Here is a 144,179-nt window from a genome sequence, read left to right on the forward strand (position 1 = left end):
AGGAAAAGAAGAAGAAGGAGAAGAAGAAGAAAAAGGAGAAGAAGAAGGAGAAAGAGGAGGAGGAGAAGAAGGAGGGGAAGAAGAAGGAGAAGTTCAGAAAACATTTGCAAATACACTGGGCGTTTCTTCATAATATGAAAAAAAAAGAAAAGGGAAGAAGTATAAGACAGTGCTGCTCAGTCCACTTCCTGGACCCAGGACGATTCCAGGAGACTCAGCATACTTAGTAACCAATTGATATTATTTCTGATTCTATGTCTAATTAGAATAGAAAATCCTGAAATCCTCTTCCCTTGCCTCCATATGGAATGGAGGTGACTTTGAATTCATGAAGGCTCTGACCAGCTCCAACAAGTCATGGTAAACTGGAAGGGCCCAGCAATGGACTATGCCTGCATCTGGAGACCAGCACAACTAAGTGAAGAGAGGCTCCTCCCAAACATTATCCTCCAGAAATGGACTTAATTTACAATACGGGCTTATGTTGATTGTCTGCTCCCTCACAGAGGGGTTCTGATCTGCATCAAGTGAAGCCCACAAAAATGAACTTACTGATCTTTGAAGTTCCGAAGTCAGTATGAAACAGTTCATCCATATGAGTTCAGCCTCGCCCTCGCTAAATGGCGTTGATCTTTCTCCTCTTCTCTGTGTAATTTGTAACCTTCTGCCTAAACAATCCAAAGGGCTATCTGCCAGTGACTAATTCCAGGGCTTAGTTTTCGGTGCAGCTCCTTAGAATGAAATCTAACTTCCGTTTCCCTTAGGTGACTCCCAAGTATCAAAAGTAGCTTTTAGTCACTTTTAGTTTAGGCCTTACCTAGCCTCTTAGTGATCTTATTTAATTTTTATTATATATAATATAATCGTATCACATAAAATATAAATATAATAAAAATTTGTCTTTTAAATTAAATTTAAATTACATTAAAAATGGGAATAAAATAAGACTCTGGGATCTTTGAACTTTGTAGGCTTCAGTATCATCTGTTTACAAGAGACAAGAGATGCTCTTTTAATGTTAATGTCTTCCCTCTATGATTTTCCCCAACGTATCCCACCCATATCTTGTTTGTACTTTTTTGTTTGAACGCTGTCTCCACCATTAGACTGTGAGCTCCTCGAGAGCAGGGCCTGTTCTTGGCTTTTGTTGAATCCCCAGCACTTAGCTCCATTCCTGGAACATGGTAGGTACCTAAAATATGTATATTGGCTTGACTTGTGACCAGGTTTTAGAAAAAGATGACTTCCATGTCCTAGGGCTAAAGACATTTTTACAAAAATTGATCATGGCTTAGGATATGAAAAGTCCTCAAACAAATGCAGAAAAGCAGAAATATTGCACATCATTGAGCAAAATGCAATAAAAATTAAATTAATGTCCTCTGAAAAAAAAGTATTAAAAATCTTTTGGAAACTAAATAACCTTTTCCTAATTAATTGGTGGGTCAAAGGAAAAACCTTAGAACTGATAATTTTATTAAAGATAATGACAGGGGCAGCTAGGTGGCGCAGCAGATAGAGCACCGGCCTTGGATTCAGCAGGACCTGAGTTCAAATGCGGCCTCAGACCAAACACTTGACACTTACTGGCTGTGTGACCCTGGGCAAGTCACTTAACTCCATTGCCTAACCAAAGAACAAAAAACAAAAAACAAAAACAAACAAAAAAAAAGATAATGACGACAATGAGACAACATACCAAAATTCTGGGAATACAGCCAAAGCATTCCTTATGGGAAAATTTATATCTCTAAACACTTTCATTGACAAAAAGAGATGGAACAGATCAATGAATTCGGAATGCAACAAAAAATACTAGAAAGGCAAAAATCAGAGGAACAAAATATTGCCCTTGTTTGTATCCTCAACATTTAAGAAGGTACCTGGCACATAGTGAATGCTTAATAAGTACTTGCAGACTGACTGACATACTCTGACCCCTGAGATTCATTTTAATAAACATTGACAGACCTGGAAACCATCCTGCTAAGCTATATATTCATCCACAGGAAATATAGAATGCGAAGATTACAGTATGATGGATCATTACTTCGTGGTTAGCTACCTAAGTAAAAAACTACTTTAGCCAAAGGCATCAGCTAAGCCTGAAGCCAGGAGTGATATACAATACAGTTGATGATGCAGCTAAGCAGAGGAATGGCTCATACATGGAGCATCAGAGGAGAAACACAGGGGATCAAATATAGTTCAGCTGAGATTTTTACCCATTTTAAAACATATGATCAAGTACTAAAGATGAAAAAGTCTCCTGAGGATTTCTTCACGTCAGATTTTTTTTTTAAATCATGTGCTCAATGGTAGGCCAAACTACTTACTGTAATTCAGGGTTGAGGAACATAGGGCCTTGAGGCCACATTTGACCCTATAGGTCCCCAAGTTCGGCCCTTTGACTGAATCCAAACTTGTTCTGTGCAATAGAGGGCCACATATGGCCTTAAGGCCACAGGTTCCCCACCCCTGCTCTAATTAATTCTCCAGGTGTAGCTTCTTTCCACAGGATGAATTCAAACTGTTGACTTGTCTTATCTTCACAAAGCAAAACTCTCAGTCGTTCTGGTTTAGCCTGTTGGAAATCCCTCAAACTCAACTTGCCTTTTTTCTCCAATAAATTGCAGGATTGAAAAAAGGAGCAAACAGGTTTTAGGCACAACTCTCACTACTGACTATTTTGTTTCATTGAGAAAATAAGTAAGTATAAGACTTTTGGTAATGGTCACCAACCTCTCATTCACTTTGAAATCGATGCCTAGGAGTTGTTCATGAACCAAACAGTATCACTTCCCCATAAACCCCAGGTTGGATCCTAATTTGGGGGGAGGGTGAATCTAATCTTTAATTTCTTCAGAATAGAGAATTCTGTGTAAGAAAACTTCTTCAACTAATGCGAATCAGCAACTGCTTTCCATTTTATAGTCTTAGAGAGTTTCCCTGAGAATACTGCCTGAGTTGCCCCAGAGTCAACGCCCAGATTTTTGCTAAAGGCTGGATTTGAATCCAAGTCTTCCAGATTCCAAGACCATTCCCTATCCACTACTCTGTACAGCCTCTCCTGAGTAATAATATAGCTGTTACCATCACAATGGTTAGGAATAACCTTATGATAAATTTCAATTCCAAATAGTATCTAAGAAGTGGCTGTGTTCTAGGCAACCCCACCTGTCTTTTGAAATTTATATGTAACCAATGTTATGTCCAAATGGTATTTACAATCATCACACACTAATAATGCTTTCTTATCCATTTTTCTCCTGATGGAGTCCATAAATCGCCATTCTTAATAGCACGTAAAAATAATTTGTGTTATTATTCTATTAAAGATTTACTTCCATGATTCACTGGGGTGTGGAGGTGATACTGGGTTCTTAAAATCTATGCCCAGAAGAGTGCAAGCTCTAACAAGTCCTACCAAACTGGACAGGCCTGGTAAGAGACCATATGTGTGTTGTCACAGAATCATAGAATTTTAAAGTTGACTGGACATCTAGGCCCACCCATACTTACATAGCAATCTTCTTTACAAACTATTCCAACAAATGATCATCTGACTTTTGCTTGAATTTCTCTAGTGAGGAAGAACCAACTATTTCCTGAGTCAACCAGTTTTACTTTTGAATAGCACCTGCTGGAAGTCCTTCTTTATAATTATAGACACCTAAATTGACCTATCTGCAACTTCTATCCATCATTCCTAACTGTGCCTTCTGGAGCCAAGAAAAATAAGTTGGATGATTATGACAATATTAATAATAGCATATATACAACACTTTAAAGTTTGCAAAATGCTTTCGATGAATGATGAAAAAGCATTTATTACGTAATTATCATATAGAAAGCATAACCATGGGAGGTAGGTATATTATTATCTCCATTTAGCAAACGAGGAAACTAAGGCAGACAGGGGTTACATGATGTGCCCAGGGTCAAACAGCTAGTAAGTATTTGAGGTAAGATTTGAACTCTGGGCCTCTGGGCCCATATCCACTTCTATCCTCAAATTTTTTCTTCTCCAAGCTAAACTTTCCTATTTCCTTCAAGCTATCCTTGTATAGCATAGTAAAAAGCAAGGAAAGTCATGTGGGATTTAAACACAGTACCACACATACCCAAAGCTAGAATCAGACCCTTACACTATCACGACTACTACTCATTTCCAAGGACCAGCCTAGGCTAAATTGGAGGGGCTATGTTAGGGCCTATTCTAACCTACACTTATGACCTGCTGGTCCATCCCAAAAACGCTGAGGACCCCAATATACGCAGTACTAACAAAAAGCCTTTAATGAATATTAGACTACTTACTGAACCTTTAGCCTGCCCTTGAGTCTGCTGACTGACTCAGGAGAAATGAGTTAAATGAGAAACATAATCTGTGAGCAAATTAATGACACATTTATTCTTTGTTTTGCCATGAAGCCTCTTATGAGCTAATAATATTCACCCTCTATGGGAAGAACCCCTAAAGTCCAGACAAAGCCATGAGAATGGATCCAACAAATTTACAAAATCAGCATGAAATGAGTCAGACTTCTTCCCCATTTCTTATCTCCCTCCTTTGCTCACTCAGTGCATTGTAATGCTCAAGAGTGCTACAGCACAGACCTAGAAAAGGAATTAACAGTTAACAATTTGCTGCCTCACCAGTTACTTGCCTCAAAGCCCAGGGAATCCCCAATTGATAAATGGTCAAAGGATATGAACAGGCAGTCTTCAGAGGAAGAAATTAAAGCCATCTATAGTCATATGAAAAAATGCTCTAAATCACTATTGATAAGAGAAATGCAAATCAAAACAACTCTGAGGTAACACATCACATCTATCAGACTGGCCAACATAACAAAACAGGAAAATGATAAATGCTGGAGAAGATGTGGGAAAATTGGACCACTGATGGACTGTTGGTGGAGTTGTGAATTGATCCAACCATTTTGGAGAGTAATTTGGAACTATGCCCAAAGGGCTATAAAACTGTGCATACCCTTTGACCCAGCAATAGCACTTCTAGGGCTGTATCCCAAAGATATCATAAAAAAGGGAAAAGGGCCCACATGTACAAAAATATTTATAGCAGCTCTTTTTGTGGTGGCCAAGAGTTGGAAATTAAGGGGATGCCCATCAATTGGGGAATGGCTGAACAGGCTGTGGTAAATGAATGTCATGGAATACTATCATGCTGTAAGAAATGATGAACAGGTGGACTTCAGAAAAATCTAGAAAGACTTCTTTGGACTGATGCTGAGTGAAGTGAGCAGAACCAGGAGAACATTGTACACAGTAACAACCACGTTGTGTGATGACTGACTTTGATAGACTTAGCTCTTCTCAGCAGTGTAAGAATCTAAGACAACTCCAAAAGACTCACGATGGGAAAAGCTATCCACATCCAGAGAAAGAACTATGGAATCTGAATGTAGATGGAAGTATACTATTTGCTCTCCTTTTCTTTTGTTGTTTTGTTTTGGTTCTTCTTTCCTGTGGTTCCTCCCATTGGTTGTAATTCTTCTTTACATCATGACTAATGGGAAAATATGCTTAATATGAATGTATAAGTAGAGCCTATATCAGACTGCATGCCAGCTTGGGAGGGCAGAGGAGAGGGAGGGAAATTTAAAACTCAAAATCTTATGGAAGTGAATGTTGAAAACTAAAAATTAATAAATAAATTGTTTTTTAAAATAAAATAATAAAAAACTAAATCCCCAAAGAAATAGGGGAAACTGTTTAAACATTACTGATACATGTCAGAGATAGATCTTTCTTTATATAAAAAAGGAAGAAGCTAGGAAGCCATATTATTGCTGTCTCCCCATCCCCCAGCTAAAACAACAATTAAATGAAAACTAAAATCATATTTGGAAGACAATCCCCAGCATTCAAATGGGTAAATGATCCCATTAAGCAACTAAATGCATTCAACTACTTTGGGATACACTTTGTTGCTAGCTTATTCTAACAAGCCCATCAAATTACAGCTAAACTCTGAACCTGTTTGCCTCAATTTCTTCATTTATAAAATGAGGATAATAACCTTCCATGGCTGATGTGAGGGTAAAAGGAGATAATATGTATAAGACTGCTTTGCAAGCCTTGAAGTGCTACGTAAATGCTATTATCATAATTATTATTGTTACTCAAAATCAGATGTTCTATAGGGCTATACTGGGATTCTTTTATGACCAACAGAGTTAATTGTCTATGATACTTGCCTTTAGAATTTGTCAGACCAAAACTGCATTTTTCCTGTTCCATGATGCAGAACTCAGGGGTTTTATCCAAGTATGTATCCAAATGCATAGGCATAGACTCATAAGATCATTGAGTTAGAGCTAGAAAGGGTGTTGGAAGAGGGTGTTGACGACTTATATTTATATAGTGGGTTAAGGTTAACAAAACTCTTTACAAGCATTATCTAATTTTATTCTCATAACAGTCCTGGGAGGTGGGTGCTATAATTATCTTCATTTGACAGTTGAATAAACTGAGGCAGACAAAGGTAAAATGCCTTGGCCAGGGTAACAAAGCTAGTAAATGTCTGAGGATAGATTTGAACTCATGACTTCCTAACTCAAGGTCCAGCTCTTTATACACTGTGCCACCTACCTTGGAGGGCACTAAAACTCAATCCCCTCATTTTACACATGAGGAAATTGAAGCACAGAAGGTAAGTGACTTGCCCAGGGTCACACAGCTAGTAAGTGTTTAAGACAGGATTTAAATTCAGGCCATTCTGACTCCAAGTCCAGCACCTTACCTATTGTTTTACCTTATCACAAGCTCCTTTTTAAGGAAAAAGTTGACTCTATCCACAAGCACCTTTTGTGGCCTGGGTCTGAGGTAGCCCTTGTCTGAGCAAAAATCACAAGTCAACTTCTTGATCCATCACAATAGGTACTGGCAGTTTTGTCCCCCAACATATTTAGGATCAGGAGTATATGGGATGACTTTTTAATTAACAACTCAATATTGGGGCATTTTAAGGCACTTTTTTTTAAAAGACTCTATCTCCCTCTCCCAGACTGGAAGTTCAGTGGCCACTTACAGCCTGATCTCAAAACTGATCAGTCCAGGTCTGTTTTGTTGACCTAGACCAGCCAATTTGGCCCTCTTCAAGCAATCTGATGGCCTGCTTTTAATTCTATTGCAGCCAGAATTCTCTGTTTCAAGTGACCAATCAACTCCAGCCTCCCTCATTTGCAGAGAATACAGATACGTGTCAACACATCTGGGCAAGAGGGTACTTCTCAAAGAATTCAGCTATGAATTGGTTAGCAGCAATCTAATCATTGCCAAAGATTAAATGAGAAATTTAATATTTGAAAAAGCCAGTCTAATAAACCCATCATTCATTTCTTTAAATTCCTAGAACTTTATTGTCAACATCATCAAAAATCAATTTCTTTAGAACAGGTTATTTTAGTGCCCAATAGAAATGACTTCACTGATATTCTGGGTTATGCTCCATAAAAGGTGATGTGCTTCTCCAATATTGATACAAGAATGTGTAAGCAATATTTTTGTACCTTCTATAGAACTGTGCTTGGAGGTGATTGTCTATTACGTTATCTAATGCCCTTATATAAGAGTATTCTTCTTTGAATCCAGTTCCACTGAAAAAGTTTATCTCTGATAAAAGAAAACACTCAAGTTTGTCTGTAATCAAGAATGATAAAATTCAACAAGTTCCCCTCTTCAAATTCAATGCCAGGAAATTCAAGGCTAAATTCAGCATTCAGCTGTAGTAGTTAATTCATTTTAAGTGCCAAGTAAAAACTGCCCTTTTTGATTGCTTATTTTTTCTATGTTAAGTTTTAAATCTTTTTGTGAAGTGTATAATATAATATACAATGTCAAGAAGTAAATAATTTTTTTAAAAAATACCACACAGTGAATATGATTACTCAGTCCATGGACTGTTCCTTTTTTTTCTTTCCCTCTCCTCCATCTCTTCTAACACCTGATTTTTGTCTCCAGATCTCTCTCAATTAACAGGAAAGAGGCACTCTAAAACTGCAGACCAATTCACAATTTGCCAACAGCTTACCTTCAGAAAGTTGGCAAATGACTTGTTTGGGACCCCAGCCATATTTCCCAGGTGAACTACATTGTAAATGGGCCTTATCTTTGCCAATTCAATGTGTAATGTAACTGAAAATGTCAAGGAACATCTACTGAGTTGTAAGAGGGTTGCCACCTAAATTAATGGGGAGAATACATGTTGGGACAAAATAACGGATCCTTGAAGTGCTGAAACATGAACTGAAATAGTACAATAGTACTGTGTTATGAGTTTTACTATCTTGTGAGGGATAGGCTAGGAAATTGACTTCCAATTGTTTCTACAGGGACTCAGTACACCAGAAACATATCCCTCCAAGCAGTACTATAGTCAAGGGAGAGCTTGGCTGCCTGCAAGAAAGGAATCTCCCTTCCCAACTACTGTAACAACCATCAGCCACCTGTGGAGAAGATACTTCTGTGTTGTGGGGGGAGGAGACTCTCTTGCCATATGGTGTAAAGTAGGAAATACTTGGATATTTCAAAGAGCCATGATTTTGTTGGTATAAGTATTTCTGGCACCAATGCCAATTTCAAGCCCTGATCCTCAAAATTGCTGTAATCAAAAATTCATCTTTTCAAAGGCTGGGAAATAAAGTTAGGAGGGATAGTCATAATGTTGGATGACAGAGTCAGGGTCCAAAAAGATCTTGACAGGTTAGATTAGTAGGCTGGGTGTGAGATAAAATGGAATAGGGATAAATGTAGTCTTACATCTGAGTTAATGAAAATTAACTTGAGGCACTATGGTATAGTAGAGTGATTCTGGATTTGGAGTCAGATGACCTATATTTAAATCCCAGCCTGCTACTTACTACCATTGTGACCTTAGGCAAGTGATTTCTCTGGGCCTCAGTTTACTTGTATCAAAATATGGAGGGAGGAAAGGCTGAGCTACATGGCTTCTGACGTTACTTCCATGAATTTCATATGTACAAGACGGCAGGGGTGTGATTAGACAGTATTTACATGATAATTTTGTTATATATTTGAAAGGAGTAGCAAGTTGTACGTAGCAGATTTCCAGTTTCATGTGCAATTGTCTTTTTTATTGTACTATGTTATGGAAATGCTTCTTTTATTCCATAAATTAAAAATAAAAAATTTTAAAGTTAAAAAAACAAATTAAGTTTAAAAAAATTAAAAGAGCACTGAGAGTCCTAGAGGACTTTGATCTCAATATTAGCCAACAGTGGCAATGATTGGCTGCATTGGGTTGAAAGTATAAAGTCCAGGACTAGGGAGGCCAGGATTCTGCTCTGCTCTACCCTAGTTGGAACATATGGAGGATATTGTGTTCAATTCTGGGCACCATGTTTTAAGAACCTGCAGAAATAACCAGAGGAGGGGGACAGAGTGATGAACGGCTTTGAGATCTTTTTTTTTTTTTAATTAAGCTACATTGAAGGAACTGGGGATGTTTAGCCAGAAGAAGAGAAGATTTAGGTAGAATAGGGTAGCTAACTTTAAATACAATATTTGAAAGGTTGCCATGTGAAAAAAGTGTGTGACTTAGCCTTGCTGGCCACAGAAGGAACTAGGAGCAATGCATAAAGGTTGCAAAAAAAAAAAGCATATTTAGGCTTTCCATAAGGAAAACTGCCTAACACTTTGAGCTATCCAAAAGTGGGAGTAGTGAGCCCCACCTCCTTGGAGGTTTTCAAAGGAATTTCTTGTCAGGTATATTGTAAAGAGGAGTCGTGTTCAGAGATGGGTCAAAATAGATGGCCTTTAAAAGCCCTTCCAACTGAGCATCTCTAATGAGGGATATCATCAGCTCCAAGGCTATTCCATGCATTTTTGGACAGCTCAAAGAAAGGAGAGGAAGAGAAGCTTCCCCAGTTTCTGCCGGAGCATACCAATGAGCAAATTATGCTTGTGCCGCCAGTTCTGTTTTCAGCCTAACAATCTGTTACTGTTTTCCTGAGTTCCTATGTCCTCTGAGATGTTTGCTGTCATTTCCTATATTGGGGTTTGCTGCTATATTGTAACTGGCAGGAAGAGGTTAAAAAAATTCATCTCTCCCCACCAATCTTGGTAAAAATCAAGGGTTGCTTTTACAGATTATGTGTGATAATTCAGGGTTTTTGGAATTCTCTTTAATTTATGTCAAACAAAGAGATATCTTTTTTTTTTACCCTGTTCATTAGCAATTTACACAGGGGATGGGCAGAGAGAAACATGGATGGACCTAAAGCTCAACTTATCAGCTATATACTCAAAAAAACTGTCATCCAGGTGGCATCATCTCCAACAAGGAAGTCAGTAATTCATCCAATTTTGCCACCTCATTAGTAGAGCTTATAAAAGACTTGGTAAGAGAGAAGACAGAAATTATCATTTGAACCAAGTTGAAATTTGGGATCATGACTCTGTTAAATTCTTCCTTCGAATCTCCACGTGTGGGTTATTCTAAAGAGCAAATTATCGAAAGAAACTATCTGGAGGAATAATTCCAATCGTCTTCTTCAATTCTCACTAAGTGATCATATTCACCTTGGCATTAACTAGCACAAAACCAACAAATTAATTACCCTGCAACTATGTTGATGGGAAGGTAGAAGGGGAGGTAAGGTTTCAATGGAAATTGCTTAGTTAAAATCAACTTTGTAAAGACCATTTCTGAATGTTATGTTCATAGATATTGCAAACACTTAAATGGCTCATTAAAGATGAAAAACAATGTAACAGAGGTGTTTGAGGATAATGGAAAGATAACTGAATTTAGAATCAGAGGAGTAAGCCTTAATGTTGGCTGCTACTGTCTATACTACTGCTTTCTCTCTCACACTCAATTTGCAAAGTAGCTTGTTGGTTCAAATGATCTCTAAGGCACCTTCTTTCTAGCTTCAAATCCTATAAGCCCAGTTACCAGTTTGTATGTGTACCTTTCTTTCCTGTAGTGCTAATGGTCTTTGATATTCTTCTGTAAAAATGATTTAAAATAAATCAAATTATGATCAGTTTTCAAATAGAATCCAAGCAAATTGGCCTCCCAAAAAAGTAGAGATTGTAGTAAAAGTATCTTGTTTGAATATTGAAAAGTGGGGGCACTTTCTGCAGCGCTTGGATTTTTTGGATGGGAATTTGTTGAAGTGGGGAAGGGGTAAATGTATGCAGACCAGGCAATGAATGATGAAGACAATTACATAAATCTCAGAGAGAAATGAATTCCCTTGGCATTGCTTTTTCTGGAAAACACTTATTCCCTTGTTTTTCTGCTGGCACTGGTCACACCATAATGGGGGAGGGGGAAGTGGGAGTGAGTTCAGTGGCCAACTTAAGGCATCCAGTCAAAACAAGAGCAAATTGGAAAGCATCCCTCTTGGAGGCCTAGGACACACACTCTCTCTCTCTCTCTCTCTCTCTCTCTCTCTCTCTCTCTCTGCAAGTTCAGCCTGAGCAGAGAGGAATTAAAGCCCTCCTCATCCCTCCTGCACTCCCTTAGGAAAGCTGCACATAAATGCCTTTCAAATGTCCCTTACATTAACTGAAACGGGAGGGGGGGATTAAAGACTCCTCCTCCCCTCCTTTCCTCTCCCCAAAGCACCCAGCTGGCAGTACAGAACATAGGAGAACTCGAAGCTGCAGCCCATCCCCTTTAAGAGTTGTGGGCTTTGGTTGGCCCAGTTCCTGAAGCCTGCGCTGTTCGAGATATCTGAAGCCGATGCACCCCTGCTAGCGGGCCTGATAAAGTATTCCGGGCATCCTGAGCATTCCGGGCATCCTGAGCATTCCGGGCATCCCGCAGGTGGAACGAGGCTGGGACCCGGGCCAGGATAGAGCAGGGCCCCTGAAGCTCCAGAGCCCAAGGTCCTGACTGACGATTGCGACCTGGAAGGGGCCAGATCCCACCGACCTCCGCCCCCCTCCTTCCCCATGGGTTGTGGCAGATGCACATCCGAAGAGGGCACTGGCCTAAGTTTTACCTGCAGAGACATGACTGCGGCGCTACTCTTCTAAGCACCAAGCTTCGGCTCCCGAGGTAGCTGCTGCTCACGCGGTCCTGGATGGACAGCTCTCCCCCATCCCCGCTGGCTTCCCAGCCCCTTCTTAAAGCCCCGAGGCCACCCGAGAGGCATGGCCCCTGAGCCTCCGATTGGCCCGGAGGCTTGTGACTCGGTGCCCGAGGGAGCTGAGTGACGTCAGCACCCGCCTCCCCCACCTGTTAGGGGCATTGGGCGCTGTCGTTGCCTCAGCTGTCCCGCTCGTCTCTTGGGGGTTGGGGGTGGGAGGAGAAAGAACCTCAGGCTGCCAGCTGTGCCAGTGGCAACAACAGAAAGCTGTGGGGACCGCGAGCGAGAAGCTCAGCGAGTCTGTGAATGCCTCTCTATTCTTGGCTTCTGTCCTCCAACTTCTCCAGGGTTTGCGGGCAGAAAGACCAGGGGGACCATTCAAAGGGCACTGACCTCACTTGGGCTTTCTCCTTTTTTAATTATCTTTTCACCCTAGAGGTTCCTCAAAATAGACGAAGAGTCAAGAGACCTGGGTTCAAATCCCAGTTCTGCCCTTGCCACCCTGTGACCTTACACACAATAATTTCACTACTTTAAGCCTCAATTGCCTTCTCTCCAAAATGAAGGAGTGGGTCTAGGTCAGTGATTCTTAACCTATTTGTGTCATGGACTCTTAGCAGTCTCGTGAAGCTTGCAGACCTTTCTCAGAGTAATGTTTTTTAATAATTGAAGGGATTGCTAAATTTCAGTTAGAGATTAAGGGGGGGGGAGATGCATTCTCTGCCCCCCCCATTCACAGACACCCTGAAGTCTACTAGCAGACTTCTGACCCCACATTATGAACTTAGGACTAGATGGTCTCTGAATGGGCCCTCCCAACTTCAAACCTGAGACTTCAACTAGCTTTTGGGGGAGTCTAGCTAGAGTTGAAACAAGAACTAGACAGGTCAAACACTACTTCAAATTTTAAAACTGAAAGGTGAAGAAATATCTATGAAATACATCTGGATAATCTCAAACTTGCCAAGCCATTACGATGAACAAACTAGGACCAGGGTTGCTCTTCACAAAAAGGCACATCATCAGTAGCCTGGCGCTTTGGTGATGAAACTTTTTTGGCCATGGCCACCATGAATCATGGGAAAATGTTTTTTAAATGACTCTCAATCTAGTGTAGCTCCTTTCTGTTTCTGAAGTAAGGGTTGAAAAGTGGGAGGGAAGGACACAGAAGGTACTAACAATCAGTTATTAGATTACCAACAAATTTTAATTTGACTATTTGTACTGTAAATGTGACATCCACTGTGGCCAATGAATGGACATATTGCTTGAGGGACTTTTGACCAGCAAACCTGTCCCATGCTAAGGGACTGTTGAAAGAGGAATGAGAGAGTAAGAGAATTAGAAAGCCAAAGGAAGACCTTGGAATAAGAAAGAGAAAGTGATGAGAGGGAAAGTGGCCCTACACCTTTCAGCTTTAGAATCTGAGGTGGTGTTTGACCTGTCTAGTTCTTGTTACAACTCTAGCTAGACTCCTCCAAAAGCTAGTTGAAGTCTCAGGTTTGGAGTTGGGAGGGCCCATTCAGAGACCATTTAGTCCTAAGTTCATAATGTGGGATCAGAAATCTTCCAGTAGCAAAGAATTTCTCAGGCTGAGAAGGTATGACAAAATTATGCAGAAGAGACATAAGCAAGCACTGTGTTGCTACAACCAGTCGGGACTCCTGACACTGGAGCCAGTGATCCATCATCCCTCTGATCTATTCTTTTCTCTCTCTCCCCTAGCCTGATGCCCCTCCTTCTCTCTTGGTGGAAGGCTAATCTTTGTTTCTGAAAAGTTTATTTATCTTATTGTTTTGTCTTTTGTACCAGCAATTGTGATAAAAGCTGTTAACTACTGCATTGCTAATCTATATATATTATTACTTGGAAAGCAATGGAAAGGGATAATTGTGGCTTTGTAAGGACGGTAGAGATTTAAAACTGTAAGTACTTTCTGCCAGGATTCAACTGACTGGGGGATCAGGGCTGTAGGAGAAAATTGTTATTCGTGGTTACAATTTCCCAGTTCAGAGACAGTTTTTTAAAAAGGTAGTATGAAATGGGCAACATAAAAGCTTGATTTCTTCCTGAGTGTTTGAGTAACTTTGAATAAATATTCTTATTCAAAGAATTCTTTAAGCAATGAACCAACCAATCAATAAATATGTCTTAAGCACTTGTGCCAGGCATTGTGACAAGCACCAGGGGTACAAAAGGAGGCCAAAGACAATCCCTGTTCTCAAGGGGTTCACAGTGAAATGAAGGAAACAATAAACAAACAAATATATACAAACAAGCTATATACAGGATAAAGAGGAAATAGTAAGAGAGGGAGGCCACTAGAATTGAGTTTTTAAGAAAAGCTTCCCAAGGAATATGGAATCTTGATTGGGACTTAAAGGAAGTCAGTAGGCGGAGATGAGGAGAAAGAGCATTCCTGGCATGCAGAACAGCCAGAGAATGCTGGAAACTGAAAGACAGCGTGTCTCAATCATAGAATAGCAAAGAGGTCAGTGTCACTGGACCAAAGAGCATGATGTGTTGAGGAGTAAAGTGTAAGAAGACTGGAAAGGTAAGAGGCGGATTTTGAACATCAAGCAGAGGATTTTATATTTGATCCTAGAGGGAATAAGGAGCCAATGAAATTTATTGAATGGGGAAGGGTGTTTTGGTCAGACCTAAGCTTTAGGTAAGTCACTTTAGTGTCTGAGTGGAGAGACACTAGCCTGAGGGAGGGGGAGGATGGTGTTATATGGTAATAGGGAAAATAGGGGAGGAATTTAGAAGAGGAAGGATAAACAATGATTTGGATGGTCTAACTGTCTGGGCATCACTGAGATAGGAACTCCACCATCTTTATTACCTGGACTTGCTTCAAGAGAAAAAGCATTCCTAGAGGGAAGGAGTTAAGTGAGTAGCCGAAGGAAGTCAAGCCCAAGGGAAGGAGTAGCTCATCCACTGGAAGGTTAGAGAGTGACCAGAGTAAATGGCAAACTCCTGTTCACCAGAACATCACCACTCTACTGCTAGATATGTGAAGTATTATGTAAACCTTAAGGTGCTAAATAACTGTCATTTATTAATGTTAGCATGAGAGTATCCTCTGGTATTATAAAAGCCTGATTCTTGTCCTGAGTGTTTGAATCACCTTCAATACATTAGGCTCCCAGCAAAGCGTTCTTTGCTTCTGCACTGTAGCAAGAAAATCCTTGGCACAGATGTCTCTTTTTAATCAGCTGTTGTATACTAGGAAAGAATTGGGGCTGAAGATTGAATTCAGCTGAGGGTTCCTTTTTTCCACTCTAATTCCTTCCCATTTCCTTTCTCATTTAAATGTGGCATCCATTATATCTGTATTGCCCCTTCTCGTTTGGAAAGACATGGAGATTGGCATGTCTAGATTCTGGACAAACCTGGAAATCTAACCACCATCACCTACCAACCTTTATCCCTTCTCCCTTTCGTAGTCAAACTCCTTGAAAAGATCGACTGTATTGATTGCTTCTTTTGTCTCACCTCCCACTTTAGATTGTCTAATCCCACTTAGATTGTCTCTAACAATCTAGTTTTGATCCAGTCACTTCAGTGAAATTTCTTTCAACAAGTTTAGCAATGCTATCCACCACCTATTATGATGCTCTTTTCTCAATCCTCTTTCTACTTGTCTTTGATGTAGTTTTTTTTTTTAACTCTACTGGCTACCTCTTCTCTAGACTCTTTTCATCTGACATTGCTCTATTGTTTCTCCTCCTACCTGTTTAACCACTGCTATTTAATTTGCTAATTATTAGTTTTATCCAACCTACCAAGTCTGACTGTTCTGAGGCTCTGCCCTGAGCCATCCTCTCTCTATACACTCTCCCTTAGTAATTTCATCAACTTGCTTGAGCAGTAATCATCCCTATGCAGATTACTTCCATATCTACATATCCAGCTCTCATCTCTCTTCTGTCCTCCACTCCCATATTACCCACTCTGTTATATATTCCCACCTGGATACCCCATGGGCATCTTGAATTCAACATGTCTAATACTGCATGTCCAAATTTATATTTTTACCCCTAAAACCATCTCATTGCCTAACTTTCCTGTTTCTTTTGAGGGCACTGTCATTTCTCCAAACACCTCTCAGGTTCTGACCTCAGAATCAAGTGGGACATGGAGGCACAGGAGGAGGGATGCAGAAAGCCATTGGATTTAGCAATTAAGAGATTGTTGGTGAGCTTGAAAGAAGACATTTTAATCAAGCAGTAAGGTCAGAGGTCAGATTCTAACTTGCTGAGGAGGTGGGAGGTGAGAAAGTGAATGTGGACAGCTTTTTCTTTTCTTTTGTAAATTTTTTATTCATTTTAAACTTAAATACAAAATGAGAAAAGAAAAAAAATTTCCATTCCATGTACACAATAGAACATAAGAGAGGATTCAATATCAAACAATAAAATTCCATTTCAAGAAAACCTATATAATAAATACTACACATTGTTTTCAAAGCTGTTTAGCTTTTCTTTGCTTCCTTCTAGGTTTTCTTTTATTTTTTGCTACATACTTTTTACTTTATTTACTCCCCCTTCCCTAAAGGAAGCTACAGTTAAACTCATATACATGTATGTATCTATAAACATACACATATACACTCCTATACATATATGTAAGACTGTATTATGCATATTTCCACTTGTCATCTCATTCTCTGGAGGTGGATAGCATCTTCCTTCTTACGTCCAAATCTTTCCATATTTTTCTAAAGCAATCAGCTCATCATTTCCTACACGATTTCCTACACAGTTAATTCCTATCTGAGAGATTGTCTATGAAAGTTTCCCCCCCAATTTTCTGTATTCCTTCTATTCGTGGCTACATTGGTTTTACTTACACAGGAAATTTTTTATTTAAAATAATCAAAATTGTCCATTTTACACTTTAACAATGCTATCTCTTGTAATATAGTTTAAGGTGTAATACTGCTGAATCTCCTTCCCTTACAATTCTTTTTCCTTGGTTCCTTCATGAACAGCTTTTTCCAGGAGTTAGCCAAAAGGGAGAAGAAACATAGGATTATATCTTGAGGGGGGCAGGGTCAAGGGAAGGGTTTTTAAGGCTAAGGGCCACCTAAGCATATTTGATGGCAGCAATGAGTCAGTCAGTAAATAAGAAGTGATGAAAGATTGGGAGGAAGATGATCAATCCGTGTATCACAATCCCAAAAGAGACAGAAGTGGTTTGGATGGAGGGCACGAGAAGAGAGGGTTGGCCTCAGCAAGGAGAGTGTCCGCCTCTTCATCATGGACTGGATAAAAGGAGAAGAGAACAGAGGGGTAATACTGAGGGGTTTGAGGTACAAAATTGAGCAGATAATATGGAGGTAGGAGAGCTCTATTTTTTCTAAAATAAGAGGTAAGTTACTCTCCTGGAGTGGGTGGGAAGCAGTTGGTGGTGGTACAGGTGACTTGAGGAGAGAAGAGAAGAGAAGATTTGGAATAGGTGTGGGGGCTATGATATCAAGTCAATCAGGTGACCGTGCCTGTGTCTGAGGCGGAATGAAGAGCAAGGTCTGGAGAGTTCAGAAGGCTAATGAACTGGGAGACTATGGTATTTAAGAGGACATAGATCTGTATATTGAAGTCTCTAAGTAGAAGGTTGGAATGGAGATAAAGAATGATAGGTGGCTAGCGGATGGAGCGCCCTTACAGGGCAGTTGTGAGAATTGAGATAACCATGAAGTGCTATAGAAATGGAAGTGATCATGGCTTGAGCACGAGTCATTTTGACACAGATGAAGTTAGACCAGAAGGCCAAAGGCCACCCAAACATTGTACGGTTACGTAAACAAAAAGTCTAAGATAGAGGGCACTGTTCCTTCTCCACCACCACAGCTCTGAGAAGCACGTGATCCTGCTCAGGTTGTGCTGAAACATCTCCAGAGGAGCCGAGCGTGGCTGGGAGGCAGGCTGGAGCTCTCGCACGCAGAGCTTCAGCCCTGCCGCTCTGCTTCCATCGGCTGGTAAAAGGCCTCAGGAAAATGTGAGAAAATGATGCTTGTAAACATCTTCTCTTTCCTAGAGCACAAGGAAAGGAAACTGCTTCCCCTCCCCACCCCCACCCCCACCCCCAGGAGAATTCCTGCCTGGCCAATTAACCAACTCAGTGAAAATAAATGAAATCCACAGAGATCTGCCACCCTCTCCCCAATCCCTCAAGTCTGAATCACTCTCCTTCCCGACTGAATCATTTACCAAACTGGAGAAGCAGAATCCTGTAATTTAAAGAACTCAGGATTGGGAGAGTCGGGAAAATGTAGTTTTAGTGGAGTCTATGCTACTAGTTTGTTTTATGACCTTGGAAAAGTCATTTCCCTTCCCTTGGCCTCCATTTCCTCATCAATAAAATGGAAGTGTTGAACTACATAGACTCTTTAGGGATCTTGTAAGGGCTCACATTCTAGAAGTCCATAAATAAATTTAAACTAGATCTCCTTCTCTTTCCCTTGCTCCCTTATATCCTCTCTTATAGAGTATCCATGAATAGTAACTTGGCCAAATGTCCAGGAGGAAGAGGAGAGCCAGACAGTTTGTAAAGCCCTTCAAATCCTAACCCCTTTCTTCTTTCCCACTCTTCTTATGCTTTACTCCCTTCCAAGAAATCTATTGTCCAGTGACCTGGGCCTTCTGGCAGTTCTTCAAACACGAACCTCCCATCTCCTGACTCCTTGTCTTCTCACTGGCTGTCACCCTGGTCTAGAACGCTCTCCCTCCTCGTGTTTGCCTCCTGGCTTCCCTAACTTCAAGACCCAGCTTATTGACTGATGGATTGATGATCTGATGATATAGCCCCATGATGGAAAGTTAGCTGTTGTGTTTATTGAATATCCACTTGTTATATTATGAAAGTTAAAGGGGCAGCTAGGTGGCGCAGTGGATAGAGCACCAGCCCTGAAGTCAGGAGGACCTAAGTTCAAATCCAGCCTCAGACCAAACACTTGACACGTACTGGCTGTGTGACCCTGGGCAAGTCACTTAACCCCGATTGCCTCACTAAAAAAAAAAAAAAGTTAAACACTATTAGCACTTCTACTGTATAGAAGAGTTGGCTGGTCTATGCCTTCTGTCATAAATCCTTCTAGCTAGGGAACCTGCTCTGTTTATGGATAGGCCATGTATTTATGTGCTGTATATAATAACAATAGCTAGCATTTATACAGCACATTAAGGTTTACCAAGTATATCTATGTTATCTCATTTCACAATGACAGCTCTGGGAGGTCCTATTATTATCCTCATTTTTCAGATGAAGAAACTTAGACTGAGAGTGGTTAAGTGACTTGTCCAGGGTCACACAGCTGGTAATTTTCTGATGCAGGATTCAAACTCAGATCCTCCCAATTCTATCCACTGTACCACCTAACTATCATATTGGGAGCATCTTGCATGTATATCAAGAAAAATGTCCTGAAATGACTTTAGCACTTCACTGATCACTGCCCTTCCTTGAAGAATTATCACAGTGAAAGGAATGATTCAGGAGTAGTAGTCAGAATCCCCTTGCATGTGGGCCCCAGAAAACTACTCCTAGTTTCAGGTACTTTGTAAATCAGCATTTACACAAAGCAATAGCTCTACCTTTATTAGCTATTCTCTTCCTCTTCCTTGCCTTTCTCCTCCTCCTACTAAATAATATTTGTAAAGTATATTAATGCAGTGTTTTTATAGAGATTTTACATATATTATCTCATTTGAGCTTCACAACAACCCTGTGAAGACAGGACTGAAAATGCATTAGTTCCAAGAGAAATACAATTTATTTAATCAAATGGCATAGCAAAACAAGGGAGAAGAAAGATTTCCTCTTTGCCCAAAAGGGTATACCATCCACAAGTTACTATATTACTAGTTGGGAAAGGACAGGGGCAGGGAACTTAAGTGACCAGAAGACATATTTTAAATTTTTTTTTTTTAGGCAATTGGGGTTAAGTGACCTGCCCAGGGTCACACAGCTAGTACCTGTGTCAAGTGTTTAGTCTGAGTCCGCATTTGAACTCAGGTCCTCCTAACTTCAGGGCCTGTGCTCTATCCACTATGCTACCTAGCTGCCCCAGAAGACATATTTAGAGGTCTACACACATAGGGAACAAAGGTGGCCAGAGAATATGCATGAAAAGGTATGGGCATAGAACACACATGGGTGGGGCAACTCATGACATTTTCAAGACACCAATGCCCTCTTGCTGTTACTGAGGGGAAACAATTTAATGGCAACTGGCAAAATACTAGATACATTCTAGCATTTCAACTTGAAAAGTAACAATTAACTGGGCAAAAATATTTGTATCAAATATCTCTGATATATCACACTAATAAGCATTTAATAAACACCTACTCTGTGCCAGGTACTGTGTGCCAAGGGCTTGGGGGACAAAGAAAAGCTAAAAGTCTCTGGTCTCAAGGAGCTCATTCCAATGAGGAAGACACATAACAACTATACATAAAAAAGACATATGCAGGGGGGCCGCTAGGTGTCACAGTGGATAGAGCACCGGCCCTGGAGTCAGGAGGACCTGAGTTCAAATCTGCTCTCACACGAGACACTTAACACATACTAACTGTGTGACCCTGGGAAAGTCACTTAACCCCAATTACCTCATCATTAAAAGAAAATAAAGAAGGTATATACATTATAAATGGGTAATCTCAAGCGGAAGGCAATAATAGCATTCTAAAGCTTCTTTTAAGTCCCAACTAAAATTCTAAAACTCCACTTTCTACAGGGAGTCTTCCCTAACGCCTCTTAATTGTAGTGCTTTCTGCCTTTTAAGCAGTTCCTATTTATCCTTGTATATATTTGTTTGCACGTAGTCTCTCTCCCCCATTAGATAGTAAGCCTCTTGAGGGCAGGGGCTCTCTGCCTCTTTCTGTATCCCCAGCGCTTAGTCCAGTGCCCGGCACATAGTACGGCGTCCTACAAATGTTTACTGAACTGAATATCCGATACACAACTAACCTCTATAGGGGTCAAAGGATGGGAACCAACAGTTCCCCAAAGAAATGTAAACCAATCTACGGGGTCAAAGACGGCCCCTGACTTTAAGGGGGAGAGCTGGCATCGCCAATTAACCCCTGGACCCTTCACATTCGGAGCCCCGAGGAGTATGCGGGGGCACAACCAAGTTGAGTCACAGAATACGTCAGAGGATGGACGTCTGTCTCCCTAGAGATTGGCGCAGGTTGGTTACCATGGCAACCTCCTCTTCAGGAACCCAGCACCCGGAAGGAAATGGACAGGAATGGTCCTGTCTTACGCTCCTTAGCCGTAAAACCCTGAAGAAGAAGAAGCACATCCGGCGCAAGCTTGGCTTTCTTATTGGCTGGAGGCCGGGAGGGGCGGGTCTTCGTTCTCGCGCGAGAGCTTCGGTCTGGAGCTTTGCGAGTTCCTCCCCTTTCTCTTTCAGGAAGAGGCGGGCCGTGCGCATGCTCACTCTGAGGAGACGTGGAAGCTGAAGCTGGGGTTGTGGGAAGACCTCCGGAGCTGGAAGAACCCTGGACTGGTGCGAGGTGCGCGCTGTGCCCCGTGAGGGGAAGGGGACCAGGCTAGGTAGTGGCTCTTGTTGTCTTTGAGGGCCGCGTGACTCAGGCCTGGAGTTCGTCCTTACCCGGCCCGGGGCGGCCTCGTGACTGAGGGCAGCGGCCCAGCGTAGAGCGGAGTGGTCCTCGAGTCCCCGCCCCCCGGCTTTGGGGCCTGCCTGGCCCACTGCTTCTCACGCCGGCTGGGCTTGCGGCTCCGAACGGGCTTCTTCCCGCTAGGCCTTCATTTATTCGTCTAGCAAGCACTTACAAAGCGCTTTCTGCGTGCGGGAGGGGTGAGGGGAGAGGGACGAATCAGCGAGCATTATTAAGCGCCTGTTGTGTACCGGGCACCGTACTAAGGTGGAGGCATGGGAGGAAATGCACAAACAGTCGCTGCCCTCCGAGAACTAGCATTCTAATGGAGGACACAACATGGGGGGTGGGGTGTGAACCTAATGTACGAACTATTATAGCTTCACTGTTGCTTTATATAGAAACAAGATATGTATGTGGCTTCCATCTGTTATTTATCTATATACATGTACGCATATATTTTGTATGGTTTTTTCCACGTCTCCTCTAGAGTGTGTGTGGGTGTATTTTGCGTATTTGTATTGACGGTAAGCAAGAGGGAAGCTATGTGGATTAAGGGGGCTCGGTATTAGGCTTCTGGTAGAACGTAGGTTTGTGGTGGGCAGTGCACAAGGGGTCGCGACCCACAGTTTAAGAAGTGTTGAAGGGGTCGCGAGTGGAAAAAGTTTAAGCTACCCTACACTAGAGAGAGAGACCAGTTATTCCTGGGGGAGAAGTGTCAGGAGATAATCCAGGCAAATGGTTACTATATATTGGAGGAAGAGATTACTTTCACCTGGAGTCGAGTTAAGGTCAACTAAGGTTTCCTTAATTTTTGTTGTATCAAATTTAATCCCGGCCCTCCCAGGGGCTATTCCCTAGTTTGACATAGCAGGCGTTTGCCTTAATCTGACCAGCGGACTGAGAGAAGGTGCTGTGTACCGTTTTATAGTTCTTTTCCCAAATTAAAAAACTAAGGTGAGAGAAAGAAAGCTCAGTGTGTGTGTGTTTGTTTAGCCCAAAAGGAAATAGAACCCAGGTTTCTTGACTTCAGTCCCATGCTCTTTCCATGATGCAGGCTACCTCTTAATATCTTGTTTGAAATCAGGGACCCTGTGATAAACTTTACTTGGAAGAACACATACACACACATATAAATAGTAGAGCTGACCAGAATGTGGAACTTGTGAAAGAAATGAAGGCACACAGGTTACAGGTGTCTTCCCCAGTCTAGAGTAGTTTTTGATACAGTCTAATATCTTTCTGGTAGTCAGCAAGTATTTATTAAACATCTTTTATGTGTCAGGTGCTAGGCTTTGGCAATACAGGGAGGCAAAAACAATCCCCTTCTCTCAGGAAATTAGTGGAAAGAAAGAGATTAAGAGCAGTTAAATTGGGGCAGCTAGGTGGCTCAGTGGATACAGTACCGGACCTGAAGTCACGAGGACCTGAGTTTCAAATGTGGCCTCAGACCAAACACTTGACACTTACTAGCTGTGTGACCCTGGGCCAGTCACTTAACCCCAATTGCCTTTAAAAAAAAAAAAAGTAGTTAAATGTCTACTGCTTTTATTATAAGTACTTGGAGTAGTGTTAGATATTTATGCAGAGAAGCAAACATTTTTCATTTTGCTCATAAATTTGTGTAGCATGCTGCAGTTTATAATTTAGATTTCAAATCACATTTTCTGTGACTGATGATATTGATTGCAGTTTTTATTATCCTTGAAAGAGTGATATAAGTTTCAATGAAAGTAATACCATATTGCTTTAGAGGTGTCTTAAACAGATTAGTGGAATGGCTATAAAAATAGGACTTTTAAAAATTTGGTAATTCCTGAATAAGACAACAAACAAGATTTATTTGCTGAAAACATTTATTTTAAATAAGGGCTCCCAATTAATGTTAATTTTCTTTAATAGTTTTGGTGTCAAAGAACATTCAAGATGGCTGCAGCATCAGGGAAGGGATCTATACGAAAAGCAAAATCATTTACTATAAAGACATCGCTAAATAACCCATATGCTATCAACTGGAGTGCTCTGGAAAGAGAAGATATGCACTTCATATTACAGACACTGGAAGAAAGATTTAAACATGTTGGACTAAAAAAGATTGAGAATCCAAAGAAGAAAAAACGGCCTTTTTCAAAAAGACAAACCAAAGAAAAAGGTGCTGTTGATAATGAAGAAGTTCCAAAGAAAAAAGAAACAGAAATTAGCCAGAAAGTACCAGGATGGACTCCTGTACATATCAGGAAACAACTTGCTATTGGGATTAATGAAGTTACCAGAGCTCTTGAGAAAAATGAACTTCATTTAGTCCTAGTGTGCAAATCTGTCAAACCCGCTATGATGACCTCCCACCTGATTCAGTTGAGCGTCAGCAGAGCTGTACCAGCTTGCCAGGTTCCTCGCCTTAGTGAAAGCATTGCACCTGTTATTGGTTTAAAGTGTGTTCTAGCTCTGGGTTTCAAAAAAAACACCGAAGCCTTTGTTGATGAACTAAAAGCTATAATTCCCAGGGTACCTAGTTTACATGTGCCATGGCTTCAAGACAACACTAAAGATTCCCTGGAAGATACAGAAGGTGAAACTTTGGAAATCCAAGATCCAAGTGTTTTAGAAACCTCCTTTGAAGAGCTTACTAAAAATAAGCGAAAACTTGTTGAATGTCAGCAAGATACTTCTGCTGTAACTTTACAGCCCCTAAAAATAAAGAAACTGATTCCAAATCCCAATAAGATAAGGAAACCACCAAAAAATAAAAAAACTACTTTAAAATAACATGTGAAACATAATTTGTAAAGCATTTTTCCATAATTAAAATTAATTTCAAAAAATGAATTACTTTTACATGTGTCCTTGCTATATTGTTAAATGTTCCTTGTAAAAAAATGTAACTTCAGGGCACAAACATGTCTAGGTTTAAACCAATATTTAAACGCATCAGTTATTAAAAAACCTGAGTATAAAAACAAAAATTTATTAAAATAAAAGTTCAAACTGATATAAATTCATTTAAGAGGCCAGTAAGATGCTGGTTTGTGAGAACATCTGTATTTCATCATACTTATCTTCCTATCAAAATCATTCTGCCACAGCAGACATTGTTCTTAATCATAGTGCAGATGAAACTGGATTATAGCTGCATTCTTATCTAACGTATTCAGCTAAAGAAAACTGGACCACAAATGGTCTTCTGGAAACAATCCACTTATTTTTGAAATTTGGGCTATCAATTTATAGAATTTAACTGATAAAGGGAATCGGTTGTCATAATTCACGCTTTGTACATGAATGTCTTAAAGTGGTTGCCTGTTTTCTCCCTCTATTACACTTCTTGAGGTGGATTCATTTTTGTCGACTTAGGCTTACATTTCATTGTAGAACACATACTCTACTCGTCGATGATTCTCTGGGAGACAGTGGGTTTATGTTACATAATTCAGGGAAGGATGGGAAAGCTAGACTTTATATTGCCAGAGCTAATTTCTTGGTCTAATTCTAGTCATTTTACACAAAGTATGGCACCTTTGTATATTCTAGATGGGAGAAGGATTAATATTTTTAAATAGGAATTTTAGTTTAAAAATAAAGTGAAAGATTCCCAACGCCATAATCTTAAATATATGAAAAATACATTTCCCATGGTATTCAGGAGATAATAATTGTTTTTGTTGCTGCGACTGTTATCTCTGGAGCAGGGGTTCATAACCCTGGGCCTATACACTTTAAAAATTTTTTTTTGCTAACTTTCAATGTAATTTATTTCCTTTGTAATCTTATATATTTTATTCTATATATTTAAAAATTCCCAGAAGGGGTCCCGTAAGCTTTGTCACACTCCCAGAGGGGTCCATGACACAAAGGTTAAGAACACCTGGCTTTTCAGGATTTTAAGAAGGGAGCTGATATGTATTTTCTTATTGTTGGTTTATTTTCACTAGTGGAAAAACTGAAATATCCAATGACATTTGGATAAATGATGGCTGAATAAATTATGATATTAATGTAATGAAATACTATGCCAAAGAAATGACAAGTACAAAAAGAAATGAGGCAGATATTGGTTGGCAAACTAATGTTCTATAATTGTATTGAGGAAAAAAAAGGCCACAAAACTAATTACACAGGTGAATACAGAAGGGGACACATAAGTTGTTTGAATTTTGATGTTCTACTTGGAGGTCTACTCTTGTATTTGTTGAGAGGATTTATTAATAATAAATCTCAAAGGTGCTTCTCAGCTAGAAATAATTTTTGGTTTTAATAGAGCAGAGCATTTTGGAATTATGTGTTTTCAGGATAGTGCGGTAGTTTCTTAAATTTTATAAAATACATGGTAATAACTTTTTATGCCTGGCTCTCATTGATTAACTGTGTAGCCATGGTAGGTCACTTAACCTCTTAGTCTCTGCATTGGTTGAAGGAATTGCATTACATGCTGACTCTAAGTAGGTCTAAAGTTCCATGAATTCCAATCTAATTTTTTTTTTAACTGAACATATGGGTAGTTTTACACAAAGTTTCTTTTGGCATGTTTACTGATAACATATTTAAATTGTACAGAGGGATGGGATGGACGCGAATGTCCTATTGCAAAGGGTAGAGCAAGTGCTTGATTTTGAAATAGCATAAAGTTAAGAGGGTCAAAATACTGTAATTGAGTCAGTAAAAGTGGGATAGTTTTACCTTAAAATAAGTTAATGCCAAAATTTCAGAATGTCAAATAGATTTTTTTTAAAGTCCTCAAAAATAACTTTTTTTTTAGCTTACATTTTTAGGATCTCCAATAAAGTCCTTTCCCTAAATTAAAATATTTTATGGTCAAAGTGGTTGTTGGTCAAAACATTTTTTTTTGTTGGTTGATTCTCTGGCTTTTTGAAGCCTTCTCTCCACCATGAATGAGAACACCTTCCTCTCTGTTGTGAAAAGGATATATTGTAACTGTATAAAAGAGATCCCCTGGGGGTAGTGTTTGAGAGAAATGCAACTCCAGTGATATAGACTGTCCCAAAAAGTTTTAGTGCAGAATTAATCTAATAGTTTTAAACTGCACTGAGACTTTTGGGACACGGTTATAATGAACTTTAATAGTTTAAAATAGCACTAAAACTTTTAGGAACCCCGTCAGCTATTAAACTGCATATAAGCATCCCTATGGGCCTGACTTAGAAAACCTCATTAACATTACCTATTCTCTACTGTATTTTTATTTATTTTGTTAAATGTTTCCTAATTACATTTTAATCCAGTTCTGGCCACAGGCAGGAGTGTTGCAGGTGTGTGCCTACACAAACCCAATAGTCCAATAAACGCCCTCTAGTGGTAGGTTTAGAAATCACATGTTCTTATCGGTTCTCAACTAGCATAAGAGTTGCAGGCCCCTCAGCTTGTTTTCATACCATACCAAGTGGAAAAGTTATTTTAATTTCTCTTACTTTTTATCAAGAGGAATGTCATCACGTAGTTGTAAATAATTGTGAAATGAAGAGTAGAAACTACACTTATTGTAAAGAAAGGTGAAAGAACGTACTTCTGTGGCATTTAAGTTAAGGCCAATTTACAAGGCCTCATTTAGCAGCTCCCTCTCTTCTGAATATTGGCAATATATATATATATATTATATACACATATATATTATACAGTGAAACCTTGCTTCAAACTCTGGATAAAAACACCATCAGTAACAAAATTATGAATACTTATTTACAAATAAGATATTTTCATTAGAATGACAGATGTCATGATAAAGTTGGTATAAAGGAACTTGTGCAATTTTGCATAAGCAATGGAAACATTCAAACTATCAATGTCCTGATAGCATTAATAAATTCCACTGGGGATTTTCTTTTAGTTTGGCATCCTTCCCTCACATTGCCTTGAGGAAAAAAAATCTAAAGCTGGACAGCAGCTGTAACATAGAGTAATAAGTGTATGATCTTTCAGACAGCACATGTAATGATTGTACCAAACAGTTCAGTGCTACTGGTTCAACCCACTGGTCCTTCGAAGAGTAAAGTATAAATCTGTGTCTTTATTGACTTGGCAGCATTGCTTACTGGATAAAAAAATGTACCAGAAAACCCAGTACATTTTTATACTGCTCCATACTTAAAAAAACAATTACCAAGACTTCTCACTTGAGCTACAAAAGTATTGGCCTCCATAAATCTGCCCAAATAATATCCATGTGAAATGAATAAGCAAAAATATTCAGAATGAATCTGTCATTCTGTAACACTGACAAACATTACCACTTAATAAATAGAAATGCAGCAGTTTATCTGTATTAGCAAAGATCTTCTGACATTAATCCATTGCTGCAGTTCAGTTTGTATAAAAACAGTTCATTTTCTACAGTGGAAAAATACCTTCTCTTTGTCAAGAGGCAATCAAAGGTCTGAAAATAAGAGGAATGTGCTCTTTGTACCTTTCTTCCCCTACTCACTCCCAGCAATGGACTGTAAAAGTTGGATGAATTTTTTGTTTGAAAATAGCCAAAAATAAGTAAAATTGGTCAGGTATGGATTTTCTTCAGATTTTCAGATTTTATAGATCACTTTGATTTCACTTAAGTTGTGCTTTTATTCTTTGGAACAGTGGTTCCGGGATTTGTTAAATAGAACATCAACTCAAATGATGACTGCAGAGTTCTAGAAATGAAAAAGTCCTCCTACTGTAAAACAAGACCAACCTAAAGGAAGGGGAGAAATGGAGTAGTCAGAACAGAGAGTAATAGTAATACCATTCATAATAGCACTTAACCATATGCTGGCTCTGTGCTGAGCACCTTACAATTATCTCAGCTGATCCTCTCAACACCCTTGTTATTCCTGAGGCAGACAGAAGTTAAGTGACTTGCCCAGGGTCACAGTGTTAGTAAATGTCAATTTGAATTCGGGTCTTCCTGACTCCAGGCTCTGCACTCTATCTACTAGACCACCCAGTTGCACAAGCAAGCAAACCAATATTCATAGCAGATGGGGAAAGCATTTCATTTTTAAAGGTATGTAAAACTCAATATTAAAAATATCTTCTAAAAAGAATCAAAGAAAATTTATTAACTTAAACCAATTGAAATTTATCCTAGTTTCCACTTACCTTTTCAGATTCTGTTCCTGGACACCGCCAGTTGTACAAATAATATTGCAAATTACCATCTCCTATACCAAACTTGAGTTTTTCTAGGAATGTTTTATTTTCCATCAAATCTAGTGCATTGAACACATCAAATCCTTTCTGCCAATTAAAAAAAAACCATTTTTAAATTAAAATTTCAAAGTATTAGGGCTTTGTGTGTTAAGATACAAATATTATAATAAGTTCCTTATTTGATACTGCCCTCAAATTTGGATTTGCATTTACAATTCTAAATACACAGTGATGTCCATAAGAAGTGGATTTTCAAGTCTGAATTTGAAAAATGTTTTATTCAGAACTGTCAGTAGTTGAGTCATCATGCCTAATGCCTTAAATGATCTTTGCTAAGAAGATACAGCAAGAATATCCAAGACTAGTGAGCCAGGAAAATTAGACCAGCAGACTGCTTTTTAGATGAAAATTGACATGGTAACATTATTTGTGAAAGCATGTGTTTTTAGGAGAATGTTGTCTAAATACTGCATTGGTTCAAATGTAGATTGCCTTTCCCCACCCCAAATCTGGTCTTTAGAAAAACCTTACTTTGGATTTTTTCAATGCATACCTATATGTACATACTTTTCTCTTTCAAGGACATCTCATTTTAGAGAGACAATCAAAGTGGCTCACATTTGGACCAATGTAGTTGCCCATTCTCGGGATTTCTAAGTACTGAACTCTGGGTTCTGACCATCTGAAAAGGAATACAAAATTCTAACAATTTCACGTAGATTGGTGTATTGAACACAAATGTTAACAAGTTATACAACTCCTATCTTGGCCTGACAGGAGTCGAATTCTAGTTTTGAAAATTAAGTTTTAGGACATTATCCACTTCTATATGGACTAAAAAATTGGTGACTCAGGGCTTGGATGAAATATTTAATTTTCCATTTCAGTGTTGTTATGTGAATGACTTTCTGCCACTGCAGCAACTGAAATCAGAACATAGCATAAGTGACGTTGATTGGCTAGGCTCTTTTTAGCTCAGTTTTTGTTTGGTTCAAGAAAGACAAAACTTTATTACCAAAGCTCAGAAAAACTCATGGAATTCTGTTTCAACACACACCATAAACTGTTTTGCCACATTTACTTGTTCTGTTACAATGCTTTGGACTTCTTGGTTATTTGTTTAGAAGACTATGTCTCCCTATCCTATCCTGGCTGAAAGTGAACAGTCACTGTTAGACTTACTTATCAGTACAGGATATTGGATCTGCTCTGTTTCAGATGGCTGGCCAGCCTGCCCCCCTGCTCCTGGAGGATCATTACATCGGTGCCAGATTTAGTGAGGATACCCAGTTGGCTTTTGCTCAGCTGCAGCTCAGAACTCTAACTCAAGCTTTCCATCAGCCTGAGCCTACCCCAGTGGCAGGGATTAGGGGCATGTGCCTGTGGTTTGAAGCAAGTTCCCAACAGATCCTAACTTCTGGCTTGAGAAGCTTAGAATGTTAACACAGAATATCGTCAGGTAAATTGAGATTTTCCTTATTTGATCAGATATCTGACCCAAGGAGCTTCTTTTTACAAATCCTCTTAGTTTTCCAGCCTCGTTAATATCCCACTGTTTTCACTGTTGTGCTATTTCATAAATCAGAGATAAATGATAATCATGTTGAGATTTTTCTTTTGAGATAATTGTGATGTTTAGAAAGATAATAACCACTAAAGGTTCTGGGGAAACTCTTGTCAAAATATTGAGATGTTTTTAGTTTTACCATCTGTGTAAGAAAGTTTTTGGCAAATACATATTGAAGAAAAAGTTGCTTACCAATTTAGCTATAATGAGTGCATCATTCATTAGGTCCAGCAGTGGAGTCTCAGTATGAATGTTATAGAAGGAATAAGCAGCTTTTAGGCTTTTGTGAACAGGGTGATGCATGACAGTGGAAGGTAGCGTGTAGAAGCTCAGGAAGTCAGTTAACGCACCGCTTGAGCACTAAAAAACAAAACAGATGTGAGCTGTGAAGTATGAACCCCCCCATCCTCCCACTAATCTAACAATTTAAATTGGACAAGTGCTTTTGTCACATAAACCTCAGATATGAACCCCCATTTTGTAATAAGGAGACAGACTTTATTTAAGAAGATAAGTGACTTGCCCATCATAGCCTCTTTCTACCTTGCCAGTCTGATTTTCCATTACTCCTTCCTTCTACCATCTCACCAGACTGGCCTGGCTATGCCTTACGAGCGATCGTCCACCTGCTGCCTCTGATACTTGGCACTGGCTGTTTTCCACGTGTGGAACGGCCATTCTTTCTCCCTTCTGCATCAGAGAATTCCGTAATCTCTTCAAGACTCAGTTCCACGATGCAGTTCTTCACAAAATCTTTCCTGCTTTTTGAGGCAGGAACTGTTTTTGCTGTGTTGACTACACATTCCCATCCTCAGTAGAATAGCTAACAATAATAATCATTTACATAGCGCCTTAAGGTTTACAAAATGCTTTATGTATGTTAACTTATTTGATCCCTCAACAGCCCTGTGAGGTAGGTGCTATTATCCCTATTTTATGGATGAGGAAACTAAATCAGAGGTTAAGTGACTTACCCTGGGCCACACAGTTAGTAAGTGTTGAGGATGTATTTGAATTCAGGTTTTCCTGACTCCAGGTCCAGCACTCTCTACTATGCTGCTTGACTGCTTATATAAGCAGGCAGGGACAGCTTTTTTTTCTTTATATTTCCAGCATCTGGCACTTAAATATTTTATTGATTGTCCATGATCACACAGATATTAAAGTACCTGAGACAGGATTTGAACCCAGGTCTTTTGACTCCCAAGTCCTGCGGGCTTGCCCCAGGCCACCCTACCTTTGTGAAGTGGACTTATTTTGTTAACCTGTTTTTTTCATGAATGTCCAGGTTTAATTTGCATTACATCTTTAGGATGAGACACTGGTAAAGGTAGGATTCATACAACACTACTTCCCAACTGGGATTAGGAGGGTCCACTGCATTTTTGATAGGATGTGGGATTGAATTCATTGCCAGTTTAAACCTGCAATTTATATAGATTTCAGGAAGGTAAAACTTTTGAAGTGAAAACTTCCTGGGAATGATTTCTGGAAGCAATAACCAGCACTCCAAAGCAGCACTGATGAAAGCAGCGCACTAACTACCAATAGAACCGTCATTGTATATTTTAGAATGAGACCTCTTTGGAGCACCGGCCCTAAAATCAGGAGGACCTGAGTTCAAATCTGGCCTCAGACCAAACACTTGACACTTACTGGCTGTGTGAGCCTGGGCAAGTCACTTAACCCCAATTGCCTAAAAAAGAAAAAAAAATGTACAAAAAAAAGAATAAGAGCTATTTAAGAGAGAACTTTTTATTTCCCCAGGTGTGCTAGGCAATGTAACACTGATCCATGCTTCTCCCTTGACCTTGCCTAATTTGTTTTGTTAGAGATTTTCTTTTGCTTTTTGTTAAATAAGCCTATTTCAGCCTTCAAGCTGAAGGAAAGCAAAATTCATAATTCTTCCTGTTTAACAGAGATACTTTACTGTTGTTCAGTGGTTTCAGTCATGTCTGATTCTTTGTGACGCCATTTGGGGTTTTCTTGGCAAAGATACTGGAGTGGTTTGCCATTTCCTTCTCCAGCTCATTTTACAGATGAGGAAACTGAGACAAACAGGGTGAAGTGACTTGCCCAGTCTCACACAGCTAGGAAGTCTCTGAGGCTGTGAATTTGAACTCGGGTCTTCCTGTCTCCAGTACTGGAACCCTATCCACTGCACCACCTACCTGTCCCATATTTTTCTAGCAATTATGAAAAGAAGATTCTTTGGTTGGTATAAGTATTATACAAATGAATTTCTTGTACACTCTTAACATATGTTTTATTGTTATATTATTTTAGTCAGAAGAACATTGTGTTAGGATTGGGAAACAGGTTTTTGTTTAAAAAAAAATGCTCCCAGAGGTTTCTTGTTTATCTTTTGACTTCGAATTCCTAAGTATGACAAAAGCTATGAACTCACAAGTAAAAGTGCATATCTGAAAAATCCCTCCTTCCTGTTTTGTGCTTAATAGCAGATAAACATTTCTTTCACATTCACATCCAAAGAGTGCTATAAAATTACATTTTGAGTTTTCTCTTTGGTATAGATATTGAAGTGGAGAAAATTAATATCAGTCTTAGGAAGTGACGTCTCTTCTGTAAATAAGGAAAGAACAAAGTCCCCCACCACCCAAACAAAACTGAGAGTACCTGCCCTAAACTAAGAAATGCTTGAGAGGCCCATCCTCAAAAACATTGTTTTTGCCCATTTAAGACCAAGTACCCAGCCATCGTCGTGAACTCTAAGGCGCAATTCCAGTAAATTTGGCTTCAGATTCTTAAGTTCTGTGCATAAGTGATTATTATTTTTTTTTGTTGTTGTTGTTCTGGTATGGTATAACTACTACCACAAAAGGAATTCATTTAGAGAGTTATTTGCTAAGTGGTGGGGAAATAAATGCCCCAAACCCCAATTCAAAGATACATCATTTTCCTTCTGTCTGTTGATTTTCCAATGAAATGCCACAAAAAGATAAAACAGCAAGGAATTCAAAAACCCTAGAAATATTTGGACATATTTACATTTTTTTGATGATTTAGAAATCTGGAGAATGAGGAAAAAACTTTGCTAATGTTTTATATAGGAAACAGAATTAGGATCCGATTAACCCACTTTAGAGAGCATCCTTTTTTCTTCTTTACCATCTTTCAACCTCTTTGGCTTATTAAACACTTCCCTGAAGTATGGAAAGGAAAGCTATTAAATTCAGAGTATCCTGTCCTTTGATCTGAGGTGGAAACTTCAGATTTAGAGAATATTAGAGGTGGAAAGAATCATCATCTAGTTCATTTCCATTGTTTTATAGGTAGAAAAAGGAGGTCAGAGAGGTGAAGTCACTTGCCTAAGATCACACTAATTAATGGCAGAACTAGGACTAGAAATCAGATCTTTTAACTTAAAAGACCAAGAAAGACTATTGGAAAGGGAAAGTTATTTTTCTTCATGCAGCCTACATTTCAGCCAAACTCTTGAGTTCTTCCTTGCGTTCCCCAAGCCATTCTCATACCTTCAAGTGTTTGCAAAAGCTGTCTTCCACGCTTATGTCTTTATCTTGACCTTTCAGATTCAATACTGGACCCCTTTCAAGACTTAATTCAGATGCCACTTCCTCAGTGAAGTCTTTTCCCTAATGACTCTAGTTATTAGTGAACTAACTGTTTCTGAACATCACTAAAAATTTTTGTCTAATCTCTCCTTTCCCCTCTTCATTCCCTACCTTGTATTATATTTATACGTGTACTCTTCTATACTGGGTATAGGTACAACGTAATCTCATTGAAGGCTGTTAACAACCATTGCTTATCCTACTATTCCTAGTGCCTTGCACTGGCAAGCAATACTTATTAAAAGACTTGCCAAGAAGACAGAACAAGCCAAAGTGATACTTGAATTCAGGTCTTCCTGTCTCTGAGGCTGGCTTTCTATCCATCACACCATACTATCTGTGACCACATCTTTTAAAAATGCAGTGGGATTCATGGAAGAAGAGAAAAAATGTGTAAGGCATGGGATCTTCCAAGAAACACGTTTCAAATATTTTGAAGTATGTGAAATTGGGGAAAACTGCTTAATCGTGGATAGGACAGTAGCTATGGATCCAAAAGGCAGTCAGCAAGATAAAACAACGGGCTAGAATTAGCAAGGTGAAATTTAGCAGCGATAAAGGTTAAAGTCCTTCATTTTCATTTTTAAAAAATTAAAAGATTTGGAAGACATGGCTAGAAAGCAGCAGCTCACAGGAAAGATACCTAGCTTCCCTTGATGAATTAAAGTCACCAGATCCAAATGAAATAATTGGTGAATGTGATCACTGAGCCACTGCCATGGACCTCTGAAAGATGCTGGAGAACAGAGGAGGTGCTGAAGGGCTGCAGAAAGGCAAACATCCTGCCTTCCACAAGAGGGAAGAGAGTGGAGTCTGCACGTTACAATTGAAGCTTGACTTCAGTTCTTGGTTAAATTTTATAACATCAAAGGAGACAAAACACCACTGTATAACAGGCCAAGTCACATTAACTTCATTTCCTTTTTTTTTTTTTTTTTTTAAACAGGAGTACTTGTTTAGTAGATCAGGAGGAGTTCTTAACCTGCAGTCCCCAAATGGGATCCACTGATGAATTTTCATGGAGTTCTTGAGCAAGGGAGGAAAAAATAACACCTCTATTTTCATTAGTCTCTGACTTCAACGTAGCACTTTCTTCAGTTGTTTAAAAATGTTATTCTGAGAATATGTCCACTGGTTTCACCGGATAGGCAAAAGGGTCTATGACACGAGAAAGGTTAAGAACTACTGTAGATAATAGTTTACCTGGATTTTAGCCAAGCTGTTCTTATGGACAGAATAGAGTGATATAGTCCATACAATAGTAATAATAATAGTATTTAATAATATTAAATAATAATGGCTAACATAGCACCTACCAGGTGCCAGGCACTGTGCTAAATGCTTTATAAATACTTCATTTGGCCCTTCAACAATCCTGCAAGGTGGCTGCTGTTATCCCTATTTTATAGATGAGAAAATGATGCAGACTGAGATGAAGTGACTTGCCCAAGGTCACAGAGCTAATAAGTGTCTGAAGCCACATTTGAACTCAGCACTCTATCCACTGTGTCACCTAGCTGAGGCCAGGAACCAGTTTTCATCTTCAATCCCCAATACCCTGCATATAGTAAGCACTTACTAAAAGCTTATTCAATTAGTAGTCTAAAGAATTTACAAAAGATGGTCTTTTCATGCAAATTTAAAGTTTCTTACAGATATACAATACAGGTATTTTGTTTGTTCGTACAAAGTCTTTAAAGTGATGAAAATGTATAGATGAGTAATATCAATTTCATGCTGAGGCAAACAGAAGTTAAGTGATTTGCTCAGGGTCACACAGGTAATAAGTATGGGAGTATCTACTATGTGCTAGGTATTGTGCTGTATGTTTTTATAAACACTTCATTTGATCTTGACAAGTACAAGATGGAGAGGTGTGTCTAGATAAGCTCATCTCAAAAAGATCTAGGATTTTTAGTGACTTGCATGCTCAGTCTATGGCAATGTGATCTATATGGCAACCTGTGTGTGTATGTATATATATGTATTTTTTCCCCAGCTGTATTTAACAGGCATGGTGTCCAGTAGTGTGGAGATAATGGTCTTGTTCAGTTCTCTGTACTCTATTTTAGGAAGGGCATTGATGTCCGTTGGAATGTGACCAAGATGGTAAAGGACCTTGAGATGATGCTCTATAAAATCAGGAAAAGGGGATGTTTAGCCTGGAGATGAATGTTGACATGAAAGCTGTCCTCCAGGACTTCAGGGTTGTCGTGTGGGAGGGCAGAATTAGAGAAGTCGTGGTTATAAGAACAACAGGGCACCTTTAGGTTTGATAAACTTCCTAACAATTAGAGCAATTCCAAAATGCAGTGAGCTCCTGAGAAGCTGGTATGGAGGGCTCTTTTTTAGATTTGCATTGGACTAGACCTCCTCTGAGGTCCTGTTCTGACCCTGGGGTTCTGAGACTTCGAGCCCCAGGAATCTATGTGGTGTGGCAGCCGAAAATGCAGATGGGATCTGAGGCTTTGGTAACAGAATTACGACAGTAATGGTTTTGTTTCTGACCTGCAGCTCAGGTCAGACTGTGTATATCTTAACAAGGATGTTGACTGTGTTGAGAGGAAGTTAACCAGGATCTAGAGGTGACATAGACCTTAGGTAAGTCACTTAACTCTGGCTTCAGTTTCTTCATTTGTAAACTAAGGGGTTGGATGGGATAACCTCTAAGCTTCCTTCTAGCTGAGGATCAGAGATTTAAAGTGATACAGGGATTGATTTAAAAGAACAGGGAAGTTCAGCCTGAAGAAGTCTTCATACTCGTGGGGAACATGATATTTATCTTCAGCTATCTGAAGGACAGTTATAAGGAAGAGGTACTGACCAATATGTTGACCAGGTTCCAGGGAGGCAGATTTTACCTCAAGATCCCAATTGGAGCTGTCCGGTAATAGAATTGGCACAGAGGCAATGGGTCTCCCTATACCAAGAAGTATTCACTTAAACTGTTGTGGAGGGTGCTCTTGCTTTAGGTTGGGGTTAGCTTATACCGTGCCCTTGAAGGTCCCTAGCTCTGAGGTTTGAGGATGTTCAAACTTCTGCTAATCACCTTATCTTTACCTCTACTACAAATGTGTCGATAATATGATCCTGAGGCAGAAACCAATGGGCCACTTCCTCTTCATTCATCACTGGGGCAAGATGAAACTGCTTCAGATAGTTGTTAATTAATTCTTTCACAGCTTTGATATCTTTCCGTTCCATCGGTCTCAAGCCTGAAGTCTTTGTGACCTTGTTATTGTGACAACAAAAAAGAAATGATCAAATGTTAAATTCAAGAGGGATAAAAGTAGGCTAGAGCACACACTGGGTAATTTGTTAAATTCTAGAGCAGGATACACACAAAGCTGCCTTATTTATTATCTCCTGTGGATAGCCTTTAGCCAATAATCCCTATGACCCAGTTACTCAAATGTTAACACATATCCAAAGGGGATATTCCAAGTTGAATGAAACCAGATGCCAAGCATGTTAATAGTAGATTGGAAAAAGCCATATATCCAGCCATTAATTCAATTCTAGGGCATCCCTCTAAATGTTCCTGCACTGATACTCTGCGCTTTTGGGAGAAATTCATAGGCACTGACTACTGAGCAGTGTTTAAAGCAGAATGCCTCATAAGAGGCAGGACTGGCAAGTCGTATAAAGGAAGCAGAAGAATCTAGAGGAGGGAAGAAAAATACATGATTTATTCTGGTTTCTTGGAAAATCCAAACTCACCCAACAGAAACAGAGGCACGGAATTTACCCCATCTGCCTCTTGGGTCTGTTGGTAGCCAATTATTTGAACAAGCTTCTGGGCCTATAGACTTTTATAGGGAGGAAAAGAGCTGAGACTCGCTGTCAGAGTCGGAATCACATTCCACAATGTCTGAGTTTCTAAGTAAAACACAAATAAGTCTTTCCACCCCCACCCCCCAACAGTTCCAATACTGTCTCTCCCTCTTGAAAAATTCCAAAGACTTAGAATCTGAATTATTTTGGAATATCAAATAATATATTCAAGGTACTGTGTTGCAATCCAACCTTTACTCAATGGCATCTGAACTAGGTAATAGCTTTGTTTTTATGTAAAACTAGATATAGTATTGATCAGTATAATTGTCATAAAAAGAATTTAATTCAGTAAGCATTAAGTGACTATTATGTGCCTGGCACAGAAGTTACATAGCACAGTATGGCATAGCATATAGTACTGATCTATAGTTAAGAGATACCGAGTTTGACTCTTAGTTCTGAAACTTACTGCATGACTATAGATGTCATTTCATCTCTGCCTCAATTTCCTCATCAGTAAACTGGAGATAATACTTGGACAATCTGCTTCACAGTATTGTCATAAGGAAATCCTTTTGTGAATCTTAAAGTACTTAACAAATTTTCATTATCATTATCATAAGACAGCCCTTGACTTCACAAACAACATGTGATATGTCAGCAGCTTCTTTCTGCCTGTCTTTTCCAGCTCCTTCCCACTGCTAGAGCTATTGCTGCTAAAGGAGGGGGAGGGGAATGGGAGGCTAGCTTTTAGAGAAACTCTGAATTCCAAAGTGAAGGGAAGGAAGAAGCTATGCAAAGTAGGAATGGTTTTGGGGAGCTGACAACCAGTGTATAGCTCACCTCCCTGAGGGGCAAATGCCATGCTGAAAAACATTTTTTTGGGGTTATTTTTAAAGCAACACTTTAACTATACTGGCTGATTTTTACAGGCTATAGAGAATTGTATGTTTACATATTCTGTGTAAGAATATGGATTCTTACATAGCTGACATTTTGTTACAATTACCATCCATCTTTGTTTCTGGAAAGTCATTTATAAGTACCTCTTTTGGGCCAGAAGACTACATTGGTCAATCTTTACCTTTGAGAGTGAGACCAACTTTTAAAATATTAAAGCACTTTCACACTCTAAGGTGGTCTAAGAAAAAAACCTAAGATTTGCAAATATTGTCACATGAAATATTGTGCATCTATATCCAAATGCTGCTAAGATGAATAGTCAGTCAAAAAACATTTATTAAGCTCCTATTATGTGGCAGGTACTGTGCTAAGCATTAAGGATACAAAAAGGGGCAAAAAACAGTCCCTGTCCCTAAGAAGCTCATAGTTTGATTGGGGAAATCCTTGGAACAACTATATACAAACACGATTTTTCATATCGTGTGTGTGTGTATGTATGTGTATGTATGTGTGCGCGTGAGCTAAATTTGAGATAATCAAAAGAGGGCACAGACATTAAGGGGGAGTTGGGAGAGGCTTCTTGTAGAAGATAGAAGTTAAGTCGAAGTTTGATGGAAGCCAGGAAAGTAAAGAGAGAGATGAGGAAGGAGAATCATCCTGGTATGAAAATGCATGACTTAGGGAGATGAAGTATCTTATCACTGGATCACAGTGTATGACTGGGGAGTGAGGTACTGTAAGAAGACTAGAAAGGTATGAAGGGCTTTGAACACCTAACAGAGCATTTTGTATTTGATTCTGGAGGTGATAGGGAGCCACTGGTGTTTACTGAAATGGGAGGGGTGGTTGTGGTGGTGTGTGATATGGTCAGACCTGAGCTTAAGGAAAATCACTTTGACAGCTGAGTGGAGGATGGATTGGATTATAGAGAGGCTTGAGGCACAGCCAAATACATCTTGCTAAAAGTTTTTAAAAAGCTTTCATTTCATAGGTAGAAAAAATCCATGTTAAGATTGTGTAAGCAACTTGAACATCCTTATTCAAGATATTCTTTTCCCATCAGATCAATATCATCACAAAATCTGCCAGTCGACATTCTTGAATAACCAGACTTCTAGCAACTGCATTTGAAATGTGATGAGTTCAGTTGTAGATAAAATGATACTTGAACGTCAGGGAAAATTGATTTATCCTGGCAAGGGCAAATATTTTTCTAGAATACTACCATCTGTAACGTTAAATGCTTAGTGCTAGAAAGGTTTTTAATTACTAAGGCCATCACACTGTTTGCACAGTAGACATTTTTTGAGAACCTCCTAGGAGAATGATAGGGTAACATTATCTAAGTATGATTCACTGTGCTTGTTTACTACAGAATCTAAAGAGCAGGAGTTCAAAACTCACAAATATGAGATGAGTGAGGGAAGACTTAGCCTAGACAACAATTCCTATGGGGAGGTGTGGGGGGTTTATTGAACTATAAGCTAACTGACTCAGAAGTCTTAACACAGGAGCTGAAAAAGGCTAATGTTGTTCTACACTGCATTAAGAAAAACCCAAAGTCCAGAATATAGTTTCCATATATTCTTTCTTGATTAGGCCAAATCTGGAGTGCCATTTTCAGTGCCAGATACCACGTTTTTTGAAAAGACAGAGAAACTGGAGCATATCCAAAAGATGGCAACCAGGAGAGTAAGAAGTCTTGGCGATCATGGTGCTAAGTAAGGTGATGTTTTGCTTAGAGAAAAGAACAAGACCTGGGTGGGGGATAGTGGGGGGGAGGCATGGAGTGTGGAGGGATGAGGTAGTTGTTTTCAGCTGCCTTGGAGAAAAGGGATCAGACTTGTGCTTACTTGCCCCAGTGAGAAGGAGGGCAGGGACTTTTCATTTTTGTTTTGTATCAGCAGTGTCTGACACATAATAGGTACTTGGGCCTGTCTTCCACTCACTAGAGGTCTCCAAAGCTGGATACCATTTGTCAGGTATGTTATTGAGTGAATTCCTGTTCAGATACAGATTAGTTGAGGTGGCTTCTGAGGTCTCTTCCAACTCTGAGACTCAGTGTGTGGATGTGAAAATACTAGAAGATCATAATGGATAAGTATCTCCCTAGTAATGTGATAGCAGTAGGTATCTCCTGGCCTAAACTTCCTCCTTAATGACATCATGAAGTTGGACAGCCTCTGAAAGATCTCTAGACAAGTAAATTGTAAAGCATATCCAAGGACTTAGGGTAGCTGCTGTCTTCAAGAAGATAAAGAACAAATAATATTAACATTTGATAGTATAAAGTGAGAGTGTCCTTTAAAAGTTTACCAAAGCTTTTTAAGGAGCAGTAATAGTTGAGAATCTTTGAATTTTAGTTTAAAATTTAGAGCTGAAAGGGCCTTTAGCAGTGTATCTCCCTCATATTACAGATGAGTGAGCTGAGGTCCAGAAAGGGGCAAGTTACTTGAAGAGAATTAATTCACTTATCCCTTCCTCAGACATTTATTTAGCACATACTCTGTGTCATATCATGTATCCAAAAGTTCAAGGAAGACACGTAGCTTAGTGGTAGAACTTTGTTCTGTAAAACCTGATGTTCTACTATGGATTCCACCACTCAGCCTTTGTTCCTTTCACTCTCTCCAGTGGCTTCATTTTGTTTAAGAAAGTGCAGTGTTATGGAAAGAACACTGGACTTAACATCAGTTAGACAACCAATTCTGCTTTGAGCCCCCACTCAGGACTGTCACTTATGAGCTGTGGGACCTTTGCCAGTTTAATTGTTCTGAATTTGTTTCCCCCACCTGTAAAATGGGGGAGAACAAGACATATCTGATGGGATCAAATGAAATAATATTCTTGTGAATATAAGGTATTACATCTTCTGGTTTCCACTGTTGAATTTTTCCATTTCTTTAGCAGTCACCACATTTACATAAGAGTGCAGTCTTATCAACATTCCTTATCAAATGACAAGGTAAAAATCATTCTTAAAAAAATTTGTGTATATTTTTATTACAATAACAGAATAAAATAAAGTTTTTAAAAAGCTGCTGAAAAATAGGAAGAATATTGTCATTGGCCAAATTATCCTTCTTGAAATCTAGATGCCAGAACCAAAGGCAGAAATGTAAATAATGATAGAGCTGCTAAGTACTTACTACGTTTGACTAGACAGAAAACGAATTGAACCCTTAGGATAGGGACTTTGAAATTCTGCAGAATATAGAATGTATAAAGGGTGTTGGTCTAGAAATGGAAGCTGTGATTCTGCCCAGCACATACCTCCTGCCCCTGGCCGGGGGGGGGGGGGGGGGGTTTGGGACAAAGCTTTAGGATGACACATCTGTCTCCTGCTCATCACCTACTTCAGATTCCTATCAGTCTGTGAAGGAAACTAGTCTATGCTTGGAAATACTCTCATCCAATCAATAAAGCCAGACAACATTTCAGTTTTCAGAAGTCTGTGAAGATAAAAAATGAAGCACAAGAAAAAGAATCTCCGGGGGTAGCTAGGTGGCACAGTGGATAGAGCTCTGGCCTTGGAGTCAGGAAGACCTGAGTTCAAATCAAACCTCAGACACTTGACACTCACTAGCTGTGTGACCCTGGGCACGTCACTTAACCCCAACTGCCTCACCAAAAAAAAAAAAGAAAGAAAAGAATCTCCTATTGCAGATAGCTCAGAAAATGAGACCAATCAGACAGTGTTCCTTGAGGCAATATTTACATTCTGATGGCTTTTCTTCTGCAGCTTTTTTTCTGAAAGCAAGTACTTTTTGTGTCTCCCTGTGGAGGGTACTGATGCCAGAAAACAGTGTAGTGAGGAGATTGAACTGGATGGTGTCTAAGGTCTACAAGAGCGTGATCAATTCTATTTATATATATAGTTTTTATGAAAACTGTGATCTAGAGAGGTTAAGGGACTGTCACATGGGTGGGAATATAACCCACATCCTCTGACTCAAAAGCCAATTTCTATTGTATCATGCTGCCTTATGAATCAATCCATACGTAATTAAATCCTTACTATGTGCAGGACACTGTGGCTCTGGGGATACAGACGCAAAAATAAAACACTTCCTGTTCTAAAGGGGTTTCTATTCATTAAAAGAGATAAAATATACATATAGAAATACATACACAACATCTATAATGAATAGAAGATAGTTGCAAGGGAGAGGTGTACTAGTGGCTGAGGGGATCAGGAAAGCAAATATGAAGGACAGCAAATGTGAAAAATGAAGATCTACCAGGATTTCTATAACTCAACATCAATGACATCAACAATAGTGAAGAATTCTGCATGTTTCTGTTCTCTGCATCTTTCAGGCTATTGTGTTAACATTTTATTACCCTTAGCATATACCATATGTAGAGATGGCCCTAAAGAAGTCAACATTGGGAAGAGCAGCTGGATTAGACCAAGTAGGCCCAGAAGTGGTATGTGCTAGAGAAGACACCTTTCTTAGGGTATGGAGGGATGTCAAAGGCATGAGAAAGAGGGAAGGATACCCACTGCTGGGGAAAAATCATGGACCTTACTTATAAAAAGAGGCAATTGAAAAATAACAATCACCAACTCACATGCCTGTTTTCCAATCTTCATGAAATCATAAGAATTTATATACACAAAGCATTAGAAAGGAATAGGCAAGTTTTATAATATTCTACAGTACACCATAATATTGGCTACGCAATTGTCTGAAAGACATAGCTGACCTAAGATGAAACAAAAGAATCTTGTTCCTCGCTCCACGTTTCTACTTCCAATCTGTCTCTCCCAACCATTCTCTTTGTCACCTCTTGTTCTACCAAAAAAGGCTCCTAATTGGTCTTTCTGCTTCATATCTTTTCTCCTCCTCTCCAATCCCTCTTCCATACCTTACCAAAATGATACCCCTAAAGCAGAAGTGACCCTCTAACTCCCCTGCTCAAAAAGCTCAAGTTTCTCCCTATTGCTTCTACACTAAAATATAAATTCGCCTATCATTTAAGATAACTTGGCTCCAACATGTCTTATTAATCTTATCATACATTACTTCATGTACTCTTCACTCCAACCAAATTGTCTTTCATGCTGTCCTGCACACATGACGTTCTATCTTTACACACAGGTTGTCCCCCATGCCTGGAATGCACTTCCTCTTCACCTCCACTTGTTAGAATCCCTAGTTTCCTTTAAAGTTCAGCTAGAACACCACCATCTCCTACTTTTGGCACCTTCCCTGACCTTTCTAGCTATTAACACATCCCCTTTCCCACTCAATTCCCTCGTATTTTTCTGCATATACTTATATAGGTACATCTCTCCCCCTTGAGGGATGTAAACTCCTTGAAGGACTATTTCATTTTCATCTTTTTATCCTCTTCACGTTGTGGAATGTTTCCCTCATTAGACACTCAACACGCCTTCGCTGAAGTGATTCTGCCATTCTCTCCTTACTGTCTGTTTAGTCATTTGCAATTTTCATAACATCTTGTATTATTTCTGTACCTGTTATTGTATTCTGCCCTGTACCCCAAGGAGAATGCAAGCTCTTTGAGGGCAAATATTGTGCCATTTTCATCTTTGTACCCCAGTTCCTATAGTAGAGAGTTTCACATAGTAGGTACTTAAATACTTTTGCTGAATTGAATTTGACCCAGGAGAGGCCAGCCAAGACAAGCTTAGAGCTTGGAACACAGATTTAGAGCTGAAAAAGACCTTACATGCTTTCTAGTCTAACACCTTTATTTAACTGAGGAAACTGAGGCTCAGAGATTAAGTGATAAACACAAGATCTGTCTTCTGACTCTAGAGTTAGTGTTCTTCCCATAATAAGTGCCCAGAAGTTCAATGGCTTATTTCTGAAGGCTGTTTCAGGTTCTAGTGGGCAGCCTTCTCTAAGAAGTAAAAATCACATTGGATCTGAAAAAAACTACAAATGTAATTTTTGACAGTTATCTTCTTGGCAAGAATAAAACAATGTTGGATCAATATCTATTAACAGTAGTTGACACTTTAAACACATTTCATTTGATCCTTACAATCACCCTCAAAAGTAAATATTCTAAGTATTATTATCACCATTTTGCAGATGAGAAAATTGGCTTATAGTCATACATTTACTATCAGAGTTGGGACTGGAACCTGCTCCAACCTGCTCCTTTCACAACTCCAAGCCCAATACTTCTCCTACTACCCCATACTGCTGTGTCTCGACTCTAAAAGAGTGGCCAAATAAAAAAGTATTTTATTGTGAACTCTTTATAACTTGTAAATAATGGCTTGAGCCTCTTTATTTAGTACATCAAGCATCATTTTATTTGCTAGGTTCTTATGAAATCCAAGTTTGTGTGACAGCCCTTCTCCTAGTTCTGGAGTACATACTAGGTGGAATTTAGTTCCCTCTCACTGAGATTTACTTTCCTCTTTCTTCTTTGTTTTACCTTAAGCCTACCAGAGACCACTCTGTGCAACTGGTTAGTTCTGCTGGTGGCAGTGAAGAGTTTAAGAGGTTTCTCCTACCTGTCTTAACTCATCCTCTTGTGAATATTACCAGTATGTGATAGGAACTTACTGTCTATTGAGTCTTACTGAATTAAAGCACAGCAAAAAGTCTGTCCAGGGTTGGGCTGCATTGGGGGAGGTGAGATTAGAGTTCAGTGATACAGGTGAAAGGTTGTCTTAGAAGAGGCCATGTACAGCCAAGCCCCAGATCCAACTTATTATGGTGCTATTTTACCTGATATTATACAAATGCAAACACATAAGAAACAGCTCTCATAAATAGTATCCCTCAACAATGGTTAATCAAGTTCAGACTGGTCAAGATGAGAGAGTGAAAGAGTTGAATAGGGCCAGGTTCCTCATATCCCCTTCCAAACAAAAACCAGCAAAAAAAAAAAACCAAACCACCATAGGGAGAAAAACAGCTTTAAAACCATTCAAGAAAATAAAAGCCAACCAAAAAAAAAATTAACAGTAAAGCAGAGTGCCAGTATAATTAAAAGCAGAACAAAACACAGAGTGACTGAACCAGCTAAAAGGCCTGAAACAACACTGATAGGAAAGCCAACTACACAGGATATCCCAAGAGACATCCTCAAATGAATAAATGACACAGTCAAAGAAATTAAGCCAGGATCAGCCCTGCTAGGGAAGTCACAAGATCAAAGAAGAGAAGAGTTTGAAGACAGTAAAAGATCCTAAGAACAGATCCCAAGAATGAAAATGCTAAGAATAAGAGAAAATAATTAAAATAACCAATATGGAAAATATCATAGAAAACCTGAAGAATCCATAGAAGTAGACTTACTACTTTAGAAAAAAGTACACAAATAGACTTATTACTTTAGAAAAAATAAATTGTTATTGATGCCAAACACCTAGAGCTACAGAGGATGAAAGGATTTAGTTGGATAAGACCAAAGAAGTCTTCTAGTCCACCTTCATTTTACAGATGAGGAAAATGAGGTCCATGAGGGTTAAGTCACTTGCCCAAGGTCAGAGAGGCAGTATTTGAACCTAGGTCCCCTGACCTAGAACCAAGATCTTTTCCACTGTACCACACCCCAAAGACAAATCTGACAACTCTTAACATTAAGAATATAAATGGAGTAAACTCTCTAATGAGACATAATGACCACAGAATGGATTAGAAAGTGTAACCCAACCATTTGTTGCTTTATTTCATTCTTTACCTTTATATCACTAGTGCCTGCCACATAGTATTTAAAAATGCTTATTAAGTATAGGAAAGACAACTAATTGAGAAAGATCTGAATGAAAGGGTGGTCAGAATTTTACCTTGCTACTGCCAAATCATGAAGAGCGGAAGTGGCACTAATGGTAATAGACAAAATTGAGTCCAAACCAGAAAAGTTAAGGGATATATGAAGGCATTATTTCATGCTAAAAGATTCTTTAAAAAAAAAAGAGTATATCAACTTTAAATTTTGTACCTGATAATACTGTAGCTAAATAAAGTAAAACTTCATAGTCTTATATCAATAGCTAACTAAAAAATAATGAAAAATTTTAACAACCCACTATCAGATTGTGATCAATGTGGAAGGAAATTATAGTCAGTAAGACAACAAGCATTTATTAGACATTTACTACTTGCCAGGTACTATGCTAAGTTCTGGGGATACTCAGAGAGGCAGATTGTGCCCTCAAGTGTGTAGATAGTCTCTTAAGTAGTACTTCCTAATAAGGGGAGAAAATATGCAAATATTTAGATATATACAATAAGAGCATATGAAGATAATCTCCAAGGGAAAGACATTAAGATTTGGTCGGGGAGGGGAAGGTCAGAAAAGGCCACATGTAGACAAATGAGATTTGAATTGAGTCTTGAAGGAAACTAGGGAAATGAGGAGGTAGAGATGAGGGGGCAGAGCATTCCAGACGTGGGGGACCTTAACAGTGTTTTTCCCAGAATTCACGGAGTTTACACAAAAACTAATGTGCAGGGCCCTAAGGAAGATATAGAAAGCAGATATTTTATATGCTACATTTACTAACAATAATGCATGTAGTGAATCAAGTGTAGGTCCATGAGGATATTAAAAAAAGTTACTCATCCAACAACGATTTGGTGAAAAAGAAAATTAGCAGATTACATCAAAGGTAATAACAATAAAAATTCTACTTATGAAAATCTATGGGACACAGCTGAAGTATTCTCAGAGGTAAATTTTTAGCAGGGAATGCTTATATCAACAGGGGTACAAATTAAGTATATGCTTAGAAAAACTCAGCAAATATAAAAGCAACAAGCCAACAGAAAAAAGATATAACTAAGAGCAGCAGGGCAAAACAACTGTAAATTAGAAAAAAAAATTTGTGTAGATAAAGAAAACCCAGAACTATTAAAAAAAAAAAAGTAAAAAAGAATAAACAGTTAACAAGGCTAGTTTTTTTAAAAAGCAAAGTCAAGTCTCCAAAATTTAAAAAATGAGAAGAGATGACAGTGGAGGGAGGGGAATCAAGAAAAATATCAGATTACTATATATAGTTGTGTGCTAATAATATAAAAATTAAAAATGTACAAAATATCAAAACAAGTAGTAGATAACCTAAATGGACTAGTCTCGGAAAGAGAAATAAGATGAGCATTAAAGAACTTCTTGGCCAAAAACTACCAGTCCCAGAACTTTTAACAAGTAGGCTTACAGCATACAGTCAGCCTAAAGCCAGAAAAAGCATTTAGATTATCCAGTTCCTTCAATCAGCAAGCATTTATTACATTTATTTACTCTGTGCCAGGCACTATGCTGTGCTGAGGATACAAAGAAAGGCAAAAAAAAAAAACCAACCAGTCTCCCCTGTCAAAGAACTCACATTTCTAATGGGGGAGAGGAGGTAAATATAATTTTCATCCTTGTATTTTGGCTATACTTATGTGGACATGTTGTTTTCCTCTACTCTTGACTTTCATTTCTGACTATATCCTCTCTTCTTTGTAGGTTTTCAGAACATCATTCTCTCCTGGTTTTCCTCCTATCTTTCTGACTTCTTCTTCTGTTACCTCTGCTGTGATCTCCAGATCAGTATATACCCTCTAACCATAGATGTCTCTCAGGGTTCTGTTCTAGGCCCTCTTCTCTTCTATAATACTTCATGTGGTGATCTCATCAATTCCCATAGATTTAACTATACCATCTTTATGCTAATGATTGTCAAATCTACTTCCTATCTCTGCCCACCTCCAGTCTTAACTCTCTAACTGCCTTTCAGACATCTCAAATTGAATGTCCAAAAAAGAACTTACTATCTTTCCTCCTAACCTTTCCCACCACTCCTACCTTCCTTATTACTATGGAGAACAACTCCACTCTCCCAGTCACTCAAACTTGTAAGCTAAGAGTCAACCTGAATGCCTCACAATGTGTTACCTCCTCCCTGACCCCCATCACAGCTCTTACCAAGGCCTCTCAATTTGACCTCTCTCAAATATGCTCCTTTCTTTCTCTGGCACTGCCACTTTCCAGTGCAGGCCCTCAACAGCTCACACCTCAATTATTATAATAGCTTGCTGGTGGGTCTTCCTGCCCTAAGTCTCTCTCCTCTCCATTCCATCCTTCATTCAGTCACTGAAGTGATTTTCCTAAAGATCATCTCCCTGTCTCTTTCTGCTTCCCATTGCCTCCAGGAGCAAATACAAAATGTTTTGTTTGGCACCGAAAGCACTTTATAACCTGCCCCTCCTCCCTTCTTATTTTTCCTGTCTTCTTACACCTTATTTCATGCCACATAGTCTTTGATCCAGCAACACTGACATCCTGGTTATTTTATAAACAAGATACTCCATCTCTTGGCTCTGGGCATTCTTTTCTGGCTGTCCTCTATGCCTGGAATGCTTTCCTTCTCTGCTCCAACTACTGACCTCCTTGGCTTCCTTTAAATCCCCACTAAAATCCTACCTTCTATAGAAAGCCTTTCCCAACTCCTCTTAAGTCCACTGCCTTACCTCTTAATTATTTCCTGTTTATCTGTATATATCTGTTTTAATGTTGTCTTCCTCATTAAATTGTAAGCTCCTTGAGGGCAGGGACTCTCCTTTGCTATCCCTAGTACTTAGTACTGTGCCTGGTACACAGAGCGCACAAAATAAATACTTGCAGATTGATCCCTAAACTGAACAAAGACAAACCTGAAAAAGAAGACTGTTGACCAATATTATTAAAGAATATTCATGCAAAAAATATTAAAAATAAAAAACTGCTCAGACAGAATATATTAACACATTAAAAAGTTAAATGGAAGCAAGGATGGTTTACTACCAGAAAAAGATAAACCATTCAAACAAGATGAAAAATGCTACATGAACATATTATCAGATACATAGAAAGCTTTTGGGAAACCCTCAATAAAATATCATCATTTATATTAATTTTTTTATAAAGTTTTTAGGCAATTGGGGTTAAGTGACTTGCCCAGGGTCACACAGCTAGTAAATGTCAAGTGTTTGGTCTGAGGCTGGATTTGAACTCAGGTCCTCCTGACTTCAGGGCTGATGCTCTGTCCACTGCGCCAACTAGCTGTAGGATTACAAGGATATTTCCATCATTAGATAAAAATGATTTATTTGAAACCACCAAATAATATTATATACAATAGAGAAACACTAGAAATAGTCCCTTTAAAGGCAGATGTTTCATCACTAGTCCTGTTAGACACAACTTTAGAAATATTAGGAAATAGCATTAAGACATAAAATAGAAATTAAAAGAATAAGCATCAGCAAAGAGCTTAAATTATTTATTGCAGATAAAGACTAGCTATTTAAAAAAAACTTCAGTCAATAAATGACTTATTATAGAAGATATAAAATAATCCCACCAAAATTATTTTCATTTCCCATACCTAACCAAAAAGCAAGGCAAATTGACAGAGAAATATATGATAACATAATGCATCTAAGACTTATACATTAATTTATCAAGGCCTACAAAAGACCTATATAAAGAAAACTTTCAAATGATTTTGACAGAAATCAAATAACTAAAGAAATGTAAAGGGATATTCCTTGCTCAGTTTCACTGGGGCATAGTAAAAATGTCAGTACATCCCAAATTATCTTAGAGTTTAAATTCATTATTAATAAAAATACCAAAAGCTTATCTCATTAGTTTTGATAGTCATAATAAAATTCATGTGGAAAAATAGGCAGGTAAAAATATACAAAAAAATTGTGAAAAAGAAAGCAGGAAAAGAGCATACCAGATCATAAAATGTCCTAATAAGACAGTTATAATTATAAAATAGTTGCATACTACATAAGATTAGGGAAATAGAGGAATGAAACAACACACAGAACCCAAGAACTGAACTCTGTGTGTGTCAATCTATCAAGGTTAGTATTTAATAAATCCACATTTTAAAAAAGAGGGAATAAAATGAATTCAATAAAATCTGTTAGACAGACTGGATAGCTATGTTATTTTAAAAAATGGGTTGAGATCCACATCTCACACTAAACTAAATTCTAAACTGGATCAATGATACATATGCACATAGAAAAGCCATAAAAAACAAAGACAAAAAGTATTTGTCTCAACTCTATATGGAAAGGAGAGATATTTTAATCAAATAAATTTTTGCTTTAAATGTATCAAAGGTCTGACATACAGAAGCTACACAAAAAACTGATATATATTCATGACTATTAATACACATCCCTTGGTGGAGCAATGATCAAGGGGCAAGAATAGACAATTTTAGAAGAACAAAATACAAACTTTTAATAACTATGAGATGTTCAAATTCCTTAATGATTCGATAAATGCAATTCAAGCCTCCCTTAAATATCACCCACCAAAAGGACAAAAATGTTGACAAGACTATGTAGAAACAGGCACTTTAAATAAAACATTGTGGGTGGGGATGTTATGTGTCAGACAAACTGTTTGGAGAACGGCATGGCAATATGCAATACAAGTAAAATAAATGACCGTGTGTTTTGACCCACTGTTTTCATTATTAGGAAAAGAGGACCTATCCATACAAAAATATTTAGAATGGCACTATTTGAAAAAAATAAAAAACTGGATTCAACCTATATGCCTGAAGCTTGAAGCTTGGCTGTATAAATTATTGTTCAGTAAGAAGATAAACAGTAAGTATACAAGTATGGAAAGGCCTATATGATGTGATGCAAAATTAGAGGATGATACATGGTTGCAAATGGAGTGGACCTACAGACAGACTTGGAAGTGACCTGTGACAAAATATTTGGGGCTTCCTTTGAATTTATCTGGTTCTACTTTACTAAATGCTAAGAGTTCTATGTAAGATTTTTATTCTTTATTTTGTATGTGTTTTTTATTATCTATTTTAAAGGTTTTTCAGTTCATTAAAAACAGACCAAAGGCTGAGTTACATGACTTGAGAGCAGGCTTGTCTGCCAGTAAGTAGTGCTGGAAACTGGCAGCTTACAGACAACACTGACCAAGAACTCCTCTCAGGGGGCTTGCTTCCTCTGACTTTTTCCCTCTGCCCAGGATTTTGATGTTTTCTAAGCTTGTGTTATTCAAGTCACTTTGATCTCAGGGTGACTGTTCAAGAGAGTGATGAATGGCAATGAGGTCAAGGAAGAGGAAGGAAAATGGGGTGATCACAGGACTCTGAACTGTAAGAGACCTTATCTAGTCCAACCCTCCCATCAGACACATGAGAAAGGGGAAGTGACCTGTGGCTGGACTGCGGTAAACAGCAAGGGCAGGATTCACATCCAAGCAATCCCTAGGGATCATCTAGTTCAACTTCCTTATTTTAAAGATGAGCGAAGTAGGACCCCGAGAGATTTAGGGACTTTACCCAAAGTCACACAGTGAGTGAGAAAGGTGAGAAAGAGCCCAAGATTACTAACTCACAGTCATGATACAAATGATACCATGATACAAATGGAAGTTATAGTTATCATTATTATTCATTAAAATCTTTTAATTTGGTTATGTGAACAAAGGCAAGGGAAACTTTGGATGCATGATACTCTGCATTCTTTTCAGATTATGTTAGGGTGGCTCTGGTTCTGGGTGCAAGAATAGAATTACCAAGCTGAGAGTTAAAATGGGCAAAGAGGCTGACTTAGCGGAAGGTGGGGATAGGTAAGACTTTGGCAGGAGTTACCTCCGATGCAAATATGTGAACTATAAGGCCCCTCAGTGACACTGGCAATAATTTCGTTAGCTTTATCTTTAAGGAAGAAGCATTGTTTTAAGAATTTAATACCACAAGATGTTATCCCAAGGACAGGACACTCAAAAGATGAAATGGATGGCCCCTGAAAGCTATCATACATTAATAGAAGGAAGAGATAGCCACAAGAAGACCACAGGAGTGCAGAAGTAGGCTAGATTGTCAAAATGACTAGAGGATGAACTGAGAACTAATAAGCCAGTGCAATTCGGACTGCTACAAGGTTACAACTGTTAGGGACTGCTACATTGGTAACGACAGACTAGATACTTCTCACTCCCAAACCCAAACTGGCACATGACTACAAACCCCAGTGAAGAACAAGACAAGTGGGACTTCCAGATCTGATGTTACAGTGCTGAGTCTGGGGGGGAGGGGAAAAGTGAGTCATCTTTCAGGATCATAGAAATGGGAGGAAAAGAGTTATTGAACAAGAGATGCTAAACCAAGAACTGAAGTGGGGCAGATCGGCCTGACCGCCCCAGAACTAGGTACTATCAATAAGTTACTTAGAAAATTCCAGGAATCTCTATGTGTTACTTCTAACACCTTGGTGGTCACAATGGAACCGAAGGTCTGGGAGCACAACTGGTCACAAGAGTAAGTGAGAACAAAAGATAAATGATGAGGGGGTTTTCCCTTTTGCTTTCTATGAAATGCCTTTATATCTTGTAGCATTAGGGTTTCCTTGTGACTCTCTTAGTGGACTAAAAATACCTAATAAGATCACATCTTTACCCTTCTGGAGCTTACAGCCTAGTAGGGTATATAAGTAGTTACAAAGAAAAACAATGAGAAAATTATTAGATTAGTACTGAAGGTATGGGCTTTGTTAGTGGGTCTATCTGTTCACTTAGGTTGTGTCTTTCTCTTTCTGCTTCAAAGTGCCTTTGTCTCTACTTCAATTTTTGTCCTTTCAGGCCTCCATGTTTTTGCCCCATCTCCCTTCCCTGGCCTTAGAGACTTTTTCCTTATCCCTGGCCTGGTTTCTTTTTTTCCTCAGTTCCTCTTTTCTCCTTCAACTCACTCAGAGACATTCTACTACTTATAATAATATAATTAATTGAACTGAAAAGAAATTATCCTTTCTCTTTGATATGCTAAGTGACCGAAAAGTGACAAACTTTCTATATCCTCCAACTACTTAAGTTTCTTCTCTGTTTAGTCATTCTCCTCCCCCCCCCCCACCCGAAATTGGGAATTCTGTTATTAGACAAACAAGATACTGCCTGGTGTAGTGCAAAAATCTGGGCTGGGTCTAAGATCTAGCTTTGTGACCTTAGGCCAGTCACTTCTTGCCTCCCTTGGGCCTCTGTTTCCAAGTTTATAAAATGGATATATAATATAACGGATATATAAGAGTACTGTTGTAAGGAGATGGCTCTATAGACTGTAAAAAAAAAAAAAAAAAAAAGCTACATGTGTAAATCATTGCCTCCCCAAAACAAAAGAAACTGCAAAGAACAGAAAGATTCCTCACCATTTTCGAGGTGAAAATGGCTGTATTCTACACTTATTGTCCAATAAAATCACAGTACTCAGTTACTTTGTAATAACCTAAAGGAAAGGACAGTTGCATAAGAAGCATAGTCAAGGACCAAAAACCAAAACAAAATGCCAGAACACAAAGCCAGGGCTAGCAAGCCCTGGATATAAAAGTGATTGTCAGTGGAACAATTCTTAACAGTTTAACCCTAAGAACAATGCTATTTTATTTATGAGTGATATGGATGACAAAATATCTCTTCCTACAGGTCTCTTATAAAAAAGGTTTATTTTTTATTCCAAGGAGTTAAAATAGCAGGAGCCTGGACTTTTCCACCCTTTTCCTTTTCCAGTAGACAAATTCATACCCTGAAAAACTTGTATTTCCTGAGTTTGGTCCTGTCCAACCACAAACTGAATAATCAAGCCATTAAAAATCTCTGGTATTTCAAAATAAACTTGCCAACCTCTGCTAGCATGTGTGTCCTCTGTGGTCCTGTCGCTATGTCACCTTCACAAACATTCAATATGTTTTTACACCCCTATAAATATTCCTTTTTCTAAGCTCAAAGCTTCATTGGTTTGAGCTCAGAAGAATTGCAAATTGTTCTTACTTACATCAGGAAGTCTGTATAGCTTCATTGTTCTCTGTAAAGTCATATTTCTACTCAAGTGAGAAAATTTCACTTCTACCAGTTTTCTGGGATTTAGTGATCGATGCCAGTATCTGGAAACACAGTGCAATAAAGACTTTTAAATCCGATTTTCTCATATCATTATAAAGTTATTCTTGTTGTCCAATGCTTCTTCTAAAGCTTTCACTATAGTTTATTTAAGACTTCTAGTTCAGCTGCTCAACAGTATACCACTAAAATCTATAGACATCAGAAAGTTATTTTTCATTCACTTTCTACCTCTAAATTATTCCTAGTATCCATGGATATATAGATATAGATATTGACTTTCCTTCCTTCCTTTCTTTTGTAAAAGTAAATCTTGAAGTTATTTATAGAAAGGATATCAATATTACCCCAGCTCAATAAGATCTTTAACCCCAGCACTGATCCTGTGAAAAGCAAAGGCAGTAATTATCAAAATGATTTGGGAGTGGATAAAAACCAAGTCAATGGAACAGAACGGAGGAAACATTTAGAAACAAAGGTATGCAACAGATTAGTGTTTGAAGAACCCATGACTATCACGCTGAAGAAAGCAATCAATATTGTAGAAAATTGCACAGCAGTTTTTTAGACTCACAACCCATACCACATAATTAGACATTTTAAGGCTCTAGGATTTCCAAGGTGTGAGTTTTCCCTTCACCCATTCAGAGAGCAAATGCCTTCGTAACAAGTCAGTTTCAGTTGCTATGCCTGAAAAGCTAATTCCCTCATGGCTAAGCTGATGATGAACCTCTGGACTTGGCTAGATATGCCTTTAGATGAGAAATGCCTGGCCCTGTACTCAAAGCCTTGCTAGCATAATAGCAACTACCAGTGGCTTATACTCCAAAGACTCAGCCTTCAGGAACCCAGGGTCACCTCCCTCGTATAATGAGAGCTCAGAATAGCACTTTACTTTGTCAGTGGGATATAGCAATTGGATAAATTACTAAAAACTCCAACGCACTCAATATAAACACAACATTAAAACATTTGAAGAAAAAGGAAAGGCACAGTAATGTCAAATTTGAAAGAAAAATTCTTAATTACTGACTAAAGGAAGAAATTCTTGGAGATAAAGATGGATCTGGGTTGTAGAAATATAAGCAATATATTCAAAATTAAAAGAAAAAACATTGAAAAAAAATCCTTGTCAATTTTTTTTGGTTTGTTTCAATCCTTTGATTTTGTGGTCATAGGGAACTCCCTCTGCTGGTATAGATTTGCATCTGTTCTGCACCTTTAAATCTTAAAGAATTGCTTGGGGGTAACTACAAAGTTAAGTGACTTGCCCATGGTCTCACAGCCAGCATATTTCAGTGGTAGGACTGGAACACAAGATTATTCTGATTCTAAGACTGACCCTCTTATAGACTATTCCATGCTACCTCTCTGTAATAGATATATCTGAGGAAAATCAGACACCTAGCACACAAATTTATAAGACTAGTACCCATTCCCCAAGGTATTAATAAGTGGTTAAAGAATCTGTGTTAAAGGAACAAAAATACCTACTTGAAAGTAAAAGAATTGTGAACAAAAAAAAAGTAGTTATTATCTTATACCCATCAAAATTGGTAAAAGCTGTTAAAAATACCATGCTGATGAGATTATAAAGGAAGAAATAACTGTGAACCTTTTAGGAAAGCAATCTGGCAGCCTACAGTGAGAGTTGCTACTACTAAACCTATAGCCCAAGGATGTTCCTGAAAGGGAAAAATTATCTATCTTCATAAAAATATCCTTAGCAACTTTAATTGAAAAACTCTAATCAGCCTATATGTTCAATGATTAGGGAATATTTGAATAAAGTATGGCATGTATGTGTGTGTTAAGGCACCATGACATACAATGACAATTATGAAGACTGCAAAGTGAACAAAACCATAAAAATGAAACATGTCGGGGCAGCTAGGTGGCGCAGTGGGTAGACCACCGGCCCTAAAGTCAGGAGGACCTGAGTTCAGATCCAACTTTAGACCAAACACTTGACACTTACTAGCTGTGTGACCCTGGGCAAGTCACTTAACCTCAACTGCCTTAAAAAAAAATGAAACACGTTCTATATTTTAAAAAGCAACAACCTGGTAAGTACACAAAGGGAAAAGAAAATTGACACGAGAGTTTATCTGTGTACATGTATTTTCTACTTAGAAATATTTTGCAGCTTATGGTTTCATGACTGTTTTTACTATTTATTTTGTTCATTTGATTGAGATTATTAAGTTTCTAACAGACATTTTTTTACAGGGCATTTCTTTCCCTATGGAAGAACCTTAAACTAGAAAATTTTTTAATAGTTTTCCCCAAGTTACATCTTTAAACTATAGTTACCCAAGAAAATAGATACTTGAAAATCAAGGTTTATTTTGGCTAAACATTATAAAGTCTAAAATTTTAAAGTGTGCTCTCAAAATATTTTATTATTTTAAACTTTTGACTTTTTCTTATTTTCTTGGGGACCCTCTGCAATCACTTTTCCATTTGTTTACTTAGATTTTATTACTGGTTTTTAAAATATAGTTGTGAAATTAATGTGGCTTTGCTCTTATTTTATGTAAATGGAAACTGAATCCATTAATGTCTTATCATAGTTTTTAGCTCAACTATCTCTTCTTATCATAGGTGTAAATATGAGGTGAACCTAGGCACAACTTAATATGCCAGCAACTCTTAGAGCCAACTTAGGATGGTGGCACTTTCCCCACATTGCTGTAGCTACCATGGGTACTACTCCTACTTCTTTTATTTTCCTTCTTTCACTCCTGCAAGTCTCTGTATGGCATGAGAGGAAGAAGGATCTATGTCTAGTAAGGTGAACCTGGTAGTCCATGGCCAACTCTCTTCCAGACCCTCTTCAATTTGGCCTCTCCTAGCTGGTGGCACTTTTCCTTGGTGGGGCCTGGGGCCCTCTCTTCTCATCCTTCTACATAAAGTAAGTAGTACTTGGGAATCTCTTCAGCTCCCATGGATTGAATTATTCTCTCTATGCTGATGATTCTCAGATCTACCTATCCTGCCCTAATTTTTCTGCTAACTTCCATTTGCTGGTGGAGACAAGTAAGCTGTTTTCCATCCTTGTTTCCCTTATGAGACCCCAAGTCTTGGCCAGGCACTTCAGTCAGCTGGAGTCAAGCCAAGGAGAAATCATGTATGTATCTCCCCTGACTTTGACTCTTCTGGCCATTTTGTTTTCTCTGTTGTAACCCACAGAAAATAGATCTGGGGTTCTCACTGGCAAAGAAGAAGTTAAAATTTTGAATTTTAAAAGCATGTGCCTTTTGATGCCAGTTCTTAAAACTTCCCACTACTAGTCTATCATGGTAAAATGTGGAGCTAGGGGATCAGGGTCCAGTTAGAGAGAGACCTTTTTAGCTAAGAAGATAAGGCTTATAAGGTTGATCTATATTTTTAGGATGGGGGGAAAGGATTTGATTAAAAGGAGCCTTTTGTAATATGTTTAAGTAGAGTTTAATTTTAAAAATTTCATTAACTTTTAGTTTCTTTGATGAATAAAAATATTGTCCTTCATGACTGAGCAGTCAATAAAATCTGTCTTAAAAAAGAAATGCCCATGATACTAATGGAATGTGCACCATACACCTGAGTCTTATTTGTTTAGGTATTTTAAGAGAGAGAGAGAGAAAAATTGAAAAGACAAATGTGGGTTGCAGCAAGGGAAGATGACCAGATATGATCTAGGAAAAAATAATTTACTTCCTGAAAGAATATCTTTAGGCTTTAGTAAGAGCATATTTCACATCATATGCTTTCAGCACTATTTCCTCCTTCACTCTTGTTCTCACACAAACCCCATTTACCCACACAAGTGATCCCATTCCACCCCATTTCTTCCAACAGCTTTCTCCCTCTGTTATCCCCACTCTCTTACTTATCTTCAGTCTCTCATGGTCTGTTGGCTGCTCCCCTACTGCCTACAAATATGCCCATGTCATCCCCATCCGCAAAAAAACACTTAATCTTTTGATCCGTGCTGTCAAGTACTTCTAAAAGCCATTGCCTTCTAGAGGAGAGCCTCTACTTTCTCTCCTCTCACCTTCTTTTAACTCCTTTCTTTAAGTCAGATTCTGACTTTATTTCACCAAAACTGCCCTCTTCAAAGTGACATTGCTCCCCACTCCATTTGGCCAAGGTGATTTTCTCAAAGCACAGGTCTGATCATGTCACCTTCCTACTTAATAAACTCCAGTGGCTCTCTGTCACCTTCAGGATCAAATGCAAAATCCTCTGTTTGGCACTGAAAGGCCTTCCTTCATAATCTAGCTTCATGCTACCTTTCCAGTCTTCTTTCATGTAATTAATTCTCTGCCATGTATTCTTTGATTCAGTGACAGTGTCCTTTTTGCTGTTCCATGAACAAGATACTCAATTTCTCAGCTCTGGGCATTTTCTCTGGCTGTTCCCCATATTTGGAATGCTCACCTTCTTCATCTGTATCTCCTGGTTTCTCCGACTTTCTCCAAGTCCCAACTAAAATCACATCTTCTAAAGGAAGCCAAACCGCTCTAAATTCAGTGCTTTCTCATTTTTAGTTATTTCCTGATTATCCTGTACACAGATTGTAGGTTTCTTGAGGGTAAGGACTGTCTTTTACTTCTTTTTGTACTCCTAGCAATTAGCACAGTGCCTGGCACATAACAGGCACTTAATAAATGCTTACTAACTGACTGAGGTGTGAATAATGCTTATGTACTTTTCCTTTTTGGTAAATAAAGTTGTTAATGCCTCTTTTATCCACTGTTACCATGTATTCAGTGTGGCTCTTGGAACTGCTTGCCAAACACAATAGGAAGGAGAAAATAGTAAAAGAAAAACACTGAAAAATGGATGGGGACAAAGGAATAGCATGCTAATAAATATAATACTAAATCTGATGGCTTCAAAATGCCTAGTCGCTGCTTTTCCTGAGCACAGTAGACATGTGTTCAGTTTGGAAATGGGAATGGAAGCAGAATGGTGGCTTAAATGACAAAAAACGTTCTCCTTACCTGCAAGTAGCCACGGGCTTGGGAAGGACTACTCCTGCTGTATAAACAGCTTGAAAAATCCCCTCCAAGTTGACTCTTCTAGTTATTTCTCTAATCAGCACTGGTGCTACCCGTTTCGATCTCAACTTCTTATGAACACAGAGAAAATTTATTTCTACCATCTTCTTCACACTAAGAAACAAATTGTCAAAAGTTATGGACAATACAAGAAATGTTTTTTTGCATAAACTTTTGTATTCTTTGGGGTTTTTAAAAAAGGGATCAGGTATATTAACTCAGGCTCTATCAATTTGGAATTTGTGACAATTTGGACACAATTAGGAAAACTTATCTTTTATGCCAAAACAGCACAAGACTGTTATGGGAAACCATTTTTCATTCATTTCAGTAGTAGCACCAAATTGTAACATACAATGGTAATTATAAATAAGCTTTTATTAGCAACACTACTAACCCTTTTTACTCAATGTACATAAAAATGATAAAATTGAATTTCATTTTTAAAAATATTCTACAATTTACATATTTCTCTAACTTAGGATTCCCCCTGCAAATCACTTCTCCTTTTTTAATAAGTATGGATTCATTAAGTTTTACAATACATTTGTATAAATTTGATTGCAAAGTATTTACAATTTAATAATGCTAGTTTTACAAAATCTTAAAATTATTACCAACCCTTCACAATATATTCTTTTTGCCTGAATATAGTGTAATAAATGCCTTCAAGGCAAAATCTTTAGGAAATCCTAAAATTTGTGATGGTGATATGGCCTAGTTTGAATCATTTAAAGAATTTCAAAGATGCCAAGTTTTGGCAATTGAGAATCTTAACCCATTTCTCTTCAAGTTAAAAAAGATATCAGATAATAGTCTGAACCCTACCTGGTGCCCTAATTCTCAGAAAGTCATCCCTGATTTGATGAAAACAATGACTGGACTGTGTTTCCTTTCCACTTGGCTCAAAAACATTGTAGAATTAACCCTACTTTCACGCCCTAGCCTAGCACCTAGGGCGGGGGTGGGGAGGCTGCAGCATTGAGGCTGTATTCCGCCTTCTACGTCCATGGGTGACGCCTTTGGACTGAGTCCAAGTTTTACAGAACAAATTCTTTTGTTAAGGGGATTTGTTCTATGACGTTTGGATTCAGTCAAAGGGCCTCACTTGAGGACTTAAAGGGCCACATGACCTAGAGTATCCTTCTAATGCTAATCAACATGTGATTGATAAAGCATGATGACTTATTTAATAAGCATATAATAAATGAGAGTTATCCTGCATGGTCATCCTCTTGAGAAGCTAAACACTTAAGATGCTAACCACCCAAGATATGTCCCAGAGTTTATCTTTTGGAATTGCTGTCAGAGCCTTACAAGAAAAACCATGGCTGTACCTTGTTTTTCAACCCAAAATAATTTTACCCAGCTCAGTCACCCACCTCATCTATAAAATTCGTCTCTAAATAACTCTTGGCTACTTCCAAAAATCAAATCCATAATTATATGCCAGCATGAAGATATTTAAAAGAATAATTACAGCTAACATATAGTTCTTCAAATATTGGAAAGCATGTTACATATAGTAATTTCATCTGAACTTCACAGTTGCTCTGGGAGACAGGAACTATAGGTATTATAGGCTAGGGTTTATTTTTATCTTTGAATCCTCAGTTCTTGGTATAATTCTAAGCTCACAGTATGCACTTAGTAAATACTTTTTGAAATGTACTTATTATCACTATTTTAATAGCTCAGGAACCTGAGGCTCAGAAGAGCTCTAAGATTTGCATGGCAAATTTTTTTCCATCCCCTCAGTTTTATATTGTATACATCTTTGTTTTGTTTTTTGTTTGTTTTTTTTTGGGGGGGGGGGCTGGGCAGTGGGGTTAAGTGACTTGCCCAGGGTCACACAGCTAGTAAGTGTCAAGTGTCTGAGGCCGGATTTGAACTCAGGTCCTCCTGACTCCAGGGCCGGTGCTCTATCCAGTGCGCCACCTAGCCACCCCTACATCTTTGTTTTTTAAAATCTGTTTCCTATAGCCAATGGATTGTAGAATTGTTTTCCTATCCAATCTGTCACTCTTTTTCATTTTGTTGTATTATTTAATCCATTCACATTTAAAGTTATGCAAGATTTATATTTTCTTCCACCTGTCTATAAAATTATTTTTTCCAAGTTACGATTTTTTCCACTCTTCTGCTATAAACACAGTATTATGTTCCTTCAGTTTATTTACTTTAATCTTTTTTTAAGGTCTAGTCTCTAAGACTTGCCCACAGTTGCACAGAGGCAGTATTTAAGTCCAGGTCTCTCCTGATTCCAAGTCTTTCCAAGAATGTGCCAAAATCCCTGAAACTAATTCCTCAAGAGGAGCTTTGAGCATTTTAAACAATGGAAGTGGCAATGGAACACAGACCTTTCCTGGTGACTGCACTGAACAGGACAGCACTCATTTGGAAGCATCTTAACATTTTAGTCACCTTACTGTATAGGCATGCCCTGTATGTTTAGTGGACCTGAAAACCTCACTCATAACGACAGCAGTCAAGTTTTCCTGCCAATAAGGAGCAATGCAGCCCCTAGACTATAGTAAACTGGGACACCTACACTGGGCTTCCCCACATTGCTGATGGCTTGGGTGGCAATTCAGGAAGGCTGCCAGCAGGGAAGAAGAAACTGTCAGTAGGTGTTTTAAAGAAAAGAAAAAAGACCTAAACACGGACACACATATTCCCTTAACTGAATAATGAAAATGCTTGAACGCTCCAAAACATCCAGGATTTCATCAATGCAGGTTTTCCTACTCGTATAGATCATAAACCCCCCACACTTTATTTTCTAAACTGCTATGGCAAAAAAAAATCCATCATAAAAAAAAAGCACACAAAAAAAACAAAGGAAACATTTAAATATGAAGAACCATCAGGTGTTCTGACCAACCTTTTGCGATAAGCACCTCCAAATTTAATAATAATAATAATTGTTGGTCTTTGGATGAAAGCTTATCTCCAGGCTTGAGAGGCAGTGAAGTGGGAATTTAGTAAAGGACAAAGATACACATATTTGGAGGGTGGGAAGAAAAGGGAGAGCCCAAACCTATAATTTCATTGGTTTGGGGGAACTCCACGTCTGGAGACCCACTTCTCTACCAATGCAGATCTGCAGCTGTTCTCTTCTTTACACCAAACTTGTGATTTCATCAATTTGTTCCTGAGGAAACTCCCTCAACCAAGGAAGATCGTCAACTATGCAATTTGTAGTCTTAGTTGCCCAGGGCACTAAGAATTAAGTGACTTGCCCAGGGTCAGTTACAAAGTCAGTATGGGTAAGAGGCAAGAATCCAGGTCTTGCTGATTTCAGACCAGTCTTCTATACATTATTTCATGCTGCCTCTCAAAAGATTGGTTATACACACACACACACACACACACACACACACACACACACACACAAACATACCTATATACATATATTTACATACACTAAAATATTATATAATTCCCACTATCTTCCCCCTAAGGCACATTAAATAGAACTGCCCTTCCTATTTCTATTCATATGCCTGTGCAACATGGTGCCTTTCAGTACTTACAAGGCTATCCATAACTCATTTTTACCTAATTTCATTTGCATAAAAATGGTTGGGGGAAGTAGACAGGATATGGTATTGTAGATCCCGTACTTCCTAGCCCTGGATGTCAAAATTATCACAAAGAGATCATTTTTGTGAAAGTACAAAAATACATATTTAAGATTTGATATATACCTGTCATAAATCCGAATGCTAGCCGGAATGGCACTTATGAACCCCACTAGTTTTTTGTTTGAAGAAACCCTAACTCCACAGTGCCACTGAGGCAGCCAGCCTGGAGGACGAAGAGCCCTAAAATCAGTTCAGAGACAAAGGAAAAGCAAATTAAGGTCTATGGATAGATTAAAAAAAAAAAAAGAGGGGCCTTCCCTCTCAAAATGAGAACTCATGTGTACAGCCCTCCTGAAATAGTAAATGCAACTTGTTACTCACCATAAGAGGAACTCAGGGGAGTAATCAAACCTGAACATGTTGTCATCATCTTCTACATAATTTTCATTTAACAATGTATACAGTTCCTTGAGCTGCGAGCAGAAGACAAAAGATGTGACACATCTCTACCTTTCAAAGTCAGCTCACAACTACTTTACTCAGGTAAACTGTTCAAAGTGATAATTGTTTTACTCACTACTTCAGGATTGCTCAAGTCTAAGGTGTCCCATGTGAAACCCTGGGGTAAAGAATATGGTTCCTGACGGATGTTGTCCTTATCTGGTTCAATTGCACCATGAGATGTAACTACTTCATCTGTTTAAAAAAAGAGAGAGAAAGAAAAGTTTTCTTCACGGACCATTTTAGCCATTTAAAATTTTGGTCTAACTCTACTTAAAATATTTAATATTCTCCCCCATTAGATTTTAAGCTCCTTCTGAGTAGGGATTGTTTCATTCTTTAGATCTATATCTCCAGTGCCTAGTACAGTGCTTGGCATTATAGTAAGTACTTTTATATATAAAAATATTTATTATTTGTTGATGAATTGTTTGACCAACTAGTTATGTTTAGCCTGGAGAAGAAAAGATGTGTCTATAGGAGTGAAAGAGAAAAACAGCAGACACAACATCTCTATCCAGATATTTGAAGGACTGTCATATGCAAGAGGGATCAGACTTGTTCTGCATGTCTCCAAAGGGCACAAAGAATAACATATAGGATTTTGTAGAAGCAGACTTAGGGTTGCTTTAATTAAAACATCAACAACAAAATCCCAACAATTAGAACTTTACTCGAGTGTTTGCTAAAGGGTTGACTCCTTGAAGACAGGGCCTACCTTTTGTCATTTTTTTTGTATCCCCTGCACTTAGCACAGTACCTGGCACATAGTAGGCATTTAATAAATATTTACTGATCATATGAACTAGTGGTGTAATAAAGAAGATTCCTGTTCATATATGGTTTACTCTAGATGACCTCTGAGGCCCCTTACAAGTATGTGATTCTATGATTAAGTCAACTCATAGTCTATTGAAATGTCAAAACCTACCATTAGGGAGCAGGTTTAGTAGCTCCTCAAATTTCATCCCAGGAAAATGCTCTGAAGCACTGTAATTGGTAATGCATGCCTGATATGAGATACCCAAAAAAGGTTCTGACTTCCCACACTGCACTTTGGAAATGTGTCTTAGAGATATAGCTCTGTCCTCTATTAACCTAAAATGCCAAACATTACAACTATTATGAAGATTATCTCCCAGAATGTCATAACAAGGAAACATCAGATTGAGCGCACCAGCTATATTTTCAGGTTCAAAACACACTGTCACCTGGCTATCAGATGAGAGAAGGCAAGGCTTGTTTGTATGGCTTGTGCTCAGCAGCGCAGAAAGAGCAGTGCAAAACAGTGATGTCTCCAAATCACCGTGGCACACATTGTCTGCACACAGTGCTAGACTGAGTCTGGGTCTCTAAACATCATCAGAGAATATCTTTCCCTAGGTGAAGCTACACATGTGTAATTCACAGGATTTAGAGCCAGAAGGGACCTGTGGAATTAAAATTTTTCCCACCTCTCCACTTGACCTCCTCATGTAATGCTGGTGAGGAGGGACTGGAGAGGTCAGCTCTTGTTGCTTCTACCTTTCTTGTTCTCATCATCAGAGCCTGATTTGAACTCTTACTGAACCTTTACCTTTGTTATTCCCCTTCAACACAATACCCAGGCTCCAGAAGTGATTGCGATTGGGCCAAAGATAAAGCTTTGACTGTCTCCAGTCCATACCCCTGAGCTCTGGTATTAAAAATTCCTCATTATCTCATTATCATTTGTGTGTGTGTATGTGTGTGTGCGTGTGGTGGGGATATACCTGCAGATCGCTATCGTAAGTCATCCCCTTTGGGACGCAGCATCCAGACGCAACCCCGCTGCTGTGTGGCAAAAGTTTGAATCATACTTGACAGCCATGAATTAAACTGGCTACCTTTCCCTCCTGCCACCCTTATTCCCATCCCCAAAAAGCAGACCACGTGCCAAATGAGGGATTTTGTTGACTTGAGCCAGCTTAGCCTAAAACCATTATATTTCTATCCCCCAGAATGGCTTCAGATAGCCTAGCTGGTCCAATCTCTTGGGTTAGTCCCAGAGGCTCCAATACCACCTTAGATTAGTGCCGAGTTGTGAGTGACCTAAATTTATATAACAAGTTTCAAGGGAGCTAGGTGTCTTCTGGGCAATACTGTCTTCACTATTAAGCAGGAACTTGGTGATTGACACGGTACCAAATGCAGCAACCCAAATAGTGGTCAGCTAAAACCAACAGATTTAGACCAGAGAGGATGCCAGAACAAGAAAAAAAAAGCTATTCTAATACTGACTATTTAACTTTAGGTCAGTGTAATTTAATACCACTTGGAGAGGTGAAGGATGGGGTGACCTAGAAGCTTCAAGAAGAAATGCAAGCAGATGGACCAATTCAAGCTTTTTAAAAATATCTTTGAAATCAGTCAGTTATCTTGGAATTATTTCCCATCATAGAATTACAGAGTTGGAAGGGACCTCCGTGACTACCCCTCGACAAAAGGTAGTCTTCCTGTCTTTGCCTGAAGATCCCCCCAATGCTGGGAAACTCCCTGCATCTGATAGAAACCGACTCTACTTCTAGGCAGTTCCAATTGTAGAAAATTTTTCCTGACCTCAGGCCTAAATTTGCCTCTTTGGGACTTCTGCCTGTTGCTCCAGGTCTGCCTTCTGGTGACAAAGAGAACAGTTTTGATCCTCCTTCTGTCCCTTCAATGACTTGAAGGCAGCTGGTAGATATGTCCATCCTGAGTCTTCTCTTCTCCAAGCTAAAGCTCCCCAGTTCTTTCACCAGATCTTCATAAGGCATGGATTTTTTTTTTTTTTACCATTTTAATTGCCCCCAAGTTTTCCATGTCCTTTTTAAAATGCGTCCCTTAGAACCTAACACAGTACTCAAGGTGTGGTCTGACCAGGGCGGAGTACAGCAGGACCACCACTTCGCTATTCCTGGAAGTTAGATATTTTTTAATGCAATCAAAGATTACATTAGCTTTGGGAACTGTTGACATACTGAGCTTGCAACCCTTTTTGGGTTGAATCTTTTTCAAATAAGTTGCCTCCCCTTCTAGGATGCCAACCAGAATAAGCATTTCATTCATCCCATAGCCTCTGCAGCTCCCATAATGACAACAAAAACAAAAGCAGCTCATTTATATTGTGTTTTGAGGTTGTTTAAAAAACTCTTGCCTCACAAGGAGCTTATGAGGTGCCAAGAATGCACAAGCACACACAGAACAAGCATGAACTCTACCAAACTAATCACAGAGAGGCAGTTTTTCTTTTTTCATTTACACCGTGATGTTTCAGGACTGCAGACACTTCTTCCTGAATGTATCATGATAAATTCTCTGAGGCTGAGTTACTATTACTGTAGCTCTCTTCTTTCCTCTTAGATCCTACGTCTCAGCTCTAATGACCTCCCTTTCCACCTAGTTCAGCCACACGCCAGCAGTGTCAAACTTTAGACTTCAATATCCTCAACTTTTGGGCAGCTAGGTGACACAGTGGATAGAGCTCCAGGCCTGGAGTCAAGGAAGACTCATCTTCCTGAGTTCAAATCCAGCCTCTGACACTTCCTAGTTGTGTGATCCTGAGCAAAATCATTTAACCCTCTTTGCCTCAGTTTTCTCATCTGTCAAATGAGCTGGAGAAGGAAATGGCAAACCACTCCAGTATCTTTGCCAAGAAAACTCCAAATAGAGTCATGGAGAGTTAGACATGACTGAAAAACGACTTAATAGAAATCCTGAACTTCAAAATTATCTCCAGTCACAACTTTCCATCATTCCACCTCTCCCACTTAGACTAAACTTATTCCACCTCTATTAAAAAAAAAAAACAAAACCCAAAACCAAAAACAACACACAACTTTGATGCTGTTGTATTTTTAAAACCATCACCATTTCCCTTACCTCCAAATCCCCCTCACAAAAATTTGCAACCCTCAAAAGATTTAGCACCACTAGGGCTACATTGGTAGTCATCTAGTCCAATCTCTCATTTTCCAGATGAGAAAACTAAGGCCCAGAAAAATAAAGTGATTGCCCAAAGTCTCTGCTAACCTTGAAAACATCACCTACAGCAAATGCTTTCCCTTCCTCATCAGTAGCTTTTCAACCCTTTGCACACTGGCTTCTGCCTTCACCACTCATTCTAAATATCTCCCATAAAATTTGACCAGTCACCTAATCAGTAGCCACCTTTTTTCACTCCTAAAACTGCTTAACCACTCTGTAGAACAGAATATTTTTGACCACACTCTCCCTTGGCTACCTTCTGACTACTCTTTTATTGTATCACCATCTTCTTCCTGCCTCCTAAGGAGAGGTGTTCTCCAAGGCCTCGTACTTGACAGTCTTCTTTCTCCCTCTGCTCTCTCCCTTGGTAATTTAATTGACCTTGATTTCAGCAACTACCACTATATAGATAACTCCTCATTTTCTATCATTGGTGCTGAGTTCATGTTTGAATTTCATACTCACATCTGTAGCTGATACATCTCTACAAATATCTCTAGCTGATATTTTGTAAGAACCTCAAATTCAACCTGTCCACACTCTTTGAACTGTTCGGCCAGTGACACCATTCACCCAAGCTTCCATGTTTGAAATCTTCCATATTTGCCTCTCTATTACTTTATATGTTCACAAGTTACCAAGTCTCTACAATATCCTTTGCTTCACTAACCTTTCCTCTCTATCTTAACATACTGTCACCTCCACTCTCCCCTTTCTCCAACCTATCATTTCCTCTAATATGAAACTATCTTTGAGCACAGATCTGGATCTCTGCTGCAGTGAGCACAACTCCAATGAGCTGGCCACACTGTTCGAATGCCAAATGTATGCTTGCCAAAAAGACTTTTATGGAGAGCTCACACAGGACAAGCACTCACATGGTGGTCAGAAACAGCAATCTAATGATACTCTGAAAGTCTCTCTTATGAATTCTGGAATTTTGTAACATGGAACAGGATTGCCCAGCATAGCATGCCCTCAGAGAAGGTGCTGTGTTCTATGAGCAAAGCAGAATTCAAGTAGCTCAAAAGAAACATGAGATAGGCAAATTTCAAGAATCCACTCCAAATGTTCACATGGACTATTTGTGTCCGACCTGTGGTAGAGCCTTCCAAATTTGCATTGGTCTGATCAACCACAGTTAGACACACTGAAACTTGACTTTAACATAGTGATCTCATTTTGGTCCTCTTCGAGAATGAAGGACAATAACCAACCAGACTAATGTTTAAGATCAGATCTGAGAGCAGCTAGGTGGTGCAGTGGATAGAGCACCGGCCCTGAAGTCAGGAGGACCTGAGTTCAAATCCGACCTTAGACCAAACACTTGACACTTACTAGTTGTGTGACCCTGGGCAAGTCACTTAACCCCAATTGCCTAAAAAAAAAAAAAAATTAGATCTGGATCCTAGATTTTGAGCCTGAAAGGACCTTAGAGGTCATCATTATATCACTGTTCAAAAATCTGAATTGGCTCCTTATTACTCATTAAGTAAAATTCAAACTCCTTTGCCTGGCATTCAAGTCTCTCTACGATATAACACCAGGCTCTGTTTCCAGCCTCTCGTATTACCTCCTTCCATATACTCTTCCAGCCAAAGTGAACTACTCAGTCCCCCAAAGATAACCAATGTTTTCCCACCTGCGTAGCTGTTACCTGTGATTTGCCATCCCCTCTTTGCCTTTAGAATTCCTATCAAATTCAAATGCTACTATTGTCATGAGGCCTCCCTTAATTCTTGTGGTTAATATCTTTCTTCTTGGATCTCACATGGCATTATATTTTGTATCTATTGGATGAACTTATCATGCAACACTAATGTAATATAGGTATCTGTGTAGTATCTTATTCCCCACTAGACTTATGAGCTCCACCAAGGCAGAGACGTTGTCTTGGCTAAATTGTCTCTCCTCTAGTGCCTAGCCCAGTGGACTGCATGTGGTAGGCATTTAATAAATGTTGGTTTAAAAAAATCAAATGAAACAGTTGTACATTTGGATAAAAAGTATTACAGTACAAAAATGAACGTTACAAGAAAGCAAGTCACATGGCTGAAATAAATGCTCATGTTCATTAACTATCTTAGCTTTACTTTTATTTAAGAAGAAAAAGAACTTACGAAGCTTGGGTACAGGTTGTGTATCCCAAAACTGATATTTCCGTTTGTTAGCGTCATCAATACTCTTGGCGGGGCCCTGACATGCAGAGAGAAGTTCCATCGCCCTTTGAATATCCTGCAGCTTCTGCATTGGAATGGCCGGATTCTGTGTAGACAAAAGCATAGGTAAGCAGTGAGTTCAGTGTGACTAGTCTTAGGATAGGTACAAATGTACCCATTTATACTTCTAAAGATGGCATCTACCAGATGAAATGTACCTTACCTTTTAAGAACACAAATCTACTGAGTGAATTTTGTATTTTAATGTGTTAGTTTTATTTACAATTGGTATATAAGCTGACATTAGCAGTTCCAGAATTTTGAATTCAACAATGACAATAAGCAATTTAATAAGCCTATGCAAATCACCCTACTTTCTATTTCAGTTTGCTACTCATTTGCATATTGGAAACATATATTGGGAGAACTAAAAAAGGATTTCCGTGGAAAAAGATACCATAATATTACAGTCTGTCAACCACTCCTGGTTCAGCAACGTGCAAAAGCAGTGTATCGGGAGTGGGAGATGAGGAGAGAGTGTATTCTGTTGAAAGCAATAGAAAGTATAAATCAACTAGCATTTCTTCTTTTTAAAAATATTTATTCATTTATTTATTTATTTATTTATTTTTAGATTTCATCATTCACTTCCATAAGACTTTGGATTCCAAATTTTCTCCCCCTCCTTCCCCTCTCCCCATCCCAAGATAGGAGATATACATACATATATATATATATATATATATATTTTAAACATATTTTCATATTAGTCATGTTGTAAAGAAGAATTAGAATGAATGGGAAGAACCACAGGAAAGAAACCAAAAAAAAACAAAAGAGAGAGAGGGAGGGAGAGAAAGAGAGAGCAAATAGGATGCTTTGATCTGCATTCAGACTCTGTAGTTCTTTCTCTGGATGTGGACAGCATTTTCCATCATGAGTCTTTTGGAGTTGTCTTACATCCTTGCATTGCCAAGAATAGGTAAGTCTATCAAAGTTAGTCACTGCACAATTCAAACAGCTTTTCTTAAGAGCTTACCAGCTATCAGACACTGTGTTAGGGACTGGGGATATAAAGACAAAAAAGAAACAGTACCTGCCCTCAGGAAGCTTACATTCTATAGGGAAAAACACCACATACCCATATAAGGTTAGGAAGAGAGGGTACTGGCAGTTGAGGATATCAGGAATAGTTTCCTGTAGAAAGTGTTCCCAGTACTTGAGTCTTGAGGAAAATAAGGGTTTTGTATGAGGCACAGAGAGGAGGAAATGTATTCTAGGCATAGAGAAATGGCTGTAAGCACCTGAAGGCCATGATTCTCTTGTTTTCATCTTTATGTCCCCGGCATATGTGCTATATCTTAGCACTGTGTGTTGCTTAGTAAATTAATTATACTGAAACACGGCTGGGTTAAAGTTTTGTTCAACTTGAAAGTGGAAGAAAAATATGAACAATTCTAAACTATCAGGGGACTTTTTTTGTTTTTGTTTTTGTATCATGGGACTCTTTTGACAGTCTGGGGAAGCCCAGGGAGATTCCTTCTCAGAATAATGCTTTTAAATGCATAAAATAAAATATGTAGGATTATAAAGGGAACTAATTATATCGTAATAGTTATTTTAAAAAGGAACTCACATACCCCAGATTAAGATCCCCTGTTCTAGACTAAGTAAGCTTCTTTATACAACCTTAAAAGCAACTGGATATAACTTTTTTTTTAAAAGTTCTACTTGCTTATTCTTTTCCAGGGCTATAATTGGTAAATGTTTAACAACTAACTCTCCAGTAAAAAAGTGTACACAACACACTTTTATTAACATTTTCTCCATCACTTTTTAAAGTAAAAACAATCAATAAAACAATAAATCAAGCCCTAATCTTTACTGTTTGCCAATTTCTGAAATGTAAATACTCACACTGAAAGTTCTGTTATCTTATCTGAATCTAACCTCCCTACTTCTCTCCAAAAATACTCTCTAACATCCAGAAAGTCAAGTAATTCCTTTCATATAAAGATCTTCCACAACTGTCTCTTCCTCCCCCACTCCCAAAAGACTGGGAAACATTCTTCCTTGCCAATCTAAAGCAAAATATACACTGAGTTTCAAAGTTCCTTAGTCTGAAAACACTCTCTTCACGCTCCTTTTTAATACCTCTTAGACAGAGAAAGTAAGGTTCACCTCATATAGAAAAAAAATCCCATTTTGAGTTTACATCAGTAGATAGAACTGAATAGTCCACATTGTTTTTTAATTGTTAAATTTAAATTTGTTTAACAATGAAACATTTGAACATTTTAAATTAAATGTTCATTTAAAACATTTTAAAATGTTTTAAAATTATGATTAAAAAGAAAAAAACTCCATTTCTTTGAATTGAGATGCCACTAATCCTTGCTGAGCTCTATTTTAGAAGGTGTTAGAGGATGAAGACACTCCAATGTGTCTGAGTGCCAATACTCCATAAATATCATACCTAGGAAGGGGTGGGGACATTTATAAGGTTTGAGAATGAGCAACTTTAGATTTTTATGTTTGGATTTTTTTATTTCTAGTTAAGCAACGTTATTTAACTAGAGATGCCTTTGGTTCAATCTGACACACTGCACTTAATGAATTTTATTTAAAATGGACCAGCTGAAGTCACTGAGTTCCTTGGGGATTCCTGCTTATAAAATAACCCAAGAAAACCCAGTATTAAGTTTAACTGGAGGCTGGTCAAAAGCCAAACACTCCTATTTTTATCTAACACCTCAGTTTGGAGATTATTGTTGCTTTTGTAAAATGCCTGCTTTATATTTTGATTAATGAGATCATATTCACAAGCATATCTTACATATGCTAACTGAACAAATTACTTCAGCTCAGATAATATATTGTGGCTTCCAATTGCTTCTTTAGTATGAGGTCTTTGCTGAGCTTCATGCAAAAAGGTGACTTTTTAAACCATACAAAATGTTCAACCCACTGCAACGCAACTTATTAAGAAAAGAGTCGGGCACGTTTCAACAAAGCATGCCTAGGTAACATATCTGTCAGTTTATCTGAGATGAAGTACTACCCAGCCTTATAAAGTGTACAATGCTACTGCTGTGCATTTGTCTTGCTGCCATCTTTTTTTCCCTGACTTTTGAGGTAAAATTCCCTTAAGCAAAATCTATCAAAGCTATACTATTTTGAAATAAGTAAGAATCAACATCTTTGTCCCGAGTTGATAATAACATCACAACTCTATAAGAGAGGGCTGTTGGAAATTTATAGTTTACCTTTAAGTTAGTTCTATCATGTTGACCAACAAAAATTCACTAAACAAAAATTTATCATTCAAGAAACAAAATGCCATGAGTACACTGATCCTCACTGTCCAAAACATTTCTCAAGGTAGAATTCTAAGTTGAATACAGGATTTAAATTGGTCAAGGAAGGTGGCAATAAGAATGACAGGTTTAGGGGCAGCTAGGTGGTATAGTGGATAGAGCACCAGCTCTGAACTCAGGAGGACCTGAGTTCAAATTCAGCCTCAGACACAAAATGTCACTAGCTGTGTGACCCTGGGCAAGTGACTTAACCCCCCCCCCCAAAAAAAGAGTGACTGTGTAGGACAAACTCTTAAACCTATCCATCTTCCAATAGCACAAAAGCACTTCCCGGGGGAAAGCTGGGCATGTAGTCACCCCAATTTTGATTTGCCAGATTCTGTATTCTACTCTGTTACAGACACCATGGCACAGTGGATAGAGAACTGGCCTCAAGGCATAGCTCACAAGGCATATGGGCATATGTGACCCTAGCCAGTCACTTTAAACCTCTTAGTGCTCTAGGAAACTCTCTAAGATGGATTCTTAAGCCATTTTTTGTGTGTGTCATAGACACTCAGAATGGTGTTTTTAAATGCATAAAATATATAGTACCATAAAGGAAACCAATTATAGTGAAATAAAAATGTATTTTTTTCTCCACTCAGATCTTATTATAGACTCCCTGAAATTTATCCACAGATCTCTTGGAGGTCCATTGACCTAAGGTTAAGAACCTTTGCTCTTAAGACTAGAAGTTGTCTAGAAACTGCCAACCTCCACTGGTAGAGGGAGTTTAATCACTTGGCAGTTCCCTACAGTAATGAAATCACAAGTTGAGTCTCTATTCCTAGAAGGCAAGTAATTCACCATAGCAGAATAAAGTTTCTCCACTGGTGCCTATGAAGATTTCCCAGAATCAACTTAATAATACTCATCATTTTCTAAACTAAATCTGGAGAAGGTAGTAATTATTGCTGATATTTCTACAGAGGCTTAAAGATTGACATGGATCTTTTTAAATGCTGTCTCACTCATGTTTCACCGCAACCCTCTGAAGCAGGTTATGTAGCTAGTAAGGATTCAAATCCAGGTCTCGCCTCACCCCAAATTCACCACTGTCTACTACTCTAGAAGTAGCCCAGAATCTTGGAGCTGAGAGACGAGTGCGTGTGTTCCAGAATCATACAACCTCCAGAAGCAAGAGCTACTATGTGTCCATTTGTAACAGTGGAGAAGAGAAATGAACTTCCCCGAGTTTCCCCCAAGAATGGAAACCTGTAGCAAATGGCTCATGAATGTGCTTTTCAGCCAAACCTATCTGGAAGGAAGAAGACTTCAGAGGTGACCTAGTTCAACCCTCTTATTTTAGAATGTCAGCCCGAGATTTAAAACCCATTGCTTAGATGAGGAGACTGAGGTCCAAAGAGGGGGAATAATTAAAGAAGACCACATAGGTATAATAAGTGTCAGAGGAAGAATCTAAGTCTTCTGACCCCATAATGGAAGGAATGGATTCTAGGTGGCAGAAGGTTTCCAGGCCAGAGCCATAAATACGAAGGATGGTTCAATAGGTAATTGAGTAAAGTCAAAGCCCAAGGACAATGATCTTTGGTGGCCAAGAATGGAAAGGCTATTTTTTTTTTTTGCCAGGATCACAGTTGGTAGGTTGAGGGTGAAAGAGATGCATGTAGGTCTCTTGAAGACAGGAAGCTGAAGAAAAAACATCATGGTAAGCCCTAGAAAAGGGTTATCCTAAGATCATAGATTTAGAACTGAAAGTCAATCAGTCAACAAGCATTCATTGAGTGCTTACTATGTGCCAAACACAGGCTAAGTTCTGGGGACACAAAGAAAGGTAAGAACAAAGGCCTTGCCTTCAGAGAGCCCATATTCTAGTGGAAGAGACAATATGCACACAACTATGGACATACAAGATACATACATGTAAATGGAGGGCAATCTTTGAAGACATGTTAAAGGAAAGGGACCTCAGAGGCAAATAAGTCCAACACCCTCAGTTTATGGATAAGGAAACTGAGGCCCAGAGAAGTTAGGTGTATTGCCCAAGGCTGCAAACTATGAGGTGGAGCTGATTTGAACCTAAGTCTTTTGACTTCAAATCTAGCGCTCTTTCCCCGCCCTCCCTGTCACTGGCCTAGGGCTTAGACACCTGACGATATGGACTAGGGAAGCAAATTCTAGAAGTACTGAGATGATGAAAAGATCTTTGCACACCTGAATCCTGCATCAGCAAGAAATCTAGCAGTTCCATTTGAGAGTTACAACAGAAAGCCATGAACTGCCCTCGTTTCATCCTTTATAACCTTGTTGGGCTCTCACTGCTGCTCAGCCAATCTTTTCCTTTTACTCTCTGTGACACCCTACGATGCACCCCAGAACAGTTACTCTATAAAGTTTTTCTTTCTTTAAGCCCTCAGACTTAATCTCACTTCCCCATACGCATGGCAGACAAGACTGCTTCCATGATGCTGAGAAAAATCAAAGGTTTACAACATGAGTTCTTTTAACCTATCAAAACGTCTCTGAATCTGAATCCATACTTTTCTCTCCTATCACAGAATCACAGATGTCATGCTGCAAGCGACTCAGCAGCCACCTAAGTCAAATCCCTCATTTTACAGATGAGAAAATCAAGACCCAAGTGGCATAAATGACCTATCTAAGGGAGGAAGTAAACCAGCATTTATGAAGTGTTTACTGTGTACTAGGCACTGTACTAAGTGATTCGGATACAAATACAAGCAAAGAGAAAGCTAGACCCTGCCCTCTAGACGCTTTCGTACTCAAACGAGAGAAGACAGTGTACAAAAGAGAGCTAAAAAGCAGGGATCCGGGGGCAGATGAAGGTACTCAGTTGCAGAAAGGCATGGTTTTGAAGTCTGAAAGACAGGATCATCATCAAGAAGGGAATGAGGCAGCCAACCTGAACCCCTCACAAAACAGGCCTTCACAGAGCACTCACCAATACGAGAAGGAAGCTGGGCTGGCAGAGGGACAGTCCAAGGTGAGAAGGCCCTAGGAGTAATTGGATTAAGTAAGCAAGGAAGCCCCACGTGCCAAGGGAACTTCTAGGATGGGACACCAGCTGAGGTATCATCTTGAGGTCCAGAAATCAGGATCAGAGCCAGGAGGGAAATGACAGGCAAAGACGAAGGTCATAGAATCATGGCTACAATGCTGGAAGGGACCTCAGAGGTCATTCAGTTCAACTCCCACCTTTCACAAGTGGAGAAACTGAGGCTCAATGAGCTTCAGTGACTTGGCAAAAGTCACACAGGTATTAAATGTCAAAAGGCAGGATATAAAACCATTCCTGACCTCCTCATGCTTTTTCCCACTGCCTTCGAGGAAAAAGTTTCTTTTCTATATGGCAGTGGAGAGAAAGATGAACTTGAAGTGCTGAGCCTGACATCAGAGGGCCCAAGTTAGAATCCTGACCCTGCCACTTACTACCTGTGGGGTGTTAGGCAAATCACTTGACTTCTTTTAGACTAAGTCTCCTCATCTAGAAAATGAGGGGGTTGAATCTAAAGTCCTTCCTACTCAACTTCTATGATCCTGTGAGCCTGTCTCTTCACACCTGCACCAAGAGCTCGAATTCTTATTTCCTCCCCACCAAGTAAGTGAATGAAGAAGTGTCTCCTCAGTAACTCCAAATCCTTATTTGTAATGTGGAGAGCTGCTGCAGATTCTTTTTCATAGTACAGAACACAGACCTCATCTCCTTACAACAAAAGCCGCCTCAGAACAATATTCACAAGACCCAGCTGATGACTCACTTAAGCATCAACAAAATCATTTCTATTTTTCTTGCCCTATATGTGCTCCTATTTAATCCTGATGGGTGACGTGATTTGACCTCTATGATGCTGACAGACTATTTATTGCCACAGTTCTCCGTGGCAGCACCAGGACCATATCCTTCATGGCCCAGTTTTCCTGAGGCACTAGTCCACAAGACACGGCAGCTGCAGTCTGTCCCAGCATGTGCACTCTGAGTACAGCCCTCTGCTCTTCCCGGACATCTGACTGACTGCAGCAATGAAGGCTTCTCCAGTGGCAACACTAGAGTAGTTTTCCACTTTGGGAGATTTAAAGGCTGGACACTGACGAATGGTCTGTTTCATGATGGGTGTGGATTTACCCCTGGCCTCGCCTGCTGAAATCTGCTGCCAGATGTGGATGTGCTTATTCAGGTAATTTGACAAGCATCCAGAAAAATTAAAGTGGAACTATCTTCTAAACTAAAAATAATTAACAGATTAACCCTTAAAAATAAAACCAAAGACTGTCAAGCTATAACATTGAGACTTTCTTCTGTCTGAAAAATATTAACTTACAGAATTTTTTTTTAAAAAAACCTTAAACACTACATATATACGTACATACAGACAGACAGATAGATAGACAGACAGATTAAGTCTAGAAAACTCCTTCCATGGGTAGACAGGCAGGTCTTCTGTAACCTGGAGTCTCAGAGTTGCCCGGAGCACTGAGAGGTCAAATGACTTGTGTTTGGTCACATGGCTAGTATTGATAAGTCAAGACTTGAGCCCAGCTGAGAGGTAGCATGGCAGAGTGGAGAGAGCACTGAACTCCAGCCAGGGCAGGAAGACCTGCATTCAAATCCTGCCTCAGACACTTACTAACTGTGTGACCCTGAACAAGCTGCCTCAGTCTTAGTCGTCAGCTAGAAAACAGATAATAATAGCACCTGTCACCAAGGATTGTCGTGAGAAACAAATGATCATTCTACAGATCTTAAAGTACAATATTTATCAATCAGATGTGCTAGGCATTGTGTTAGGCAATGAGGACCCAAAGACACAAATGAAACAGTCTCTAAGTCACATGTGTGCACGTATGCATGTGTATAAATATGCGTGTGTATATGTACGTGTGTGTTATACTGTGGACTATTAATATATGGAATGACAGCCCACACATATATGTTTATACATATGCATATTTGTATAATAACTTTTGTTGTTGTTCAGTCATTTTTCAGTCATGTCCAACTCTTTGTCACCCCATTTAGGGTCTTCTTGGTAAAGATACTGGAATGGTTTGCCATTTCCTTCTCCAGCTCAGTTTACAGATGAAGAAACTGAGGCAAACAGGGTTAAGTGACTTGCCCAGGGTCACACAGCTAGTAAGTGACCAAGGCCAGATTTGAATTCAGAAAGATGAGTCTTCCTGACTCCAGATCCATCTCTCTGTGCCATCTAGTTGCTCATATAATATCTACAGTTGAGCTATTATTCCTGATTCCAAGATTGCCCTATCTTAAGCAATCTTGCCTACTCTATGCTGCCTTTCATACATGTACATGTACTTATGTTATCTAGGTGTCGGAGACCATTAAGACTCCTCCACTTAACCACTACCATTCAACATGTGGCCATGACAAAAGCCCTAAACTAGGCTTCTGATTCTTCTCAGTGCTAGGCAGCAAAAGTCACTCTCCTTGGACGGGAAACCTCAAGAGTTAAAATAAATCAAAGACCTTACTTTGGAAGGCTGCTGAATTTTAATCTCCTGGGAATCAGATGCTGAATCTGATTTCGTGCCTCCAGAATTCGGTTTCTCCTTTTTTCTCTTCTGTTTCTTCTTTTTCTTTTTGGCTCCTAAATCCCCTCCAGGACTTCTGTTGGAAAAGTCAAAGAAGATGAAATGAGAAAAGCCATTACTGTAAAGCCTGAAGGGCATGAAATTAATCATTGAGGAAAAACTGTAAGTTCTAACTGTGGAAACTGAGGTTAGGAAGTAAGAAGAAAATAAAATCTGCCAGGCTAATGAATTAATGGAAAACAAGCAAAGAGAGACATATGACAATTCCAGATTTACTCTTGCTGACCGATTGTCTGAATGCCATTCTGTGCAATCCAGATATACTATGTCAATGCATGTTAAACAATTCCAAGTCTTATTTTCACTGCTCTACTGACCCAGTTTTTGTCAATTTTTTAAGAGCCTTTTAAGAAGAGGCACCCATAGAAAGAAATTCCATTATAAACATCTCTCTTGGGCACAACAAACCACTAATTTTGATGCACTAGAGCTAAAGAAATTAGCTTTCTCTGCTGGAAAAAGAAAATAAAATTTCTGATAAAGATTTTCACTCATTAGTTTAATAATAATGATTTTTAAAACTTTTAATGGCAAGAACTACATTAACTGTACAGAGTCTGGAATCTATGTCTTACATGTTTAATGCTCTAAGAGTAAAGGAAAACAGGGGAAAAAAATCCAAAAGGAGTTTAAATTTTCCTTCTATGTGGCCTTAGACTTCTGCAAAAATCCCAGAAGATGCATTAAAAGTCTGGGAGAAATTTTCATTGGGTTATTATAGAACCATCCTACATTAAAGCCCAGCTGTGCCACTGGATCTGATACTTTCTAGGGTGGGGATGTGGTAAACTCTATTTTCCAAGGTTTAAAAAGACAATAGTAAGTGAGTGAAGTAAGTAAAGTGACACAGTAGACTCTCATCATAATACAACTTGTTATTAAGGGAATCTGGAGAGAAATGTGGGCCAAATCATGTGACCCAAAACATGAAACAAAAAATGCTTTAAGAGAAAAACTTGGCCTCTCATCTGGCCTGAGTTCAAATCTTGCTTTGCTAGTTGTTACCTTGGGCAAATCACTTAACTTCTCTGGGCCTCAGTTTTCTCCTCTATAAAATAAGTAGGTTGGATTCAGTGACTTCTTAAGTCTCTTCAGTTCTTATTCAGTGACTTTATGATTCAAATAGTCAACAAGCATTTACCGAGTGCCCAGCATGTGCCACATACATGTTAAATCGATGGGGATACAAATACAAACAAGAAAACACTCCCTGCCCTCAAGGAGTTATATTCAGTAACTAAATGGAGGAGCCATGTTAGCCCCACCCTTTCATGCCTACTCCCTCTAGGGGCTCTTAGGTACTTGTTATTCATGGGATAAAACAACAGAATTTCAGTGTTCAAAACTCAACAATTCATTCCTATGTAAATTCAAAACTGTGGAGACCTGGAAGGTACCTGTCATGTTCTATTTCTGGATATAATTTAGTAGAACTGATTCTTACTGTAAGGGGAGTGTAAAAGGACGTGAGAAAAACATGACATTTCTTGTGTTATCTTTTTTTTTTTAAAGTAATAGCTTCCTCTACTGTGATAAAAGCCTAAGCAGAGTAGACCCATACAGACTTGGTCCTAATCCTACCCTAAAGTAGAAATCAATGATAGTTTGAGAAGCATTAAGCTTTGAGCCATTAGGACTCTATTTATCAAACCACCTCTCCCAGGACACTGAATGATACCCTAGAGTCCTAAAAATATTCATGCCTTACAGAAAGGGCATCATTCTCAGCACTGACCTCAGCTGTTTGCTCACCTCTAAAATGACGCCCTTGGGCTGGAAGACCTCTCAGGTTCCTCAGTCCATGAAGCAGGGCTTTAGACCACCATGGCCATGTGCATTGCCTTGTGCAGTTTTCCCTAGGTGAATACTAACACTGCAAATACCTGATTGGCAGATGGGTTTAAACAAACATCCCACCCACTCCATCCAGAACTGGGCTTTCATTGAAAATAGGACTTTTCCATGTGCTGGGGCTTGGGAGCTCGAGCATGTGTATATAGGAATCTTCATAGTATCTCCCATCTGACCCCTTCTCTCTCCACTCAGGAAGCTACCATCTGAGTTCAAGCCTAAGGTAGTACAAACACCCTCCAAATGGCTCTCTGTGCCTTGAGGATCGCCTGCCTCCAACCTAGCCTACACCCTGCTGGCAAAAGGCATTTTCCTTGAGCACAGGTGGAACCATCTAACTGCTCTACTCAGTCAACTCCAACGGCTTCCAAGTGTCTCTAGGATAAAATATAAAATCCTGTTGGACTCAGAAAGCCCTTCATAACTTGCCCCAGCCTTATTAGACATGACTTTCCCTCCCTGACTGTGAGCCAGCCATCCTGATCTTTCTGTTCCTCCCAGATGACACACCCCTCATCTGTTTCTGTGCCTTTGCAGGGGCCATCTCACATACGTGGCATGTACATCTTTCTCACCTCTGCACTGCAGAGCCCCTCTCTACTTTTAAGGCACAGCTGTAGCAGCCCCTTCTCTACAAAACCTTCCCTTATCCCCTCAACTGCTAGGGCTCTTCTGAAGCGCTCTTGTATTTGTTTGCTTTCTGTTTATGCTGTCTACATTTCCACACGTGCTTATTGTCTGCCCCTGTAGAAATTAAGATCCTCGAGAGGATCGTTTCATTCTTTGTACTGGGCATCCACGGAGCACACTGGATAGAGCACCAGCCATGGAGTTGGGAAGACTCATCTTCCTGAGTTCAAACCTGGCCTCAGACCCTAGGCCACTCACTTAATCCTGTTTGCCTCAGTTTCCTCATCTATAAAATGAGCTAGAGAAACAAATGGCAAACCACTCCAGGATCTTTTCCAAGAAACCCCCAAATGGAGTTACAAAGATTTGGACACAACTTGAAACCACTGAACAACAACATTCTTTGCACCTAGCCCAGGGCCTGGAACATACTGAATACTCAATAAATATTTATTGACCAACTGATTGAACAGGGTCATTCCACATCCTGCTTTTGAGGTTTGACCCTGCCATCCACCGATGGGCAGCAAAACCACTGAGACCTACAATGTCCCTGAGATCTCAAAAGGAACCCTACCCCATTCTGCCCAACCAACAAGGAGAGTTAGAGCATCTGCTACGTATCTGGCAATGTTAAGTAATGTGGGGACCACAGAAGACCATTAAGACATGAAGCATCTCTGCCCTGAACTAAAGAAGACCACGTTTTAACCCAGCATAACCCCTGTCACTATCATTTGACAGTCAACTTCTAACTACCAACAGCTCTGGCTCTTCCCTATGGAAAAATGAAGAGGCCCAATTTACACAACATAGTCCCCAGATCTCCAATAATCCTGTAATTAGGCACTGAGTGGCTGAAGAGAAGAAAGTCTAGTGTGGCTGTCTACAAATGCAAAGAGTGGCACAAATCTTTCTCTGTACAAGGCTATGTGCTAGGGGGCAGCGAGGTGGTACATTGGATAGAGCACCAGCCCTGGAGTCAGGAGGACCTGAGTTCAAATCCAGCCTCAGACACGTAACATTTACTAGCTGTGTGACTCTGGGCGAGTCACTTAACCCAAATATTCTCACAAAATAAAACAAAAAAAAATAAACCAAGGCTATGTGCTAGGCACATATGTGCCAGCCTCCACTTTAAGGAGTCTACAGTGTAACAAATTATAAGCAGGAGGCCCTCACTTTCTGGACATACTTGACATGGAAAACAAGAAGCATTTCAAGTTATAGTAGAGATCTAACAAATGAGATAGGATGTTTGTTTTGGAGTGGCAACTAACAGAAGTCAGTAGAACCAGAAAGCCAATTTATACAATAATAACATTGCACAGACAAACAATTTTGAAAGACTTAAGATCTCTGACCAATGTAGTGACCAACCATGATTCCAGAGGATGGAAGATGAAGCATGTTGCCTACCTCCTGATGGAGACATATGTGATAGGCTCAAGCTACAGAATAAGACATGTATTTTTGGACATGAACAATATGGGAATTTTTTTTTTTGCTTGACTATGCTTATTGGTTGCAGGGATTTTGTTGTTGTTGTTGTTGTTGTTTTTAATGGAAGTAGGGTGGGAGGGAAAGAAAACAAATGTTTGCCAAATGAAAAATAAATTAAAATATAAAATGAATTGCTAAGATGGCAGAGTGAGGAAGGAACCCTTTGAAGCCCTCCCAAATTCCCCTCCAGACAACTAGAGAACCACCTCAGAATTGGTCTAGGAGCAAGGAGGCAGCTTACTAGGGGGCAAGAAAGGTCTATCTCATTGGGATGGGAGAGGAGTAAGGTCCAAGAGCAGCAGCAGCCTGGCCTCACAGCAGGGGGACGGCAGCAAGACTCTAAGCCTGGGGCAATCCACCAGGGAGGCCCCACCTCATCCCCCTAGGCAAGAGAGCAGTCCTTGTTGCACAACAAGGCCCCATCCCAGCAACCCTACCACCCTTAGCACCAGCCACTAGCCAGTCCTTGACCCCATTGCTGACCAGTAGTGAAGCCCTGCCCAGGGGCTGGCCAATAGTGAGACCCTACCCCTGGGGCCTGCCAGCTGAGACCTGTTAAAATAGCAGCCCAGCAGTAGGGTCCTGCCCCTGGGGCAGGCCAGCAACAAGATTCCTCCTCCAGGGCCAGCCACCAGAAAGATTCTGTTACTATAGCAACCCAGTAGCAAGGCCCCCACCCCTAGGGCAGGCTAGCAGCTAACCCCCATAACCCAGGGGAGATCAAAAGGGAGGCCCCACTCCCTAGTACAAGGCAAAAGGGAAGCCCACCCTCCAGTGAAAGCAAGCAGCTAAGCCCTGAAGCCCAGTGAAAGCCAGCAGTAAGACCCTGAGCCCAGCACAATAAGCTTGGGACAGTGCAGGACCAGAGCCCAACTCTCACATGAAAACACCAAGTCACAAAAAAAAAAAAAAAAAAAAGGCAGAAAAAAATGAGCAAACAAAACAAAACAAAAAAAAAAACTTGACTATAGGAAATTACTATGGTGACAGAGAAGCAAGGCATAAACTTAGAAGAGGACACTAGTGTCAAAATAGCTACAGGAGAAGCCTCAAAGAAAAAATGTAATTTGATTTCTGGCCCAAAAAGAATTCCTAGAAGAGCTTAAAAAGGATTTTTAAAAGCAAATTAGAGAAGTAGAAGAAAAAATGGGAAAAGAGAGTAATGCAAGAGAATCATGAAAAGAGTCAATAGCATGGGAAAAGATATTCAAAAATTTACCTAGGAAAATAACTCCCTAAAAATAAAATTGGCAAAATAGAAGTGGAAGTCCAAAAGCTCACTGAAGAAAACAATTTCTTAAAAATTAGAATTGAGCAAGTGGAAGCTAATGACTATTAGACATCAAGATACAATAAAACAAAATAAAAAAATAGAAAATGTGAAATTGTAAAAAACTGACCTAGAAAATAGATCCAGGAGGGATAACATAAGCATTATTGGACTACCTGAAAGTCATTAAAAAAAAAAGGCCTGGACAACATCTTTCAAGAAATTATCAAAGAAAACTGTCCTGATATATTAGAATCAGGGGAAAGAATCCACCAATAACTGCTTGAAAGAGATCCCAAAATGAAAACTCTCAGGAACATCATAGCCAAATTCCAGAGCTCACAAATCAAGGAAAAAGTACTGCAAGGAGCCAAAAAGAATCAATTTAAATATTGTGGAGCTACAATCAGGATTACATAGGATTTGGCAGCTTCCACGTTAAAGAACTGCAGGACTTGGAATATGATATACCAGAAGGCAAAGGAGTTAGGATTACAACCAAGAATCACCTACCCAGCAAAATTGAATATAATCCTTCAGGGGGAAAAAATGGACATTTAATGAAAGAGAGGACTTTCAAGCATTCCTAATTAAAAGACCAGAGCTCAATAAAAAATTTGACCTCCAAATACAAGACTCAAGGGCAACATAAAAAGGTAAAAAAGAAATAGAAAGAAAACTTAAGAAATTCAATAAGGTTAAACTGCTTATATTTCTATATGTCAAGATAATATTTATAACTCTTAAGAACTTTATTACTATAAGAGCAATTAGAAGTAGTATATATAGACAGAGGGTGTAGATATAAGGTGACTTTGATGGGATGATACAAAAAAAAAGGATGAGAAAGAATTGCACTGAAAGAAGGGGGGAGATTAAATGGGATAAATTATCCCATATAAAAGAGGCCTGAAAGAGCTATTATAATGGAGGGGAAGATGGGGAATGGGGGTGGATGAGGCTGAAACCTTGCTCTCATCAAAATTGGTTCAAAAAGAGATTAACATACACACTTAGCTGGATCTATCTCACCCTATAAGGAAGTAAAAAAGGACAGGGACAATAGAAGGGAGACTGCTAAAAGGGAGGGTAGATTGTGGAAGGCAGTGATCAGAAGTAAAACACTTGTGAGGAGGGAAAAGGTGAGTGGTGAGAGAGAGGGGATAACCAAGGGAAAATAGCATGGAAGGAAATAGTTATCATAACTATAAATGTGAAGGGGATGAAAATCACCCACAAAACAGAAGCAGATAGCAGAATGAATTAAAACCAGAATCCTACAATAAGTTGTTTATAAGAAACACATCTGAAGCAGAGAAATATACACAAGATAAAGGTAAGGGGATGGAACAGAATTTATTATGCTTAAGCTGAAGCAAAAAAAGCAGGGCTTGCAATCATGATCTCAGACAAAGCAAAAGCAAAAATAGATCTAATTAAAAGAGATAAGGAAGGAAACTATATCTTGCTGAAAGGTACTATAGACAATGAAGTCATATTGATGAGGTCTAAAGGTTAGGGGTCCTGGAATCCCAAAATCATGACATGCGGGTCCTGTCCAAAAGAATTCGACCCAAGCCTTCTTGCAGGCAAAGACAGGGTATAATTGAACATCTGTCATATTGGGCAGACTCTTAAGGAATCTGAAATTAGTAAACTACTGGCTAGATTATAAGAATCTAAGCAGTGGCTAGATTATAAGAATCCCAGCCTTGGCTAGATTATAAGAATCTGAGCATCTTAATGGAGGTGAGATGGACCTTAAATACAGAAAGACTATGGGAGGGATTTAGGAGTGGCCAAGTAGTCTATGAGGTAATAGAATTCCAGGGACCTGGACCACAAGGCCAAGGGAGAATGGAGAAGTGACCTGGGGCCATAGGGAGGTCCACAATGAACGGCCAATTGATGGGATTATAGCCTCAGGGGAATGCCAGATTTAGCCATGTGGGAAAGTCCAGGGTTTTTCCTTTCTGGGGCCCAGATCCCAACCCCATCAATATCAATACTAAATACATATGCACCAAATGGTATAGCATCTAAATTTTTGAAGGAGAAGTTGAACAAGTTATAGGAGGAAATAGATAATAAAACTATACTAGTGGAGGACCTCAGCTTTCTCCTCTCAGAACTAGATGAATCTAACCAAAAAATAAACAAGAAAGAAGTTAAGGAGGTAAATAAAATTATGGAAAAGTTAGATATGATAGATCTCTGAGAAAACAGAATGGGAATAGAAAGGAATACTGCCTCAACAGTATATGAAACCTACACAAAAAAATGACCATGTAATAGGACATAAAAAACCTCACAACCAAATGCAGAAAAGCAGAAATAGTAAACACATACTTTTCAGATCATAATGCAATGAAAATTACATTCAATAACAAATCATAAAAAAATTAAACATTAATTGGAAGTTAAATAAAATCCTAAAAAATAAGTAGGTCAAAGAACAAATCATAGAAATGATTTATAATTTCATTAAGGAAAACTACAAAGACAACCTACCAAAATTTATGAGATGCTGCCAAAGCAGTACTTAGGGAAAAATTTATACCTCTAATTGCTTACATCAATAAATAGAGAAAAAGCAGATCAATGAATTGGGCATGCAACTAAAAAAACTAGAAGAACAAATAAAAAATTCCCAATTAAACACCAAATTGGAAATCCTGAAAATCAAAGGCGAGATTAAAACCAAGTTACTAGTATCAAAAATGAAAGGGGTGACTTCACCACTAAAGAAGTGGAAATTAAGACAACTGTTAGGAGCTATTTTGCCCAAGTATATGCCGATAAATTTGACAATCTAAATGAAATGAATGAATATCTACAAAAATATAAATCATCTGGGGCAGCTAGGTGGCACAGTGGATAGAGCACTGGCCCTAGAGTCAGGAAGACCTGAGTTCAAATTCAACTTCAGACACTTGACACTTAATGTGTGACCCTGAGCAAGTCACTTAATCCTGATTGCCTCACCAAAAAGCAAAAAATAAAAATAAAACCCAGATTAACAAAAGAAAAAAATAAAATACTTAAATAACCCAATCTTTAAGAAATTGAACAAGCCATCAATGAACTTCCTAAGAAAAGATCCCCAGGATCAGAGAGATTCACAAGCGAATTCTACTAAACATTCAAAGAACAATTAATCCCAATATGATATAAGCTATTTGGAAAAATAGGCAAAGGAATTCAAGAAATTCTTTTTATGATACAAATATGGTGCTGATATTTAAATCAGGAAGAGCCAAGACAGAAAAAAAATTTTAGACCAATTTCCCTAATGAATATTGATGCAAAAATTTTAAATAAAATACTAGCAAAGAGATTACAGCAATATATCACAAGCTATATATTATACACTATGACTAGGTAGAATTGATGCCAGAAATGCAGGGCTAGTTCAATATTGGGAAAAATATCAGCATAATTGACCATATCAATAACAAAACCAACGAAAATCATGTGATTATCTCTATAGATGCAGAAAAAAATCTTTGACAAAATACAGTACCCAATCCTATTAAAAACACTAGAGAACACAGGAAGAAATGGAGCTTACCTTAAAATGATAAGTAATATTTATCTAAAAATATCAGCAAGCATTATCTGTAATGGGGATAAACTAAAAACCTTCCCAATACAATCAGAGGTGAAGCAATGATGCCCATTATCACCTCTATTATTCAACATGATACTCGAAATGTTAGCTCTAGCAATAAGAGAAGAAAAAGAAATTAAAGGAATTAGAATAGGCAATGAGAGAAAAAAAATCATTCTTTACATGTTATACTTAGAAAATCCTAGTGAATCAACAAAAAAATTTCTTGAAATTATTAACAACTTTAGTAAAGTTGCAGGATACAAAATAAAACCCACATAAATCATCAGCACTTCTATATATTACCAACAAAGCCCAGCAGCAAGAGATAGAGAAATTGCGAGTCTACCAGCCAAGACAAACTCAAGCACTATATGAACATAACTAGAAAACACTTTTCACACAAATAAAGTCAGATCTAAACAATTGGAAAAACATTAATTGCTCATGGAGAGGATGAGCCAATATAGTAAAAATGACTATTCTACCAAAATTAACCTATCTATTCAGTGCCATTCCAATCAAACTATCATAGAGCTAGAAAAAATAGTAACAAAATTCATCTGGAAGAACAAAAGTTCTAGGATATCAAGAGAATCAATTAAAAAAAATTCAAAAGAAGATGCTTGAGCCATACCAAATATCAAACTATATTATAAAGTGGTAATTATCAAAACAATCTGGTACTGGTTAAGAAATAGCACATGTAAAGAAGGCAAAAAAAAAAACTGAATTTAATCTGTAATTCTTTAGACTTCCTAAATCTCTATAAATAAAAGTTTAATTCACCAGAATGATCAAGGTACTCAGAATTGAGTTTTTGGTTTTTTCTTTTTGTTACTTGGTGTAGAAAGGTGCACAGCTCTTGATATTTCAAACCACTTTGGAAAATGTTTCTAAAAGTCTTTAGCCCACTCTAAGCAATGTAAATATAATTTAATCTCTTTAAAAAATGGTTTTGGGGCTGCTAGGTGTCACAGTGGATAGAGTACCCTCCTTGGAGTCAGGAGGACTTGAGTTCAAATCCAGCCTCAGACACATAACACTAGCTGTGTGACTCTGGGCAAATCACTTAACCCCAACTGCCTCACCAACCAAAAAAAGTTTTAATTTTTATAGGACCTCAGGGGCACCACTCTACACACAAATTCTCACTGGATACTACTGTAAATAAAGAAAAACATTCTAAGTAAGGGTTAGTTTTTTTTTAAGGTTCTGATCAATGTTATATATCGATCTATGACTTTCTCTCACACCAACATTCAAATGAGTATGACACAATTATGGACACAATCAACGTAGGGCTGAGCAGCTGAGGCATGTTTTACCTCATCACCTGTCATCCATCACCTGGAATGTGTGAGAGGTTGCCCATAATAGGGGTCCACACTTTATTGATTTTTATTTTCTAGCAACGTTGAGATCAGGAGTGAAGCAAAGCTTGGAGGGAATTTGTCTGCCAGCTGGGTTCCCCTTTCATCATGAGGGCACACAGCCCTGAAGGGAGCTTAGCTAATAAGGCCATGGCATCGGCAACTGTGGGTTAGAGAGCTGCCAGGTAAAACTTCAAAATATTTCCTGACCCAGGCCTTTGTGCTGGTGGCACCCAAGTGGCTCAAATGCCCTCCCCCTTCACCTCTGCCTTTTGGATTCCTCAGTCATCTCAAGCATTACCTCTTTGGGTGGAGATTTTCCTGATCCCCCAAGCTGCTAGTGTCCTCTGTTGCCCCAAACATTATGTATATATTGTTTATACTAATATATGTACAAATCAAACGAACATGTAAAGCACTTTGCAAACCAGCTATTAAAATACTTTCATTATTATATTGTCTTCATTAGAATCTAACCCCTCCCCGCAAGGGCAGGGACCGTTTTACTTCTTTTATCCCTAGTGCCTAGCATATGGGAGGTGAATAAATACCTGTTGACTGATTAGATGGGGACTCAAGATCTCTCTTTGAACTTTCCCAGAACTAATAAACCTAACTGACTCAGGTCATCAGAAGAGCAGATGATAGGCCCCAGAAACTTGGACACTAGCCATGGACACTATGGCTAGCTTTTTATCTTAAAAAATAAATAAATAAATCTTTGAAAACAGAAGTTCCCCTTTTCCTTTCCCAAGATGTCTTTTGAAAGCCATTCACAGAAAGAACCCTCACCATCGCTATGGCAGCAGGTAACTGCCTAACAGTTAGATCTGCCCACGGGTGGGTTGGGCTTCCTTGGGAACATGATAGGTTTCCCCCTCCTTGGAGGACCTCACTCTGATGCTAGATGACAACTTGGCGAGTATGGAAATTCTTTGCCATTGGGTAAAGTGCTTTACCTAATGTGATTCTGTGCTGGAGAATCAATCTGAGAAATGCTGCTTCTGAATCTATGAAGATACCAAGGTTTATCCAAAACTAAAACTTGAACCAATAAAACTATTTCTGTCTAGGAATTTAGCCTTCAAAAATAAACACAGCTACAAAAATGCTGAGCCATTAGTAAACCGAGACTGGAGAAAGCAGGATGGTACAGTGGATTGCATTTTGAATTTGGAATCCTGACTTTGTTACTTACTACCTGTATGACCTTGGACAAGTCACTTAACTTCTGTTTCCACATCTGTAAACTAAGAAGATTGGACTAGAGGGTCGATAAAGACCAGCGTTAAATCTAAGATCCTGGGGGAAAAGACGCAGTCATCATATCAAGCAGCCAAACAAAACCATGAAGAATAGTCTTGTGTGGGGCAGCTAGGTGACGCAGTGGATAGAGCAAGGTCCTGAAGTCAGGAGGATCTAAGTTCAAATCTGACCTCAGACCAAACACTTGACACTTGCTAGCTGTGTGACTCTGGGCAAGTCACTTAACCCCAATTGCCTCACCAAAAAAAAAAAAAAAAAAAAAGAATAATCTTGTGTGTCGGAGCCAAGCAAACATCTTGTCCTCACTCCAGAGGAGATCAGCAAGAAGCCAGAAGCAGATGCAACTGATGCCTCTTTGTTCAAGGAGAAAGAGGCTGATTAATCCTGGATGCAGATTCTGAAGAACTGAACAGCCTAGATTTCACAGGTCCTAACCAGAGACACTGAATCGCTTCTCACAGTGAGGCCTTTATTTATTCATTCAACAAACATTTATGAAACATCTACTAAGTAGACTACACTGCATGAGGTGCTAAGGCAGATGCAGGAATAAATAAAAGGTTTAAATGTTTACAATTAGAGGCAATAAAACACATATACAGATCATTAACTTTATTATTATTGTTGTTATAACGGTAGGTGTTTTATCAGTCCTAATAGATTAAAAACTCCTTTACAGAAAAACTTTAGCATAACAATAAACCTTTGTGTCAAGATTTAAAAGTTTATCAAGCACTTCCCAGGCATTATCTTATCTGCTTTTCTAAATTAAAATATGCTAAGTGCCTAAGAGAAGTACTGCAGCCAGCTGACCAGAGGAGGGAGAGATCCCACCTAGCTGGTTCATCAGGAAACACCACCTGCAGGCGGTGGTGTTTGAACTGGGTCATCAACACAAGAGAATGGGGGAAGATTTGAGGAGAAGCACATTAGCATCAAGACATCACTGAATATGCAATAACAGCTCCAAACATTCAAGTTACAAACAAACAAAAACAAAATTCAATTTTTCTCCCCGGCAACCACTTAAGACTTCATTATGGATGGTTAGCTATTACCAGCTTCCAACGTGGGATCACAGGTGTAGAGCCAGGTACTTCACCTCCCTAGTTCAATCCCAGCAGATAAGCCACGTGAAGGCCAGAGAATGGCAATGCCCCACCCAAGAGCACAGGTAACTAAAAGGCAGAGTTAGGATTTGAACCCAAGGATCCAGCCCAGCAAAGCAGAAAGAGTCCTGGATTTGGAATCAGTGGACTTGGGTTTCAATCTCAGCTCTATTACCTGTATGATCTTGAAAAGGGTATTTAACCTCTCTGGCCCTCAGTTTCATCATCTGTAAAACGAGGGGCTTGGACTAGATGACCTTTAAGGTCCTGTTCAACTATAATGATCCTATAACTCCTATTCAGCATTCTTTTAAATCAACCTGAAATAAGCCATTAATATTATTATTATTATTATTACCTAAAATATAACAATGTGGATAGGAAAAAGAGTCCAAGTATACTCTGTTGTCCATAAATATTAAAAGAAACTTGTAGTTTTGGCAAGGTGAATGAGAATGCCTCTGTATAAGTGAGTATCCTTTCAAACAGTATTACATACATCTCCCTTTTGTAATGAAAAGGGGGACTGTTCATGCCTGTGCTTCCTGTCTTGGGTGTTTCCATCAGTAGCAGAACTTCTGCTTGGGTTGTTCTTGGACAGCATCTGGACCACTGCTTTTGCCTCCAGAGGAAAACAGGAAACATCCAGTGAAATTTGGAATCTTAGTTTCCAAAAATATTTGCTCTTTAATGAGCTAATCTGAACTATTCAAGCATCAAGAAGAAGAAAATAAAAAGTACTAGAGATTTTCCCATCAAAATAACATGAAGAGGCCCTCAGGACACTAGTCTAAGGAGGGAAAAAGAATCAACGTGTACAAAAATATTCATAGTAGCTTTTTGTGGTGGCAAAGAATAGGAAATTGAGAGGATATCCATCCGTTGGGGAATGGTTGCATAAGTTGTGTTATGAGAATGTAATGGAATGCTATAAGAAATGATGAACAGGTGGATTTTAGAAAAACCTGGAAAGACTTACATGAACTGATGCAAAGTGAAGTGAGTAGAACCAGGAGAATATTGTACAGAGTAACAGCAACATTGTGCAATGATCAACTATGACTGACTTAGCTCTTTTCAGCAATACAATAATCCAATACAACTCCAAAAGACTCATGATGGAAAATACTATCCATATCCAAAGATAGAACTGATAGAGTCTGAATGCAGATCAAAGCATTACTATTTTCACTTTATTTTTTGTAGTTTTTCCCTTTTACAACATGACTAATATGGAAATGTTTTACATGATTGCACATATATAACCTATATCAAATTGCTTACCACAGTAGGGAGGAGGGAGGGGAAGGAGGGAGAAAATTTGGAACTCAAAATTTTATTTTAAAAAATGAATGTTAAAAACTGTCCTTACATGTAATTGGAAAAAATTTAAATACTATTTAAAAGAAAAAAAAAAAAACATGAGAATCACAGGTAAGTGGTATCAATATATCCAGAATTATGGGATACAACAGAATAGGGGTGTGAAGAACTTGTGTAAATAGACTGCCCCAAAGAGAACAAAAAAGAATTTTTTTGAACAGTTCAAGAATTTTAAATTGTTATAAACAGTTAAATAAGTATAATGCCATTCAGTCAGTAAGGATGTATTAAGTGCCTACTATGTGCCAGGCACTATGCTAAGTGCTGAGTGCCAGAAAATCTCTTGCTAATGATTAAAGAAGAGTTGATAACTTTTTTCTGTAAACCAAAATTTAGGAACACCCTATCATGGAAGCCATTTTTGCTAAAGATTATCTCATTTTCTCCAAACCCCTGGAGTGCCTACTTGATGTAAGAACTAGAAAGAGCTTTTTAAATGTTTCAATTATAATAAAACTTCAATAAAGATAATTGAATGGGGAGGGGGTGAGAAGTTCAGTTTTGCTAAGTAAACCTTTTATAGGTAGTCTAAATTAAGAGTATAAACCAGATTGCAGGGAAGAATGCTTAAAATATCGAAGAAAGCAATTTCTAGCCCTTCTGTCTCTTCAGACACATTCTTACATACAAACAATGAGCATACTAATTACAGATCATTTTATTTATTGGGAAAGCAGCTCTGGAAGGACACAAATTGTCCACAACCTGGAGCAAAAATGCCTAGAGATTTTGTTTCCTATGAACCCTGAGACCATTGGTAAGCAAGGGAGCTTTAAAAATTCATGGAAATATTCTGGGACCCTGGAGAGGTACCACAGTCCTGGAGTCAGCTCAGCAGCTCTCGTTTTTAAGAAGGGGGCACAAAGGTAGATTGCTTAAACTACAGGCTGGTGATCCTGCAATTTCCAGAATGTTTTTGTTAAAGGAACTGGTTGTGAGGACTGAGAAAGGGCACCTGGGTGAGCAAAGTCACAGTCATAGATTCAATCTGAAAGAGACCCTAGAGGCTCTCTAGTTGGACTCCTTTACTTTCTACTCTGAGGAACTGGGGCCCAGAGAGCTTAAGAAAATTGCCCAACATCACACAGGGTGTAAATCCTCTGATTCCAAAGAAAGTCCTCTTTTCCGATAAGACAAACTTCATTTCCTTCCAACTAAATTGGTACAGTTCGGGGGAATATGATAAACATAGTTTACAATGTGGGTATTTGGGAAAGTCTCCTAAAATACTTATGGAAAAGAGAGAGGTGTGGGCTAGATCATCGTATGGTTAGTAGATTTTTAATTGGTTTAGAATATAGACCCCAAGAATGGTGATTAATGGATCAACATCTAGCAATATCAAGAAACATCTCTATTGTGGTATCACAAGGCTCTGTCCGTGGCCTTATTTTCTCAACATTTTAGCAATGACTTAGAGAAAGGCATAGATCAATCTATCAATCACTAAGTACCTAAGTACCTTCCACGTGTCAAAAGCATGCTTATACCACTTTTCACTGCCAGGAAGTTGGGAGTGATAGCTAACACGTAAGATGACAGAATGAGAATCCCAGGTGTTGGCAGGGTGAATGGCGGGCCAAATCGTCATGGAATAAGATGGAGCTTATTCTCTCTTATTAGCTTTGCCATACCAAGACGATGGTGCGCTCCAAATGGCACTACTCATAGGATCATAATTTTGAGCAAGAAGAGACCTTGGAGATTTAGGCCCCTAAAAAGGACCTAAAAGGTTATCAAGTTCAACTCCTCATTTTACAGATGAGGAAGCAAAGAGTTAAATGATTCATCCAGACTCACTCAGACCCTGAATGCTTTGAATGTGGGTAAACCAACTTCCTGGGAAAATGCTCCAGCCATTGCAAGGCAGCACCCTCAGGGCTCTACACCGAGGTTACTGTTATGTGACTCTGACCTGCTACTGTGCTTAGGGTCCCAGAGGAAGTCTCAAAGGCACCTATCAAACTCTATCTTCCAATATTCTAGGAGGGGGCTTCCCTGAAAATAAAAGGCCCTTAATACCATTAGATTTCTCTCAAACTGATAAAGGCAAACCAAAAAATCTACTGAAAATGAATGAAAAAGGAAAACCCTTTTGACATTTGTCACAGTATTAGGAACCACACCACAAAGTGACTGAAGAAATGATTAGCTTGTGGCAGGGAGGTCTCTTTAGTGCCAACCATGATGAACAAAGCTGTCTATCAGGAAGTCAGGGCCTCCCCAGGGCAGGCATCTCCCCATCTGTCCTTTAGTTGTCACCAGGAACAGAGACATTCAAAGGTGGACCACATTTCAAAGACCAGCTAATCTACTTCCCCTTGGAACTTTTCCTATGGCTGAGCTATCCTGACCGGTGGGTGACTAAAAAATTCTAACCCATTATATCTAGCCAGTCCCAGACCATGCTTCACAAATACCCATCTAGCCAACTATCAGAATATCACAGCCTACCCAGCATGGGCATCTTGCCATCTCTGACCTGCACCTTTAGACCTTCTTCAACCTTTCATTCTTATTCTGGGACCAATAGTTTGGTGAAGCACATGAACTCACTATCCGAATAATGGTCTTAAATAATTGAAGGAAATGCTAAATTTTAGAAAAGGCAGGGGCTCTTAACCTGGGGTCTGTGAACTTAAAAAAAATTACTTTGATAAATGTATTTCAACACAATTCATTTCCTTTGTAATTTTATGCATTTGATTGTCTTCATTTTAAAACATTATTCTGAGAAGGGGCTCAAAGGCTTCACCAGATTGCCAGAGGGGCTCATGACATTAAAAAAAAGGTTAAGAATCCTTGAGTTAGATTGGTAAAAATTAGTATGTATATTTTTTCCTGGAAAAGTTCACAGACTGCCCTCCCCAATCTATCCTTAGACCACTAAGGGATCTGTGGAACCTCTGTTAAAAAGTCTTGGCATAGACCAAAACTCTGCTCCTTGGTTATTACCAGGCCCCTGAATGTGTTGCATCCCCCTCTTAAAATATAAGCTCCTTGAGGGTAGGGATGGTTTCATTTTTGTATTTGCATCCCCAAAGTACCTACTACCTCCCCCATGGTAGACAGTAATAATTGTTTGCTTGCTTGATCTACTCACTGTATTTGAATGGTTCAGTGACCTCATTATTACTGGTTGTCCCTCCAATGGATTCAGATCACAAAACCATCACAAGTTCTTACCTCGTATAGATAATTAGACTAGCCACATGTGGTGCCTTTGGTTCTTCTGGCTGGTTCCTCCTAGAGTCTCCATTTTAAGGAGGATGCCCAGGACAGCTATGTTTTCATTATTCTTCAGTCTGTACTCCTGACTCTCCACACTTTCTCTACTATGCCATAGAAACGTCTTCACCCTGGAACTTCACTCCACTCCTGGACTTCACACATGGGGTGTGGTACTGATGAGGATGGGATCTAGACCCCAAAAGGGAAAAACCCTGGACTTTCCCACATGGCCAAATCTGTTGGTGTTCACCTGAGGCCATAATCCTTTATCAACTGGCCTTTCATTGTGGCTACACCCAATCTCCCCTCCATTGTCTTACCTCCCCATGGCCCCGGCCACTTCTCACCCTTAATCCTAGCTAGGCTCCATTCTCCCTTGGCCACATGGTCCAAGTCCCTGGCATTCTATTACCTCACTGTCCCCACAAACTACTTGGCCACTCCTAGATCCCTCCACAGTTCTTCTGTATATAAGGTCCATCTTGTCTCCATTGAGATGCTCAGATTCTTAAAATCTAGCCAATAGCTCACTAACATTCAAACTCCTTAAGAGTCTGCCCAATATGACTGGATGTTCTAATAAACCTTATTTTTGGCTGTAAGAAAGCTTGGGTCGAATTCTTCTGGGCAGGACCCTCCTGTTGTGATTTTGGAGTCCCAGTACCCCTAAACCTCAACATTTTGGTGGTCCATATGGGGAAACTGCCTCACCCCAAGTTCTTCTCCAGCCAAGACTGGAAGGTATGTAAGCCTCCCCCTCCTTTCTTGCTCTGCAGTTGGGGTCCCTCTCCAAACACCAAGGCTAGTCTTCCTCTCCCCATCCCCAACCCCCTACCCCTCCCATAGTGCCTAGCCCAGAGCCTGGCACAGTAAGGTGAGCACTGGCCTGGGAGCCTGAAGCCCTTTCTCTAAGTCCAGCCTTTGTAGCTTACTAGTCATATGACTTACTTCACTTCTTTCAGCTTTAGTATCTTTACCTGTAAAATGGGAATGATAATAACGCTTTATAACGTCTACCTAATAACATAGTAGTGTGCTTTGTAAACCTTAAAGCCCTACATAAAAACAAACTATTCTAGGCAGGGAACTCAACAAATATTTATTTTTGGATTTGACCAGTTTTGAAATTCTGAGTGTAAAAACAATCATGCTTTCATTATTTTCCTCTGACATATCAGTAAATATAGGAAGAACCAAAAGATGTACCCATAGATCAGGGTTTTTTAAAGGAAGACAATGTAGGAACTATCAGAACTAAAAACATTACCTTATCTAGTGCCTTCCCTCCCTCTCAGCATAGAGCTTGCTTTGTATACATTTGTTTGCATGTTGTCTCCCCTATTAGATTGTAAGCTCCTTGAGGGCAGGTACCTCTTTGTATCTCTTTTGGTAGCCCCAGTGCTTAACACAGTGCCTGGCACATTGATTCATAGGGAAAAGACCTTCCTGGTTTATACCAGGGCTTGGGCACAGTAGTTAGGCATAAGCTAAGAGATCAGATTTCCCTAATCAGTTCTGAATTTGTTTTTCTTTAAAAGCAGAGAGCTTTAGTTACTGCCAAAGGCCTAGGATAGGTGTGACCCAGTGAATGAAACAAAAGCCAGGAGCTGGGAAGTTTGAATCCCAGTTCTGTAGTTCATTCGTTTGTGGCCCTGATCAGAGAGCTTGGCTGCTGGTTTCCTGATCTATAAAAAGAGGTTAACTCTTCTCCTCATCACCACCACTCCCACGCTCCCCCACCCTTGGCCACACACATGCTAATAAAAAATACCACTGACATGAAATAAAAGTCACCACAAGGCAAGCTAGAAACACGAAGTGTAGGTACAAGTATAAAATAGCAGCAGAATGGCCTCTGGGTTAGGTTGCAGGTCCCTAAGTCAAAGTAACCAGAAAAACCAGGTTAAAACAACCCCTCTCGGAGCTGTTGGCCCCCAAACATGTGTAATCTATTGAAAAGAGTAATAGTGATAGCTTCAGCAGAAGTTTCTTGTTTTTATCACTTTGCAACTAGAGGAGGAAGAGGAAATGCAGCAGCAGTGCTGGCACCTTTGGAGGCTTCGCACCAAAAGGGTTACCTTGGGGCAGCCAGGCGGCACAGTGGATAGAGCACCAGCCCTGGAGTCAGGAGGACCTGAGTTCAAATCCGGCCTCAGACACATAACACTCACTAGCTGTGTGACCCTGGGCAAGTCACTTAACCCCATCACCTAGCCCCCCCCCAAAAAAAAAACAAAACAACCTCACAAAAATCAAAAGGGTTACCTTTAGTAACAAGAACCCTGATCCCCAACTTGGCCACATACAAATGATTTAGCTCTTTGGTACCTTGGACTCCAGCAAAGTCAGTCAAGGCAGCAAGGCACAAGGAAGGGCAGCAAGCCTACACTGGACTCTTAAAACAGCAAGCATGGATGGGATGCTGGCCTTGGAGTCAGGAAAACCCAGTTTAAAATCCCACTTCAGACTCTTACTGTGTGACTGATGGGGTGATGGGACCTGGACCCCTGAAAGAAAAAAGCAACTGGTTCACTGAATTTTCCCACACATTTCAGCAGCCCATATCACTGGGCCTCTGCCCAAGGCACCTGGTCCACCCCAGCTCACCTAGATCGCCTAATTAGCTTATTCCACATTCCTTTCACTGTTGCTCTTGGCCCACCCCAGACTACTTGCACATTACCGCCACCCACCACTCCTTAATCCCATTTGGATTGCCTAATTAGCCTCTACTTGATGGTCCTTTCACCATTTTGCACCTGGCCCACCCCATTCTACTTCCCACTCCTTAATCCCATCCAGATACTTTCACAGTCCTTTTTATATATAAGCATCAGTCTCACCCCCCATTAGGTTGCAGATTCCCAAAGAATCTAGCCAGCTACTATTGGCATTACAATAAACTTTGTCACTTGACTGGAAGAAGGTTTGAGTGCCTGAATTCATTCCAGGTGCCGCCCACCCAGTACCTTGACATCTCCGGGTTCCCTGCAATCCCAAATCACATTATGACCCCTGGGAATCCAAAACCTCTCTAAGCCTCAGATTTCTCATCTGTAAAATGGGAGATATGACTCCCACTTAGAGTACACTTAGAGTTGTGAGGCTCAAACAAATTTGTACACAAGGTGTTCTGCAAACCTTGAAGAGCTCTATAAATGTTGATTGTTATAATTATTAAAGGTTTCTGAACTCCCACCCTTTCCCCCCCATATTCAGGTATTCCTCAAAAGCCAGAGTAGTCAACCCATGGCCCTAGGGCTGCATGCCACACATTAGAACAAGATCTGAGGACCAGGAAATAACCAGGGAAGGACAAAATTACCACTACAAAACATATCAATTACATCATTTAAATTAAATCAATTAAAGCACTGTGTCCTTTGAAGAGCCCAAAATGATAACATAACTGAAAAATTCCCATCAACCCAAAACAGAAAGATTTTGGTAAAAAAAAAATTTTAATTTTTGTCAATGAAACCAATGAGATTTAGTTCCTATGCTGATCAGGCAGGCCACTTTTTCTATAAGGGTTGATGAAGAGGAGCTGAAGTTATTGTCATCCTTAATTACTAGATCCAAATTCTTTTTGGGGCAAGGGGAAAAGGTCTTGGCTTGGGCCCATACCCCATCATTACCAGAGTGAGGCTCTAGCTGAAATGTTAGACCAAGTTGCTTCCTATTTGGATTTAACATTCTAAGAATGATCGACTGTCCTTGGGGAGAGGAAGAAAGAGAGAGGAAAAGGAGGTGAAGGAGGGTGAGGTGGAGAAAGGAGTAAAAGGGAAGAAAAGGGGGTGGAAAGGGAGAAAAAACAAAATTAGCTTTCTTATAGGAATTAGGAGAGATAAATGAATGAATTCCAACAACAAATATGTATTGGGAGCCAATGATGGGCAGTGTACCTCATATGGAGGACACAATGAGACAAGTTCCTATGCTCAAGAAGTTCACATCCTGGTTGAAGACCTTTACCATATATATTGAAAAGCAAAGCAATAACATTTCCACAATTTGATAACATGTCTATGTATTGGTGATCTCATTTTGTCTATGCCTTCCCATAAATCTTTCATAGGGACCGCCTCAACATCCTAGGGTTCTCCTCCAGACCAGAGGTTCTCAAAATGGGGTCCAGAGACCCCATCCAAAGTCCCTGAGACTCTTTATAGGGGCCTGCAAGGCCAAAACTTTTTATAATGAGATGTTTTCATTTCCATAATCCACACAAAAGCTACTTGGGGGGTGGGGGGAGAATCCTTACCTGTTTTTAATAGTGTAAAGGAGTTCTGAAAATGAAAAGTTAAGAGAAATGCTGCTCTGGATGTCTTCATATTTTTGTACACTTGTAGAACACGCTGATTTGTCTGTTATCTTTTGCACACGGGACACAATAGCAGACTGGACAGAGAGCTGGCCTGGGAGCTGGGCAGATTTGGCTTCCAATTCGGCCTGACAGAAACTGGCTTGGTGACCTGGGCACTGCTCTCCAAGAGGTCTCTAAGTTGCAGAGAAGGTGCCCATCTGTCTGCCTTGGTAGTTACTTATCCCAGGGAAATGCCTGGTCTGGTCCCTTTCCCCATTCTGATGTCAGTGTAGTCAAAGGAGTAAGATCCATGAGACTGTTACTGTAGCTTCTGCCTCCTTAGGCAGTGAGTCCCCCATCCCTGGAAGTGAGTGAACCAAGGCCACACAAACCTTCACCCAGGCTTTGATGGAGGACATCTGGGCTCTGGGCACGATTTGGGCTTGATGACTTCTGAGCTCTCGCCTAACTCCAAGATTCTGGGATTGGTTAATAAAAGTGATTTGTCTCCCTCATCAGAACCCATGGACATCAGAACTTTGTCACTACCACTCACTTGGCCTCCAGACCGTCTTGTGACATCTTTTGGAGTGGGGTTTTTTTCAGCTGCTTCAACTCTTATGGCTTTTCCCCTTTTGTTTCAGAGGTTGCAAAAGGGAGGGAGGAGGGTACCACAGGCTGATTCAGCACTATGCACCCACGGAGTAGGTCCGTTGGTGCACATTCCTTGAATGGACTGGAATGGCAATGAACCATGTCAGGATTGAATAGGATGAAGAGAACAATCTGAATTGTATTTGGGAAACTGTGCAGTGCCTTTGATGTCCCCAAGCTCCTCCCTGAAATGAAGGTTTATCTTTTTGACAGCAGGGTTTTTCTGGTGCCACTCTATGGTTTTGGGGAGGGAAGGGAATAACCATTTATATATATTGCCTACTATATGCCAGGCACTTGTGCTAAGCACCTTTACAAGCATCTCGCTAGATACTCAAAAGAACTCTTTGGGAAAGGTGTTCTTATTATCCCCATTTTACAGCTGAGGAAACTGAGGCAAATTGGTTAAATTATCTGTCCAGGGTCACACAGCTATTAAACTATCTGGTGCTGAATTTGAACTCAGATCTCCTTGACTCCTGGCCTGGTTCTCTATCCCAGGGATTCTTAACCTGGGTTTCATGACCTTTTATTTTCTTCATATTTTGATAATTATTTCCATATAATTAGCTTCTTTTAAAGTCCTATGTATCTTATTTTATGCATTTAAGAACATTATTCTGAGAAGGGTTCTATAGGCTTCACCAAAGGCAGTTGCCAAAGGGATCCATGATACAAAAAAGATTAAGAATTCCTGCTCCTCTAGCAGCGATGTCAAACTCAAATAGAAATGATGCCACTAAGCCACACATAAAGATCCCTGCCAGCCACACAGTCACTTAGAAAACCATGGATTAACATTATCTATGTTCAATGGTAGGAGTAGCTAGGTGGTGAAGTGGATAGAGTGTCAGGCCTAGAGTCAGGAAGACCCGAGTTCAAATCCAGTCTCAGACACTCACTAGCTGTGTGACCCTAGACAAGTTACTTAACCCTGTTTGCCTCAGTTTCCTCATTTGTAAAATGAGCTAGAGGAGGAATTGGCAAACCATTCCAGTATCTTTGCCAAGAAAATCCCAAATGGGGTCACACAGAGCTGGACACGGCTGAACAACAAATGTTCTATTGTATTTTTATTTTGCTATTTCCCAATTACATTTTAATCTGGCTGGCCACCCTCAGCAGTGTTCTGCTTGCTCCAGACCACCGAGCTGTTTAGCTCATATTACCTCTCCAACCCTCTGTACCATTGCTCCCCCACCCCCCCCACCCCAAACATTGCTTGTCTCTTAACCAAGTCCAAATATTTACTTGCTCTGAGCCAGTCCTTACTGGTAACCGTGTGCATCACAGCATGAAGCCCCCAGGATAGAAGGGGGCCTGTGTATTTTCTAGAAAAGGGAACAGGGTCAGAGAAAGATGAAGTGGCTTGCCCAAATCTCCTCCCATCTAGGACTTGATGCCACTTCTCCTGACTCTCAGCCAATGTTCTTTCCACTGCAGGGTTCTAGCCCACCAAATGTTCTACGGTACCTGGCAGAGGGGTATTTTAAGAAGAAAAACAAGTGTATCTTATCTGTCTATTCTGGCTGATGTGGCTACCTTTTCTCCCAGGTTACTCATTGACTAATCATGCTTAGCTGACTTTCTTCTCTCTGGGCAGTATTGATCGGAATGGAATAAAACAGTTCATGAGGAAGCTCCATGTCACGGGGCCTCACTCTTGGAGTCCCACTTAAAAACAAAACTTTGTTCACTTCATCAATGGCATGATCCACTGCCAAAATTTTTTTCCTTGAGTTTTCACTGAAACTAATTTCCAGCACCCAGCTATGTCCTTCAAAGATTTTAAGCCTTTCACTGTTACCATGCATACTCTCATGGCCCAGAGCTTTAGATTAGCAATGACTTCCAGGTGCCAAGGCATATGCTATAGAGAAAGAAACTTAGATGTAGAGCCAGAAGACTGGGCCCTGAGTGCCACTTCTGACACTGACTAGCTGTGGGATGTTGAGCAAGTCACTCAGTTTGCCTGTCTGTGAAATAAGACTAATCACTACCTGTTAAGGGGCTATTGAGGCCATCAAATAAGGTCATGACACTTCCTCTCCCTGCCTCCAAAAAACTCTAATGGCTCCCAAAGACCTCAAGGATCAAATATAAAGTCTTTTGTTTGACAATTAAAGCCCTTCAAGACATGGTCCCTTCCTACCTTTCCAGGCTTTTTAACACTTCACTCCTCACCCTTCCACAGACCTTGTGATCCATTACCTTGCTCCATGCACACAGGGCCCTCCACCTCCTGACCTGGTGCCTTTTCACTGGTTTACCTCCATACCTAGAATTCTCTCTCTTCACTATGGCCTCCTGGCTTCCTTCAAGATTCAGCACAAATTCCATCTTCTGCAAGAGGTCTTTCTTGATCTCCCTCCCCCTACATCCTTTTTCCCTCTGAGATCATCTCCCTTTTACACCACACAAATTTCTTGAGGACAGGGCTTCTTTTTGCCTTTCTTTGTAATCTCAGCACAGTGCCTGGCATATAGCAAGTGCTTAATTGTGCTTGACTGTCTGACTGACGACATGCAGGGGGAGTCATAAAGGGTAGTCAACAGGGTGGTTTTGGTGTTATGCTTGCATTTTAGCTAAAAAATAGCTTAGAATAATATATCAGGATGAAGAAAACCACCCATACTGAAAGATGAGAATGTGAAGTTTGGGTTTGAAAGAATATTTCCTGTAGAAATATCAGTATTATTTGATAGGCAGAACAGAGTAATAGATAGAAGACCAGCCTTGAAGTCAAAAGAGACCTGGGCTCAAGTTCTGCTTCTGACACATATTGCCTAAAGGACCCTAGACAAGTCAACTAATCTCTCAGTGCCCCCAGATAACTTTCCAAGGCTACAAATTATAGATTCATGGGAGTCCCCTACTTTAATGAAATTACATCAACCCTCAAAAAATTATTTTTTAAAAACAATTTTCTAAATCCTAACCAATTCAGCTAGCCAGTCCAGTTCTGGAAACAGTTGTTTCGTTGTGAGTTAGAAATGAGCCAGCATGAGCACTCTATCCTACTCACTGTCCATGTAAATCCTGGCCCATCACTGGCATTTTCAAAATGTATTTCTGGAATTTAGGGGCTTCCCTAAGTGAAGGGGCTGTTAATCCTTCCTCCTACCCTTCAAGACTTACCCATTTAAATTTGTTAAGCTGTTAACAGATCAAATTTCAGCCTGAGAAGCTTGATATTCCCCTTTGAATTTGTGTGTAGTTAGATAAATCTGCTGAGCCAACCAAATTCTCACGTTTTCCCATGGATTCCATACAGCTGACTTAAAGACAGTCTTGTTAATACTAATACAACATTGAGGGAGCCCAAAGTGATTATATACACATATTCATACACATACATGTATGTATATACACATATATCAATACATACATATTTATACATGTAAATCACATATACAAATAAATCCATACATATAAATCATGTATGAACATAGTATTACATGTGTACTTATGTCTACATATTATTTTCCCCTTTTTAAGAATCCAAGTCTCATACCTGTGCCAAATTACAAAGCTAAGAAAAATGTTTATGGTAGATTTACAAGCTTCTTGTAGCTACAGGGAGTACTGCTCAAATGTTCAGACTCCCTTGTATCAAAGTGCCCCAGGGAACACTTTGTTGCTTATTGGCCACTGTGAATTTATTTTACCAGTGTTTTTCCTCAAATGTTTACTGTTTCTAGTCTCAGAAAACTTCACGTAGCTGCTTCTCTTTCCAGCCCTCCAAAAAAAACCTTTAAGACAAAGCTGAGTACAGTGAACTCCCAGGGTATAAGAAACACACTTTGTTTAGGAAATGAGGAGCCCCCAAGGGCAAGCCCAAGAAGAGATCATCGCAGTGGTTGTGACTCTGTCTGGTTTCCTCTGCTGCAGCTGGTAAGTTAGTTTCATTCTTTGCCTTTTCAGATCAATCAGTAAGTACTTGTTAATCTCTTGCTCTGTGCTAGAATCTAGGTCTTATCACTGTGGTACAAGAGAAAGAGCACCAGCTGTGGAGTCAGAGAGGAGCCAGATTCAAATCCTGCCTAGAACGGCAGAGTGGCCTACCCTAGGCTACAATTTATTTCTCCGTACAAAGACAGGGAGGGGTGGAGTACTTGACCTCAGATCTCTTTTAGCTCTAGATCAATAATCTCATCTTTCTAGGTTAATTTCACATTACATTCTAAACTCCAGCCAAACTAGCCTGCTTACTACCTTCCCCAATCCCAACACCCCACCCATCCTCATCCTTGACGGACTTTGAAATTCCATTCCGAGAAAGCTTTCCTCCTCTGGCAGTTTCTTGGAACTTCAAGGCTGAGTCCCAAATGCCATCTCCTCCTGGAGGCCTTTCCTGATGGTTGCTCCAGTTGTAAATGTACACACACACACACCCTTCCTACGCATTTATTGTATACATACCTCATATCTACTTGTCTGTGAATGTTAAATTATGACGCCAAGTTGGGAATATTTTGTTTTTGTCTTTGTATCCTCAGTGACTGGCCCATAGGAGGAAATCAATAAACTGTTTACCAATTGACTGCTAACAAAGGGAACACAAATATAAATGAGACAATCCTGCCCTCAAGAAACTTGCATTTCACAAATAAGTAAAAATTGGATCCACACAAGCCCAATAAATGCAAAGGTATGGGGGTGGGAGCCACTAATATCTAGGGCCATCAGGAGATGGCTGTTGAGATGACCTTTAAAAGGAGCCAAGTGTTCCAAGAAGCATCGATGACAAAGGAGGCCTGGAGGCAAAGGTATGGTGGCTAGAAATAAGTATGGGGGACTGCAAGTAGGTCAGTTTGACTGTAGCCCTCACAGAAACAGGGAAGTTAGAAAGAGGCCTGGGTTTGGGGGTGAAGATCATGATCTCCATTTTAGCGTATAAAGCATGATACTATGCCGTGGAAAAGTTACAGATAATGAAGGTAATAAAACACTTTGGAAATGGTCAATGATATCAGTTCTTTAAAAACTTCCATCTTAAACAGCTTGACTTCGTAATGATTTTAGAAACATTTTTTCTTTTCAGTAGGAAGTAGAATATAGCAGGGCATTTGTAACCAACAAAAATAAAAGTGAATTGAGGACTCTGGTACCTATGATGTGATTTGTAACCAACAAAAATAAAAGTGAATTGAGGACTCTGGTACCTATGATGTGATATATTCTTTTCTATAAATCATGGAAGACCTAGGGAATCACTCGACTACTTAGAACACTGCCAGTGGGGTTGTCAACGCTTAGGGTGCTCAGGGTAAAAACTTTACTTAAGTAAAAACCTCCTTCGAGTGGACCCAACTCATGCCTTTTCTGTGGCCATCCAGGTAGGGGTTTGGCTGAAGGTTATTTAGCTCGGTAAAGTCTGGGGAGAAAGGATTGGCTAATCAAATTATTCATGAAAACAAGCTTGTACTAAAATGTCTAAGTCATTGGAGAACAGTTTTCAAGCAACCCTCAAGGACTTTAGAAGCACCTATGTCGAGGCAGTGTACAAAGACCACGGATATTTTGGTTAACAACCATTTCTTAAAACAAGCAACACTTTGTTAGCCTAATTCTAATCATCATAAACTTAAATACAAGCTGGAAGGGAAACCTCAAATGCCATCTAATCTAGCCCATGCAGGAACAACAATCCCTATTTCAAGGTACCAGGCAAAGGGCAATGCAATTTTTGCTTGAAAGGGGAGCTGAGTGACACAGCAGATCAACTGTTAGTCTCAAGAGAAGACCCACGGTCAAATCCTGACTCATATGCTTGTGTATGACCCTGAGTAAATCATTAATCTCTCTGGCCCTCAGTTTTCTCAATTGCGAAATGGGAATAACAGCAGCCCCCACCTCTCAGGGTTGTTATGAGGATCAGCAATAATGCACACAAAAGGCTCCACAAACCTTAAGGACTTATGCAAAGGATGGTGATGAGGATGAAAATGGTGATGACTTGCAGCCTCTAAAGAAAGCCCACCCCACTTCGGGAGAACACTGATTGTTAGAAATCGTTTTCTTCCATCAAGTCTAAATCTGCCTCCACCCATAGACTCCTCCAGGAACAAACAGAACAAATGCAATCTTACTTCCAAATGACAACCTTCCAGGTCTGAGACGACAGCCCACATACCATTTCCCAAACTAAATCTTAAGCTAATCAAACATCTGGGGGGGGCCCTTCAACCTAATCCTCACACGGCCCCCACTATGTGCCAGGCATAGGGGATCAAAGGACTAAAACGAAACCAAATATGCCTGAAAGTTTACATTCCAACAAAAAAATCTGGGAAGAAAAGCATTAACATGAGGGGGAGGGGATTAGGTAGGAGGTGGTGCTTTTGAAGGAAACTAAGGATTCCAAAGTGGAGGTATGGAAATATTGCATTTCTGCTGGGCAGAGACACACAGGAGAGATGGAATCTTGTGTGTGAGGAGCAGCAAAATGGTTCCTTTGGCTCCACTTCAAAGTACACAAAGGGGAATCCCGTATAATAAGGCTGAAACAACGACCTGAGGAAGGCATCTATTTGATCACAAAGGTAAGAAGGAGCCAATGGAGTTTTAAGAAAGGGAATGCATGGTTAGGCCTGTGCTTTGGAAATAGCACTTTGGCAGCCAAATGGAGAACACACCGGGAAAGGGAGAGGATCAGGAGACTGTTTACAACAACCCAGGTGAGAGATGAGGGACTGGAATAGGCTGGTGGACCTGTGAGTGGAAAGAAGGGCAATGTAAACGTTGTCATGAAAGGAGAGGAAAGGAGATTTGGCACCTGCTTGGATCTGTGGGCTAAGCAAGAGTGAGAAAAGTCTGCTGCAATCCTAGGTGATACTGTTTGACAAAAACGGGGAAGTTAGGAATAGGAGTAATTATTGAGAAAGGATTCTAAACTGTGTTTTGGACATCTCTGCCTCCTGGCTTCCTTCCAGTCTCTGCTCAGATCCCATCTTCTGCATGAAGCCTTTCCCAGTCCTCCGTAATCTTAGACAGTACCTCTGAGACTCTCTTCAACTTAGGCCATCTCTGGTTTGTATACAGCTGCAACGTTGGACGGTGAGTTCCTTGAGAAAAGGCCTTTTTTCTTTAGCCTTTCTTTGTAACCCCAACACTTAGCACCGTACCTGACACATAGTAGGTGCTTAACAAAGGCTTGCTAACTTGACAGGTTGGGTTTTCAATACAGTTCAAAATGTCCAACAGGGAGGTGGTGATGTGGGATTGGCACTGAAGACAGACTAGGGCTGGGAATAAAGGATATGGGCTAGAGATGATAATGGGACCCATGGGAGCTAATGAAGTCACCAACAGAGTATTAGGAGAGAAGAAAAGGGGGCCCAAGACAAAACCCTGGGGCATATTGTCAGTCAGACAAATTACGTTTATTAAGTGCCTACTGTGTGCCAAGTGATATGCTAAGGACCCAGTTAGGGGATGAAATATGAATGATGATCCATCCAAGAAGACAGAGAAGGAGCTCTCAGGTAGAAAGAGAACCAAGAGAAAGAAGTGACATGAAAACCCAGAGAAGAAAGAGTATCCAGGAGAGGGGGATCACCAGTGGCAAATGCTGCATTGAGGTCAAGAAGGATGAGCATTGAGGAAAAAAAAGACATCCGATCTGACAATTAAGAGAGTATTGGGAACTTCTACAGAGAGCTGTTTTAGTTGAGTGATGAGGTCAAAAGCCAGTTTGCACAGGGCTGAATGAGGTTCACTAATTCAGACTGGCTTGTTGCCAATCTAGCTTTAATTGGTGAGATTTTATTGGAAATGCTACCACAGTATTTAGATGGGCCAAAGCTATGTAAAACCACATTTTCTGTGGAAAACAAGGCCCCTGAAATAGTTCAATTCAAGTATTTTATAACTCTACAGTGGGTTTCAACATACTGGAGAGAGCCATATTGTTCACTGGAAAACATCCTATAAATACTTCATAATTCATTCATGTACTCTAGGCCTCAGCCACAAATTTAAAAAAAACAACACATTTTTAGTTATCTCACAGAAAGTCTATAAAAATAGGAAAAAAGTAACATCTGTGGCATATAAATTTAAAATTTCCATTGCATATTTTCTTCTAATTTAAGGCACTACTTTCATATGCCATAAAGTATCTGAGAATAAAGCTCAGGAGGTGAATGAATACTTTCAGGCCACAGGAGTTCCATTTAGTAAATGACTCCTTTGCCCTAGCCCACTAGCCTCAGAGAGCTCACCTCAAGAAGGTGAACAATTTACTTCTTATTATACCCAAAGGCTCACTGTTGTTTTCTGGAGCTGATGAAGAGTGAAGAAAGTACGTATAAAAGATTGTCTTATATTTTAGCATCACACCTCAAGCCAACTTGAAAGAAAATCTTAAATTTTTACTGAAAAATATTGTATGTATTACAGCCAGATGAAAGAAAATTACTCCTTCAAATGATATATTTTCCACTGAAACTCTTATAAGTGAAAGGAGCCACGGATGTCACAGACAGCTTGATATAGGAAGAAACACAGAATTGGAGTTAAGAAGACCTGAGTTCAAATCTAGACCCAGATATTTACTAGCCCCGTGTACCTGGGCAAGTCACTTAATCTCTTTCAGCCTCAGCTTCCTCAACTCTTAAATGTGGCATTTGTAAGCATCAACTGAGATAACAAGTAAAGCTTTGTAAACCTTAAAGCACTACATAAATGCTAGCTATTATTATTAACTGGGTGATCATAAATATCACTTTACCTCTTCAAATTGAAAACGGGGATAACAACACCATTAACACATAATACCTTCACAGGACTGGTTGAGGGGCTCAAATGAAATAATAGGATTACATGGTTAGAGCACGAAGGGAATTGAAATACCATCTAAGTCAACCCTCTCATTTTACAAATGAAGAAACTGAGTCCCAGAGCAGTTCAGTGCTTTGCCCGGGATGACAGAATAGGAGGCGGTGTTGGGATTTGAATCCAGGCCCTCTGACTTTCACTCTAGCATTCTTTAGACTATGCAATATAAATTGCTATATATTGCTCTCCTGGATCTGATGCTTTACCAGCTGACTGAACACGGTCAACTCAGCTCACAGCCTCAGTTTCTTCAACTGTAAAATGGGGGTCAAAAATAATTTTTTTATTTTTTGGTAAGGCAATTGGGGTTAAGTGACTTTCCCAGAGTCTCACAGCTAGTGAATGTTACGTGTCTGAGGCCAAATTTGAACTCAGGTCCTCCTGAATCCAGGGCCAGTGCTCTATCCACTTCGCCACCTAGCTGCCCCTTAAAAACAATTCTTGGGCTATTTTCTAGCTCACAGGATCAGGAAGAAAATGCTAGGTAAACCTTACGCACTAAATAAATCAACGTGCTCACAGTCATCTAGTCAGACCCCATTATTTTGCAAGGGAGGAAACTGAGGCCCAGGGACTTTCATACTCCCTTCCCAAAATGGTACAAGAAGAGTAGAAACTTAGAATTTTACCCAACATCTCACACATTAATAGGCCAGCAACTAATTATCTCAATTCCATTTTTTCCACTGGTGACTGATATGGCTACCTTAACTGGTGTCAGTTAAAAGTTGTTAGTCTCTTGGGCATTCTTTCTTTTTATTAACCAGTGAGGTATATTAAAAGAACCTGCCTGAAGAACTATTCTGAATATTTAACAGATTGCTCTGAGACCCTCCTTCAGCCCATTGCAATGATTCCAGGACTGGGGTGGGGATCAGGGGAGTGGGCAGGGAAGGAAGCAACGAAGTAATTTATCAAATCAGCACACAGATTGGTAATTCCTGGCACCCCTGGTACCAAGGCCAAGTGTTGTATAAGCAGAAAAGAAGACCTTGGTAAACAGCCCTAAAGGAGACAAACACCCTGCCTAAAATATCAAATAAAGCACAGCCAGGAGATGAACAGAAGAATATTAAAAAGGAGACCACAAGTGAGCAACAGAGAGAATCAAAACCCTCTCTAGTGAGGTAGTTATTGCCAAAGCATTAGGGCAGCCCTCAGCATTTACTTTAGCTACCACAACTTACTGTTTCCATATGGCTATTTATTTGTAGGTAGCCATCATAAGCAAATTCCCATTACTTGGTAAGCGTAACCAGGCTCAGGATCACCATAGCATTTCCCTCCTTGTCTTGGAAACAAAAATCTAACGGACTTCCTAACAGTTAGGTTAGAGCCCACCTTGCCAAACACAAAACCCAATGAAGGGGAGAGATACACTTGTCAGTTTCCCCTTAATTTTTCACTTTGTATTTTATAGCCATCTCAATGCTCAGTCCTCACTCTTGTCTAAGCAAACCTCAGAGACAGTAAAACCACACGTGGGTCTCTCCTCCCCCCTCACTACCCCGCCCCCACACACTTGAAAACATCAAACATTTGGAGAAGCCTATGTAGCAGAGGAATCAGAAAACCACCTCTGACTAAGACTTCTGGAGCATGTTTTTCAAGCTGACCCACTTCCACATTAGTCATATTGGTTCACAAAATCTCACTTCTAGGTGCAACAGTAATTGTTCCCTGCCTGTACATTCTCTGAACGCAGCAGGCTTCCAGAGAAATGTAATACATTTAAGACTGCCGCCCCACCCTCATCTCACCCCCCCCATCTTCATGTCAAATTGCTCCATCAGCCAGCCTCAGAAAACAGACCTGTTCAGAGATCCGGTCTGTGCCTAACCTGAAACAATTTGTTCTCTCATAGGAAAAGAGAAGAGGAAATCACATCTGCAGGGCGATAGGAGGAAAGTTAAAGCAAAAAAGCAGAGCTCTGATCAAGTATTCAATACTTTGCACCCTTTGACTTTTGATATCAAATATAAGCTCTATAAGCAGGATATGGTGAAGTCTGTGGGAGGTGCCCACAAGACTGAAGACCATCTTCTAAAGAGAGCTGAAATTAGGTGAGAAGGGCCTACCCGAAATACATATGCACAGGCAGGCTCTACCGATGTAAGCCTGTACTGTTCAAAAGACAAGCTCAGGGCGTCCTAGGAAGAAGGGCAAAATGGAAAATTGAAAGATTGAAGCATTTTCTGGGAGGGAGATACCTAGGATTCATGCACTGCTTTCTTTGTATCCACAGCACTTAATTCAGAGCCTGTCACATAGCGCTTCATTCAATACTTGTTGACTGACTGAATGACCCCTGGTTCAAGGACTTAGCCCAGGAGAAGGACAGCATCTTTCTCCACGCCCGTTGGGGCTGTTGCTTCTAGGTTGGGGTACTTCACCATTGCCAAAGAAGGCTGAACTTTCTATAGTCTACCTCCGGCCAAAAACGCCTTTTAAAAAGATAATAAGACGCCTATGTTTGGGGGTGAGGGGCATGAGAATAGAGGAAAGACGAGATGAAGAGTATGTGGACGATCCATGACAAATAAGGCATTTGCAGCAGAACCGAAGATGGGGGCTGACCACAAAGGAAATGCGATTGATTCATTCTCATATTCTCTCTCATTTTCTCTCTCTCCCTCTCTCCTCCTTTCTCTCCTCTCTCCTTTCTGTCTCTATCTTTCTTTTTTGCCTTGGGTTCCCACGGACAGAATCACATGCTGAGAACTGCAGAAAGCAACCTCCCCCCAACCCCCACCTTCCCGGGGGATAGATAAAGACGCCCAGCCAGCCCCCCCCCCCCCCCCCGCCTCCCCAGAGGCAGGACAGAAACCCGGACCTGAGCCCCACCGGCCCTGGGGCAGCCAGAGGCAGCTTCTATCCTGAAGCCAAGGCAAGAAAGAAAGGCTCGGCCGTCAGCTGGGTGACAGCGGTGTGTCTTCCATCCGCACCCCACCCCATGCAGGCACACACACATGCACATACTCACACATGCATCTCTACACACGCCTCCAGGAGCCGAGGATTGGCTTGCATGGGGGTGAAAGCCAGCCAGCTCCGGGAGGGCCAGCTGGGCACAATAGTCCCGGGGCCAGCCCAGCGCACCAGGCAAAATGCACATTAGACAGCTCGCCCTCCCCCGCCGCCGACACGCTCGCAGCGCGCTGGCCGCGTCCACGGTCACAGCCACGGCCCGGCCCGGGGGCCCGAGGTGGGACCCCCCCACGCCCCGCTGCAGCAGAGACTGCGGAGGAGGTGGGGGTGGGGCCCGGGCCGGGAGGCAGACACACGCGCGCGCACACATACACACACACACACACACACACACACACACACACACACACACACACTCGCACACACATCCGCCAGCCCGGCCGCCCGAGCCTCGGCCAAGCTGGGCACGGGCAGGTCTGGCGGCCGCCCCGGCCCCGCGCCCCGCCCGGCCCCCTACCCGCGGGCGTGCTCCGTCTCCTCCTCATTGTCTCCGTCGATCCCGCAGGTGTCTTGGTCGTCGAGCTCCAGGCTCTGCTGGCTGGCAGCCGACTCGCTGTCCTCCGCCATCGCGGCGAGCGAGCGAGCGACAGGGCGAGGGCGAGGGCGAGCGGAGCCGAGGAGAGCAGAGAGTGACAAGGCGGCGGCGGCGGCGGCGGCAAAGGGAGCACCGCCCGTGGGAGTGTGAGCGCAGCCCGGGCGCGGGCGCCCGAAGCCGCCAGGAGCTCCCTCTAGCTGCCGTCCTCCTCCTCCTTCCTCTCCCCCTCCCCTCCCCCCTCCTCCGAATTTGGGGAGAGCTCGGGAGAAAGCGCGCGCACACGCGCCCCCGCCCCCGCCCCCGCCCCCGCCCCGCAGCCCCCGAGCCCGGCCGGGCGCACGCTGGGTCTGGGGTGGAGGGGGCAGGCCAGGGGGACGCGGAGAAGCGGGGAGCCCCTGCCAGGAGCTGGCCCAGCCCGCAGGGAGCACCCTCAGGCAACTCCTCCTCCCTCTCTGTTTCCCGTCTGAAAGGGGGCGAGGGGGTGGGCTAATGATAATCGTCGCAATTCGATTTAAAAGGCTCCGAAGCACAGGCCTCCCAACCCAGCTGTGTTCCAGAAGGAACCGAAGCTCACGGCACAATCAGTCAACAGCCATTTATTAGGCGCCAACTGTACCAGGCGCTGAGGTCCAAGGATAACGAAGGAAGCGATTCCCTGAGCTTGCCTTCTAATTGAGAGACGAGAAGTACACACACACACATCATAGAAGTGTGGCATTTTATAAAATCCCTCCACATGCAGTGCATTAAGACTTTTGGGACAGCCTGCATAAACTGAATAAATACAAATATAAGCAAAGTAGTTAAATACCAGGTAGTTTAGGAGAGAGGGCAGGAGCAGAGGCCATGTGAAGTTAGTGTCAGAAACAGAACTTAAATCCAGGGCTTTCGGATTCCAACTCCAGCACTACCCTACCGTTGCTAGTACCTTGCCCCTGAGATGACTTTCCATTTACATGTATGTATGTATGTATGTATACCAATATATCTTGTTGGTATATACATATATACACACACACCAGTATCTACATAGTTATTTCAGGGTTTCTCCCATTAGAATGTGAGCTCTTTGAGGGCAGGGACCATGTTTTTGCCTTTAGTAGTATCCTAGGTGCTTAGTGAAGTACCTGCCACATAGTTAAGTGCTTAATAAATGCTCGTTGACTGACTGTCGACCATGCTGATCTCTAGGCTCTCGGAATTCTGTGATTGTAAGGACCCTGGAAGAGCTGCAGCGGGGTTCTCTTTCTCCTCCTAGTGGTGTTGGGAAGTATGATTGACTTAGGGTGCCTGATTCTCAGTGGCCCGGAGCAAAATCAGCAGTGGGGAGCCTGTTACGGCTGGACAACTTCCATAAAAGAGAAAGAAAAGTTCTGTTAATAAAGAGGTGGTTGGTGCAATATAAAACAAAGAAAACAAACTCTGGGGGACTGGGGTTCAAATTCCAGATTTGCCACTTAGGTTCTGGTCTCAGAGCTGTAGGACCTTGGGGAAGGCACTTTCCATCCCTGGGCCTCAGTTTCCTCATCTGTAAAATGAAGATATTGAACTAGATGATCATGAAGGTTTCTTCTTGCTTTAAATCGTTTCCCAAAAAACTAGAATTTTCAGGAATGGCAACCCCCTTATCCCTCTCCTTGAACAGGGCTCCAAGAAAACATGAATTATAATCACTATTACATCATTATTACATGAGCATCCTGTCTTCACCAAGCAGAAATTAGTAATTGTCTTAGAAAGCTGGAGGTGGAAGTTTGGAGTTCAGAATCCCCATTGCCCATTTCCTACTTCAACCTTTATACACTATTTTTCCTTGGGCTTTGCTATGACCAGCAATGTCCATAGGCCCTTCCAGGCCATGAGTTCGCTGTGGGATTGTTTGCTGGAAGGCAGTGGGATGTAGGCCACAGCTGTCAGGGCTGTATGGAGGAGGAAAATGAGACTGAAGGAAGGAAGGCTTGCTAAAAAATTTTATATTGGCCTTTCCTGTCTGAGTGATTGGGAACATTTCTACTCTGCAGATACTTTTGAAAGGGGCCAGTAAGAGAGCCTTAAAATAGGATTGAGATAGAGGTAGCTAAAGAAGAAAATCAGAGAGGCAATTTCCAAACCTTGAACATGGTCAGCCACTTGTGACCCATGGATGTGGAACCAACCAAAGGTTTTTAAAAGAAGTGCAACACAGTGACAAAACATGGAAGAAAATGTGATCTCTCTTTCACAGTTGCCACTGATGCAGAAAATTACTCTTGTGGCCTTCATATTCCAATCTGAAGACAGAAACCATTATTGTTCAGGAAAACTTATCTGGGGTTTATCTCTCTGACATAAACACCTGCATAGCTCTGATTCAGTAGAATAATAAACCAGCAGCATCAGACCTTCTTGTGACACCATCAGGATTTGAGAGCCTGTAATTTCCTTCCTCCCCTCCTCCCCCTTCCTCCTTCTCTCTCTCTCTCTCTCTCTCTCTCTCTCTCTCTCTCTCTCTCCCTCCCTCTCTCTTTTCCTTCCTTCCTTCCTTTCTTTCTTTCCGATACCTCTGATTTCACTAGTGGAAGAAACTCCCAGTGAGGAAACACTAGTTACCAATGCAGGACAGCAAGGGTCTTAGAACTACTTAGAGTCTTAGACATATACGGTTACCTGGGGGTACTGAGAAGTTAAGTAACTTGCCAAGGCCAGCCTTCAACCAGGTCTTTTTCTATCAGATACCAGTACCAGAATGAATTTGTAGAAACAAACACAGCTGTTCAACCTATTTTTAAAAATATTTTTTGTCAACTTGTTTTGTTTTTATATTGCCTAAATTTCACCCTGAATCCCACCCTTTCCTCCCTATATTTTGGGGTTCTTAAAGAAAAGATAAAAATGCACCAGGCAAAGTGAATCCAGTAGATATGATTTGTCTGAATTTCCATAAAGCTTTGGTTAAAGATTCCTCAGAAAGACACTGAGAAATTAAATAACCTTAGGGGACAAATGTTTGAAAAATTAAAAACCAGTTAAGGGCTAGAAAACAATGAACCATAGTGAACATATGCTCCCCAGAATGAAAAGAAAATCAACCCAGTAACTCTGGGGTTGGCATTATGTAATATATTTATCATATTAGTCACTGGAAAGGTGAAAAGGTTTGCTGATGGCTTAAGTGTCTTATAACACCTATATATAGAGGAAGCAGACTTTACCACTACATTTACCCTATTTCTCAAAAGGTTATTGTGGTTATCTTCTTCTTCTTCCCCTTCCCCTCCTCCTTCCTGTTCTCCTCCTCTTCCTCCTCCTTTTTCTCCTTTCTTCCCTGGTTTTTCTTTGCTAGGTTTGTGATGCTGCAACAAAGTGGGATTTCCTTGGATTTCAGATTCAGTGTTTTTATGGGGGAGTAAGTATAGACAGAAGGAAAAACACTTGTATCTTCCCTGCTGACTGACTCATACCCCATTAGCAGCGGAGACTGGTCTGGTCTTTTTGAGATTATTTTACACAGTCATGCTTGAAGCCATAAGGAATCAGGAAGTTGTGCTTATAATTCTTCTGAAAGACCTTGCCAACTCAAAATATTAGCAATAACATCAGCAGTCCTTGATAAAGGCAATCTTCTTGATGAAGACTTCTGCATCCTGAGATCTATGAGCTTGTAACACATATGCAAAAAAAAAAAAATGTCCCCAAAGAAACACCATGTGCCATTCCTTACAGATACAAAATAAGGGAAATTGGAGATAATTCCATAGAATACAAATGAACTTGAAGTGATAAACTTTGTCTTTTTTTTTTTTAAAGTCAACATGATTCTATGGTGTTTTATTAGCAGCGTGCTATGAAATGGCTGTAAAGTCATGCTTCCTCTCTGTTTGACATTGACACTCATTAGGTTCTTCTGTCTTGTTTTGATCTCTGAATATTGAGAATATGGAGAAATGGGAGGGAGACTAGAAAGAAGCAATGAAATGAGACTGAAAATAGAACTCAGAAGGAAAGGTCGAAGAAGTTCTTTCAATTTTGCCTGGACAACAGAATACTGAGGGGAGACAAATATTTTCAAGATCAAGATGGTGGATGTTGACCTATTGTTCTCCATTTCCATCGTGGCCAGGAGAAATGAGCTCATTTTGTAAGGAATTTGCTTGGTAGTTGGTGTAGTTCACTTAGGGAAGAGAAATAACTATTATATCTTAAATGTATTAAACATTAGAACAAGCTGCTTACTAAGAGAAGGTCCTTTAAAGCCAGACTGACAGAGGCAGTTAGGAGGCACAGTGGATGGAGCACTAGCCCTAGAGACAGGAAGACCTGAGTTGGACTATAACCTCAGACTTTTACTAGCAGTATGACCCTGGGCAAGTCACTTAACCCTGATTGCCTCCACAAAAACAAAAAACAAAAAAACTGGACTGACAACCAGCTGGTTTTGAGTATTACAATGCAAACCTACCTGAAGTAGGGAGCTATAATAAATTACTTCCAGAAATCTTTTCCAGCTGCAAAATTCTAGGATTTCTGTTGACACAAATATGAACATTCATATGAAGTGTGTGCCTTTCTAAGTACTTTCATATATAATATCCTTTATTTTAATTGACATCCCTTTATTATATATATTTTTTCCTTACATCAAATTTAATGTGTCCAGAAAACATATGACATGTTTCTTCTGAAAGTCATACAAAGAAACTGGACTATTGATATTTCTTTAAAATACACAGTAAAATGTATGACATTGTAATACTTAAATTATCTTTTATATTATCAGTGCATTTCTATCAGTAAGATAATGGTGGATCCAAAGGTCTCTGAACTCTGAAGTAAATTAGATTTAAGAGTGGGAGGAATTTCAAAAGTCCAGGACTCTGGTTACTTTGATTTTAGTCATGCTTGTGAGAAATGTCACTCATACATATTAAATAAAAATTGTTGTCTTACTGACAAAAGCCAAGAAATTCAATTTGATAAACAGTTACTGAGTGCCTATTATATGCAGAGCACTGTACAAAAGTATTATTTTTTCTTTTTTGGGGGGGGGTGGCTAGGCAATGGGGTTAAGCGACTTGCCCAGGGTCACACAGCTAGTAAGCATCAAGTGTCTGGGACTGGATTTGAACTCAGGTCATCTTGATTCCAGGGCTGGTACTCTATTCCCTAAACTACCTAGCTGCCCCTATAAGGTCCTTTTCAATCCTCACCACCACCATAGGAGACAGAACCATTTTATTAGTTTGATAACCGAGGAGCAGATGTAGTTTGTCTAAAATTATTCAAGCAATGATAGACCTGGCATTATTAGCACCTGAAAATAATAATGTTTATATGTTACTTAAATGTTTGCAAAGCCCTTTATGTCTGTATGTGTTATCTGATTTGAACCTCAAAACAAGTCTGGGAGGTAAGTAATACTTTTCATCAATACTTTTCATATTTACAGAAAAAGAAACAAAGATTCAGGGAGTTTAAGTGACTTGCCCAGGGTCACAAAGTAACTTATCATTAGAGCAGGGCTTCTTAACAATAACAACAATAACTAGCATTTAGATAATACTTCAAGGTTTGCAAAGTACTTTACATGTTTTATTTCATTTAATCCTCACAGCAACCCATTGAGACTGGTGCTATTTATTATTAATCCCCATTTTACAAATGAGGAAGCTGATGCTGATTTGCCCAGGTTCACAAAGCTAGGCAGTGTTTAAGGCTGGATTTGAACTCAGGTCTTCCTGACTTCTCAACCTGGGATCTGCATACTTAAAAAAAATCAAACTATATTTCAATATAATTTGTTTCTTTTACAATGATATTTATTTTATTTTATGCATTTAATAACATTATTCTGAGAAAGGAGGTGTCTGTAGGCTCTGTCAGAATGCCAAAGGAGTCCATAACACAAAAAAAGCTTTCATTAGAGGCAGATTTGAGCCCAAGTATCCCTGACTCCTAGTTGAACATTTCATCCATTACACCTTCTTGTCTCCTTGTCTAGGGTTCTTTCTAGTACAAGTCTGACTGCAGTGGGAAGACATTTTCTTAGTCTGCACTAGATAACAGTGTAACTGAAGACTTTTTAATGATATTCCTTCAGAGCACCTAATATTCCCTGGCTTGGCTGATTTCTTGTTTAATAAGATAATAATAATACTCCACAATTAGTCAGTTATTTGGCATGTATTAGGCTATTACTATGTGCCAGGTACTATCTTCCTGACTTTGGGACTCGTACCCCAGACCCTACATTGTGTTGGTTTGGTTTTTTTTTTTTTTTTTTTTTGGCAATTAAAACTTTGGGGTTAAGTGACTTGCCCAGGGTCACACAGCTAGTAAGTGTCAAGTGTTTAGTCTGAGGCCGGATTTGAATTCAGGTCATCCTGTCTTCAGGGCCAGGGCTCCCACTGTGCCACCTAGCTGCCCCCCCTACATTGTGTTTCTACTAAAATAAGAAGAAACTCACTTGAGTGAATACTATGAAATACTGTTGATTGCTATTTTAAAGAAAAGAGAACCCCTACATTCCCATTTTAGGTTTTAAAGCTTCCTAAGTAACTAGTTCCTGGTTCGTGCTTGGGATTTGGAAAATAGTTCAAGTGAAAATTTAATGATAATTGATAACAGCTGGCATCTTTCTGAGCGAAGAGATGCACTCACAGTTCCACTTTGTTTGTATGTTTAGAAATGGTTTTAAATATATCTTCTTAGTGAAAATCATGACTTGAAAAGTTAGAGGCAATTATGGGGAAGGAGGGGATGGTTTTTGTTTTTTCCAAACAGCATTATTCAAACATCAGCTAAAATAAGATTGATATCCTTCAGCAAGATCATCTTAATTAAGAGGACCCCCAAACCATCTGAACAATGAGTTAAAATAGTGCATGCAATTAAATAGACTAACCAACCAACAGTAGGAAAGTTGTTGGTTTTCAATCTGTAACTTTTCCATTTGTAAGAGATGAATAGTAGGACCAAGAAAACCTATTTGGGCTTCTCAGTTTGTGACCTACAATAAAATCCATTTCTCCCTTCTCCTCTTTCAATTATTCATTTAATAAACACACAAAACCAGATTCAACTCCTAAATAACTAGGAAACTGACCTATTTACATACTTGGTCCATTAACCATTACATAAGGTCCCTGCCACATTCCTGATTTTGCAGGTGTGCTTCATTGGAGTAAAAGAGTAGAATGAAAGGGGCAGCTAGGTGGCACAGTGGATAGAGCCCCAGCCCTGAAGTCAGGAGGACCTGAATTCAAATCCTGACCTCAGACCAAACACTTGACAATTACTAGCTGTATGACCCTGGGCAAGTCACTTAACCCCAATTGCCAAAAAAGAAAAGAGTAGGATGAAGTGCTGCTCACAAGTTTGCATTTCTATGGTACTTTACTTCAGGAAGAAGTAGAACCTTTTCTCTTGCAAGAAGAGGGGATCTACTCATATGGCTAAGTGCCTGAATGGAGTGTCAGTCTGTCAGTGAAATAATAGATAAAAGGAAAACATGGGAATGAAGCACAAGCTAAGGAAAGGGGTAGGAGGTGAAAGGGCAAATAAACTGTCCGTTGGAGGAGACAAAGGAAATAAGGCCAGTAGGGAAAAAATAGCCTAGCTAGCAAGAGCACCACTTGTGATCCCATACAACCAAGTTGAATATAAATGAATCACTTATAAAAACCAGAACATTTGATATTTATACAATATCTCAATGTCAAAATAAGAACATCAACACAAATAAGTTGTCCTTTTTTTTTTTGAGCCAAAGAGGACTATGGAGTGATCTAATCTTAGTCCTTTCATATCTTTTTGCTAGGGCTAATTGTTGTTATTCAGTTGTTCAGTTATGTCTGAGTCTTTGAGACCTCATGGAATATAGCATACCACGCCCTTCTATCCTCCACTGTCTCCCAAAGTCTGTCCGAGTTCATCTTTGTTGCTTCCATGACACTCTCTATCCATCTCATCCTCTGCTATCCCTGTCTTCTTTTGCCTTCAATCTTTACCAACATCAGGGTCTTTTCCAATGAGTCCTGTTTTCTCATTGTGTGGCCAAATTATTTAAGCTTCAGCTTCAGCATTTGACCTTCCAGTGGCTAGCCTGAATTAATTTCTTTAAGTATTGATTAATTTGGTCTTGCTGTACCAGGGACTCTCAAAAGTCAGAGAGGAATTAATGAGCACAAGCGTATATGTTGTCATCATTCTTCATAGATGAATGTGATGTAAGATGTGATGGTGACCGCTCTCCAGGCATATCCAGTATAATCCAAAGAGACTCCTGCTGGACCCACTGTAGTGCCCATCAGCAAATTCCTCAAAGGATGTATGGATGATCCCTTGGTTTGGAATCACAGCTTTTGTTTGCTTAGTCTGTCACTGGTAGGAAGCACCTGGCCCCAGCCACATGTTCTTGAAACCTTTTGTTTGTTTTAAGGTCTCCCCAATTAGAATTTCTGCATACTCCATTATTCTGGGTCAGCAGACAGTCCCTTGTCTTTCTCACTGTTGCCAGATTTCTCCATTTCCTCTTCATTTCTAGGCTCTGCTAGCCTGCTGTACATTCTCCACACCTATCTAAGAAAGTGGACTCTGAAGTAGCCAACATTGGATTAGGGATGAGACATAATCTTGCTTATTCTGCTGGGCCATTTAAAAGCTTGTGTATTATGCAGGACAATAATGAATGGGGTTTCCACATTAGGGCAGGGTCTGCAATCTCAGGGAAGGTTTGAAATCACCACCACTCTGAAAATCCTCAGCTTGAGGTCACCTTGGCAACACACCACCTACCAAGCTCCAAGAAATGCAGGACTCTGGTTCATTTTTCTATTTCTTGGTCAATCAGTGCATCACTGGAGCGTGCCCTCCTCAAGCAGAGTAAATAATAACTTTATAAATGAATAGTGTGCCTTTCAACAGCCTGCTATATTGTCAGAGGCCTTGTTACCATCGATGGGACTACAGGAAAGTCAGGGAGATGTGATCCACATTGGTTAAGGGTTGGATCTCTCTGGCCCTTTCTTGAGAGGGAGAGAAAAGGAGGGATTGGAGAAAAATGGAAGGGAAGCATCAGAAGGAAGAAGGAAAGAGTGGGTGTTGGGGCAGGGGGAAGGACACTTGAGGGCACATCTTATTTTTCTATTTGTCTTTTGTGTCCAGTTCCCAGTGCCTAGTGATGTGGTTTAGGAGTTCAGAGGTCCTGGGACCCCAAAATCACAACACGCGGGTCCTGCCTGAAAGAATTTGACCCAAGCCTTCTTTCAGGCAAAGACAAGGTTTATTAGCACATCCATCATATTGGGCAGACTCTTAAGGAGTCTAGAAGTCTGCCAGCATTGGCTAGATTCTAAGAATCTGAGCAGTGGCTAGATTTTAGGAATCTGAGCAGTAGCTAGATTATAAGAATCCCAGCAACTTAATGGAGACAAGATGGACCTCATATACAGAAAGCTTGTGGGAGGGATCTAGGAGTGGCCAAGTAGTTTGGGGTGATGGGAGGAGGGGCCTAAGGAGATCTGGATGGGAGTGGCCAGTAAACTGGGGTGAATAGAACTCCTGGGACCTGGACAATGGAACCTAGCTAGGATTAGGTGTGGAAAATGGCCAGGGGCCATAGGGAGGTAAAACAATGGAGGGGAGATTGGGTGCAGCCACAGTGAAAGGCCAGTTGGTGGGATTATAGCCTCTGGCAAACGTCAGAGTTTTGGCCATGTGGGAAAGTCCAGGGTTTTTCCTTTCTGGGGCCCAGATCCCAACCCCATCACCTAGGATGATGCCTTACACATAGTAGGCACTTAATAAACGCTTGTTGAATTAAATTGAAAAGTAGCTTATGCCCTTTTAAATGACTTTTCATCTGCATGCTTCCACAGTCAAATCAGCAGGAGCAAGAAGACAGGAGCTCTTGACTTATTGCCTAAGGATCTTAAATTATGTTTATTGCTTGCTGAAATAAGAGTTTGTTTCCCAGAGGACCAGAAGAGTCTAATATCCAATTCCAGACCTCTTGTTGTGTCCTTGAGCATGGCTGCATAAAACAGATTGAATGTCTTGATTGATGCAAAAGGTATAAGTGGGTTAAGTAATAGAGCAGACATCAATCTAACATGGTCATCCGAATGCAAAGTTTATTTACAGGTAAGTTTTTAGGGCCCCGTGTTCGAGGAGCAAATTAGGACATCAATGCCATCTCCAAATTCAACTCATCATCTTATCTGATAAATTAGTTCTCCTTCTCAAAGCCCTCATTTCTGCCACTCTTACAGACTAAGAGATAGTCTTGGAATCATCTTTGCCCCTTCCATAGTCTTCATCACCTATATTTGGGCTCATTAATTTCTATCAGTTTCCTCTTTCAGAACATTTCTCAAATTTGCCTGTTCTCCATTCTCCCTGTTACCATCCTAGTCCAAACATTGCAGCTTCTCCAGAGAAGAGCCATGAGTGACCTGAGAGGTCATTGTTATTGGCAATGAGGGAGTCTGTTTTCTGGAGATTTACTGCATTGCTTAGAATCCCATTTTAAAAAAATGAGACAATGACATTGAAAAGGACCTGTATGCCAACACAACATTATGTAATGATAGTGATGAGGTCTAGAGGTTAGGGGTGCTGGAGCCCCAAAAGTCCTGCCTGAAAGAATTCGACCCAAGTCTTTTTTCAGCCAAAGACAAGGTTTATTAAAGATCCGCCATATTGGCCAGCCTCTTAAGGAATCTGAGCAGCCACGAGCTAGTGGCCAGATTGTAAAAATCTCAGCAGTGGCTAGATTATAAGAATCAGAGCCCCTTAATGGAGACAAGATTGACCTTATATACAGAAAGACTGTTGGAGGGATCTAGGAGTGGCCAAGTAGTTTGGGGTGACTGGAGGAGGGGTCTTAGGAAGATCTGAATGGGAGTGGCCAGTAAATTGGGGTGAACAGGACTCCTGGGACCTGGACAATGGAGCCTAGCTAGGATTAAGGGTGGGAAATGGCTGGGGGCCATAGGGAAGGGTAACAGAGATTGGGTGCAGCCACAATGATGGCAGAGCAGAATTGAGCACTATTACTTTCTTTTCGAGCATTATTGCACTGATACTCCCCCGCCTTACAGAAACTACAAATCTACCTTTTCTCTACCTTGTTGCCAAGTTTTTAGTCTAGGTAGTGGCTGTGGACCTTCCCAGCAAGTAAAAGCAGCTAGGAACTAAGAATTAACTGTACTGCAGTTCTCTTAGTACAAAACAAAATTTAACAATACATTGAATTACTTGCAAGAATTAGAATGTAGATTGTAAACTCCTTGAGGTGGGCTCTGTTTCTGATGGGGTATGGGCCCTGGGGAAACCTCCCCCCTCCACCCTGAACTTTCCTTGAACTTTCCCACTTGGCCAACTCTCTGGCAAAGGTATCCACCCCTCCCAGTTAATCCTTTCATTGAAGCCCTTACCTCTAATCTAGTGCAGCCCTTCATTGTCTGGATGGCCCCAGGTTGCTTCCCACCCTTAATTCCTGCTAGACCCTTTCTCCTGTCACTCCAGACTATTTGGCCACTCCTTGACCACTGTATATAAGTGTCCATTTTGCCCCATTAAATCGCTCAGATTCCTAAAGAGTCTGGCCCATTTGTACTCTCTTTACAAAGGCTCAGATTCTTAAAAAATCTGGCCAATAGGGCAGATTCTTAAAATTTCAACCACCCTGTCTGGTGTTCTACTAAACCTTATTTATCTCTGGCTGAAAGAAAGCTTGAGTCAAATTCATTTGAGGCAGGACTGCCCTTGAATTTTGGGTTCCCAGCACTCCTAGACCTCAACACACACTCTTCCCTTTCTCTCTTTTTTGGCTAGGCAATGGGGTTAAGTGACTTGCCCAGGGTCACCCAGCTAGTAAGTGTTATGTGTCTGAGGCCGGATTTGAACTCAGGTGCTCCTGATTCCAGGGCTGGTGCTCTATCCACTGCACCATCTAGCTGCTCCAACACACACTCTTCTCTGACACTTCCACTCTTCTGCTGCTGGCCCTCATCACCTCACACCTGGGCTACTACAATATCTGCGGGTGGGTCTGTCTGCCCCAAGTCTCTCCAAGCTCCAATCCATCCTCCTTTGAGCCACGAAAGTGACTTTCCTATAGTGCACTATCCCCTACTCAATAAATTCCAGTGGCTTCTTATTGCCTCCAGGATCAATTACAAAATCTTCTGTTGAGTGTTCAAAGCCCTTCATGACCTAGCTCTCTCCTACCTTTCCAGTCTTCTTACACTTTATTCCCTACCACATACACTTCAGTCCAGTGACACTGGCCTTCTGGCTGTTTCACAAACAAGATACTCCATCTCTCAGCTTTAAGCATTTTCTCTGGCTGTCCGCCATACCTAGAATGCTCTCTTTCCTCATTTCTACCTACTGGTTTTCCTGGCTACCTTTAAGTTCCAACTAAAATCTCATCTTCCACAGGAAGCCTTTCCCAATCTATCTTAATTCTAGTGCCTTCCTTTATATAATTTGTTTACACCTTCAGTTGATCTTCAATATTTGCACGTTTAACTTTCATGACTTTAAACATTTGTATGATTTTATTAGTAACCTCATTCTAACTTTTGGGTTGGCAATGGCACACATTCACAGCTATCCTCAGGAAAGAAATAAAAGAGAAGGTGCCATGTGGGCAAGTTTGTGGAGCAGTTGGTATCCTACCAGGCACTTTACTGGTCTTGTTGACCCTACTGTTGTAAAGAGCTTCCAGTGCATTCATTGTATCTTTTCATTATTTGCCTGCAAAACTCAAGTTTTGTGTTGCAATTGTGTCCTCAAAGTATAGTACAATAGTGCAAGTCCTTTGGGCTCTCAGTCCAAGAGTGAAAAGTCAGTGGTATAGTTTAGTGAGAAAATAAAGGTATCAGATAAACTTTGTGCCAGATTAAATGCCAACAGCTGCTGTTACTGAGAGTTTAGTGTTAACCAACTGAAGATTTATTATATCTGCAAAAAAGGAGAAAAGTGTTCATAGGAGTGTTGGTGAATTCGCTCCAGAAAGTACTATACAGTAATCTCTCAAGTGCAGATGAGGGAAAAATGCACTCACACCACCATTTGACATAGTGGAAGATAAGAGTCATGTTAAAAAAGTTTTAGTTTTAAAATTTTAATTTGCTGTACAGTATTTATGATACTCTTGATTTGGTGTGTTACAAAAAGTGAATATTGTCTGAAATCAACAGGTTTTTGTTTTGTTTTGTTTTTACTGAGATGTTAGTATAAAAGGTCACAGACTTCAAGGGAAATACTAGTGAGAAAAAATGTTTTGTATTTTACTAATTTTATTTTGTGTACTGCATTTTATGGGTTATTTCATGGTTAACTGTGTTAGGAAAAGCTCATATCATCAGAATTAATGTTTTGTTATGAAGAATTGTATGATGCATAACCTATATCAGATTGCTTGCCTTCTTGGGGAAGGGGAAGGAAAAGGAGGGAAGGAGAAAAAATTTGAACTCAAAATTATATAAAAGTCAATGTTGAAAACTAAAAACCAAATTAAAACAAAAAAGAATTGTATGCAGAAAAAGTTTATTTTTAGCAATTTCTAGTGAAAGATTATAGTTTTTGGTGGTTACAGGAACCTAACCTCCAATTTCCCTTGGATTCACCATATCAACATTTGCATTTTTTACTTTCGGACTGTTTTCTAGGACGGTTACCCTGGAAAGCTGAGGATTGATTCTATTTATTTACTTGGTGTCTTCCCTATTAGAGTATTAGCTCCTTGAGGACAGGAACTATCTTTTGCCGCTTTCTATTCATAGTGCTTAGCATAGGGCTTGACCCGGGGTAGTCACTTAGTAAACGTGTATTGACTGACAGACCATTATCTTATTACTGTAGATGAAGGCAACAACAAAGAAGAGGGGCTTGTTTCTGACATGCTGGATAACAGCCATCACCCCATGGAGGTTGCCCTCCTAGAAGGCTCTGATGGCAGAACCCAAGATTTAGTAGGTCCCACCAAGCTGGAAAGGCTTTGAGCCTGAGAATGGACTATGTGTGTTATCTGAAGCTCATCCTAAATTTAGAGAGACTCGTCATCACATTGGTCATGGGATCATGGGTGTTTTGGCCACAGCAACTCTCAAAAACAGAGAGCTAAGTTGTAAAGGGATTGTAATGCATTTCCGTGGAGGGACTGCCCACTCCAATAACATCATAAATCCTTGAACTACCAAAGTATGGCTATGAAAAATCAAAGGGGGAACAACACAAAAAGCACAATGATGTCATTGAGCTAGAAACTTCATTTTCTTTTCTCTGTGGTTCTTATTTCCTTTAGAAAAACAAATAAAAGCCAAGAACAGATTTAATTATTTTTTTCTGGCAACTTGCTTTATACTGGTTGGGTTTTTAAAAAAGAATCAATTTCTTTAAAAAAAGCTTTGAAGGCTAAAGAAACCATGGATCTAGGGCAGGGACCATGCTTTTGCCTTTCTTTGTATCCCAAGTGTTTAGCACAGTGCCTGGAACATGGTAAGCACTTAACAAATTGCTTTTTGACTGACTGAAAACTCTGCACTGGTCCCTAATCTATTTTACCCATTACTCTTCTCAGAATCATAAGCTGAAGAGAATAAGAGCATCTAAAAGACAGGGGTTGGTCAGGTCTCAAAGGGCCTTAGAGGCCAGCTAATCCAACCCCTTCTTTACGGAGGAGGAAAGTGTGACCCAGAGACATAAAGTGATTTGCCCATTGTCACACCCGTGCTAAGTAGGAGAACAAGGATTTGAACCCATATCCCTGATTCCAAATCCCATGTTCTTTCCATTTGCGTTAGTAGGTCCCAAAAAAGCTCATTTCTTTTAGGTACAGGCAAAAGAACGTTTGTGAAGGAATACCCGTGAAGCCCATAGTTATTTGGTAGACAGACCAGAATTCTACATTAAAAGATAAGCAACAAGTCCAATTATATGCTATTTCTGTCACTGCTTCTAAAGACACAAAAATCCAGTTCTTAACCAAGGTATGATTTTGAAGAAATTCTCTGGTGCAGACAGTATTTTTTCCTTCTCTTCAGTGATATTAATTAATAATATTAAGAACACTAGATTTAGAGTCAAGGGACCTGGGTTTAAATTCCAGCTTTTTATTAAATAATAAAATCATCATCAATAATAATAAATGATTGTCATAGGTATTATGTCTTTTTAGCCTTGTGAGGCAGGTATTAATAGTCCCATTTCACACATTAGGAAACTGAGTTCCAGAGTGATTAAGTGACTTGCTTCATGCTAGAATCCTCTTATGACTACCAATTCAATTCTCCATCTCTTGGCTCCAGCCATAAAATGAGAGGTCTGGACTACATGACATCTAAGGGAATTTTGAGGTCAAACATTCCTTGGTTCTATGCCGATACATGACTATTTAGTGTGGCATGTGCTTTGAGTTGTTTGTGAGGATAAATTCATGTTGATCCATCCACTCTCTCAATGGTTTTCCATTTCACTAATAGAATGCATTTTTGAGAAAGCTGGCCAGGGGTTAAGAATGCAGTCTGTGGCTATGGAATAGATCAAAGGTTTATTGGACCCAAAGAGAATTCAACCCATGACTGAGATCATTAGATCTGAAAAGGACCTTAGGAATTATCTAGGCTAATCCTCTCATTTTACAGATGAGAAAACAAAGGCCCAGAGGGTTTGTCATAGCATCATAGTGTAACAGAGGTTTGGCTCATGTCTACATGTCCTAAGATGACATTGTTAATAGGGAAGATGCAATTAAGCTGCTTTTGGGAGGCTGGGGGACTGGAGGAGCATGTGTGAACATGCTGGGTTAGTCTGCTATGTATTTCAGGATGACCTTTCAGCTGCATCTTTACAGCAATCAGACTCAGCATTGGGTCATTGTTGTACACTTGTGTCTGAGGATGAAGGTGGCTTCTTCACTCATATCATGGGGTAAGGTGGAAAAAAAGCTTTAGGGCCTACCTCTTCCCACCTTCCCCCAGGCCATTTGACCTTGAAACAAAAAAAGGTCCTTGACCTTTTTGTTTGCTTTGATCTATTCCAGGTGTAAGGAGTAGAGTTTCTGATCTGGCTGGGGAATCTGAGCCAGAGTAATCTAGGAATTCAAGAATCAAGGCTGGGTGTTGCAGCCAATGGAAAACTCCTATTGTGTGGGAGGCCAACCTAGAATGTTCACACATAGTCCAGTCCTTTATTCCCCCAAAAGCAGTTTCCTAGGTCTTCCACATGTAGGACACCATCTCAGGTTGTCTGGGCAAGCACCCCCAACCCCCATTACAATAGATGTATAGTTGGACTGGACCTTAGAGCTCATGTGGTCCAAGGATTCTTTTTTTTTTTAACTTTTTTTTTAATTTGTTATTTTACTAGGCAATGAGGTTAAGTGATTTGCCTAGGGTCACACAGCCAGTAAGTGTCAAAGGTCTGAGGCTGGATTTGAACTCAGTTCCTCATGATCCCAGGGCCTATGCTCTATCCCCTGCATCATCTAGCTGCTCCCCCAAGAATTCTTAGAATGTTTTGTCTCATGGACTCCTTTTGGCCCTACAGTGAAACCTGTGGACCCTTCAGAATAATGTTCTAAATGCCTAAAAGAAAATACATAGGATTGCGAAAGAAACCAATGGTATTGAAATAATTTTAAAAATATATATTTTTGAAAAGTTCACTTATCTCAAGTTAAGAACCCTTTGATCCAGTCCAACCTCATAACTTTACAGATGAAGAAACTGAGGCCTGGAAAGTGAAATGATTTATCCAAGTTTTACAGGGTCCAAAATTTGGACCTAGGCTCTCTCACTCCAAATCCAGTGCTTTTCCCATAGTATCTCAGTGACTTGTCTAGGGTCATACAATTTTCTGGGTTTGTCTTTGTGTCTACCTCACTCTTAACCCAACATCTTGCATATAACAGATGCTTAATAAATACTTGTTGAATTGGATAATTTGTCAAGATTTGTTCTTTTTCATTAGTTAAATATTCCCTGCAATCCTATTTCTTTGGGAAGCTTTTTCTTCATAGGTCATGCAAAAATGTAAACCCCAAGCCTGTCCAGGTCACATTACTGGCAATTTCATATGATTGGATTATAAACTAATTGCCTTAGATGCTATGTTTTTGTTTTGATATGTTTCTTCCTTTTGTGCAACACTGCCTTGTACAATATAAACTCTGGTGTTTGACACCAGAGTACAGTCTATATTCTCAGGGCATCTTTGATAAACATTATACCAGACACAATCCATATATAGTAAACTGACCTGTCTTTTCATATTAGCAAGACGAGAGAGAGAGAGAGAGAGAGAGAGAACTGGAAAGGCCCCAGACCATGAAGATAAATTATTGACTGGCCTTGAAACAAATGCAAAAGCATCAGGGACCAGCTGAGAATCTCAGGGGACCCCCTATCACAGGGCCTCCTGTCTCAGTCACACTGAGCTTAGAGTAACATAATGTCAGCACGTTAAAAACAAATTCTGTGCTTCCATTCTGGCCTTTCTGTATCCTTTCAAATAGCATGCATTTCATTGTTGAATTAAATTTTATTGCTCAATTAATAAGAATTTATTTTCTCTTCCTCTTTCCTCCCCTTCTCCCCTTGGAAAATTAAATGAAACAGAAATGAAACCCTTATATCAAATATGCATGGTCAAGCAAATCAAATTCCCACATGTCCAAAAATGCATGCCTCATTCTGCATATTTGGTTCATCACCTATCTGATAGGATGAGGGTAGCAGCCTTCATTACTGCTCCTCTGGAATCAATAAGATGTATTTTTTGCATCCTGAAGCTATGACTCAGTAAAACGACTGCTAAGAGGGAGCTAATATTTTTCCAGTGCTCATTTTCTTACCTAGACATTTTATTATTTTTTAAACATTTTTATTTAAAGTTTTGAGTTTCAAATTCTAGCCCTCCCTCCGCCCCCACTTCCTCCTCCCTGAGATGGTAAGCAATCAGATACAGGTTATACATGTGCAATTATGTAAAATATTTCATGTTAGTAATTTTGTACAAGAAGACTCAAATAAAAAGAAAAAGAAAGAAAGAAAGAAAGAAAGTGAAAATAGCATACTTCAGTCTGTATTCAACCAATACCAGTTCTTTCTCTGGAGGTGGGTAGCATGCTTCATCATTAGTCCCTTGGGATTGTCTTGGATCATTGTATTGCTGAGAATAGTTAAGGTATTCACATTTCTTCATTGAACAATATTGCTGTTACTGTGTACAATGTTTTGTTCACTTCACTATGCATCAGTTCATGTAAGTCTTTCCAGGCTTTTCTGAAATCATCCTGCTTGTCATTTGTTATAGCGCAATAATATTCCATTACAATCATATACCGCATTACTACATATACCACATATATGGGTTTAGCCATTCCCCAATTGATGGGCATACCTTTGACTTCCAATTCTTAGTCAACACAAAAAGAGCTGCTATAAATACTTTTGCACAAATAGGTCCTTTTCCTTTTTTTTTTGGATGTCTTTGGGATATAAACCTAGCAGTAATATAGCTGGATCAAAGGGTGTGCACAATTTTATAGCCCTTTGGGTACACTTCCAAATTACTCTCCAGAATGGTTGGATCAATTCACAACTCCACCAACAGGGCATTAGTGTCCCAGTTTTCCCATATCCCCTTCAACATCCAACATTTTCCTTTTTTATCATATTAGCCAGTCTGATAGGTGTGAGGTGGTGCCTCAGATTTGTTTCAATTTGCATTTCTCTAATCAATAGTGATTTAGAGTATGTTTCATGTGACTATAGATAGCTTTGATTTCTTTTAGGCATTTTATTTTTGAACAAGTGAATAATAGCTTGTATTTTTTACATTGTCTTTTGATTACAAAGTTCTATATATGGGCTCTCTTTTTTGAACCTCACACAAACCTGCAAGGTGGTTAGGGAGAATACTTTTGGCACCTTGGTGGAGGGAGCTCCTCACAGTGCTGAAATCACATTCTGTTGTGTATTTATGAGGGTACAAGTGTAGAAACTGGGAATCAGAAAGGTTAGATGGTCCTCTGGTTCTCTTCCCCAAGGTTGTTGCTGCTACAACCCTGAAGAATAAATTGTTCTCTACTGGTTTGCTGAGGCTATCCAATTCCTGGTAGAGCCATTGGAATTTTAAAACCTGAGTGGGAAAAGCAGGATGGTATAGTTGAAAGAAAACTGAATTAGAGTCAAAAAGATGAGTTCAAATCCTGCCTTGGACACTCACTAACTGCGTGACCATGATTAAGTCCCTTAACCTCTCTGTGCTTTAGTTTCCTCATCTGTACAATGTTGGAGTAGGACTTGACAACTTTATAAGGTCAATTCCAACTCTGAATCTATGATCTCATAATCCTGGGGGCAGTTGAAGATCTAATAAGAGGAGGTCATTATTTAATTTGCATTTCAAAGGTTAGCAGTAAGAAATCATAGCACTTTGAAGCCTTCAGCTCCAGGGAATGTGGTGTGACAACAGTATGTCCTGACTCCTCAGACCCTTCCAAGCTAACAAAAATATTTCTTTCTTGCTTTGGAAGACCTATATCAATTGACACAAAGTGAAAATAACAATTATAGCAATGTAAGGGGAAAGAACAACAATTAAAAAACCCCTCCACATCTGAAACTGAATGTTGTGAAATCATAATGACCAATTGGCCCCACAAGAGATTTTAGCAAGCATTGCTTGCAGATGTGAGGGACTACAGCTGTGGAATCCTACATATAATATCACACTTTTTAGATGTGTTGTTGGCTTTATGATTGTTTTTCTTTTCTTTCTTTTTAAATTTGTTTTAAAGGATGATTCTCTAGGAAGGGAAGTCTTGGGGAATACATTGGGAAATGTAGGTGACATGAAGATGGATAACGCCAACCCCAATTTATTTTTTAAAAAGGATATTCCTTTTTTATCTTGATCGATTAGGTTTGTCCACAGCTCAGTCTTCTAAAAGTTGGGTTAGATCTTGAAAAATGTAACTTTTTCTTTATTAAGGTTTCTATATAAGCAATTTCAGAAAGTATTAAAAATGGAAGAGGAAAGATAATTTTCTGATTTCTCAAAACAACAAAAAACTAATGTCAACACATTGGAGAAATACTGCTATCCTTAGGATTTTCAAGGAGTAAACTGACCAGTAGAGAGAAGGGTCATGTGTATATCTAAGAGCTAAGTGCATGGGTCACAGATTGTTGGGTCAGGAAGGGAACTTAAAGACTCCTTGGATTAATCTTGTTTTGCAGGTGAAGAAACTAAGGCCCATTGAAGTACCTGAACTCACATGATCTGCTCAAAATAGCAGAATCTAGACTGGGACTCAGGTTCTCTGACTTCAGTTCCCATGCTTCATAGGAGATGGCACCATGAAACCAAGTTTATGCCAGTGATTGGGGAATGACTGAGCTCACTGTGGAGTCTGAATGTAATGGACCAAAGAATCATAGACCGGTTTTCTGAGGGGTGTAAGAGGTCACCTATTCCTCTCATTTACAGATGAGGAAACTGAAGCCCCAGAGAGCTTATTGGATTGCCAAAGATCACACAGGCAGTAAGTACCAGAGATGGGATTCAAACCCAGATCCAATATTAATAAGAAAAGAAAAATGTGAGGAATTCAGAGAAATTGTGGAAGGTGTGTATAAACTAATGCAAAGTGAAATAAGAAGAACCAGGACCACAGACAACAAACACAATGATGGAAACACAAAGACCCCTAACATCAAGCCGCAGGTTGAGTAATTGGAATGATTGTCTTGGCCCCAGAGAAGACATGAGTAAATAATTCTGTCCTTTGGTGGAGATGTGGATGAATATAGGTGTGGATTGTTGTATATATCATCACCTATGGTAACTGCATTGTTTTAATGATTTGTTTTTATTGTTGTTGCTACAAGAGACGGTTCATTTAGCTGGGAGTCAGGGTTGGAATTCACATCACTGAGGGCTTGAAGTTTATTGACACAGAATCAGGTATGCAAACATCTATTTCATCTTGAGCTAAGACAGATAGATAGAGACCGATAGATAAGGATAAACCCTATGATTTAATTGGTACAAGGACTGTCAGATGGGGAAACTCCATCTACCAAGTCAGGTCAACACATTCTCAGAAACTTAGAGATTCAAAGAGTTCCCTAGATCAGTGAAATGAATAAATGAATAATCCAAGGTCACACTGCCAGAATGTGTCAGATATAGGACTTGAACTCAGATCTTCCCAGCTCCATTGGCAGCTCTCTAGACCAGGAGTTCTTAACCTGGAGTCCATAAACATTTTTTCTTAAATTTTGAGAAGTATTTGCATAAAATTACTTTCCTTTTTAGTCCTATCCATTTTATTGAAAAACATTATTCCGAGAAGGGGTCTATAGGTTTCATCAGATACTGACAAAGGAGTCCATGATAGAAAAAAAAAGGATAGGAACTCTTGCTCTACCCACTAGGTAACACTGGTTCTCATCTCATATATCTTTCTACAGAAATACACATGTCCAGGGTAAGCTTCACAAAATGCCTGTAAATAAACTTTTAAGATAATTCAGTTGCTTATTTTGGGGGAAAGCGACCCTAAGAGTCCTTGTTGTGAAGAAACCCTGGGACTCTGGAAACTTTGAGTTGGGGGGTGAGGGGGAGAGGTGAAGCAAGGTAAGGCCAGATTGCAGTTGAGTGCAGCTGTTGAGACATGTGGACAAAGAGCTTTCACCTAGTAGCTCCCTATTTTAACAAATGATTCTTGTTAACTAGTTGCTAAAGTCAATTGTTTCTATGCTACTGAAACACTGTCAAGTGTTATCAGAGTCCTCTACATTTCAGGGAGCATATGCAAAGCTCTGATTTTCCCACCCTATTTATTTCTCTGCTTCCACATACTATAATACTACAGAGCATAACGTTATATATTATAAGCACTATACTAAAGATACAATAGGCAAGGAAATTAATTTGCCACTAAAACAATGACAATTTTAGAAAATGCTCCCTATTTCTTTTTCTCTTTGCTAGAGAAAAAAATCCCATTTATCTTATTTTGAAGGACAGGTGTGGCCTTATGCCATTGATGTTATGAGTTTCCTCAAGGAAGTGAGCTTTGAAATATGTTCTAAATGAAAGGAAACTGACTTCAATTATGGCCAGGAAGCAATAGCCTTCTCCAGAACTGGTCACAATTTGAAAGGGGGGAGGTGAAACAAGGGTAGTCTAGTCAGTATTTACCTGTTTGAAGGAGAAAGGATTCATGGCTGGTGATGGAGTATAGTACGCTATAGCGGAAGAAGCCCTCAACTGGTAATCAAGTCCAATTCTTTGTGACCCAATTGGGATTTTCTTGGCAAAGATGCTGGAGTGGTTTGCCATTTCCTTCTCCAGTTCATTTGACAGATGAGGAAATTGAGGCAAATGGTATTAAGCAACTTGCCCAGGGTTACATAGCTAATAAGTGTCTGAGGCCAGATTTGAACTCAGGAAGATGAGGGCCCTGGGTTTAAATCCTTGCTTGACTACTTACTAAATTTGGGACCTTGGTTAAATCATTTACATTCCTTGATCCTCGGCTTTCTCAACATGTAAAATAAGAGGGTTGGGCTAGAAAATCCCTTCTAACCCTAAAAATCCTATGATCCTAAGTGATGAAATTAGGGACAATTTGATAAAAAGACCTTAAAATATAATGTGGAATTTTACTGCAGAAGTGGTAGCAAAGATGTTGTCAAAGCAGCAACTTATGCAGCTGGCATTCAGCCACACTATTTTGGACCAATCAGTGAGAGAAAGACTGGGATGATGTATTGAATGGGATTTCAGGGATGTCTCTAAACTAGACCATGGAACCATCCATTGGAGAGAGACGGGAAATTGGTGGGAACCTCCAAAGAACAGCAGCAGGCCCTTGGACCAGCAGAGGCCCTAAACTAGGCCACAGGCCACATGATTTATAGTTGGGACTGAGTTTAATGGATTGTAAGGGACAGTGAGGAAACCAGCCTGGCTGAATCAGGGACCCAGGATTCCTCCTGAATTATGACATCTACATGGGCTAGGATGGTAACTTTCTATTTTCTTTGTATTTTCTCCAGCACTTAGTGCTGTTATCTGCACATTCTCATTTCTCTCCCCATTGGAGAGAAGGGGAATCCGTGGCAAAGCATGAAGAGCAGCGGCCAGCCAACGGGGCCAATGGACATGAGGCAGAGGGGAAAGAATAGAATCTCACTCACAGATTCCATGCCCGAGGACGTGGCTAGTGGATAAACCAAAGCTTAAGAGAAAAAATCTGTTGATGCTGAAATGTAGTTTCCAATTAAATAAAATGAAACAACATTGCTCTTTAAATCAAGGTCTGAACAGCATCCTTTGAAGTGTTTCATGTTTCCATTTCTCAGTTGAATCACTAAGTAGTCTAAGATCAGAGAATCACAGGGCTATGGATTTAGACCTGAAAGGAGCCCTGGAGGTTACTGAGTCCAACCCCCTCATTTTACAGATGAGGAAACTGAGGCACAGAATAGTGAAGTGACCGGCTCGAGGCCATGAAGTTGCTAAATGTCTGAGGCAGGATTCAAACTCAGGTCTTTCTGAGTCCAAGGAAGGCACCACACAGATTTGATCCCTGACCTCTTAGAGATGCCAATGTAAATGGGAAAACAAGATACAAACCACGGAACAATCAATTAAAATCAACAATAGAAAATGATATGAAATCAATAGCCAAAATGGGCAATATAGACAATGAAGGGCTGGGGGAAGGGGAGGGGTTAGGGAAGACAAAGAGGAAGATGAATAGGGACGAAGTAAAGGGAGGACTTGATCTGGGCCCTGAAGTATGGATAGGTTCAGAAGATCATAGAGTCAGAGTTGAAAGGGACCTTAGAAACTTTCCAGTTCAATGTCCTTTTTTTCCTTTTTCTTTCTTTCTATCTTTTTTTTTAATGGCAATTGGAGCTAAGTGACTTGCCCAGGGTCACACAGCTAGTAAGTGTCAAGTGTTTGGTTTGAGGCTGGATTTGAACTCAGGTCCCCCTGACTTCAGGGACGGTGCTCAGGTCTAGAGCATTGTGACTTGCCCAAGCCCATGTTCTTTGACTACAACTCCAAATTTAGTCTCTAAACTGGAGCTGCCTGCTATGATGGAATTGAGACTGGCAATGGGAAGCCAAAGGATATTCCAGCAATGATTGACAATAGGAGTGATCAGTCATAACAATAATGATAAGCAGAGATAGCATTTCTATAGCACCTACTATGTGCTAGGATATGTGGTAATCACCTTATAAAAATTATCTCACTGAATCTTTACAACAACCTGGGAGATAAGTGCTGTTATTATCCCTGTTTTACAGATGAAGAAACTGAGGCAGACAGAGGTTAAGTGATTTGTCCCAGATAGCACAGTTAGCAAGTATCTGAAGCTGGATTTGAATTTAGAGTTGAGACTGAGTTTAATGGATTGTAAGGGACAGTGAGGAAACCAGCCTTGCTGAATCAGGGACCCAGGATTCCTCTTGAATTATGACATCTACATGGGCTAGGATGGTAACTTTCTATTTTCTTTGTATTTTCTCCAGCACTTAGTGCTGTTATTTGCACATTTTCAATTATTCAGTTGTATCTGACTCTTCTTGACCTCATTTGGGTTTTTTTGGGGGGAGGGGCAGAGATATTGGAGCAGTTGCAATTTCATTCTCCAGTTCATTTTACAGAGGAGGAAACTGAGGCAAATAGGGTTAAGTGACTTACCCAAGGTCACACAGCTAATAAGTGTCTGAGGCCAGATTTGCACTTAGGATTTCCTGACTCCAGGCCTGGCACTCTATCCACTGTGCCACCTAACTGTCTCTATTTGTACATAGCAGAAGCTTGATATATGTCTGCTAAAGTCGTATTTGAATGGTGAATAACCTGGGAAGTGGTTTTTTTTTTTTATTTAACTTTCAATTCCATGAAGCCCAAATACTGCCTTTTTGAAGTCAGAAAGAGATTTAATATTCATATGAAAAGTTAAAATACATTACATGTCTCCATGTACTTTTCCACATTTTTTAATAACCCAAAGGATTTCTTGTAGAACCAAGATCCTGAGTGAAAGAATGCCAACTATCCTTCTTGACGACTTCACTAACAATTTTCCCAAAAGAATCTATTAGGGTGGGGGGAGGGGGAAGAAGCACATATATTCTCTTTGCTTTTCATAGCAGCATATTTTGGAGATCAACGTAGACTGTGGCTCTTTGATCTGCATTTCAGCTGAAAACCTACAAACACTGTATTTTTCAAGACAGAATAACTGATGAAAGGTTCAGTGTTGCAAGTACACGAAGCCCTTTAGCAAACACTTAGAAAAGCAGGCTTGCTCTGGTGAGACTGACGTTAAAATATTCAGAGAGTGTGATAGGATGAACTGTCCTCTAAATGCTCCTGACTGCACATGGCTCAAGGGCTCCCTAGACGTCCATTCCCACAGATACGATGTCATTGCTCTTCTCTTCTCCCTGAGAGAAAACTGTGACATTTAGAGGGAGCTGCAGTTTTGACTAAGAATTCCAGGAATCAGGAAAGAAATATACCATTTGGGGGGACCATGAGCTGGCTTCCTTTTGACGATGAAAAAGTTCAGTGGGATTCTCCATTAGCTTCCCTTAAATAGACCCTTTTGAGGGCACATCTGTTTAAAGTCGCTCTCTCCAGAGACCTCCAATACCGACTAAGAAGGACCAGTAAGTCTATGTATCTTGTCTACAGCTGTTTAGGGAGCAGGCAGCCCTCTGGTTTACTCCTTGTCTTCTGTTTATCCCTGAATCTGGCTACCATGTTAGTCAGCTAGGGGGTACAATTAATAGGGTCCTGGAAGGGCCATCAGGAAGGCCAGAGTTTGAATCCTTCTGCAGATCCATATTAGCTATGTGACCTTGGGCAATCACATAACCTCTCTGTTTTTTCATCTGTAAAACGGGAATAATAGCAACACTCAGTTCACAGGGATGTTGGAAGGATCCAATGACAAAATATAAAAACATTAAAATATAATTTATAAAAACATTTTACAAACCTTAAAGCATTATATAACTATTGGAGATTCCTGTTACACGCCCAGAGACAGCACTTAGCTGCCCCTTCTCCAGAGGCAGCCTGCTTTGGCACCTCATAGAGCATGGGGTATGTGCATATACTAAACCTAAACTAGAAAGGTGTCTCATGCTAGTCCATGTATCTACTAATATTTTGAGAGCTTGGTTTTGGGCTTTCTGGTTTCATCATCTGTATCCCAAATCCAGAAATAGTGAAAAGCATCCTGTGTTTGGAGCTAGAGGACCTATGTTCAAATGCTGAGTTGGCCACTTATTACCTGTGTGATCCTGGTCCAGTCATATCCTCTCTGGGCCTCATATCCCTCATCTGTAAAATGGGAGGGGGGTGTTGCACTAGATAACTTCCAATAGCCCTGGTACCTCTAAAGCTCTGATCCTGTAGCCTCTGAAGTTATGGGCTTCTAACCTCAATCAATAGTAGATTTGTCTACTTAATAGTGAAGTACATTCTTAATAGTGAATCACCACTCTTCCAGTCACAGAGATTTACACCCCTGTTGTGGCCCATGATTCGCTTCTTTTCCCTCTCCTCTCCAAGTCAATCAGTTGCAAAGTCTTATCAGTTTCACCATGCTACCACACATTTCATATCTATACCCTGCCCCTCACATATGGCCCCCACCCTAGTTCAGGGGTGAACTCTCTCCTGGATAGTTACAGTGACCTCCTACCTGGCCTTCCTCCTTCCACTCTCCTCCCTCCTTAACCCATCCTCCACAAAGCTGCCAAATTTGCCTTCTTAAAACAGAAAGGTGCTATTATTTATCCCCATTTTGCAGATGAGGTAACTGAGGCAGACAGATGTTAAATGACTTGCCTAGGGTCACACAGCTAAAAAGCATCTGAAGCTAGATTTAAACTCAGATTTTCCTAACTCCAGGTTCAGTCAGTTATTCAGTAAGTATTTATTAAGTATCTAGTATGTGGCACTGTGCTAAGTACTAGAGATGCAAAGAAAGGCAAAAGATAGTATATAGAGTATATACAAATAAATATAAAGGAATTTCAATAGGGAAAGAGAATTTAGAACTGTAGGAGATCAGGTTGTTATTTTTGAACAACAACAAACAATAAAGGGGATCAGAGCAAGTGGGAGGGGGGTGGAGAGGAAGGGAGAGAGAAAGGATGGGGAGAGGAGAGAGGAGAGAGTGAGACAGACAGAGAGTGTGACAGACAGACAGACAGAGATTTGCAGCTGCTAAGTTTGCCTCTCAAGACAGAGCTCATTAACAGCTTGCTTGCCCCTAGTGCTCTGAGTGAACCACAAACCCACTTCCCCCCTGTTCTGGCCCATCAGGTTAATTCCTCATTTATAGACTTTCACCCTGGCGGTGCTCTGTCCTGCTTTGCCAGTAACTTCATCTCTGCCTGACGTCAGCCTTCTAACCTTGCCTTTAGGTCTTACCCCTGGTGTTGGCCTCACCATGAAGGACTTGGGTTCCTTCCATTCTCTCCATCCTCTCTCAGTTCTATTGCTCAGCCCTCATCGCTGACAGAGCAGGGCTGGGGAACCCTAAATGCGGCACACCCCAAACAGAACTGGCATGTGGTCACCTCTGGGGCCCATAACACAGATAGTCGGACACTATCAAGGAAGTCCCTGGCAGCTCACAGCCTTCCTACTTTGGCCTCTGCCTACTGCATCTATCTCCAAGCCCGAGCCAGTCAAAACCATCGAAACCCAAAGAAGACTAGTTGAAGACAACCATGAATCGACAGGTATTTCTCAAATGTCTGCTCTGTGCTAGGTATTTTGCTGGGTGCTAGGGATACAAGTGCAAAGAACGAAACAATCACTCCTTGCAATGAGCTTATATTCTAATGGGGGAAACAAGTACATATGCAAATATACATGGCATAAAGTGAATAAATGCAAATATGTAGAGTGAAGGATCCCTCCTGACCCATGATTCTTAGTAGGAAATGGGCAGGGTCCACTGGCGAGGCCACTGCATAGGCTGCAGGACACATGGAGCATTTCCCACCGACGCTCCTCTAATTCTTGTATATTTGTAGCATTTCCCTCTATGTCGGGGGTTTGGCTTTTTTGGTGTGCCTGGCAGTCTGCTGAAGTCTATGGAGCCCTTCTCAGAATAATGTTTTTAAATGCATAAAATAAATATGCAGAATTACAAAGGAAACCAAAGGTTAGTGGAATTAAAATATATGTTTTTCCCCCCCATCAAGTTCCTAGACCCCCTGAAATCTATGCACAGACCTGTTGCAGGTGGGGTTGGGGGAGGATAACATGACCCACCTGCCATAGTTTGCAGACTCTTGCTCCAGAAGGATTACCTCACAAAGAGGTGCTGAAAATTGGGGGCTGACTCAGACTATTGGTGTCTAGCTCCTAGTCTTCCTGGCTCAGTCTCTCACCTCATCTTCATGAGGAACATTAATAAGTTCCTCACTAAATCTACCTCTTGCCTGATTTCCTGGACCTTGCCTGGGCCCCCTTCTGGATGTTAATGTTTGGGTTGCTGTCAGTGACTCCATCTCTCTATCTCTTCCCAAATCACTAAGGTCCCAAAACCTTATTCATTTCAGGGATTTTTTTTTTAAAGGGGCAGAGGGACATTTGGGGGCAACCCATTAGCCACGCCTCCCTGGGTCCAATTTATACATCTGACTGGTTACCAGAAAACCTATTTCAGCAAAGTATCAACCTTGCAGTCTGAAAATTGTTCTGTGTTTGTATGGGGAGCATTCTTTATTGTTTATATGGAGACTATTTCCCGATGCTTCTGAAAAATATAGAGATGGGGAAAGAAGGACCATTTTTTATCAGTGCTATAACTGGGGCATGGTGATTAGAGCTTTCACCAGGACTGAAAATTCAGAAGGCCCCAATAATCCCTCTCTTAGGCATGCCTCCTCCCCTGGTAGCGGCTTTATCTGGGGCAGGTTTCCTTCCCCTTCAGCAGTTTAGAACCTTCACAGTGTCCTTGGGCATATTTCTATTGGCATTTGTGCATGACCTCTTGCCACATAGCCATCACTTGCCAATGTGCAACCATGACTAGTTATGGCTTTAATAATAAATAACAAAAGCTCAATGATTTATTTTAATCCATTTTTATTCAGCCTATGATACAGCTCAAATCAGAGTCCCTTTAATAGCAACTCTGACAATGTGAACTAAGGACCTGGAATAGCATAAATCAAGTGTTTTAGAGATTTCATCCCTCACTGCTTCAGACCTCTGACCTAAGTGGATCTAAAATTGGGCAACAGGAGTTCACATATTAGCTGAGAAGATGAAATGGACCAAACTCTTATTCACAACGAAGAGAGGTTATGACTTAAAGAGAATGTGTTCTACTTTCCAGAGCAGGGTTGGACATAACTACTACAGTATTACCCAGATGAATTCAACCATGAACATTTTGGGACTTGAGATACATTGGCAGAATTCACAAATGCTGGTGTGGGGGAACTGAGTGTCTGGAATACCCCAAGGATAGAGAGGGTCAGAAAAACTTTGAAGTAAAACGGAAAAACATAGCTTATTTTCATTACCCCTTCCCCAAATGTCCTACATAAATACATTATACATGCCCCCCAAATACTTAAGACCTTAGACAGGAAAACTGTAATTATCAAAATGTTTTCACAAAATCCCTGTTCACATGGGTAGAACACCAATGTACTGTGGAGAGCACCCCCAACCTGTGGGACATTGGGCAGGTCTCTTAACATCTCTGAGCCTCTGAGGCACCTTCTGGTCTGACTTTGGCCAAATAATTTCACTTCTGTGGACCAAACTTTCCTCATCTTTAAAACGAATAAGTTGGGCTAATTGGCCTCAGAGGACCCTTCTGGGTCTAGATGACCCCGCAATCCTATGAAAAGTACTAGATCCCAATTTAATCCCACTAATTCTGTGTCACACATTCCCAAAACCATCCTTCTGCACCAACTATTTTGGATCATGTGTGCCAAGGAATTCTTCCATATCTAGGACAAACAGAAAGGGTAAAAGATGACCAACCAGGTAGCAGGCCTGAGGTAATGTTTCTGCGTAAAGTCTCTATTTATAGAACACCCATTGTCAAAGGCTTCTTTTAGGATGCCACTGAAACCTTGAATGAGGTCTGGACAACAAAAGCAGCCTCAGACCACAAGGAGACAGTGACTCAGACCACTGGACCCAGCACAGGGGTGGCAGCATTTTCAGGGTGGTTTTATATCCCTTCGTCTCTGTAGCATCTCTAAAGGAAGGTGGTGAAGGGCTGGCTTGGAAAATCACCAGATGACTCAATGTTTTTTAGGGGGGGAGGAGGGACCCACACATTCCCTGCCTCATTCCTACTTCATGAGGTAATCTTTCCTTTGTAGAAATGCTATTCCTGCTATAAAAGGAATCAGAATGATGTGGGCACAATCACATGTACCCTAACTTTCTCTCAACACAGTGGGAGGCATTTAAGCATCAAACATTCATTAAGTTCAGAAATCACCTCGTCTCTCTGGACATTAGTTTCCTCAACTGAAAAATGAGGGGGTTAGACTAAATGACCTCTCAGGTCCATTTGAGTTCTAGATCTATGGTTTTAAGATTATGTTCTAGGTAGGCACTGTTCTAGGTGCTGAGGATACAAGTACAAAGAATAAAAAAAATTCCTACTCATAAGGCTTTCCCATTCTGATGAGCCCTTGCTCCCTGGAATTCCACTTTAGAATTTTGGGTATAACTTTCCATTCCCTCTTCCTCCTCAGGTTTCTCTCTGGATGTATTTTTTTTTTTTTTTTTAAGAAAGAGAACTAACACGTCTCCGAGCTATTCACA

At 40.0% G+C, this 144,179-nt stretch overlaps 3 protein-coding genes across 4 annotated transcripts in view; 1 reads left to right on the forward strand and 2 right to left on the reverse strand.

Moving 5' to 3' along the window:
• The window catches only part of ACBD7 (acyl-CoA binding domain containing 7), a 16,493-nt gene extending 4,284 nt beyond the window's left edge, over window positions 1-12,209 (reverse strand). Inside the window, exon 1 of the mRNA XM_027847947.1 lies at window positions 12,003-12,209. Within this exon, the coding sequence (XP_027703748.1) occupies window positions 12,003-12,014 (12 nt within the window). The 5' untranslated portion in view covers window positions 12,015-12,209. The remainder of the gene's footprint in view (window positions 1-12,002) is intronic.
• A 9,313-nt stretch (window positions 12,210-21,522) lies between these two features.
• Window positions 21,523-24,511, forward strand: RPP38 (ribonuclease P/MRP subunit p38). 2 transcript variants are annotated; one of them, XM_027847868.1, is made up of 2 exons: window positions 21,523-21,616; window positions 23,624-24,511. In XM_027847868.1, the coding sequence occupies exon 2, from the start codon at window positions 23,648-23,650 to the stop codon at window positions 24,485-24,487; it is 840 nt and encodes a 279-aa protein (XP_027703669.1). In that variant the 5' UTR covers window positions 21,523-21,616; window positions 23,624-23,647; the 3' UTR covers window positions 24,488-24,511. The 2 variants fall into 2 exon arrangements, with proteins under 2 accessions (XP_027703669.1, XP_027703670.1); XM_027847869.1 differs by having other exon boundaries at window positions 21,549-21,656.
• Window positions 24,512-28,266: 3,755 nt separating this feature from the next.
• NMT2 (N-myristoyltransferase 2) lies at window positions 28,267-113,350 on the reverse strand. Its single transcript, XM_027847867.1, has 12 exons — window positions 113,241-113,350; window positions 78,649-78,784; window positions 69,779-69,923; window positions 63,754-63,872; window positions 63,558-63,649; window positions 63,300-63,416; window positions 59,533-59,703; window positions 54,480-54,588; window positions 37,079-37,249; window positions 30,618-30,785; window positions 28,808-28,945; window positions 28,267-28,400 (listed from the first exon to the last, which is right to left on the reverse strand). The coding sequence occupies exons 1-12, from the start codon at window positions 113,348-113,350 to the stop codon at window positions 28,380-28,382; spliced, it is 1,497 nt and encodes a 498-aa protein (XP_027703668.1). The 3' UTR covers window positions 28,267-28,379.
• Window positions 113,351-144,179: the final 30,829 nt, after the last annotated feature.

Source organism: Vombatus ursinus, unplaced genomic scaffold, assembly GCF_900497805.2.
Source record: "Vombatus ursinus unplaced genomic scaffold, bare-nosed wombat genome assembly UNPS02005459.1, whole genome shotgun sequence".
In the NCBI taxonomy this organism is placed as follows: domain Eukaryota; kingdom Metazoa; phylum Chordata; class Mammalia; order Diprotodontia; family Vombatidae; genus Vombatus; species Vombatus ursinus.

What these genes read in the sequence shown, in the direction of transcription:
- RPP38 (XM_027847868.1), top strand. Translation starts at nt 23,648, where the DNA reads ATGGCTGCAGCATCAGGGAAGGGATCTATACGAAAAGCAAAATCATTT.
- NMT2 (XM_027847867.1), bottom strand. Translation starts at nt 113,350, where the DNA reads ATGGCGGAGGACAGCGAGTCGGCTGCCAGCCAGCAGAGCCTGGAGCTC. An exon ending in TCGACACATTTGTAGTAGAG is followed by an intron (nt 30,786 to 37,078) that starts GTAAAGATAAGG and finishes TTTGTTTTTTAG; the next exon opens with TGCTCAAGCGGTGCGTTAAC. An exon ending in CAGGAACAGAATCTGAAAAG is followed by an intron (nt 28,401 to 28,807) that starts GTAAGTGGAAAC and finishes CCCTTCCTTTAG; the next exon opens with GTTGGTCTTGTTTTACAGTA.